We start from the raw sequence: 144,179 nt of genomic DNA on the forward strand, positions 1-144,179 counted from the left end.
GATTTCTGTGAGAACTGACTACAAACAAAAGTGCCTGTATCCTGTTAGTCTTGTGTAGAGGTCTTTTGAAATGCCTCAAAAACATGAAAGAACATGGGATGTTAATAGTTTACAGGCTTACACCAATATAGATGGTAAGTGCAGTCATAGAGCTGAATTTTCCCAGTCTGAAGTGATAATCTGAGTGTTCAAGAGATGTGGACCAATGAAAGTTTGTGTCATCTTTTTGATGGGGTGGAAGTGGGAGGGAACACAGTAAAAGGAAAACCAGCAGCCTGAAAATCTCCTTTGCACTTGGCTCCTGCCCAGTATGTTTTGTTACATGTCTCTGGAGCATTAAGAAGGATAACACCTCAATTGAGATAGTGTGAAGGAGGTGTTAGACTCTGGTTTAATTGAACTGTGTGTGAGGATTCCTGGCTTAACAGGAAAGTTGTTGCACTGTTGTTTTTCCAAGCTGCTTTTTCTTTTTTTTCTGTAAAAAATTACTATGTACCAAGGCTTTGCAGAATAGGGCTTTATCAAAACATCTCTAAGTGGTGTCAGGCTTCACTGGGTTGGGCAAGAGCCTGAGAAGGCAATAGCTCTGCAGAACTGATGTGATATAAGTCATTAAGCAACAAATAAAACATCCTAAAAATTTATTTTCTTTTCCTATCCTTTTCTGATTGGAGGGATGCACCTTAATTTTTTTCAGTGAAACTCTTCAAAGTCTGTTGTGTATGTGAGAGCTCCGCTCCAGAACTAGGAGAAGCTGTTGTAGGTGTCCTGTAGCCAGCCTAGTGAATACCCTGATGGACCCCTGCAGATTCTTGCATAGCAGCTCTATGTCTGTGTACATAGTGACCATCCTTCTTGGTTCAGCTGTCAGATGTTAAGTCAGTCCAAATATTGATGTCTTCTGCATCCAGAAGAATTTTTTATAGAAGAAATGTAAGTTTGATTATTCTCCTGGATCAAAAATGATAGATCTTTGTAGCTAAGCAGAGATGATTACCCATCTAGTTCCTCTTTCTAGTTCATAATATCAAGTATCCAAATGATATTTTGATGTCTGTCTTTCCTTCATGATGTACTGACTAATTCCAGGATCCATCTGTTGTGTAATAAAGCAGAGTCCATCAAAAAGGCAAAAATTAATATCTGGAGTGTCTTTTCCTGCTTTTGTTCTAAACTCTCAAAATGCAGGGGTTATCAGATATGCGGTTCAAGTGGCTTGCCAGGCCCTTCCCAGAGGAACTGCAGAGAGAGGGCAAAAAGTTGCAGCCAAAGTCAGTCTTGAAAAGGTTAGAATTCAATTGCCAGCTCTCACATTTTGATTTCAATCTCAAATGTTTCCTGGTAGGTGCTCTGTATTTCTTAGGTCTTATGTTTGTCTCATCATGAAATTTCTTACCAAAACTTACAGTAAGACTCCTGACACTAACAAGGATGTGTAGAATATAGTGACACAGGCAAACATATCTAAAAAAACCCCAACAAACCAACTCTGTCAAGATAGTTCAACTCACACCAGATTTTAAGGTTCTTTTAAAAGGACAGACTTTGATGGGCTTCAAAACTGCAGGCCTTCAAAACTGCAGCACCACAGTCTTCTCTCTCTTGTTCCAATACATAAATGTAACATTTGCCAAAAAAAAAAAAAAAAAAAAGAAATGTACTGGTGGGACAGTGGCAGTGTCCACCAAGTTTAATGTGTGTTGTGCAGTAAAATGTCCCCTCGTCCCACAGCACAGTGTCTTTCAGGAAATCTGTGAAGTAGCTGACCTAAACTATAGCTGGATTCCAAATCCTCCCTCTTCTGTTTTTGGTTTTTTTGCCTTTTTTTTTTTTTTTTTTAATATTGATACATTAAGAGGAAGAAGGTAGGAACAGCAGAAGTAATCAGGCAACCCTACAAGTCAAGTAGCAAGAAGGAATTTGGAAACTGAGTATTAGGTGATAGTGGAAAAACTAGTTTATCTTTCTTCCAACTAACCCTTGACCATCTTTTTTTCTTCACCTTTCCTACCAGACTGAAGTGAGTGCCCACTCATTTACTCCTCCAAAGCGCACGAATGCTTATTTGAGGTGAATGGAAATTGGGAATGCGAAAACAATAGCATGTCATTTACCATATTCTTGGAACTTTCCATTTCCTGCCTGAAATACAGAGATAAATATGGGTAGATCTTAAAAACTGGCTTAGTTCAAATGTGTGAACAGCTGTGTAACAGTAGGGAGAAGACTGAACTACTGCCTTACCTGTCCTTGTGCACTCTAAGGTAGTCTGTGTTTGCAGGTTTGCTTGTCTTCTAAAATAAGAATTTTTTCCAATTCAGGCAAAATTCCTGTCTTACCTGTCTTTTCAATGAATTATTTTTGTTTTGACCTCTTCTCTAGATGCTGTTATTAGTGTCTGACATGTTCAGCAGCTGCAGTGGAAGCAGAGCAGTGACCTGACTGCTCTCAACAGTTGTTGCTCCAGTCGCATAGGATATCATGACTTCATTTTGTACCTCCTAACAGATTAAAATAAGGAGTTGAATAAAGCAGTTATGTGAAAGTGAAAGCAGTGTATTTGGCACCCTAGACATATATGCAGGTGAGCTGAGCCTGAGCTGACCAGGAGTAAAAATGTTATTTTAGTTACCAGCTATCACAGAAGGGAGACAATAATCTGTGCAATAGCACAGGCTGCTTCAGGTAGTTCAGGTCTGCATTGGAGAACTCCTCACTGCTCTTTGGAAAGAAACAACTGCATGTGGTACAGAATAGAGTAACAAACCTGGAGTAGTTGATTACTGTAAATTTTTATGAGTCCAGGGGATTGGCATCTCTAAGGACATTGTGGTGCTAGGATAATTCAGCCAGTTTGAAACAACCTAACTTGGATACTTCATCAACATGAGTATCCATGTGGGCTAAATCACCCTGCAATTAATGTTACAAGCACACCTAGAGATATTTTGTATTTGCCAAAAAGAAAATAAAACCATTGTGGTTCAAGGTGTGGGATCAGAAATCAAGCCATGTGGCAGGTGTTGTCTGCAGAACTGGACTTGCTTTATAGGTCAACTCTACTAGGACAGGTCTATGTCCTGATTGCTATGGTTCTAGGAAGACAACTGGCTTTTTCAGTTGCACCCACTGATGCTTAAAATTAAAGATTTTGAGGGTATTTTAATAGATGCTGCTAGTTTTGTTATTTTCTTCAGTGCTGCTTGACCTTATTGAAGGACGTAATACAGACTACTTCCTGTGAGGTGGTTAAGGGAAAGTTCAGAATTTCCAAAGAAATTGGTAGTTTAAGAATGTCTTATGTTAAAGGGTCAGACTCTGGTAGCCGTGAGGGATCAAGTGCCTCCTAGTTCCTAGGAAACCACAAGACTTCTCTTTCTCTATGAGTATGGCTACAGTGCATCAACAGCTGGGCTTTGAAGAGTTGTGTTGCTTGTGGTGATGATCTTATCCATATGAGTGGGCAAGGTAGCAATATGGTCTAACCTGCTTCATTCCTGGCAGTCAATCAGTTCATCCCCTTTGTGCCTGGTAGTTCTGTAGTTGTTGTCATATCCTGGGATGTGCATTTGTGGTTCTTACCCATACTTTATCCATACTTTATTGTGTTTGTTTCTTGTAGGAAGACTGCGTTTGGATTGTGAGCCACTTGGACATGGTGATGCAGACGTACCTACAGGGTCAGGCCTGGATGGCTGGGATTTAAGGTAAGCCTTTGCTGAAAAATAGATGCAAATGTGAACCAAGAACTAAAGATTGTTGTTTTTCTTATTTTTCCTTTTTCTTTTCCTGGAGTTGTTTGTATCAAACATTTAAAGAAGAATCTGTGTGTGCCTCCTAGTGTGTATTTAGCTTTAATAAAATGTAGTGATATAATAGTTAAGGTCCCAGAGTAGACTTTAGGACCTTCAGAAAAGCTGATTGGTATTTAAATACCTAGGAGATGCTCGTGCAGCTTTAGGAAGAAATGTTATGCAGTAAGAAAGTGACAATATGAGTTGCTGAAACTTCATCTCAGTATTCATTGAGAGGCAGCAAGCAGCTGAGGTGGACCCCCTGTTCCAACCTTTCTATCATTCATTCTTCCAACTGTTGTATAACAAAATAGCTTCAACCATTCTAGACTATGTACAATTTCTTCAAATGTAACATTTTAATTAGTTACAGATCTGTACTCTTTTTCATGTTGCCCATGATTGATTATATATTTGCAGTTTAGATTTGATTCAGTTTTTCTCAGTTCTTGGATAAGGGAGAGCATTTCCCTGTGTGAAAACAAACCAAGAACAAAAGGTACCTTTTTGTGTGTGTGTTTGTGTAGCAGGTTCTGTCTGTTCCACAAAGGCAGAGCTCCCATAACTTGAGGGATTAATCTTGCTCTTGGAGAATTGTGTAATTTTTGTTACTGGAGAGATGTGATTTCTTGGACATGATCAGGAAGGTCTCACTGGTTCGTATCAGCATGATAGTATATAGGTGATCTATCTTTTAACTTTCCTAAAAGAAAATTGATGTCTAATTCTAATCATACTGCTGAGCAAGAACTGTCATCCTGTTAGTTCTCTTGCTACATGTAGCCTGTGTTTTTTCACAGAGGTATGGTAGATACCTTTTCAGTTCTTGCTACAGAATTATGTGAGAGCTGCATTCCTTGCAACTTGTCACAGGTCCTGAAAGCTGTGATAACATGGTGGAAAGAGTGGAAGTTTGAATAAAAGCTTCTTTTGCTGGTTTTAACACATTAGAAGAAAAGTGGGGGACTGGGACAGTGCTTGCTCTTATATTCACTAGAGAGCTTTGAAAAGTTGCAAGGGCTAGCAGTGGAAAAGCAAAACATAACCTTGATAACTTTGATTATGGCAAAAAGGGAATTGAATCTTGACAATTCAGAATTAAAGCATTTGTATAAAGTCTCCTCCAAAAATGTTAGAGCAAGCACATTCACATCACATTTATTGGCTGCATGGTTTCTATGCAGTGAATAATTTAATGAAGGTGAGCAGAAGAAGCCTGTTCTTGCAATACTAATGCAAGTATGTGAACAGTCATGGGAATTTAATTTTTTAAGGGTAATATGTACTTAACTTCTTTCAACAAAGACTCAAGTAAGTCAAGCCTCCAGAGAATTTCTTGCTGAACTTGTTTCTTTGTATATACCATCATAAAATGGTTGTAACCTTCAGAAGATGATGCTATTAGACCATGTGAATGAATATTCTGGCTGTATTTAAAAAAGAATCAACAACTAAAATGAGGTTTATTTTAGCAGACAGTTTATGCAACTAGAGTTTGTTAACCATACACAATTTAGACACTTAAAGTGACGTAGCTGGATGAGGTGTGATAACTAAGCCACGTGCTCTTTGGATATATAGTCTTCGGATGAACATATTCAAGTTTTTCCACAGCATCTTGCAATACTGTGCAATATTTACTGTATCTGTAACTGGCTTATAATGTATGTTCATTAAGCAATTACATGGACTTCAGATTATCAGACTGTAAAATGATGGAAGAAAATTGGTGATCACTGGAGGTCATGACCCAGCTTTCTATTTCGTTGGTGGAGTTGCATCTGAGTAAGACTGGACAGTTGACTTTGGAGGCTGGAAAATGTGCAGGGTGCAATCAGATGAGTCGCTTATACTCTCTTTTCATGTCATTCCAGTAGACACAGTTTATGACCAGGTATTTTGGTTTTTTAATTTACAGTGTTGGCTTTGCTAGCAGCATATCATTTATCATGTACTACCTGTACTGTGTAACTTCCACAAAGACAGCAAAGGCAAGGCTTCATGTGCAAGTTCATGTGCAATCTTACTGGACACTTAAGCAGCCCTGCTTATATATGAAGAAACATGAAGTGTTCCGTCTAATACCTGGTGTAATTTTAATTGCATAAATAACTCTTGCTGGCTAGTGTAGCTTGCAAAAACAGTGAACTGTTTAATTTATGCCATCTAGGATAGAAATGGAACACTGGGGATGCCCAGTTTTATAAGTCCCCTGTCAGTGCAGTAGTCTCCTTCAGGTTAATGTTCTTGCTAACCCCCCTGGAAACTTCATCCTCTCCCTTCTCAGGCTAAAGGCAAAAGGATTTACTTCCTATTTATTTTTTCAATAAGATTGTTTCCCCCTACTGTGGTTTCAATTCAGCTGGTTTTTTTTTTAATGCTTTGTAAGCTGAATTATTAATGCTTGCACCATTTTAAAAAATAATGCCATGCAGTACTGACAATCTCTTGCTGACCCAGCAGGTGAGGCTTTTTTTTTCTTTTTTTTTTTTCTGTTTTGAGAATAGTTTACTTGAACTTTTGCACTTTACTGATACAGAACAGTAGTACTAGACTTCTTGCAAAAGCCAAGCTTACAGGGAATGTCATCCTGTTGAAAGTGGTTTGCTCTTACACAATATGCTTTTGTTAAAGTGTGTGTGTTTTGTATGGTTCCTGTTGTGCCTGTTATTCTCTGGCAAAGTTACTTGTATTCAGTTTACCTGAGAGGGGAAGTGTTAGTGTTGGAATAGCCTGGTGTTTTGTGCGGAGGGTCCAGGTCTTCTGTTCTGTTTAAAAGTCTATCAGATCTCCACCTTCTACCTTGTTGGTAAGGACTGATCTTATGCTATTTTCTCCATACAATTCCTCTCAGACTTTAGGACTGCATTACTTTAAGGCATCCTCAAAACTTTGATTTTGACCCATGCAGGTCTGATGCTTCTTTCTGTAATAAGGCTTTTGAGGAGCAGCTTGTCCACCTGGGTAATTTCTTCCTAATTTCCATTCAGCGAAAGCTTTCAGTTTTGTTTCTAGGATTTGAATTACTTATGCCTCTTCCCAAAGCTTTTATTGCAGTGCCCTACTGAAAACGTCAGAAATTTTCAACTTTGGGAATATGTTTCCCCCAAAACTGTAGTGACTCAAGAGTGTTGTTGTAAAACCGTGCAAAGCAAGAGAGGGTCAAAAAATCTGAGAAGCAATGATTCAGTTGTAATGCTTTTGCTCATTTCTTTGAATTGTGGATTCTAACCTCATTAGTGGCTTCTACAAATTTGGTGTTCATGACTTGCAACTGATACCTTTTCTAAAAACAGAGGGAGGGAGGAGAGGGAGTACTCTGTTTATTTCAACAACCACAAGCAACACTTCCAAAATACACTTGTGGTTGTATCGCAGAGTTATGAATCTTAGGTTATCTAGTGGTGACTAACATGGTGAGACAGTAGCCTAATATGTCCAGGCTTTATTTAGAAAAGGTAATTCTTGTCGAAGACAACACCAGTGTTTCATTCACTGTTTGCTGAATCCATAAGTACAGGTATCAAGTCTGTTGACAGTTCACAATGCCAAGATACAGCAGCTATCCTTTCAGGGTCTGACTACAAGTTTTAAAGGATTTTGCAGTACAGAAAGAAACAAATTCCTCTCCCCCTCCAGCTTCTCTCCTTCCAAATGCACTTTTTAGGTTGTTCTATGGTTTGATCAAAGTTAACAAAGGGTTGTGATATCTCTGGATCCGGTAGATTTTTCTCTTACCTTGTGGTGATTTTTTTAAACACTATTATCTCATTAGAGAGGTGGTTCACAAATAGACTGTAACAGCTTTCTAAATTCTTCAGCCAAAGCCTGGATTATACCAGTTGTTACATTTAGAGAATCCTATAGGTTAAGAAAAAAATTACTTTTTTTTCCTCACTGCTAGTTAAACCTGTAAAGTCTGCGTGTGCGTCTTCAGTAAGGCAGGAATCTTCTACTGTTCTGCCTATTTAAAAATAAAATGGAAGAGCAAATCCTCTCTGGCAAACTGGGAGTTCCTCAGTTTTTGGGTTATATACAGTTTGCATTGAAGATAAGATGGTTTGGGGGGCATAGGCTTTGACATAGAACATGTGGCTTTATTCCCATGGACAGACAATGCAACTGAAGTGGGGATTACTGAATACTGTGGAGTCCTCCCTGACTTGCCACCTTCTCATTGATTCTGAGTGCAGGGAATTGTTTGCCCCTGTGGCAATAACATCATTTTAATATTTTTCTGGTAGTGAAAGAATGAATGATATCTTCTCCCAGAAAGACAGAAAGTGTTTGTGTTGATTTGGGGTTTTCTTTTGAAGTGTTGTTGGTTTTGGTGTTGGTTTTGGTTTTTTTTTAAGATAAATAAAAGTCTTCTGTGGGTCATTTTAGGCTCTCAGAAACTTGAATGTGCTAAATGAGTATGTTTCCCTAGCTGAGCCAATAGGAATAGCCAGGCACAGGCAACACTTTTATCCCACGAAAGGGAGGAGGGGTGAATGAGCCAGAAGATATAAGCTGAAACAAAGCCATGCTGTCCTTCTGAGTCATTCGCATACACTGGATGGGTAAGGCTTCCTGCTTCCTGGGACACAGAAGTGGGGTCATGATTCTAACAATGGACGTTGGTAAGTCGCCTTTTATTAAATTTGTCTGTGGGTTTTTTCTGGGAAGTCTCTCCTTCCCCTTCCCTCCCTAGCTGAAAAGAAGATATCTGTAAACTGGGAGGCTGAATTGTTAAATAAAAGAATGCTTAATCCAGACTTCGCATGCTGTGTGCACTTCACTGTGTGTTACACTGGTGTTATTTCTTGACTGTTACTCATCGAAGCATATATCCTCTCTTGCAAAGCAAGACCTTGGTATCAAAAGTGTGTCTGTTAATTTGTACTTCTGTCTTCATTGAGACAGAACCTGTGGCTTGAGAAGTACATGATGTCTCACTCTGATAATAGATGTGATAGTGTCTGGAAGATGCATGCTAGATCTTAGGCTTGTTGAAAAGAGTTAGTGGTGAACTAATGTACTGGCTGTGGCTTCCTCTACTCTGTGTTTACAGAAAATTTTTATTGGGGAGGAAGAGGGAAAAACTACTGCATTTCTGTGGTAGGCAGCTCTGCTTTATGTGCTTATAGCCAAGAAAGTGTACGTGAAAAAGCACACACAGAATTTGGGGTTTTTTAAATTAGATACGAAAGTGAAATCTTTAACATAGTTCCCAGTGTGATAGGGAGAGTGAATGTAGAGTGGTTTCTATAAAAGAAACAAGCAATCCCAGTCCTGCTTCTTGAGAGGGGGTGTGTTTCCATGTCATAACTTGCATCCTTCAAATTCCACAGTAATAAAAGACCTTGGATTTTAAATGGTTATGGATAGGACATAAAGCACCAGTGGTTGTGCTCTGGCAGCATGCTCTCGGCTGCTCCTTCCCTTTACCAGCTGCAAGCATGCCTGCTGCATTTTTAAGAGGTCTGTTGAACTTTTGTCAGCAGTTGGTTCAGCTACTTTTTTTTCACCACAGTGCAGAAGCATAATGTGACATGTTCTGCAAGCTCTGTTCAAAGTGATAAACTTAGTTGGGTAGATCTTGCCAGTCTGTTTTATCTACTTGTCACATGCTGGGTTTACTCCATGCTAATGAAAAGCTCACTGTCCCCTGTGTATGTGAATTGATTCAGTTGGGCATATGCTGGGCCCTAAAGGGAAAAACTCTCTGTGCCTTCTTATGGCTCTTTAACTTTACCGAGACTTCCAGAAGGTGACCCAGCTGGCTTCTTCATGCACAATTTAGAGGAGATAGCAAACCACTTCATTTAACCCACCCACACCTAATTAAAGTTGTTTTGTTATTGTCTGTGTAGCCAGTGACTCTTTTTGTGTTCAAGGTATGTTACAAGCTTTGCAAATCACTTAAAACTGAGATGATGAAATTTAACACAAGCTCTAAGAGGAGTAAGATGGTGCATGGCTGACAATTTTCCATTAAGTGAAAGATGATTTTTTTATTAAGTTTTAGTGATTTTTTGGCCCTTCCATTAGAGTAGCTTCTAGAGGAGCCAAATTTCAGGCCCTTAAAGCAGTTTGAATACCAGGAATTGGTGATCCTCTTCTACCCTTGCTTGAATAAGGATTGATGCCTAGATTGTAGATGTCATGCCATGTATTTTAGGAGGATGCCCTGGCACTGTTCAGAATTTACATGCTTGTGGGAGATAGAGACAACAGGTTTTGCCCACAAGACATTTCTTCCCCTTTGAAGTACCAGAGTTCCTGTACCGCCCTGGAGTAATTGAACTCTTTGTTTTGGAGAGACTGGGAGGATGTTAAAAATATATGGTTGAAAAAATACCTTTTATTTGCCTATAATTACATACTTGCATTGTGTGCTGTTTCTTTGCACTGTGAGTTGAACCATAAATATAATTCTGCTCACCTGTGTTTCGTTGGATCCAAGCCTGATTTTTTTTCCCAGAACGATGTCACTGCACTGGTTTCTCCAGAACTACTGTGCTCTTGTAGTCCTAGTGGTAATTTTCAGTTATAACAACTTGTATGGTTAATAAACATATATTTTGGAAGATCTTAATTCTGTAAGAATTCTTAAATTACTGTTCTTAGCTTCTTTGTGGGAAAACTACCTGAAGGGAAACATCGTAATTCAAGAATTTATAACAGGGAATTCTAGTACTTCACAAGTGTATTTAGGTTACAGAAAAAAATATGCGAGCAATGCCTTATGCCTCAATCTGGGACATGGATGGTGCCCCATGAAGTTTATCTGCTTTGTTTCACCCACCTTTTAAAGCTGTCCTTGCTGTTCTTGGAACTGTTTGCTTATTTCAAATTGCATGTTTGCATTACAAGTCAGGGCTGATAACTTCTTTTATATGGGCATAAAATACTTAAGCTAGTTTTTAACAGAATAAAACTTCTCTTCCTTAAGATAATTGTAAGAATAGTTGTGCATTTGTTTTAAATTTGTATTTAATGCATTTAATGCTGCTGCATTTGTCTTAGCACCTTCTAATTTCTGTCAGGAGGAGGACTAAAAATGTTTTGGATGGGGGGAGTAAAAAGGAGGGCTGCAAGACAGAGTTGACAGTATAATTGGATTTGAAGCAGCTACAGGCTGGGACTGTTGCAACAGCTGATTTGATCCTTCTGAGTTTCAAGAGCTATTTATGGTAGATTAGCTGTATCAAAGCTCTACTGTTCCAACCATAAAAGGTTGGTCCTCTGTGAAGTTGCCACACTGCATTTGGCTTAGTCCTCTGAGGTTGGAGAGCCTATAGCTTTTTATGTGGATAAATCCAGTGATGGATGGAAATACTAAAGGCAGATCAAGGAATAACACTGTTGAGGACTTCAGATGGCAGCGAACTCTTAAAAGGAGATTTTCACTAATAAATTTTTTGCTCTGATGTTTGGAATCAGCACTTGGATATAGCTCCTGCATATTTACTGCATTTGGTGAACGCATGCTTTTAGGAAAGCGCTGTTCTAAATTTATCTGACTTATCTGAATCATCTTGACTGCACATGTACTTGCCAGCCATGTATGTTGATATTTGGTAACTTTTGTGAAGTCACTTTTCTGTTTTCTAAGCGGGTGAGTGTTAGGTCCTTTGGAAAGAAATCTTAGCTAAAGTGAGTAACTTCTTTAAAACAAGAATTATTAAATACTTGGCTAAAGAGAGCTTCAGGCGATATCTGTAACTATTTTGAGAAGACTTTGATTCCTTTTGCTACATCCTTCTGTCCTCTGTGTAAAGGCAGACAAGTGGATTTTTTACAGGACTCTGAAGTAAGTAGCACCTTGTCCGGAGAGCTTGCACGCAGTCGCTCGAGTCACTTGTTTGAGAATATTCACAGCATTGTCAGGTTGAAATGCAAGTGGGTTTATTCTAGCCTGTGCATGCCAGTCCTTCAGCCTTCCTTAAGGCATTTTGTGTTTTTATTTTCGAGTTTTGCTTAGACGATGAGTTCATTCTGCTATGAATGGAAAGTCCTGTCACTGGTTGGTTTGTGTGATGTGTCTATTCTTTTTCAGTTTTAATATGTGAACCTTAGCCACAGTACTACAAACAGCTATAAGAGCACTTATATAGCAACAAAAGTTTTCAGTAGTAATTTTCTCTTGTGTTTAAGAAGTTCTATAAACACCTGTGAATACTGTTGGATTGGATAACTCTGTTGTATTTTGAGACTTGGAGTGTTCCGAAGAAACCTTCCTCCAACTTTCCATTCTCTTATTTTTAAACATTATCAGAACACCATAGGTGGAAGTTCCTGGCACTATTTTACCTTCCCCTCCTGCAGCAGTATCCTTGCAGGGAGTTACTTGAGCCAGTTGTTTGAGAATATTCACAGCGTTGTCAGGTTGAAATGCAAGTGGGTTTATTCCAGCCTGTTAAAGGGGGGGAGCATAATGGACAGGGGGATGGGAAGAAAAGTTTTCTTGCTTCGAGGATATCCCAGGTGCTATATTTTAATCTCTAGAAACAAGAACGGTGTCCTTGCCAAAAAAAAAAAAATCTCAATTTCCCTTTCAGGAACTAGCAATTTAAGGCCATCTTCCATTTTCTTTGGATTATAAATCTATATTTCTCCATCAAATGTATCCAGAATTTTTATTCTGAATTCTATAAGCCTTTGTTTTAGCCCGGGAATACCAGAAGACAGAACATATCTGGAGCATTACTGTTTAAAACCAACTGTATCAGTTTAGGGATGGGAATATTTTACTGGAATAACCAATAAAATATATATATTAAATTTTTCTCCCACACACTTTGTTAGATATACATTTAAATACTCACCTTTATCTGTGTATTTTATAGGAGATAGAATCAGTCTACCTGCAGAAGCAGTGAGGATATGGAAGAAACTGCCTGATCAATATACTCCTTCAGACAGCTTCTTAATTTTTGTGTTGGATTAAGAGATGTGTGCTTCAGTTTGATACCTGACTTTAAAATGTTTTTACATCATTTCCAGTAAAATTAGTATTTTTAAGAAGCATCTTTTTTTGTGTGATCTGATTTTGTTTTCCTTTGCTAATTACATTTTAGAAAGCATGTTGCTATGAATTGCTCCACCATTTTAACACGCCTGTTTTGTACCTGTTAACCTGTTAGAAGGTGTCAATGCCTTAAAAGCTTTAAAACCACAGAGCCATCAGATATGTAAGTTAGATACCCCAGAGTGTGCAGAAGACCAGGAATACACTGGTAGAGCTCTTAACTTGGGTTTCAGACTCAAGTGCACTAACAGTATAATGCAGGAAATATTTTGATTTATGAAAAGTAACAATATCTGCTCCTCTTCATGCAGCAAAGGCTTAAATGTAATGGAATAGGTAAATTTTCTTCCCCAGCTCAATTTAAGTGTTAATTCTACCTCATCCTGTACTGTTTTGTCTTGATTGAATTGCTGAATTACATTTTTGGCAAAAATTTCCAGTAGGAAGGGGAATTTCAGATTTTTCTGGGCATTATTCTGCAGGACTTTAGTTTGGTAGTTGACATTTCTTTGCTAAATTCTTTGATAGTTTATATGGGATAAAGGTGGTGGGGATATGCAAGCAGTATTAATCTGTCTTTGAACTATGCCATTTTTATACAGAGAAGAGACATTATAACTGTACACAGAGCTCCCCAAAAACCATCTAGTTGAGGAACAGTAAAATGATAGTGCAGATTTCTTCTTCACAGTGAGTCAAGGTAGACTCAAAGAGGGTAGAGTTGAGCCATTTCCAGACAGGTCAGAGAAGTCTTTTGCCAGTTTTCTGTGTGGAAAGTATATGTGTCTTATACATCCTAACACATTATGAGCTGAGGTTTCTCTTTTGTATAGGTTTATGTTGATGAAGTGGTTTGAAAGCTTTATATAGTCTTACTACGTCTGTTTATGCGAAAGGATATTGAGAGTGTGTAGAATTTGTGGTTTGTGGTTTTGGGGTTTTTTTTAATGCAACATTTTCATTTTACTTGCTTAGAACATGTTCAGAAGATCAGCTCTTGTCTATGAAACCTTTAATATGATGAACAGGGGAGAAATTGCACAAGCTTATTCAGTTTAAATTGTCATTGGTTGAGTTCATGTTTGTTCCCCAGTGTGTTGGCTGTTGTGCATGGCAATTTCACTGCAGTTTTCAGGAGGCAAAAGCTGCGGAACAGTTTGCAGTAACAGGGTGGCTGAGATTATTCCCTTAGCAGAGGCATTGTGATTCACAGTGTGTTTTCTTGCTGGATGCAAAGGCTTCTGTTTCTCCACGGGAAAGCCTCTGTTTGGTATAATGGAGGAGAATAGTGATCTTGCAAAGGAATTAGTGTGCACAATGGTCTCACCTTATTAGTTCCCTGGTTTTGCTGCTTTCCCAATTAGACACTTTAGGGTTAACAGACACATTGGAAGGTTGTGATTTTTAATAAGCAAAACATGTCCTACTTGGAGTCTGCTTTAAGCAGATAAGAATGCATTGGGTAACTGGTGATAAAAATGCTTCTGATGTCACTTATTCACGTGGTGGTGTGTTGAAGGGAGTCTTTCATTAGAGAGGGTACAACAACTATGCACAATAAATCTTTGCTGATTTATTTGGATTCAGTTGATGGAATGGTCTCTCTTTGCTCTAATGATGCCAGTTTTCAGAGTTTAAAAAAAAAAAAAAATCTTTCAAAGACCCAGATTAAAATAGTTTGAATTTCCAGACACATCTCTCTTCAGGTATACAAAAAAGCATCATGAGAAACTCAGACATCAACCATCATGTGTTGTAATAACTAAGGCTAGCTACATTTCTAAAGCAACTTGAGGCTCCATCACACCATTACAGAGGAAGTGTGCAATTTCCCAACACAACTCAGCTGTCTGACACTAAGAGATGCCATGCTGTTACTAGTGGTCTGTTACAAAGGAACTGCATTTAGGTGTTACTGCCAAAGTACTGTAAGAAGTTAATAATACTTCCGTGGAGTTAATGACTGCCAAATGTGCTCCTCGTGGCTTATACCTGTAAGACTCTTGGCAGTCAGCAAAGACCCACAGGATTTCATTCTTGCTTTGTAATATCAGCCTCAGATTTAGACAAAAATACTGTCTATTCCCCAAAATAAAACAAAGGTAGCACTGTCTCCTATTAGCTTGCTGCGGAAGGATGAAGGAGTGTGGATTAATGTTTCAGAACAGTTGCACCAAGTGTTCTAGAGAATATGCAAGTCATATGTGCTTTACATGTGACTTTTTCAATCTTGCCCTTTCTGACAAGAAGCCCAGTTAAGGCTCAGAGACAGCTACAATAACTCTTTAACTCTTAGAAAATAATTGCCCCAACTGTTTATATTAACATGAAAAACGGACAGTATTTCAATGTATTTTCCATTAAGAGCCAACTGGCCCTGAAAGCAAGGTGAGATCCTACTGAAAGCAGCATTTCAGGCAGCTGTTGGCATTCCAGTGGTGACTAGGGTTGGTCAGGCTAACCATGTAGCCACAAGTTAGGTCTGGGAGTTAAGACCTGGGTTCACTTGGCTTCAGTGTCAGTCATTGTAACACCTGCCTGTCTTCAGTTACAATAAAAAAAACTTGCCAGATTTTTTAACACAGGCAACTGGAGCTGAACAACTGACACAGTTGTTGCTCCAGCAGCACTAGATTTCACTTTTTATTCCCTTTCATTGTGAAGACAAGTAGCTGTTTTTTGCAGTGAGTAAAGCTAACCTTGAATTACATATTTCTTATTGTAGTCAAACATCCAGAGCATATAACTCGTTTGAAAAACAGACTTAAGGCTTCAGTGTTGGTAACTCTAAGCAACTTGAAGCTGAGGCAAATAAAGCTTATTGCATGCCTTAAAAACTCTAGAGTTAGTTTTTACTAACCTATTTCAAACAAAAAAACATATGCTAACTCCCTGAGTTGAACTCAGCAAAACCTGTGTGAATTGTACAAGTTGACTTTGAAAACATAGCTCAACCCCTGCCTCTTCATTCTGATCTGATAGTAGGGTGTGGCTTTGCGAGTAAGGAAACTTTGCGTTTAGAGGTTGTGGTTCAGAATAAGAAACTTCATTTTATACCGGTAAGATTAACTCTGGTCTTTAAAGGCTGCATTACAGATGCAATACTAAATTCTAGGGTTGAAGTTTCCCATCTTTGCTACTTCCATTCCTTAAGTTATACTTTATAAAATATGTTTTGATTATAGAGCTCTGCATACTAAAATATTCTCTTTATCAGCACACAGATATGTAAAGGTGTGTTACAAATGTAACTGTGGCAGATGCAGTTTCAATATTGTCAGAGTGCAGTAACAGTTTATATGTGGAATTGTTGGAAATTGTTACTGTAGCTCTGCAAAAAATAAAAGACATTGCACCCTCAGTCAACCAACTGTCCTGAGAATGAACAAAACCATTAGAAGGTTTTTTGTGGTCAGTTTTGCTTATCAGAATCCTCTAGAATTGTGTTTCAAGTGGCTACAGTTGTTTTTGTGCTATAGTGAATTAGAAACATAGTGAATTAGAACACCTCTGGAAGAAATATCTTCTGTTTGCAAAAATTGTATTTGGTGTGTGGACAACTTTGATTTTTTTTTTTCCTTGTTGAAATTTCCAGAAAGGATAAGGGTCTTTTGGCTTATTCAGAGCAAGAAAGACTAACTGAACTAACCACTTATGCTGACAAAGGTAAGGTCATTAATTTTATGAAATGATATGCAAATCTACCCTTGACATCTCCCAAGGATTTCAGAGGAGTATGGATCAGACAGGTAGATATGTATGTGTACATGTGTCTGTAAAGGCCAAATAGACTTACACAAACATATTGCCACTTTCAGCAGCTGTGAGTCATGCAGTGAAGAGCCAGGCAGGCCAACAGTGCTGGTGCCAGGAGGACTGGCATGTAGGAATCTGTGCCAAGTCTTCATCAGGCTCCTGATTGCCATGTGTATTTGAAGAGTGACCTGTCCAGATGGAGATCTTGCAGAGGTGGGAATGGCATGTTTAAGCTGTAGAAAACCTGGCTGGGTTAAGTGCTTTGAAAAAGTAGCAAAGACTTGTTTGTCTTGAAGTACATCAGGACAGATTTGATGATCTCGTGCTCACTTATAGCACAGTATGACAGATAAGAGATAAGTGTTGAGATCAGAGGAACTCTGGTAACTGAAAGAGTTTTAAAGTTAAAAAAGCTCCTGTATATGCAAATGCTTGGCATTTCTCTTCTGACTAGAGGCTGGAAGCCTTTGCTGATCAGTCATTAGGTGAAGTCACAACCCTTTATGTGTAAGAGCTATGTTTAGGTGGGCACAGGAAAAGTTACCCATCCTGGCACTTACTCAGAGTGAGCCATAGAGGCTTAGATTTTCTGGTATTGTGTTCCTGGCTATTTGGACTATGTATGTTTTCAGACTACAAGGATTCGTAAGGGTTAAGTCGAAGGAGAAGACATAATATCGACACACTTCTGTCCAACATTTTATTCTCCGAGCAAGTAATGTGTTACAGACTTATTAACTAGGATTTATAGCAATTACTAATTGCAGAAAAAAAACATGAAATCATTGATAAGACTTTGCGTTCTTCATAGCTGCCCTACTTTAAGCAAGGGAGGTCAAGAGCAGCCTTGCTATTTACTTGCTTGTAGACTGGTGCATAGGGTTGTCTTGGAGTGGGTAAGTTTCAAAATGAGGTCTCCCCATTTCTTTTGGAAATACGTAAGCAATTGGATGCCATTTGGTGAGGCCAGTACCATTCTTTCCTACTATTGTCAGGAATGATGGTTGCTATCCACCTATGTTAGACATTGCAGCACACCTACTGTGTCATGTTCCTGCAAATAATCAAGGCCAGGGCTACCAAGCTTGTTCTTCTGACTGCTTTAGACAGCTAATGATTTGGATTGGCAGGTAGGAATAGTGGAAGTTGCAAGCTTGCTTTAAAATACCAGTTTAGGAATCCTTCCCACTCCCCTCTCCATTCTCAGTTTGCTCCAGAACCACTCTCTCCAGTCGTGTTGGTTGGCTACATGGTCACACAAATCAGAGAACTGCTCTGTAGGAACTTTTTTCCACTTCCTCTCGAGCCCTGAGGGTTTCCCAGACCCGCTGACATGGTTATGCCAGTGTGGGTGCTGATTTAGTGGTGGTGGGAGAGTCAGGTTTTGAAAAGACCTGGGAGTGTGGGAGTGAGAATGAAGGATAGGTGAGTAGGGAACACTGTGTTGGCTCTGGTTAGAGGGCAGGAGAAGAGACAAAAATTGAGAGCCCTGTGAGCTCTATGAGGTACCTCAGTGCTTTGCTTTCACCACATCAGGTGGGATGTCAACATTTAAATGTTTGTGACATGAGGTCTATCATACTGTGTTCATGATAGCCTCAGTTTGCTTGATTTAGAGGCTTAAGCAAACCATGGTAAGGCAGGTAGGACAATGTGTTATGCAACTGTTTTGCTAATATTCTTATGCAAAAGAGAATTACTCTTATTTTAAGACACTACATTGATTTTTGGACCAAGTCTATTGCTGTGTCTTCTAACCCAGGGTTAAAATTTCCCAGTGGTTTACTTTCCTCTGTGTCATGCTTCTGAAAGAATGCCACAGGGACTTAAATCTGAACAGTCTTCTACTTGAAATTAGTTAGAAAACAGTCTTCTACCTTTCATTTGAAATATAAGTAAGTGTTTGTCTTGAATTACAAAAGCTAATAGACTGCCTGTGCTGGGTTGTTTGGACTTGAGTAAAAATAGGTATAAGTAAAACTAGGGCATAATTTTGATGGGCAGCTATGAAAGACTTATGTTTGATATCACAGGAACTTTATGGCTTGACTGAAGGCAGCACAAAAGTAGCACGTTTCTGCTGAAACACTAAATATTTCTGATTTAAACCTAGGGCTATTAATTGAGTAAACTTCTATGAGTGACTTCCAGTGCCTGTGATGATGTGAGACTGAATGCAGACAATGAAATGTCATGACAGCACAACTCCACAGAAGTTAATTGTCAGGAAAAAACTGACTTCACACACATTCTTCTCAGCAAACACTTCAGATAAATCACGAACTATTAGGCTTAGTTGCCTTGGCTTGTTCTTCCTGGTATTGCAAGTAGCCTTCCACAGCAGACCTCTTGTTCTTTATGCAAGACTTTGGAGAGATAGTGAGGAAAGAAGGCAAGAGTTAAGAGAGATCAAGGTTTAGGGACCAGGCTTTGAGACAAAAAGGTAGAGGTATTTTAAAGGGAAGCACTTAAAGAAGAGGAGCTCTCCCATGCTTTTGTTTCTACTGTCTTGATTGGATAAATGAGCTAGTTTAAACAGGATCTTCAGTCACCTCTCTGCTGGGAACAGACAGGGTTGATATGCTGGGATAATAGTCTAAGATTTAATCTGAATATTGCATCATGGGATTACACCCTAGGAGGTGTAAATGTCTAGTTCTCAACATGACTTCACTTACATGACCTGTACCCTTACAATGCCTCATTCAGTACCTTGGGGTATTCTACTCCTTATTTATATTTTTTACTCTGTCTGTGAAACACAACCTACTGCTCAACTTCAGAGTCTAATGAATGCTTTGAGTTGAAATGAGCTTCAGACTGATTAACATTTCTGAATTGCTTCTTTCTTGTGACATGTAACAATTAGTTGAATTAGCATGTAATTTTTTGGTGTCTGTTGCTTCCACAAACACTGATTTTTGTGTTAAACACTTTCACTGTTGGCAGGGGAGCAAAACTTAAGTGTGGCCCTTGCATATTCCTAGACTGGTGGGCTGAAACCTAACCGTGAAAGCCAGTGGAGCTGAGATGTGCCCTTCTGCCTGTAAAGGGATACTCTACTGCAGCTCCTGCTGGGCAGACGTGTGTGAATCTTCCTGATACAGAGGAGTAATTTTGTCAGTTCACTGGGGGTTAAGTGTATTCAGTAGAGTACAGTAAAAGGCAATGCAGTTGGTGGTACTGTTCCCATGGCCATCAAGCTGTACTCCCTGTGGGTGGTCTAGCAAAGCAGACAGGCTCAAAACGTTTGGAAATATTTACATAATTCAGGACCCTGAAGCTGGCCAACATGGCTGTATATCCTACAAGAGTATCAGGTGCCAAAAAAAATTGGGCATTCAGCTTTATCCAGCCTATCATGTTTTTCTTTGTAGCTAAAAGTCCTTCCTTCAACCACCTGCCAAGTGTTGTAGCTGTTTAGCTTTAAGAGTTGACAGCTACCCAAACCTGGTTTTGTTGCAGGCCAGAGATTTAACTTACAAGCCACTAAAAATAAATAAATAAGGAGGGGTGATGGTGGTAGTAGAGTTTTGCAGGGCAGACTTAGTTCAGATTTTTTTCACCTCCTTTTGGAGCACTTAGCAAAGCAGAAATCAAGCTTTTGGCTCGGGGGTTCTTAAAATAAATTATTTTAACCTGTTGTTTTTTAAAATAATCATAATAATTAAAAGAACCATTCAGCCTCTAAAGGAGATCCCGTAATAGTGAAAGGTCCCCCTTCCCCCTCCACTACAAAGAATCTCTCTCAGTTAGGGCAAACAGGCATCTTGTGACTTTTACAATAGATCTTTGTGTTCTGAAGACCTAGCATAAATAATTCCTCCTCAAAGAAGGCTGAGAAAGGAAAAAACAAGGCCAAATAGGCTGGTTTCTCCACAAAAACAAGGCAGAAACAGTGTAATTCCACCACAGTGATGTGTGCTTGCTGTACCCTGACCAGTGAGTGTCCAGGACTGCCTGTAGTGCAAGGCTTTTCCCCAGGTTTTGGTAAGAATTTACAATAGTCTTCCCAAACACCAGTCTCTGGCCAAAGCTGTGACCTGGGAGCTAGAGGAAGCATCAAGTGAAAAATTGCAAGTGATGATGTTGTATAAAGCCATTTTATTTATGGTACTTCAGACTTGATGGACTGGCCAATAGGCCATTGTATCAGTCACAATTTTAGCCTTTCCTTTTTTAAAACAGGATCATGATTACAACCTTCAGGACTTCTGACCTTTCTTCTTCACTGTCTGAGTTGCTGGTCTCTAATTTCTCTTCCCTTTCCCTGCAAGGATTATACCTTTTTTATTACTTAAGTTATTCTTTATTTGCATTTCTCTCCTCCTTTATTCCTGCTGAGTAGTCTACAGGTTCTCTTTGGAGACACCTTTTTAAATATTATGTGTGCCTAGTGGTACTGTTGGTAATTACTTTTCCAAATATCAAGTTTTGCATTGCTTGGTAAATATTTGGAGCAGAAACAAAAACCAGAACCTTGGAATACTCATTTATGACAGATAACTCTTATCTTGTTTGTTCTGAAGCAGTGGTGCTGAGGGGAAAATCACATAATTGCATCAATTATTCTAAGGTAAGGTTTGACAATAACTTCAGAAAGTTCTATTTAAATTCATTTTGTTAGGAAATGACAAAAGTATTTCTGAGCTTTGTTGAGCTGCCTCTCTGCTGACAAAGAAGAAACATAGCTAAGGAATAGATAGGAGAAATGACACATACTATTTGACTTTCTAGTTTTGCTTTCCACTTTGCATGAATATTAGGAGGAAACTTGTGGCATAATACACACCTGTCTTAATACATTTGATGTAGCCTTAAATTTAACATTCCTTACAAACCGTGCTCTAAATATTTGTTGCCCAATTCAAGTTTGTAAGAGCTTTTGATCTACCTGCACTGTGGACTTTACTGAGCTCTCCTTTGAGAACTGGAGATGCTTTATATCTGGAAAAGGTTGGGTCACGTGTCTGTGACATACAGTAATGTCCAAACCAGTGGTCTAAAACTGCAGCATTGTCACAGTTCAGAAAAAAATAAACTGTCGAAGAAATTATACATTTTGGTACCAAAGAACTGTTTATGCCTCTTGGTAGTGGAATAACATGTCACAAACTTTATTTAGGTGTTGCAGTGTGGCAGTTCAGTCTGACTTGTAGCACTTGCTGGAGCAAGCTGACTGTGAGGAATAATTGTCTGTACTCATCTGATAAACTCTCTGTGGTTTGGGCACCTCTTCTCTTGCATAGGAGCAGTCTTTGAAGGGCTGGTTGTCGCGTGCTTGGCTTGTAATTGCAGTGGCATGTAGGAGGAGAGAAACAGGAGGAGACAAGGGAGAAACGAGTTTTGTAGCCTAGAACCAATGAGGCCTGTGAAGAAGCATCACGTCCAGCAGAGGGATTAATAGACATCCTTAGCACTCAGATGTCTGCTGTGTTGGGTAATCCCTATGAAATTACCTAGATGGTTGGATCAACTGCAGACTTGGTTCACTTCCTGACTTGTAATAAATATGCTAAGGAAGAAGCAGAAATAATGGAACCTATTTGGGCACTGACATGCCATTGAGTTTGCATAAATCCCTGGAAGTATAATGCTGGCAAATGAATATTCATAAACCAGGTTATTAAAATTTTTAAGAAACCTTGAGGGGATGATGATGTTAGATTCCAGAGTTAATTATAGAGATGGTAAAATTCTTGGCTAACTAGGCTGAACATACCTCACAATAGTTTTTACACAACAGAACAATCAGAGAGAGCCACAGTGTTGGATATAGGTTCTGAATCTCTTAATATATTCCCTGAAGAGGAAGTATTTACATCCAGCTACTGTGGAAATAAATCACCTTCTAGTAGTTGAGTTGCCAGTCATTTCTTTTGAGCTTGTTTTTGTCACTGAATTGGTTACAGTTTCTGGCTTACTTGTCGTAAAGTGCCCTGCTTGGCTGGGAAGCATATGGTGGCTCTCTCAAAAATTGCCAGTTGTTAAATGCAATCTGTAGTGTTCACTAGACTTGTTACAGGGAATACTAATACTTCTGTAACTTTACTTACTCAAGGTAGCAATCAGTTTTAAGGATTGTTGCTTTGTTTTAACAGTCTCTTTTCCTCTCAAAAGAGTTATGAAAAATGTCTGATTTCAGTTTTGTAGGATAGTGGTATTTTATAATGTTTTCAGAACTGATGAGGGTTTGGAGAGAGCTACTGAGGTCACAGTTCTAATCCCACTTGGAAGAAACAAATTGAAAATTTCTAACTTTTGTTGATGGTCAGCATATTCTTATTTCTGCTATTCCATTTTTTCCACAGTATTGATTAAAACTTGAGAGAAATGCCAAAGCCAACCTGTCATACATGTCCTTGTAGTGGTGCAATGAGCAAAACTACTAAACAGGATTATAGCTACCCTGGATTCAGGGTAGTTAAAGTTCTAAATTATAGGATCTTAGTGAAATTAATGTTTCTGTTCCACCTCTAATAATATTTCCTTTCTTAAATACAAAGAGTTAAAAGGAAGAACACATTGCTGTGTTTCTTGAATCAAAATCTGTACGTCAGGACCCTTTTAATGGCACAATCCATAGGAGGAAGAGGAACAAAATAATATTTGTCTTTTTTTTTAGATGTGATATGAAGTTAAAATCTAAACCAAACTAGTTATTTGTTTTGGTCATGGAACAGGAACAGCTGCTCACTCCCTTTATTATGCCAGATCAAGGAACACAAATACTATAAACATAGATGAAGCAGTTCTTGAATCCCAGCAAAAAGCCTGAAAACAACCGTGAATGCCAAAACATGCTAAATAGGATTCTGAAGGTTTGGGAAGATTTAGAAAATCATTCCAACTTGCCTTGTAATTGAAATCTTTCTTCTTAAGAGGCAACTCTTCAGCAGTCAGGAAATCTAACAGAGATGCTATGTGACCATGAAAATGCAAAGTCTTAAATTTTGAAATATACTTTTTATCAGAAATAATATTTCCAAGAGCTCTCATCAGTTCAGGGAGTGCAACAGGAAATCACTACTGGTCAAGTGAGATGTGCTGCAATTTTGAGAGAAGGAAAATCACTTATTAACCTCAGCTTTCAGCAGCCCTTGTTGTAGGGTGACTAAAGAGGCACTGTCTGCTTTTGGGGATAAAACATAGGCTGCCCCTTTGACAGAGGCCTTCAAAGTCCTCTGAGAGGAAAGCAAATTTATCACTTGCCTAGTCCTGCAGTTTGCATGATTAAGTAAGAATTCCACACCTACTGCTCAGTCTTGAGCCATTTTACTACAAGAGGGACGTGTGCCACAGAAACTCTCCTACTCACCTTCTTCCTGCTTACCATGCTTTAACAGTGTGGCCTCTCTACATAAGATCAGGTAGGAAAAATAAAAATATACATCTGCAAGATATATTTTATGATGGAAAACAAAGTTTAAGACTGTTCTGGATGAGAGGCTTTTGAATGTTACTTGCAGGCAGCCAAAGTTGCACTGGTTGCATTTGTGCAGGAGACAGCAAAGTTACTTGCCACAGAGGAAGAACTGAACAGATGCCAAACCTTATCACAAATATGTCCACTACGAAGAAAAACCTTGTTTGTTGGAAGCCCAGGCTTTTCCTTAGCAAATTGATTTTTTTAGTAGGTATTTCCCTTTCTTTCTCAAATCAACCATCCATCAGATGCAAATGGTTTCTGTCATTGAAGGCAGGTGTCTCTGTGAACACTACGTTCTAGAAAGGTTGGAAGTGAGAGACTGGCTTAGTGGTGATGTTCCACCCAGCACCAGTGCTAGGCATCTGCAATGAAGTGGACATTTTTTTCCTCAGTTCAACAGAACTGAGCCAATGCTCCAGAAGCATAGGGGATACTACAAGCTAAAGATTGTGTAGAATGTGAACTTTAACTTGTGGAACAAAAAGGGTTTTTTTGAGGATGATGAAAGTACCTTTAAATAGGTACCTCTTCTTTCTGTTTCACTTTAATGCCTTTTTGAAGGATCCTATATTTGACCTTGACAATACCAGCGAGGAGGAAGATAGGGGAAAAAATCCTGAATGGAACTTGATGGAGTCTCTTTTTCCAAAAGAAAAAAGGAAAAATTGCTGAAGGTACATCAGCATTTCTACCTGGGAGCATTTCTTGTTATGAGAGAAAGCAGGGTGTAGAAAGAAAATGCAAGTAGATCCTGATCTTTTGCTTGAGGTCAGGTTATTACTTCAAATTCTTGAAGTCTTCTCTTCTCACTTGGTCTCCTCTGCCGCTGATGTTCCTGAGACTCCCAGGAGACATCAGGAATATCAGGAAGATGACTGGCCTCAAGTTTTAGTTCCATTTATTTTTGCCAAAGTTGTCAGTGGCCATGTAAAAATAGTCTCTTCTCCCTGTCTGTGGGAAGAAGGGGGATGTGATCACAAGGAGCTATCTTGCAGGTATTGCAGTGAACAGCCTGTGAGCTGCCTCCTGTTCCTGTGTTTTGGTACATTGATGGTGCCCAGTTTGAAGTTTTATATCGAGTCATTTGTCAGCACTTCAGTGAGCTCCCTGTCCCCCTCCCATTCATAGCCAATGCTGCCTATGCCTTGAATGTGACTGTGCCTTCTTATCAGGAGCCTCTCCTTGCTCTCAAGAGCAGATACGCTGCAGTCCTCAAGATAGCACTGTGATACAGGCAGTAAGTGTCCTAAAGAGTGTAGTTGTGTGAGCTTCAAGCCTTGCGGGATTTCTATGGATCTCTCTTCTTCTCCTCTTTCCTTTAATGATTAATAAGCAATTACAAACGGTTTTATTGTTTGTTTGCTTTTTCAAACAGTAAACTCCACACTTGTTCTTTTTTTTTTTCCGTCCGAGGAGCATATGGCTGTATTGATTGTGCAGAGCTGCCACTCATTTGTTGTTAGTTTGCATGTGGCCACACAACATTTATGAAAAAGCCCTGCCCTGCCCCTGCCTGCTCCCTCATTGTTTCCAAATAAAGGCATGTCTGAAAGGGGAGTTAAGCCTCCAACTGCCAGACCTTAAAGAAAGGAACTTTTACCCATGGATTGAAAAGAGGTGATTTATCTGCAACAAACTGTTCCTTTCCCACCCCCTTCCCTTTCTCAAATTAAGTGAAAAAGTTGCTTTAAAATTTAAATCACGCAAACTGCTTGTTTTACACTCATACTCTCTAGCAGACAGTTTAGGAACCTAAGCATCAGGCCTGGAGTCACCTCAGACTTAATGAAACGTCCAATTGATATATTTCATTTTACCTTTAGAGGAGTTTAAACAGAAAATGCTCATGTTCCTGGAAGATACTTAATAAGTGATCCTTTGCTTGCATATAAACCCTCATCTATGTGATGAGTGGGGAAGGTGAATGGCTACCTTTAATGCAAGGTAGTAGTTTGGGTGACCTTGGTTTTTTATTATTTTTTAAGCCAGAAGTACTCTTTATCATGGTTTAATACAAGTTTGACGTGGCATAATGGTAGTTAGCTGTGTATGATCTAAGGACATTGCTAACATGAGGTTGTTAGGAAGCAGTAATTTATTAGACCAGCTGGTATAGGGGGAAAAAATGAGCCAAGCTTTCAGGCACACCAGCACTTCATCGAGTCTGAAATAGAAGCAGCAGATTTCAAGGTTAAACAGAAGTTATGAAAAACACTCTGTTTAATCAGACATGCATTGAACTGCCAAAAAGGAGCTTGCTGGTATGATATTCCTTCAGTGGAGGGGGGAGTGTGAGAAGATAATTGTTATACTGGAGAAAGAAATAAGGAGTTTAAAACCAGTTAAACAGGGGAAGGCTGTAAAACCAGTACCTGATGAGCTCATGGCTGTTCTCAGTATCTATAGGACAGTTGGGAAATTTTAGTAGTGTGTCTTCTCTTTGGAGGTTTTATTTTTGTAGGATTTTTGAGGATCAAGATTGCCAGATCAGTCATTTATGGACAAATTGTTAGGTTTAACAAAAGGAACTTTATCAGGCAAATCTAGTTTCAGGCATTTTTTGTCAATTGGTTGCCATCCTTAGCCTACACTAACTTTAAGAAGTTACCTAGTACTCAGCTAATATTTCTAAAGGTAATGGCAGAAAGAAAAAAAAAACACAACAAAAAACCCACAAAACCTTTATTGTTTATTTGTTTTTAAAAACACAAAGTATTTACTTCTAAAATATGATCAAATCTATTCTAACAAGAAGCCCTGAATGCTTTTTTTATCTATCTTTTTTCTAATACATTTTTTTATCTATTCTTTTCCTCAAGCAGAAGCCAAATTCAGAGTTGAAATATTTAAAAAAAAGTTTCAAGGCTTTGTAGAATGATAGATGCTTTACTTGTGCTGCTAACAGAGTTGGCAATGTGCTGTTTCTAAGCTTTGAATTAGGTTGTGCTATCAATGTGGATTTGATGACACTCACTGGCAACGTATATTGGACTGTACACTGTGGAGAGCAGAGGAGAACTGTTTGATGCTCTTTAGAAAAAGTTTTTCACTATTTTTCTGTAGTGCTGTATCCTAAATTGATTAATATGATAGTTAAAGCAATGTCAGATTAAACATGTTAAAGTAGAAGTCATTATCTTCTAACTTGCTCATCTGGCTTCTTAGTTATGTTTGATGGGCTGTCTGTACAAATGCCCTCTAAATTAACCCCTTTGTATATTAGCAGTTGCTTTTAAAGTTATGGTATCTGCCTTTATCATGGAAAACTGACTTTCAGTATCAATTATAATGCTCACAACGCTTGATGCTGTTGGAGTGGTGTCAGGAGTCCCGGGAATCAGCCTGTTCGTTTTTCTGAGTCCCACTGCTCTGTGTTAAGAGGGCAGAGTTGTTTACTCAGCTGTGTCCTGTTAGTACCAAGGGGCTGGATAGGTAACTCTTGCATTTAACCTGAGCTGTGGGTAGGTGGAGGAGATCAGAAAAGCTTAATCTAATTCAGATAAATTACTTACCAGGAAGGGGTATAGCTGTGCTAGCATTTGTCTTCCTCTGCCAGAAGTCAGCTTCCTCCAACCTGCTGAACCAATAATTTGAAAAAAGTTATCATGTACTGGGAGGAATTACATAGCAAGTGGGATGGATTGAGAGACTGCAGCATCTTCTATGATCCTTGATGTTGTAGGATATGGCATATCTGTGTCTTGGCTTCCTTCAAAGTAGTTTTATGGAAACTTCCAAAGATTAATGTTAAAATATCCCTTTCATGTGGTACTTGAGTCACATAAGTCTTCAGTCACATGGGTAGTATTGGAGCTAAGGTTTTTGTGTTTTGCTCTCAAATTCTTTGAGAATTTACCTGTAATTAGTTGTGAATGCCCTCCACGATATTTCCCGAAAACCTAAGCCGGACACCAGGTCACCCTAAGACTGGTCTTGATATTGGCTGTATTGAGTATGGCCTCTGTGTAGCAAGCTCATAGGGAAGGTAATATGAGAAGATAAAAGTAATATATTGGTTTAGTATTTGACCAAAAAGTAGAAGCATTAGGCTGACATTTGGTGTGGAACAAGTTACAGAAAAACTTTAATCCAACTGGAGCTTAATGGAGTGAGATGTCTCAGTTCTAACAGATGTGGGCTTTGTATATTGGCTGCCTGTTGTGTAAGTAGCTTTTATTTATGGCAGAGGTAGCCAGCATGTTCTAAAAAGTTGAAATAAGAGTACTTATAGGACTCCAACTGATTCATTTATATTACCAGTGCTTGGAAAGAGAAAGAATTAAATGGCATAACACTTGATGGGATTAAAACTAGGAATGGGAAAAAACTTATTTGTAGCAAATTCAGAAGATGGAAATGGATTAACTACATATTATTCTAACAAAACTGGACCCCAAATCTGTTCTGAGTTCTTCTTTTTCAACCCCTATCTCTTAGTAGGGGTAACTGAAAGGATGCAAAAGGCCTGCTGCATTCTCCAAACTTAAAAACTGATTATTATTGATTTTTCTCACAATATAAGATATTAAAGGGGAAAAAAGAGTATGAACAGAAACACGTAAGCCCTTTACATAAGGAAATAAAATTAAAATGTTATTTTTATTTTTCTGTAGTGAGGGATAGATTTATTACAGTGTTTAACAATGTTTGTTATTGGATCTTCCTGTTAAGATATTTTCCACAAAGTAGTGGCTGTGGAACACCCTTGGTGTTCATCCATTCGAAAAAAAAGCACTACAACTAACAATTTATGACTTACATAGAGAAACAATTGCTTGACTTTTGAAATAAAACAAGACAGTGCTCTACAGTAAATGTAGATTTCTGGAATTCCTGGCGCTGATTCATCTCCATCTACTCCTTTCTCTTCCCTGCCTTTCTTTGTTTGGAAGTAATTTTTCAGGGTTACTTACCAAGCTGCCTGACTTTCACTTTTCCTTGCTTCCCAATTACAAGACAAAACGATAGGATAGGTGAGTTGTGTGTTTATTCTGATATAGAATTTTCTTATAATCAATAGATAAAAAAGCTAAAAAACCCAACCAACCAACCAAACTTTTTTCCTGTGAAATCCAGTTTCTACGCAGGTGTGTTTTACACACCCACAGACCCTTGAAATATTAGAAGCTGGATGCTCTCACACTGTTCTTCATAAAGACTGGCAAGAAATAATGGTAATACTTGGCCACAAAATAAAGAAACTACTTGAGAACTTACATATGCCAAATTGTTTAATAGTTTACTTTCACACATATGCGCACATACCTTTGAGTAAAGAAAGTGAGAATTTGACTGTAAAAATGAAATTATGCTTTCCAAGTGAAATCCTTATATAGTGTCTTCACTAGGAACAAGCCTCCAGTTCAGTGTTCATTAAATAGCATTCTAGTGCTCCAGATCTCCTTGGATAGGATTCCGTTCTTTTACTTCATATTGTGAGCTAATGAAACTCCTGGACTTACTCCAGTCTGTGCTGACTTTACATCTAGACTTTGGGTATAAGCTGCTGATTACTTACTGAAGTTTCAAACTTCCCAGGAAATGAAAACAAAGAGCTCAAGAAAATGTTGCAGCTTTTCACAGTGATCTCATGCATGGCCACATGCTGTCAGGATGTTTAAGTTTCTTGTGCTGAATTTTAATGCAGGCATACTTTCCATGGCAGTTTGAAATACTGCTGTAGTTTGACTTACAACCACTGGCAAACAGTATACTTACAAAATAGTTCAAATGTCTTGAAATGTAGCCTTCACTGAGCTTGGTTTTGGTTTTGTTTGTTTGTTTACTTGACTATTTATGAACTTGATTTTTTAAGTCAAAACAAGCTCTGTGTATGCTGAACTGCAATACAAATTGGTAAATCATGTATTTAGAGAAGCTGCTGGATTACTTAACTCTTCTACTGCTGTATTTTATTCAATTTTTCCATTAGCACTTAAAAATCAGGCCAAATATAGAAAAGCAGTGAGGCAAACACTGCTTGGACTTCATCTTGCTTGGACTTCAACAACTTCGTGTGGAGTTTTGATATAAAACTTTATAGTAAATATGCCAGTAATGCTGATGTGCTGAAATGAAGCTCCCAAATGGCTTGTAGGAAGAAGGACTATTTTCATACCATAAGAATACCTTTCTGTAGACTCTGTGAGCAAAACACTGGTGCTGACAATAAACTAGGATTATGAATTTCTTGTGTATCTGTGCAGCACATGCTCTCTTAAGGTGCTGAAGCTCATGTGCACCTGCCGTGTATTGTTCACTTGCTTGAATCACAAACTGTGGTTCCAGCCTTTCCGGTGCCTGTGAGGATGACGAGGCATTTTAAAAATGAAGCTTCTTAGGGTCCATGTACCCCCAAACTCCCCAAGGCTTGCTATATCTTCTTTCTCCTGAGAACTATGAGATCCTGGGTTTGGAATCAATGCAGTGTGGATGGAAAAGAGAAGTCTTGCTGCAGAACTTATCCCGTTTCCCTCCTGGGTTTTGCAGCCCCTCCTGAGCTCTGTGCTCCCTGTGGCAGCTGAACATGCTGCTGCCTCATCAGAGCTTGCAGAATATCAGCTAAACACCAGGCTGTCTTCACATGTGACAGGGCCCTAAGGACTGAGCATTCTGTAGCATCACCTGGCACAGGGCTGTGTCCAGCTGTGCTCTGTTGGCTAAGAAGCATTGTACTCTGCGTGTCTGTGATTTTGAAGATCATGCATTATTTCTCAGCAGTGGTTTTGCCTTGCTCTTAGACAAATACCTTGCAAGGCAAGGTATTTTCTCCTTGCCTTGCAAGGACCTAGTCCAGCACCTTTTCTGTAACTGGTTGTTGGTGTATTACTGTAATAACAATGACCATGAAGACATCTAGGGAGTCTGTTCTTTCCAACTCTGATTTGTTCAAGCTGCCTGTCTTTTTTCTCTTTTAAGGGATGTCTCTTTCCATTACACATGCTTAGTGCCTCTCTTCAGACAGCACAGCATTCCTTTGATGCTATTCATGGGACAAACAAGTTGACTGATGAAGGGAATTTACCTGCAAGAAAAAATTGTCCAAGACTATCAGCACGCTTTTACACTATGACCTTGTGGTTGTTGGCCTGCTCCATAGTGTGCTGCTGAAGTTAAGCTTTCTGTGCTCCAGTTGGTTCAGCTCTCACAAATACACCTTCTTAGTTTCCCATGAGTGGTTCTCTCCTAGTAAAGGGGAGAGTAAGTATCAAGTCTGCTAGGTTGGACAGACCGTTATCAAAATCTCCTAGAGAAGGAAAACAAAACCCTGCTAAAGAAGGGGGCCAGGTTTGTGGAGGGGATGGAGTGGAGTGGGTAAAGAGAGCCAATGAGGAGACTGGGGCTCTAATGGGAGAATCTGCAGTGGGAGTTGGAGAAGAGCCAGGGGAGGAGTGGAGGTACCTTTGGAAACGCTGAAGAACACAAACACAGTGGAATTACCCATTGGATGGGGTAGAGGAGGAAGATGGAAGTATACAAAAGGCATCAGAACTAAAATCAGAAGAGGGGGATTGGCAAGGATGAGAGCTGGGAGACTAAGAGGAGTAGAGCTGGGAATGGCAGTTCTAGTCTTGGGAAGATGCATGAACTTTGGGACAAGTGCTGCTGAGCTCCTCCCATGTGTCAGTAAAAGCTGCAGTGTGGCTGAGCACTTCTTTCCAGCCATAACATGGGCATCAATATTGCACCAGCCTTGGGGGCTGTTCTCTGTATGTTGATGAGGTGGCTCAGGGAAGCTGGACTGTAACAAATCACTCAGCTCCCCAAGCAACTGCCCTTGTTCTCTCATTTCTAGCCAGTTTGTTCACTACATTTCATTTCAACAAAGTTATGATGTTTTGCTTTTGAGCTTGAGCTGACCATCTGTGGATCAGGGGAAGAACACCTCCCCATTACCTCACTGAGACCCCATCTGTCTTCTCAGTGAATGTGTGCCGGCAGCACGTAACTGGTGATTATGTGGTGGATGTGTTTCCTCTCGTGTGACCTAGGGCTGGGGTGGCAGTTGATTCTTGTAAGGTCACTGGAGGAGGTGGCCTGTGTGGGGGACTGAGTAAGGAAAACATTCTTCAGCCTTGATTTAAAGCAGAGGTTCAATGTGAGCCATGATTCTGTTCTTTCAGCATCACCTTTGATATGCGTAGATTTTGATGAAATTAATTTTCTACCCTGTTCTTGAAGAATTCAGTGAGAACTTTATAGCTCTGCTAGTAACTGTGCTTTGTCCTGAACAATGAAAAAGCCATGCTTCTTTGTGAGGGTGATTTCCCTACCGCTTAGGCATCCTTTTGCATTTAAGATATTCAGAATACAGATTAAAAAAAAATGTTGATTCTCCTTTTTTCCCCCTCCCCCCATCTTTAGCACAGGAGGAGATACTGTTGTATTTCTAAACTGTTCCCAAAATTCCTTCCTGAAAGGGAATCCATCTTAGGATTCTTAATGTCTCTGAGCAAAGATGGAAAATGACAGTGTTAGAATGGAGAAAAGTCAGCTGTAACATTAGCTCCTATTTAAAATTAAAACTGTGAAAGCATAAAAGCATTTGAAAGCATTTGCTATTGTGCAGTTACCCCTACAGTCCTAAATTAACCAGTGGCAAATCAGCAGTCACCTGTGAGGGTGTCACAGTGTTTTTCTATGGATGTGCCTGAGTTTATTGAGATTCTCCTTTTTAGCCAAGAGGAGAAAGTGTTCCCATGGTGCTTTGTCCATGGGTACTCTGGGAGACTTGAAATGAATGGGCGAACCCATTTCCTCTAGCAAGTAGTGCAAGTCCAATAGGTTTTCTCGTGGCCCAGCCTGGATGTCTGTGAAATGTGACTGATTTCCATAGTTCAGGGCTATCTTGGCTTCTTCCTAAAACTCTTAACAGGTCTAATGCACATGCACCAGTCCATCTCATTCCTAGTGTGTTGTTTTGTTTCCTTCAATGTTCATTATTGATGTTCATAAGAGCATACTGTGCTGCTGATCTAAGCAAATTGGACACAAAGTGAGTTAGCTTATGTAGGACTTACCTGTGTGTAATTATGTCTGACTGGCCCTTTTTTGAACGTGTGTGCCCCATTTCTTTGTATTATATTGAGTGAGAATAGACTTTGAGCAGAAAGTCAGCAATTCTGAGCCGAGATCTGTGTTTGCATCTGGGCAAAGCTTCAGCCCAAAATGACAACTGTTAAGCTTACAAACTGCCAGTGTGATTCCCAGCTGCATTTTTTTAACATGAACTATTTTAAGAGTGAATTTGCCATATATTCTACCTCTTTTAATTATAATAGTGTGGACCTCAGGTTCATTGCAGGAACAGGACATAACTGCAGTAGTTTTGTTATTTCAGTAGGGTGATAATCATAGTTTGGTTTTGCTCCCTGAGCTCAAGAGAGTTTTCTACCTGTGAGAATCACGTAGTAAATACATCATTATATCTGGTAGTATTAGGTAGGTATTTAAACCTTACTGGGTGGTGTCGAATGAAGGATGGACATTCACTGTCTGTACTGACCTGAAGGGAGAAGCCACTCTCAGTGGCCCCTTGGAGGGGTCTTGCAGCAGCACTGTGGCAGGTCTTGCCTGCCTGCACTGCTCTCCTCTGACAGCTCTAACCACAGAGCAGTCTCATGGCTTTCCTGGCAGACTCTGTGCTGGGAAAGAGGATAGGGTGGTATCCAAATCTAGCATCTTGAAGTTGCCTTAGGAGAGATGTGAAGCGGAAAATAGACTGAATCACAAGAGATGCAGCAGAAGGAGGAGGTTTTGTTCGTTTTTCTTTTTGCCAGATAGCTATTTCTGGGGAGAGTAAATCATTACTTTTGAAGCCATCTGTCTGAATTGCAGTGAATCTCACCATAACTGATCAAGACTAATAAATAATTAAATAGCAGTGCTCAAATGAGTATCTGTACCTTGCTTTCATCTAGTTCTCTTGGTTCTGGTGTTTGACAAGTACCTGTCTGCTGCCTTGGAGCTGTGAAGGCGGCTGTTTTTATACCCATGCTGCTGCCCTATTTTCAAGCAACTCATGCAGTGAGAAACCTGATTATTTTTTCAGTCTAGTGGCCCTACAGTGTGCTGTGGTGGAAACTGTACCTGAACTCCCTGCAGTTTCGCGCTGTTTGTGGTAAAACTGAAGTGTCTTCCTCAGCTGTGAGTGTTGGCCGAGCGTAACCTCTGGCATAGGAGCGATGAGAGCTGCAGACCAGCTCTGCACTGCCGCGCGTCCCGTGGCTGTGCGAGCGCAGGGATGGCAGAGCCGTGGCCCGGAGGTGAGGAGGGCTGGTAGGCTCCGGCTGCTGCTGCGCTGCCGGCTTGCAAGGTAAACACTGGGTGACCTATAAGCCAGCCAGTCAACTCGCGCGTGGCCTTATTAGGCAAGCTGCAGAGCCCGTGTCTGGGGACAGAACATGCTGGATGGCGGCAGAGAGCGCACAGCCCAGAACGGATCCAACCCAGACCCCGGGAGATACGACCCAGTACTGCAGCGCTGACAGCGAGCTGCTGCTGCCTGAGCCCAGCTGTCAGAGAGACTGAAACTCTGCCTGGCAAATATCAAGAATTGTGCTATTAAGAGGTGGCTTTAAAAAGTAAAATGCTTTTTGTGTAAATGTTAGTAACTTGTAGTTCTCTTCCTGACGTATTTTTCGTGTGCTTGGTTATAACCTTAGGATACCAGTTCACACCGTCAGTCCATATACTGAAACACTTAGTGGTGGCCTTTGTTGGGAAGTGTGTGTTCATTCCTTGTGCTGCCTGCTTTCAGAGGCACACCTGAACTAAGGGGAATTAATTTTTTTTTTCCCACTTCAGGACTTGTTTCTCCTCTCTTCTTATGCAGTTTTATGCCCTTTATTGGAAGACTGATTTTTACTGGCTAAAGCAATGGTCTTGCTCCCAGAAGAAGAGGAATATTGGCACCCACAGCCTGTGTGAAGACTAGCACTAGTCTAGGTTACTTCATACCCACCTCATAAAAATTGACTTTCACATAGAAGAAGCCTTAAAAAACAAAAAAGTATTTCTGTTTTTCCTTTAGTAAGATCTCTGTAGATTTAGACAAGTGCATCACAAGCAGATGCTGTGCAGGCTTTCCTGGGCAACTCTGGGAAGGCTCTTCAGTTCTGACTTGTGATTAATTTTCTATTAGTGACTGGTGCCCCCCTGAGCACTGGGCATGTTTGTGATTTTTGCAGGGGCTTTGGGAGTGAATGAGGGCAATAAAGAGAAAAACGCCATGGCTGCTATGAATTTAAACCTGCTCTCTAGAGAATAGGCTCTAGAACTGCAGCATCACTGTGTTAACCAGGTTTTCTTTCCTCATTAATTTTTGCTTAGCCATGCTGGATGTAAATTAAGGTCTAGTACACGTACCTTTTCATAGTGACACTATTTTCAGTGACAGTACTTGTAGCTGAACTGTCCTACCTTTACCATCAGCTTTTGAATAGAGCATACATTTTTTTCCTTATTTCTCTTACTAAATATTTAATTTTCTGAGAAAGCATTGAAACATGGTATAGAGAGGGTGGGAGCTGGGCTCATAGATTCATTGTCTGCAAGGTTGTTGTCTGCCTGAGGCTTGAAAAGTTATATTTCAAGGTAAGTATGCAGGGATATGATGTGGCCTGTGAAATGTCACATCACAGTGGTAAACAAAATTGATGTTTTCCTTAGATGACTACTATCACAAAGAGCCAAGGAACGTTGTTATAAATTCTTCCTTGGGGTGTGTGTGCCTGTCTCGACTCCCTTTTTGGGCTTTTACATGCATGTGGATATAGCAGCGCAGAGGTGTACAAGAGCAGACAGGAGAAAACTCAGTAGTGTGGCTGGGCTTTTTGTGTCACTTAACTGCGTGGGGCCTCTTGCTGCTCCAGGCAGTGAGACAGCCTTGTGCTGGTTGTAGACACCAGAAGTGTCAGAAGATGGGGAAACCCATCCTGAAGACCCTAGCTGTTTGTTTGCAGGACAGGCGTTTTACAGCCAGTATCCTGACAACAGTTAAGGCCCTTGGTTGTCCCAGCAGCAAAGCTCTTGTTCACTGCAATAGTAAAGAAGAAGCTGCTGCTGGTGGTGTGACTTCAGAGGATGTCCATGGAGCTGTGGCTAACCCTGTGCCTTTACAATCTGAGCTGCAGCTGCTTTACGATGAGCCATGGTGTGAAACACTCTCAAATATTGTTTTGTTAGGTAAAAACTCATATCTCCTCAAAGTCCTTGAGCTGTTTAATCATTCAAATTGTACGTATTGCTGGGAGATAAGTTCCTGCCTTATCCTCATTTCCAACCATTTGCTCAGTCCATGTCTAACCCTGGCCGTGTTCATGCCTGACATCATCTCTTACTGTTTCAGGCCCAGAGACAAATAGGTCTGACTGAATTTGGGTAATGTGCCTCGCTGGCATATCTGATTACCGTGTGTGAAAAGGGTATGTGGCTCTTGAACTTCCTTGAAGGAGCTACTCTAGACTGATCCTACTCCTAAAGTGGAAAACCTTGGACATCTTTTATGCTACAGTCTTGCCATACAGTTTTGCAAACAGTAATACAAGATGTAGGCATGTCAGGGAACGTTAGACTCATGTTCCTTATTCTGAAAATGTGTTGCAAGATTGAAAGGTACCAAAATTTCCTTTTAGGAGCAATCTACTGCTAAAATTAATGACTCAAGTGATATTTCTTCAAATCTGAACAAGTAATCTAGGGATTGGAAGGGGATTTTTTAGTGTGTGTGCCAAAATATCTGTTGTTCTCCCTTTTCCCTCAGCACATGACTAAATAGGCAGTACAAAAAGACCATCCATATTCTTTTAACATGTGTCATCTTGTTCTGAAAAACTCAGTCTCCTTTATAAATCTTACTAATCAGCTTTTTTGATCTCTTTGCATATGACCTGTTTTAAAATACACCGCACAGACAATGCAGCGCTGAAGTTTATCTGAAGACTTGTCCAAAACATACTCACTGACCAGACATAAATCTTCTTGCCAGAATCATTGTTGAAAAGGATTACATTTGCTTTCCACTAGAGTAATGATACCATGTCAGGAAACTATCCTAGTTTTAAAGTTCATATAAATAGCCTTCATTTAAGAAATGAGAAATTATCACTTGCCCACATAAATGAGGTTTGGATGGAGAAGACAAAACCAGAATACATACTGTGTTTGCAAGCTAGGCTGTTTGGATATCACTCGAGATGATAACTTTTTGTTAAGTGATTGCAGTATTGAAGTAATCTTCTGGTAGATTTTTGACCTGTATTTTAGCTTTGGGCTGACTTATTTCTTGAACATCTTGGCAGAAATTCCTGGAGAGTGGGAAAAAGGGGAAATAAGGAAAGGGAGTGCCTTGCCACTTTCCTTCAGAAAGATATGCCTGCATGCCAAAAACTGACAGGGAGTGTGGGGTAGGCGAGCAGCCCGCAGCCTGGGAGGGGAGGTCAGATGGACGGATGGAAAAGAGTGATCTGGTTTAGCCCAATCTTCTGACCTTCATTCCTTCAATCATCTATAGCATCTCAGATCTTGGCAAAGCTATTCCAAGGGTGCTTCTCTTGTCCAGAAGAAGAGCAGTGGAATAAAATTCATGAGCTCCTTTAAGTCTCTACCCATGAAGTGTGGATGAAAATGTGATTTTGTCATCTTGTTTATACAGCTCATCTCAGTTTTCTGTGCTGCTCAGATTCTTGCTTACCTAACTAGCATATTTGCTGAAAGTTTCTTTGCAGTCACTGTGGGTTTTCTTTTCTCTGCATTGTTGATTTCTTTAAAATTTTATTTTTAGGTTTTCTTCAAACAGCTGTCATGGGCTTTTTTGATTTTTGCTTTTATGATAACTGCAAGTCACAACAAAGTATCTACTTCTCCTTATCACAGAGAAACACTTCTAAATATAAATTCGTAAGTGATCAAAATTCAGGAAGGAAAAAGTCTTGATCTTGTTGGGACCTGATTCATGGCTCCTCAGTGCTTTGGGACTGGCAGCCCTGTAAGTTGGGAACCGTTTTGCAAGCCGTTTAAACTCCAGCTTTGATTAGAGCGATTCGTTTTGCCAGACAAAAGGAAGATATTTTCCTTCTCTTCCTGTGGGAAGCTTCAGAACAACGTTTAACTGCCAGCTGGTCTTTCATGAGCAGCCTCAGATTTGAAATGTATACATGCTTAACCTCGAGCTCTTTGCCCAGATGACTGCAAACTTAGCTTCCCGCTGGGCTGCTCCCCCTTTCTGACGGCTGAACTGTTGTTCTCTCTTTGTTTGCTTATGTTGGAGGCTGCTAATGCTCAAGAATTAATGATGGCAGAGGGGGACAAGAACATTACTACCGATTTGTAACACAGCCTTGATAACATAGCTTGGCTGAACACACTTCTAGTTCCTGGAGACTGGATCTTTTTGAAGGACAAACCGCTCTTCCTCCTTTCCTCATCAAGTGTTTGGTGATGAATTTCTTTGTCTCCGAAAAAGGTTTACTCTTAAATCTGCTGTTTCCAAACAATCAACACAATGCTAAATCCAAGATTTCTTTTCTTTATACCATTGCTTGACTCTGCTGACTTACTCTTTTTACACCTTACTGTTTTCTCCACTGCCAAAGCTGTTAAGGGACAGCACAGAGAGTGCTCTTGCAATAGGTGATCCCTTATTGATGGAAAGGAGGGAGGGAAGTGGTCAGTTACCGTGGTTAAATATTCCCAATGATCTGTGAAGTGCAATACACTAAGTATACACTGTGAAGTGTAATACACTAAGGCTCCAGTATCTCACAGCTTTTAGAGTTTTAATATTACAAGCAGTGTTAGCACATACCCCGCATCTTGACTTGACACTGAGCAAACTCTGGGATCACAGATTCTGCACAGTAGCACAGTTTCAATATTAACAGCAGTGATATTAATGTTAATTCATAGATACTGTGCACAGACCAATGGCTGATTCCTTCACCTTCCAACCTAACATGAAGAGATTTTTAAGCCAGACTTTAGACTGTGGGTAGGTATTTTTGTGAAGACCTTGTTACAGATGTTGTTTTTATTGGATATTTTACTTTCCTCTGTAATAATTCTTTGATTCTACACGCTCTGTATTTTTGACTTGTCAGCTGTGTATAGTAGGAAAAGGAGTCCTACTTGCAGCAAAGCCTATCACAAATATTTCTTCCCAGGTAGTAGCCAGAGCTATTGGAGAGACTGGCTTCTTACTGTGTTCTGTGGGTAGAATTTAAACAGCACAAGCAGAAACCTCTTTAAAAATTACACATTCTGAAAGGCACTCCAGAGGTTTTCCATCTTTCTTCAGCTCTGTGTGCTTTACCTTCTGCACCTCATTCACCAGGAGGATGCTGAGGATAAAATGTTGGAGATGATGTATAGCAAAGGAATGTGGGAGCCTGACTCCTCCCTCCACAAATACAAACATATCTGTCTTCTGTTGTATGGGACATTGCCAGACGTGGGAATAACATTTGAGCCAAGCTTACCTGCTTTGTTAGCCAGGAGGGTTGATCCCTTTCCTGGTCATAAGATCTTGTGCCTTTTTCTTTGTTCTGGAACATCCTGAAAAGCATATCCAGCAAAAATAAAAGGGAATATTTGCTACCAGTTTAGTCATCAGACCGGGTCGGTAGAGAAGCAGGACCTAGCAGAAGTCCTGCAGCAGTGGGAACGACAGGTAGGACGACTTGGCAGCCATGACCTATTCCATCAGCTCAGCTGTCAAGTCTGACTTATCCTTCCACCTTGCTTAAGACTGCAGACACAAAATTTATCAAATAAATGTTATTTATCTGCACTTTTTATAAGAGAAACTTCCTTTACTGTGTATCAGATGAGTTACAGGTGCTTAAAAGTGCTCCAGGTAATAATACATCTATTTACAAGACCAAGTAGACAGTCTTCACACAAGCAGGGTTGAGAAAGAAGGGATTTTTCAGCACAGAGCATCTCTTATTGATATACCACAACAGATACTGGTCCTGAATCTCTCCATTAGCTGTTACCAGCAACTTCTTTCTTAGTTCTGCACTGCCTTGGTTTTGTGTTTTAATCACAGTTGCGCTTACACTTAGGTCATAAAGCAGATTTTCAGGTTAATGGCAAATTTGGAACTTATGTCAACAGATTATGTTTTTTGTTACTGTTTTTTTTATATATTAGGCTCTAGTACATGGAGGCCTTCACAGCTAGTCAAGAGAGAACAGCAGTGTCCATTTGTGTTCTATTGGTAGTGCTGTGAAGTGGTTAGAATTAAACATGAGAGGTAGCAAGGTTACAGGCAAAGAAAAAACCGTGGTGTGTGCCACCAAATATTTCTGAACTGAAGATATTACCTGGTGAGTCAGAGGCTTTGAGGTCATGTTCCTTGTGTTGGGTGACTCTCATTCTAGAGAGCTCTTGACTGTTGAAAGATCAGCTAATATAAGGTGCTTCGGTTAGGGTGACTCAAACATTATTCATGTTTAAAAATAAATAAATGAATACAAATAGCAGGGGCATTAGACAAGATGAAGTGCATATTCTTCTATCCATTGTAATAACTTGTTAGCATGAAAAAGAGTGTTTTGATGACCTAAACAGGATAAATACAACTTCATGGCAAGCCAACAACTGTTAATAGGTTTTTGATAGATTATATATTTCACTTGTGGTTAAGCAGTCTCTTTCACAGCATCATTGCTTATATATTTCCTTTACATAGAGGTTCCCAGCATAGATCAGGGTTCTGTTGTACCATATATCATAAAAACAGGTGAGCAAAGTCAAGAACTTCAGTATTTTGTTTCTAGGCTATGTTCTCATGGTCCTGACAACCCCAGTCTTGTGGTGAGTTTTCTCATGGAATTATAGAATTGTTTGGGATGGAAGGGACCTTAAAGATCATCTAGTTCCAACCCCCCTGCCATGAGCTGGGACACCTTCCACTAGACCAGGTTTGTCAAAGCCCCATCAAAACTGGCCTTCAGCACTTCCAAGGATGGGGCATCTACAACTTCTCTGGGCAACCTGTTCCAATGCTTCACCATACTTAAAGAATTCCTTCTTGATATCTAATCTAAACTACAGGTCCTTGTAAAAAGTCCCTTTCCAGCTCTCTTGTAACCTTCTTTAGGTACTGGAAGGTGCTATAAGGTCTCCCTGGAACCTTCTCTTCTTCAGGCTGAACCACACCCACTCTCTTGGCCTGTAATACTAATACTAGTTGAAACCTTTTTGAAGGGGAGAAGTCTGTTGGAGGGAAGCTAATGGGTTTCCCTATTTGTTTGTGTGGGGTTAAGTGCATGGACCTGTTTCAGTCACATATTTAATGCTTCTTTGTGTATGTTAGACCATCAGGTAGTTCAGTGTGGGCGTGAGCCAGGTTTATTGCACCATTTCAAATTATTATTTCCAGACTTTCAAAATTAACTATAAAGGGTTTCAACTCTTCAATCCAAAATCCATCAAATCTGTTTAATAATAGAAAAAAAGTAGCTAGACAGTACTTTTGTGCAATTTTGCACCTTCTGTCTCGAATTAAAATATTTGGAGCTGTGGTGTCTGTTCTTTAATCCCCACCCCCACCAGTAATTTTGCTCATATGTTATCCATAAATCTTGTCTGTTTTAAATGTTCCAACTAATAGTTAGGCAAAACATTTAAGCATAATGATATGATTAACAGAGTCCATTTTTTGGCAGCCTGGATGCTGTTTTTCTTAAGCTAGCACTGCAGTTTATCCTGATTAGAGATATGAAGGAATTATTCTTCTTCTTGGAGGATTTTTTTGGTTTCGTTGTTGTTGGGGTTTTTTTGTTTGCTTGTTTTCATAATACGAGGATTTAAGGGTTCTACATTCATTTTGCAGGAATATAATGTGTGATTTGGCTGGATCTTTGAAGTGGTAATATTATAAATCTCCCAATCACCATTGCCCAATCTGTTTTAGCATTCATGTGCCTAATTTCTGTTTGTAATCTGATTACTGGCTTGAGCTGCTCCGGCTTGCAGCCTATTGCTATGCATTTACTGTACTCCCTGGGACGCAATAGCCTGACAGCTCCAGTCCTCTGCTATGAAAAATCTCTACACGATATTGCTAAGACAGGCCTAGGGCTGTGGCTGGTGGAGAATTAGCTGCTATTGTAGTTTCTCTTTGCTGAATCCTTTGTTTCTGCAACCATGTTCAGAAATCCTTGGATCTCCAGCTATTTGGGAAATGTTAAATACTCTGAGGAGCAAGGTAAGAGTTCCAAGTAGATAGAAGAAAATGCAGTTCATTTGTGTGTGTTTAATCTCTTGTATATATGTGTGCATGTGTAAATATTGTTTGACTGGATCTTCTGCAGCTGCATTAGGTACTTTAGCAATCAGTATGCAGTTAGTCAAATAGGCTATTTCATTATTTCCTAAAGGGCACTTTTGAAAGATCCGATTAGATGGATCTTTTAATTAGCTTAGCATGCCACCGACTTAGGGCCTTTAAATATACTAAGTAACACTGGAAGGTTGCATCTACTTTTTCTTTTTGAATTCAGCATTTGAAATTTCTTATGTGTTAAATTATGGATAGTGGTTTTATCCGGTAGCTTGTACCTAAGAGGGAGGGGAACTAGACTGAACAAATGGTTAAACTTGTGAGCAAGTTTGATTTACACTTCAGTGAATATACTCTTAATTTTAAATGCAAATACTTAAAATTTCTTTAATGTGATTATGAACATGTGTAGAATTCTTCAGCAAAAGAAAGAACAAAATGCTGTTGCAAATATTTTCCTTCTGTGTATCAGGTGCTGTGAGGGTAGGTTTTTATCTTTAAATTAACCATTGAATAAGACTCTACTAAACTGATGTTTCTTTGTTGAGCATATTTATTGTCTTTTGATGCACAGTTGTTTTACTTTTCCTCCTGTGTTTGTATTTAAGACTTCTGTATTGTGGTAAGTTAGTTTTATTGGACTTTAATCCCCCCCACATGGTGTTTAATTTGAACAGGAGGAAATACATAAAATATCAAAACTGTGTAACAGAATATAATTGCCTGCTAGGTTTTTTTGTGTGTAGGGTGTGGGGGAAAATTGGAGCTCATCCCTGTGAAATACAGCAAAGTTTTAAGATGTTTTTGAGGCACCATAAATGTGGTGTGTATGATGTTACTGAATGTGTTTAATGGGTAGCAAGAGCCAAACCGGCTTATGTGCCCCGTCTTAGCAGCCCTTCTCCCTCCCTGCTCCCAGGGAAGCAATGCAGGCTACTTTCTTCCTTTCTCATATTCCCTCCCCCGTTTTGGCTAGGGTAGGCAGAATTTCTCTGTGGTCTGCTTGTGGTTTTCATGGTGGACAGCTGTTTCAGTGCCAAAAATTCTAGGATGGGTTGTATCCTGTAGAACAGCTATAAATTTAAGATATGCCTGGTTCTGATTAGCTAAGCTGATACTGAGCTGGGCTTTGAAAGTTAGTGCATAGTCTTCTCAAAATCATGTAAATCTGGCCTTTTTTAGAGGATGCTTATGGCATGGAGTATTTTTTTTAATGTTGTAGTGTAAAATATAATGATTTATATACCATTCACACTGTTTTTCTTATAATACTCTGTTTTGGTTTAGCAAGATGTTTCTGTGTAATCTGTGTGCTTTATTCTCCATTTAATGGAAAGAGAAGATGAATGTTAACAAAAACAGGAAAAAGTTGCCTATTAAAGTTGAAGAATGCTATTAGCAGAGCTGCTAGAAATCTGCAGTGACTTGTAGCAGATGCCTAAAAAATGCTTTTTTGCACAATTTAAGCTTCTTTATCAAGCTATTGAAATTCTTTGTTACTTTTTTTTACCTTTTTTTAATCTTTATTCCTGTAGAGATGGCAGAAAGAAGCGAAAGAGGATGAAAAGTTTTGAAAGACATAGACAAAATATACGTTCTCTAAATTAAGACCTATATTGTCAGTTATAAGTTGCATTATACCCTTTCTGCAAAAATAAGGGACATTCTACCCTGACTTTAAAACATTCTGCATAAGCAAAAAATTTTTGTTGTCAGTTAGATCTTCTTTGAAATAGTTAAATCTCAAGTGTGAGGCAGAGTTCAAGGGATGTATCTGCTTTTGAATTGTTCTAAAGTCCAGATTGTGTAATATTCAGGTCCGTCTTCGAAAAAAAAAATGATTGCTGTATCAGTGACCAACTGTTTATTAATTTAAGGTCTTGAGGTAGTAGATTTAATACAGATGGGGACAGAAGGCAGTTTTCCATTGGGAGTAAGTTATTAGGAGCTTTATGTACTTTTCAACAGCAGTCACTGACCAGGTGCTCCCCTGCTTCCTGGCCAGCAGTTCTCTAAGGTCTCTTAATAGCATCCTTGTTGTTGGAGGTGGAGATGGTACTTAGAGCACTGGACCCCTTGCCACTGGTTATCATTTAGAGACTCTGGTGATGCACTTGATTGTAGAAATGAAAAAGCTAAATCTGGGAGAGAGTGGGGGGATTGCCCATTGCTTGTTATGGTTCACAAAGGTTTGGGAACCTAGAGGCTTTGTAATACATACTTTTTGAAAACGGGGCTGCATCTGACAGTTTTGCTCTCAGTGTAAACACGTGTTCCTCTGTGAAAGTAAAGCTAAGGCTTTACTTCTAAGGCTTTTCAGAAAAAACATGGGAGCTTCCAAACAGTAGACAGCAATTTGTCTGTCATGGATGGTGTAATACTGTTGCAACAGATCCTCAGCTGGACATCTCTGACTTCTGCAGTGAATATGCAGCTTTTATATCCTAGACTGCAGCCAAAAAGGCTCTTTCTGCTTGCAGCATTTCTCATTTGCAGAGTGCATCATAAACATGTCTACTGTCCATTTTATAAGCTGGGGAACTGAGTCAAGAAGTTAAAATGACCATCCCAGACTGCAGTACTACACCACAGATATTAAGAGTAGAACATGGCAGTTCCATGAAGCGTTGATATTTTTAGGATATCTACTGTCTGTACTCATTTTTAGAAGGCTTGGGTTTATCACCATCTTGGACATGCCAGACTGTGCTGTTTGACTAGAGAAAAGGCCTCTGCACAGTCTTTTACAGTGGAAAGGCTATGTTTGGAGGCTACAACCTAGTTTACCAAAAGTTCCCCATTTATTACAGCATCTTCACAATGTTGTGGTTTTTTTTCTATTTTGCAGATTTTGCCAAGGGAAACTCAGTCAGATTTAAACCTTCACGATTGCTCCTACGGAAGAGAGCGTTAAGGTGAGGTGGAGTTCGTCTTGCCCAGTGAAGATCACTGGTTGCAGTAACTTATAGTCATTGCTTGAATCTGCATTTATTCTTTTGTCAGGAAAAGTGATTGTCGTCCTCTCACAGGACCAAGCTCTGGCACAGAGCAGGTGCTCTGAACAAGTATTGAAAAGACCAAATGTCTCCTAAGTAATGTTAAAATCTATAGCTGGAATTGTGCGGGGAAAAGTCTCGCTCTGCACTGGGCCTCCTGCCACTGCAGTGCACATTTTTCCTTATGTGGCATGGACACAATACAGATCAGTGAACCAGCCTGGAGTACTTACCTGTCTGTAAAAGAAGGTGGCTGAAGTGGATGAATTAATTATACATCCTTGCAGGGAGCTTTGTCAGCAATCTAGGGGAGACAGATGAGACGGGACACTGCAGAGATGAATGGACAGGTGGTGTTGCTGCTTCCTTGCAGGGCTGTGCTGCCTTGTGCCTGCATTCTTAGGATGTGGTTCCATGAGCCTGAATAAGGGGATACAGCTAAGAAAGATGGCAAATCATATTCCCTCTCTCTTCCCATCCTTGCTCCAGCTGTTTCTGGTGTCCACATTTATGCTTACTGGACTCATTCATAATGGCACAGAGAAGAGATCAGGGAGTTGGGAACTGACTCTTGCCCCAGCAACCAGCCTGTTGTTGGCTCAGCTGCACAGGAATCCGCCAGCACACAGGCTCACTTTGCAAACTTCTTTTCAGTCAAGGCACACCACATGGAGCACACCTGATTCCCTGTCATGTTGTTTCTTATGTGCTGTAGAGAGATGGAGAGAACAGGTGTACAAGACACACTGTGTTATGAAAGCAGGTAGGGGAAAGTAGAAATGAATAGCAGAGGAGGATATGACTGTAGAATGGACCATTTACTTAAGAGTCCAGGGAAGAAAATTCTCCTGGAGGTAGGGAAAGAGGAGTGAACACCAAGAACCTAGCTGGCAGGTATGCAAGTGGATTTTGTATTTCAATCATAAAATCTCAGTATATCCTGTAGCTTTAAATGGGATGGCAGGTCAGTGTTACCAAGCGGCATTTGGATCAAACTTCTGGTTGCTTTTGGGCATGTAACTAGGTTAGTGGGGCAGCTATTTAGAAACTGTATGCTGCTGCAGCAGCAGCAGATGAAGTTTGCAGCCTGGAATCCCTGATGTATAGAATACCACCCACACTTACTTTGGAAGTTGGCAGATCAGTATAACTACTGAGACTGTCAAATACTCTACTAATGCTACATTATACATTGTTTTTTAAGAAAAACGATTGAGATTGTGAAATATTGTTGCCTGTGTTTTAACAGGAACCATCTGAATTCCTGAACACTGGAGAGTATAATGAGTTTGTTGGGAACCTGAGGCCAAACCACACACAAATCCTGTGTGAAACAAACTGGTGGGACCTCTTGCTGTTGATTGCATTTCATGAATCATGGTCACAGGCTATGTTTCAGGGAAGGAAAGGATGAGAAGTTCCTCTTTCAGTTCCAGATTTAACAGGGACTTTAAGAAAGAATTCTTGCAAATTTCTAATTTATTTTTTTTTCATTTAGAGAACCTCTTGTATACCTTAATTATTTTAATAATGAATGTGCAGAGCCTAGCTGGTAAGTGTGGAAATTCATGGTACTGAACATATCTGTTCAGAATCTGCACCTAAATTTATAACATGACTAGATGTAGTTGTGATATTTCTAGAAGAGAGTTGTGGATGAGTTTGAAGGTACAATATATCTGGCAATTTAAGTCTGACTATCTGACTCTACTTAAGCAACTGAATTAATGCAACTCCTTCTTCAGCAAAGCAACTAATAAAGCAGGGAGACACATGGATATATCTCTTTGAGAAAAAAGGGAAAAAGGGAAGTCTTGGTGCGGAATTACTTATGAGTTTATTTTTTTAAAAACACTTATGAGTAGTGTCCTGTAATTTTATTTTTTGGGGTTTTTTTTTGTTGTTTTGGTTTTTTTTTTACTATTTGGAATTGCTTTAACATCATTCCAACTCAATTTGGATTCCTAATGAATGTTCTTATTGAATACTGTGACATGTCCTAAATATGCCTACTTTCATTTTTAGAACTAATTTGATATATGAGTCTATAAATACCCAATTGTTTGGCTTGACTCTGTCATCTTCAGAGCAGTGCTCTGTCTCTGAATCCTCTGTGCATGTGAAAGCAATGTTATTATATATTGGATTAAAACATTTTGGTTTTTTCATGTGCAAATACTTAAACCAAGCAATGCCACCTGCAGCTTAGCTAGAGAGAGGAAAAAAAGCCTCTGAAGAGATAAAACTCCTCAATTGTGGATTAAATAGTATATGAAAATTGTTAATCCTTTAAAAAATAAACAAGTAAATAGATGTTGACAGTCTGTCCAGAGGGAAATGGAAAATGAGGGCATAGGGAAAACTATGAAGGGACTTTCACTAAGCAAATAACCTGTGATGCTGTGTAACCCAGTGAGGGTTAAACTTAGGAAGTTTGTAGTTATTTAAAGAATTTTAGTGAAATCTGCCAGTGAGCAAAGGTTGCAAACCACCCTCTGAACAAGGGAGGAGGGAGCTCACATACAGGAAGAACTGGATGACCTTGAGGAGTAATAGAAAAAGGATGTAATGTAATAACACTAAGTGCACAGTTTTGCATTGGGGGCTGATAAATTTTTCTGTCACTTGCAACTGATGAAAGCAAAGCCTTGGCATATTAGTTTCTGACACAGGATTGAGCAGCCAATATAGTGTAGATATAAAAAGGCAAATGTGTTGTAGATCCCAGCATTCAACTAACTAGTCATATAATAATGCTTTCTCTTCTAAAATTCCTATTTTTGTAAGATACTACTAAGACCCAGGTCTGGAATCAAGACTATCCAATTCTGGTCATGATATGCAGAAAAAGATGACTTAAAACTAGAATAAGCGGAGAAAGTTTTTACAGATAATCAATGAAACTGAGAACCTGTTTTGAGGAAGCTAAGTACATATGGGTAACTTCTGTTACGAAAAATAAGGAAGGTAAATAACAACACTGGCATGAGAATGAATGGATAGAAACCCAGTAAAAGACATTTAAACTGAATTTTGATTATCTCTGGCTTCAGAGTCCCTGGAACTCCCTGGAGTGAACCTAACTAGTTTATAGTACTTAAGGATTGTTGAGGAATCCACAAACAATCCAATAATCCTGTTCTTTTTAGAACCAGCAGGCTAGTGCCAGTCTTGGTTCTGTATGACTTTACCCTTGGAAATTCATGTAGGAATGAGACATAGTGGTCAGTGTTAGTGCATAATTCATTTAAACAAGGCTTTTGGTGTATGAGTGAATGCTTTTCTGTACAGAGTCCCATGTTTATGGAAACTTAAGGTGCTGCACTGTCACAAGCATTATGGAAGCAAGTGGAGATGCTGCTAAATAAAGCACAGATATTCAAAAGTCATGAGCTAGGTCCCTCGACCCTTTTGTCTTAAGTAATCAAATTGATTTGACAAAATAAATTTGGGGGTGGTTTATAGCCTTAGGCCAATATTATTTTCATTTTTCAAACTCATGCTCAGCCAAAAGGAGTAGAAACTGCTTTCAAGTGGGAACTGGGAATCTCTCCACCCAGGGTTCTCCAGAAGTTCTGTCTGTAAGAAAATAACATATTGTGAACTAGTAAGAATCATGAGTATTGGCAGTGTGGGGTTAGGCATATACAAACATGCTGTTAACTGTCTGAGTCTCTGCCCAGTGTCAGATGACACATGCACCCATTTTCTTGTGGCTGCATTGTGCTATTATTTTACTGTATTTTGGGTTTTGTTTAGTTCAGTTACAGTGTTTTTCCCCGGTAAGGATACAGTTTTCTCTAATGGACAGCTTATTGCAGCTCTTCATCTTCTATTTGCAATTTTCTGTAGTGACTAACATTGCTTTTCTTGGCAGTACTTGGAATAATTTCTGTAAGTGCAGTTGTTGGACGCAATTTGCAGCAGGTGGCAGGGTGCCTGGATGTGACACAGCCCAGTTTCTTCATTGTCATTTCAAGGGTCTTATTCTCTCCTCGATGTCCTACAAAGGAATATTATTTATAATCGATAAACATGCAAATACTTATAAGAGTTCATGAAAAATGTTACTAGTCATTGTATGTTAAAACTCTATCCAATGGGAAATGTTCTTTTGGAATAATGAGTACAGAATTCTTTTTTTGCTATTTTTTTCTTTTCTAACCAAATAACTTTGGGGGAAAAGTGCCATTTAAAATCTGTCCTAGGAAGGATTTTCTAACAGTAAGACTGCATAGTTTTTCTTATCAGAATGACAGTAAATCATATGGCACATCACTAGCATGGCAAAATGAAGAGCCTAGAATCACTGTGAGGATTTTTATCTGTTACACCTGTCTACCCATTTTTTTAAACGTTTTAAGACCAGTATAAGTTTTCTTATACCCAGTTGAGATAGCTTATAAGTCATAATGCCAGAATACAGCAGTTTGCTCTCTGTTTTTAATAATCAGAGAAAAAAATCTTGCTTACAAGGAGGAACACTTCCTCCCAAAAAATCTCTATAGACAGTTAATATCTACTTTAGACCATTATGACCCCTACATTTTACAGTTAAAATGTGTATATTTAATGGACATATTTAAAGAAATATTTTGTTTCACCGAAGTGAACATTTTTTTTGTTTTGAAAATACATAGTATAAAATTAAATTACCTGACTGATGCTCATATTATTGTATTATAAACCATGTAATATCCAGAGAACAGTGCAGTAACAACAATAGGGCAGTCATGCAGAAGGCTGCTAGGTGGAGTGTACATACAGTACTGCATTTGATGACATATGTTTTAATATTTATGGAGAACCATTTGATACAGATTATTTCAAATGTAATTGCTTAGTATAGCATTTTGAAGGCGGTCTCCAGTCAGTAATTTAATGCAAAAATGTGTCACAGTCAGTTCCAAACAAGTTTCAAATTATGTTAGGTTTGACTTTCTGATTTTCTTTGGGTTATTTCTTAGCTCATTCCTATGGAAAATATTTTCTTGCGTATCTGTGTTAGACTATCTTGCAGTAAATTGATTACATCTTGGCTTTACTTCATTTGTAGCAGAAATATCCACAGTTCTGTAAAACAGATGTTGCTTTCAGTTTTCAGAAGGAGTTCTCATTTGAAGATAAAGAAGAACTTGCAAACAGCACAAAGGATATTGATGCTAATCTCTTAGCAGTACTTCCGAAAGGTAAGTAAAGGAGATGCATTACTAACACAAGTGGTAATTTAACAGCATGTGAAGTTTAGTTTATGCAAGTACAAGGCACAGTTAAAATTACTTAGGCACAAATGTTTTGTAGATGAATTTTCTTTTTCATGTGGAGTATGCATAAGGGGTGAAGCAAGGGATAAACAACAGTGCTCTTTTATAAGGTCTTGCTATATCCCTGCTTCATAAAGTTCAGCTTTGTTTAGCTAGTTTTCAATAGGTTAAGAAGTAGTTGAAATTCAAAACTTCAGAGAGGCTTCTTTGTACAGTTAGATTAATCCTGAAATCAAAATATTAACTTGACTTCTAGTCATAGCTCATTCCGGTCCCCTTGGTTGGTAGAATTACTGTGCTTGCATGACCAACTGACTACACTGAGTTTTTGTCTTACGTGCTAAAGGAGCTGCAGTAAGTGCAGGCTTTGTTTTGGGTTTCTTTGTTCTTAAACTTCTGTCTTAGTCTGAATAACTTCTGAAGAAAACAGCAGTTCCATATTTATCATTTGACACAGTTGAGGTAGAAGCGAGAGTTAATTCTCTTGAATTATTTAGAGAAAATCACAGTATGCTTGAGTTTATATTCTGTAGCAAATGTTTTTGAAAGATTTCTGAATTCTATAAGAAATATTTCACCTTAATTTAAGGACTTTTTAAAACATTTTTATGAGGTGCACTCCAAATGTATTTGTTGGTTTTTATTCTGGGACGATACATGGAACAATACTGCTTTTCCTAATTACTGGTGTTCTAAGGTAAATTTTGTTTAGAAGATCTACACTTACCAGAATTAAGATGCCTCTTGGCAGTCTACCTTGGAGGGTATTCTACCATAGCATCCAGCTCAATAAAAATAAAATAAAGCCTCAAGTTTGGGGCTGTTTCTGAACTGTGGCTGTTCTTCCTCTTGCCCTTAAGTGACCACTGGTGCTTACAAATTGTGTTGGCATGAATTAATCTAGATAAGGAGCTTTTACTGTGAAATTAATTATTTTAAGCTTCTTAATCTTTTCCTGTGTGCTGAATCAGATCTTTGTGCTGCTTTTTTAGGTAGAAGTGTTGTTACTGTTCTAACACTGCCGTGGTGTAGTTTCTGATGGTCACATGGAAAAAACATCCCATGAACAAATGGAAATTGGTACTAACCTATTCAAATTGCAAATTAAAAAGGAGAAACCTGGTCACCTAAGTTTACCAGGGTCAACCAGTATCCTTGGGAGTGAAATGTCTCCTACTGGCTTTCATGTTTTGAAGTAAAATATTTTATTAATCAAAAAAAAAATTACTAGAGTAGAAAAATTCCTACATTTAATCTTTTTTTGGGGGAGGAGGGTTTTGCTTCTTTTTCCTCACCTCATGAAAAGAAGAATAGTGCTGGAACTGCTTTTACAGAAAAATTCTGCAGATGTTGGCCAACTAAGCTGAAATTACTGTCTGTAATCCTAAGTGTGGAAAAAGTGTAAGGCAGCATAGAGTAGTCTCATGCTATTTTTGTCCTATATTGTTTGGGAAGGTGTTGGAGAGATTCTTCATGGGACCAGTGCTCTTTTTAGGACTGCAAAGTGGTAGTAGAATCTCTGGAACTTCAGCTAACATGTAGCCAAGAGGGTGTTGAGCTAATGCTTCTGGGAGTTCTTTGGATGTTCCACATTTCTTGTATGTAGACAACTTATGGTCATGTTTCCTTTTCAGGGGTGGGGGGAAAGGGAAGAAGACTTTTGCTATTATATGAAGCTATGCTTTAGAACTTTACTAAAGTTGTGTAAAAGATCTGTTCTCTGATGATGGTTTTAATGACTGTATAAATTGGTGACTAGGAAAGAAAAATTATTATGATTTGGATGGAATGTTGTTTTAATAACTGTGAGCTTTAGAGGCCTATGTCTGAAGTGATAGAATAATTATGGGTTTTGTTTTGACCTTTTTATGTGTGTATAGCCAACAGATAGAACAGAAAAACTCCAATAGCTAGAGGAGCATACTTAAACAGAAGTAGATTTGGGGAGGTTAGAGCAAAGTATTTATGAAAAATCATTTCCTTTGGTGTGAATCTGAAATGAAGGCTGGTTTCATAGGGATAAGTTCTCTGTTCATTACGGTTCCACTGCTAGCACAGCTTGAGTAGGCAGAGCAACAGTGGAAACTGCCCGTGCATTGAGAGAAAAGTCTGTGAAAACACAATGTAAGGGCTCATCTTTGCTTTGGTGTTGGTTCAGAATGCAAATTTTGCATTGCCCAAGTCCAGTTTCTATCCATGTCCAGAGATGTATGCTTGGAATTTACTGACTTTCAGTGGCTGTCTTGCACTGTCAGCTTGGTCAGTAGCATAGGCATAGACTTCAGTCTGCTTTGCTGCAGATGCTGAACTGAGGCATGGAAGAGGTGTCCCCTGGATTAGCTCAGGATGTCCTGGTAGCACTGTTAAGTAGCTGCATCCTGAGCTACTCTGCATCAAATGTGTACATTAGATTTTTTTCATGGTTTGATCACAATCTGAGCTAACCTGGCTTCAGAAATTAGGTTGGCTAGCTAAAGTTTGCTTTCTGTAAAAATACAGACTAAAGGAGTTGTTTTTGAGAGTGGTCATGTTCATTTCTTTTCTCTGTTCATTGCACATTCTCAGCAGGCACTCATCTGTAGCCTCAGACATTATGTTCATATCTCATTCATTTGCATCTTTGAGTCACGATCAGAATATGTTCATCCTTGCTGATCCAAGACATTTTATCTGTAGTCCTAGTGGATTTTCAGCACATAAGGCTGATATGACATCCAATGTCAGTTGTATCTATGAGGTATGAGCACTGGTATTAAGTACAGCAGACTTCCTGGATGTGTCAGCTGAGCTGAAACCCTGACCTAGCTATGCCTGTATGTTCTTGCAATACAGGGAAGGAAGAGAAGGGAAGGTGCATCTGACCTTTAAAAGGGTGGTGTTTCAATAATGTTTATCTTGTAAGTATCTAGAGCAATGAACTCTGGTAGCAAAGAAGAGGTCATAGATTTACTTCTGCAGTAGAACAATGTCTGCTAGACAGTCCTGACTCATCAGGCGTTTCTGATGGCAATCTCTGGCCAATTTAGCAGGCTGTAGATTTTAGCTAATCTCTGGCCAATTTAGCAGGCTGTAGATTTTAGCTTGCTTTGACTTTTTATCCCTGGGTCAACATGGTTGGAACCCCGGAGGTACATTGCATCAGAATAGGTGCACAGGGCTTTTAGAACTACGTTTGCCAAGGCAGTGATTCCAGGGGATGGATGTATGTGCACGTTTGTGTGTTAGGCACACACACACTCATCCCCATGCACTGCATCCTTTGACAACCTGGATGGTTTCTCTTCCTGGTGGTAAGAAGTCACACCACACTTGTTTACGTAGCACTTACTGCTCCAGTGTGGTTTCCATGTGCACATACATGTCTATATATAGGGATTACTTCATCTGGTTCACTACTCTTTGAACTGTGGCAGCTGTCTAGTAGCACATAACAGCAGCAAAAAGTTCAGGGGAAGTGAAGAAAAGTATGTCCAATTTAAACTACAAGGGAAAGTTAGCAAAGTAGAAGTTAATTATCCATGCAGGAATATCATGACACTGTAATTTTCACTCTAGCAATGAGTCACCGAGATTCTTGGGATTCGCTCAATATAGGGGAGTGGAGGAAAGTAAGAAATAGGGGGGACACTGTTTCTCTTTAAACATAGTCAGTCCCTGACTTTTGTGTAGACAAGGAAAGCAGTAATTCCATACTACCTGATTTTGAAACAGGTTACTATGGCATGTGAGCTTGATCTCGGCTAACCAAAATACAACTTGTCCAGTATATGCTACGTCTTGAAAACTACTAGGATAGAATAGCAGATTCGAGTTCAACTTGGAAGAACCTGGAGGTGATGATCATACCTGCGTGTGTAATGCACTTTTGACAACACAAGCCTAATAAACTAGGAAAACAAGAGGAAAATGCTCATTTCCTGATGAAAGCTATTTCAGAACTCTGAACTTTATTTGACTATTCCTTCTTATTCTAAAGCATTTTAGCAAGTTTCTGAAACCTAGTAGCTTATAAACTACATAATCTTTTGTTGTCTCAGTTTCAGAATTAAGAAAACTGTTTGAACCAAACAACCGAGATTTTTTGGAAATGAAAAGGTAAAAAAGTCTTTGGCCTGTAAAACAAAACACATAACTTGTTTTGTAACCTCCTCTTAGAAACTGTCCCTTCAAATTTTCAAGATGCCTGTTTTCACATTTTTCACATTTTTTTCAGAAAAGAGAGAATAGCTAGACGCTTAGAGGGAATTGAAAATGATACACAACCTATGCTTCTACAAAACTGCCCAGGTTCAGTCACACACCGTTTACTAGAGGAAGATACACCAAGATATATGCGTGCGACTGATCCATACAGTCCCCACTTAGGTAAGCAGCATATTGCAATCAGTCTTGCATTGCTGAATTACTTCATGTTTACTACCCTATCAGTTGTGCAGTCCAGTCCATGGAAGAGTTCTACAGAAGAGCTGTGTCAGGGTGGGGGTTTTTTTAACTTACCTTGTAAGTTGTCTTATTTGAAAAAAGTTGATTATCCTTATTGTTTTAAAACAACAGTGTGCTATGAGAACTATTAATTATTAAAGAGTTACTTCTTAAAGAAGTATTACTAATACACATTTCTTAATCATTTGTATGTGCTTTTGGAGACTAAAGTGCAAAAATATAATGTGTCTGTGCAGTCATTTTGATTTGTAAGAAGAGGGGAAGCTTTTAGTTCACTTGATTTGAGTGATGGGTGGGATACTTGGAGTTTTGGGATGGACTTGCTCATATATGTTGTACTTTTGACAGGAAGATCAAATGAAGAGGAGGAAACTTCAGATTCTTCTGTAGAAAAACAACCCAGATCATCCAGATACCGATCAGAAATCACAGGAGGTAATACAGAACCCTTGTACAGTACAGGAAACATGGATGTCCAGGAACTAGAGTCAAAAGCAGAGAGAATAGCTAGGTACAAGGCAGAGAGGCGACGCCAGCTGGCAGAAAAGTATGGATTATCTCTTGATTCTGATTTGGATTCTGACTACTCATCCAGATATACGCGAGCAAGGAAAGATCCTGACAGTGGGGAAAGAAAGGGAGTGAAAAGTGAAAGGCAAGATGATGAAAACAAGGACTATACCACCCTTTATTTGGCCAGGACTGAGACAAAGGGGTCAAAGAGTGTGATTTCTGATTCCAAAGAGTACTCCAGCCGTGAAGACAAAGACGACCTCTCAAATGAAAAGAGTGCTAGAAAAGCAGATGATGACAGTGCCATTAGACAGGCTTCTGACCCTTCAGCAAACTTGGATAGTTCTGTCTCCCTTTCACTTTCTGGACGAGAATCTTCCTCCTATAACGAAGTGCCAATATCACCAAAGCAAACCCCCAGAGAGTCCCTTTCTTCACCAAAGCGGGCAGCCTCACCCATCCACTTGCAGAATGACCAGCCCTTGCACAGTAACAGCAGACAAAGGTAAGTATTATTTTTATTTTGTTTGTTTTACAGTGAATTCCTTTATCTTAATCACCTTCTGCAGCAAGGTCTACAGTACTCATGAGAATGTATATATTAACCTTGAAGAATGTATTTAGTGGCTTTGGATTGATTGGCTGTATTGACTCACAGTGTGCTTCTGATACAAGGAAGTGGATATATATTTCTCTGATTAGCTATGTCCTTGGTTTCACTTTTCCTTTGTAGAATTTTTGCTAAAATTAGGCCCTCTGGGGGAAGCAGTGGAATAACTGATGTTTAAGATATTTACACAAATTAGAAATTGAAGGAGTTATGTGGTTCTAAATCTGATTTTGGGTTTTTTTTTTAATAACCTATTATAGCAAGCCTTTTAACTTTTTTTCATCTATATCCTGTGATTGTTTGGGTGGGGGCTTCCAAGTAAAGGTAAGATATTTCTCAGTGAAGATTTTAATATCTTCATGATGGGTCCTGCCAAAATAAACAGTTATCAGAGTCAAAAGCTGAACAGTGTCTTAGGTCAGTTGAAATAATAGTTGATTTGTTTTCATGATGTGAAAGTGTGAAAACCTTTTTTGAAATGTGATAGTCATTCTTTCAGATAATGTCAAGCATACATGTGCATGAAGGGACAGAGGGGAAAGTTAAAATTCCATGATGAATTGCTTCCTATTTGACAAATTTACTACAGTAATAGGGTAACCAGATACTTCCAGAAGGAAAAAAATTATTTTTCATTAATTTCACATTATAATTTCACAGTGTATTGCGAAAACGCTGTCAAATTCTTATGGTGACTGAAAACAACGCGTGAATAAGAACTTTTTAAAAGTATGATTTTCTCTATGTGTGATTCTTTAATTTCTAGTTAGGTGGATGGATAGAAAATAAAAACCATAAAAACTTAAGTTAAAATGTTGCAATTAAAAATGATGTAAATTACAATGAGAACTTAATTGTAAACACTCTGTGTCATGCAGTGTTGACTGTTTCTAAGAAACTGAAACAACTGGTATAAACTGAACCATTTATGCTTTCCATAGAGCACAAGGGGACTCAATCCCCAGGTGTGAGAAATCAGGAAAAGAAGGCAAGAGACCAGCATGAATGAATTGATTTTAAAGGGCAGGAAACAAATGCACAGGCAGTTGAAACAGGGACAGATATTATGGGAAGAGTATAGGGACACTGCCCCGTTGGGTAAGGTTGGGCTTAGGAAGGCCAAGGCAAAGCTGAAGCTGAACTTGGCAAGGATGCAAAGAATAAAAAGAAGGACTTCTACAGGTATGTTAGCCAGAAAAGGAAGGTCAAAGAAAGCAAGACTGGCAGACTTATAACAATGGACGAGCAGAAGGCTGAGATACTCAACTATTTTGCCTCAGTCTCCAATGGCAACGTCTCTTCCCACACTGAGCTCAGTGGTGCAGTTGACACTCCCAAAGGATGGGATATCATCCAGAGGGTTATGGACAAGCTCAAGAATTGGGCCCATGGAAACCTCATAAGGGATTCAGTAAAGCCAAGTGCAAGATCTTGCACCTGGGCCAGGCAAGCCCCTGTTCCAAATACAGTCTGTGGAATGAAAGGATTGAGAGCAGCCCTGACATGAAAAGCTTTGCAGAACCGGTGGATGAAAAGCTGGACATGAACTGGCAATGTTCACTTGCAGCCCAGAAAGCCAATCCTGTCCTGGGCTGCAAAAAGGTGTGGCCAGCAGGTCAAGGGAGGTGATTCTGCCCTCCTACTCCACTCTCATGAGATCCCACCTAGAGTACTGCATCCAACTCTGTAGTCCTCAGCACAAGAAAGACATGGACCTGTTGGAGTGAGTCCAGAGGAGGACCACAAAAATCATCAGAGGGATAGAGCACCCCTACTATGAGGAAAGGCTTGAGAGAGTTGGGGTTGTTCAGCCTGGACAAGAGCAAGCTCCTGGGAGACCTTATTGCAGCGTTTCAGTGCTTAACAGGGTCTTATAAGAAAGATGGGAACAGACTTTTTAACAGGGCCTGTTGCAATAGGACAGGGGGGAATGGTTTTAAACTAAGAAAGGGTATACTGAGACTAGATTTAAGAAAGAAATTTTTTACAAGAAGGATGATAAAACACTGACACAGACTGTCCAGAGAGGAGGTAGACACCCTATCCCTGAAAACATTCAAGGTGATGTTTGATGAGACTCTGAGTAATGTGGACTAAATGACCTGTAAAGGTCCTGTCCAACCCAGACTATTCTGTGATTCTGTGAATAAGTAATAACTTAGTACAAATTGCTGACTCCATTATCACTAATTTCAGATTCTTTCTGGGATGAGGCTTTGGTCAGTATTTGCATAAAACAAGTTTCCCATAATTACTGTCATTTTTATCTTTTGAAGGAAATCATCTGCACCCGTCAAGGTATGGTGTAGCGCTTACAGCAGCCAGGAGCTTAAAGCTAGGATTTGGTCCCTTGTTCAGACACACATATAGGCAATAGGTGGTATTTTAAAGGTTGAGTTGCCAAGAGTTTGTTCTTTAATACCCCTGACGTTTCCAGTGCCAGTGTGTACACACTGGTGTGTTATTCAGAGATGTAACAATAACCTCTTGGAAACTCTTGTCCCTGTTTCTGCGTGGTAAAGAAGTCATCATCTGTTTCCATGCAGTCCATTTGAAGTTACTGTACGGTGCTGTTCTATAAGGCTATTTGCACAAGGGCTAACTCCAGTTTTTCAGGAGCCTGCTGTTCTGAAGTCAGTTCCATATTATATAGGTTGCAATTTTTTTTTGTTAAATTTAAATTTCTTGAGTTCAAATTGGAAAACAAATGCAGCTTGCTTTGGAATACATCTGAAGGCTTTGTGCCTTCAGTCCTAAGAAGATTTAATAATTAATCCTGTTACCCATCACTGAGAAGACAACAAAGTGCTGAGAAGGTATCATTTGACATTGCCTGCATTTGGCTGCTGAAATGGCTGATTAAATTCAAAATGTGGCTTGCGTTCCTCTGACTGTACTCTTCAAAGGATGAATGATCAAGAACAAATAATTGCTGCTTGGGCCATGCCCACTATAAAAATGTGCCAAAGTACACATTAAGAGAGGAGAAGGAAGTTCCCTTGCTTCAGAGCAATTACAGGTGCTGGGGCAGCTTCTGTGAAAGAGTTTTATCTTCTATTTGGTCAGTTCCATTAGGGATTCAAAAACATTTGGAAAAACAAAAGATGTTTCAACACTTGGTGTTTGTTCTAAGATTGATTTGGATACAGTGACAACTGTAGGTGAGTTCTCAAATTTAAACTTATTTGCAGCAAATACACTGTTATCTTAAGAACAGTTGTTGATTTGACCTTTTTCAGTTATTTTTCTTTAAAGACCAACTAAAAAAAATTGAAGTAGATTATCTGGAGCTTGATTTGGGATTTTGATCCCAAATGGCTCTACTGCAATGAGAAAAGTTCTTTCAGATGTACCTCCAGGTAATGGAAAGCATCCTGGACTCTTGTCACCCTAGGGGAATGAGTTTGTAAACGTTAATGTGGCAGGACAGCCTGTGCTTGCAAAGTTAAAAGTATTTGATGTGATCTACTATTTCTGAGGAATTTTAGGTGAAGATGGGCATTAGGAAAGGATTTGAGAAACTGTATATAGGAAGTCTGTGAGCACCCTTTCCTGCAGAGCTTTTTGAGGTTTGTAGTGTTCTTGTTTCTTTTTATGCTTTCAGTGCCAGAATGGAAACTGAATAAAGTCAGGATTAAATTAGGGGTCACTTTGTTTCTTAAGCTTTTCCTTTCCCAAGTCACCTAGTGATGCAGAGTGTTTTACTTTACCTGAAGCTTTTGTGAGCAGGATTACAAGAGAAGAGAGGAGTTCCAGACGCTCCCAAGAATTTCTTAGGAAGTATGATGTAGCCATCTGAATTTTTAGCTTCATTGAATTCCTGTTACTACTTTGTTTTGGATGCAGCAGTCTTTACCACTTTAACCACAAATTAAATTAATGGTTTTAACAACTTTTTCAGATGTCTTTGCACAAACTGACCTGCAATGGCAAAGGGCAAAAATAAGGTGTAGTTGCTTTCACTTCTGAAGTTTTGGACAATGTACACTTGGTAAAGTTACCTTTGCAGAATCTTTACCATTTAGAACACTTTCTAGATCTCTGTGGAATTAATATGATAGTTTGTTTCACAGTTTACCACATTTGAATTTGATTAGTGTACATTGCTTTTGTTTTCTTGAGCAGTCCTCTGCAATTGAGTAGCTAGCAATAAAAAGCAGTGGGAGGGAGGATCAGGAGAAATAATGGGAATATGTGTTGAGTTCTCAAAGTTACCTGAAGTTCTATTTTTCTGTAGTAGTGCAGGGAAAGCAAAACCTGAATGGTTTCTTCAGAAAGATTCGGAAGGGGACACACCTTCACTTATCAGCTGGCCCTCCAGGTATCATAAAACATAGCTGTGTGGCTAACAATCGGACTACAAACCTCCCCTTTCTTTCCCTTTACTCTGTATTCATTTAACACTTGCCTTTAATTTTCCTTTAACAGCAGCAAGTTAGAAAGTGTTATTTCTTGTGGATAAAGAGCTGTTGAAACTTTTTTGAAGCATCTGCTTTTATTCTAACTTATGACCAGTTGGTATTTTGATGAAGAAGTACAAATGCCTTGAGCTTCTTCCACAGCTACTATCATTCTGGCTTCCACTAAATTTTATAACTTCTCATTTGGTCCCACTTTGTATTCTACAAACAGCGGATTGGTATAACGTACACCAATCCATCTTAGCATTCCCTACAATTAATTCCTTGAATTCCAAAGGAGATGGTACAAGAGAGGTAAAAAAAACCAAAACAAAACAATAATTGGAAAAGTAAAGCAAGATCTTGATCAAAGCTACAGGCAGCTGCTTTCTTCCGGTTTGGTAACACATACAGTGATCCCACCATGAAAAACATTGTAGGAAGACTCTTTTTCATGTTTCTGATTAAAGTAATTCTCATAACCCAGTACTAATACCAGCATGGATGTTCTGGGGAATGCTTGGTACATGTAGTTAAAAAAATACTTTTTCAGACTTACACTCTTCCTGTGCTTAAGTAACTTTGAGGAGTTTCCCTGATAAGTACATCAATCCTCAGAGGTAAGAAGCACCAAAATATTACGAAGATTAGTGTTTAAGATTGGGTATCCTCAATTATCCTCTTAGATAATTTGCCTCTTTTTTTCCTAACTTTTCTTTTTTCATAATGCAAACTCCAAAAAGTCTGTTGGTAGCAAGCCTGGAATTGCACGTATTTTGAGCTGGATTACTTACTTTCAATTAGGGAGCTAGTATCCCATTTTAGTTGAGTTTCTCTCCTTCCTCAGAATTAAAATAATTTTTTAGACCTGTTTGGGAGGGGAGGAGGTACAGGGCTTTCATTTTTAATACTGTGTGTGCGTTATCTACGAACGCCGCCCTGTAAGCTGTCTGAGCTCTTGGCGAGGCTGTAAAACTGCTGGAGAGCTGCCCTGCAGTGACAGTCACAGAGCAAAGGCTGCCTCTGGCTGCACGTGCTTGCCTTCCCTTGTGCTGTTGCAGTCAGTTTCTAAAGGTGAAATATGACTCTGTTTTGCATGGATATTACACAAGTCCAGAGGTGTTTCTAGAAAACACACTGAAGGTAACTTTGGGAACATACCTGTAAGTTTTTGCATGTTAGAATGTAATGAAACCTTTTAAAATATAAAACCTGTTTTGGTTTCTAAATCCCTTTCTTCCCTGCAAGCTCTCTGAAGAGCAACAGCCATGCCATAGTTTCACTTTGGGCTTTAAGGCTTGCCCTTTCAACATTTTTTCTCGCTTACTGAAATAGGTTACACTACATGTAACATTTTGGGTGTCCTGTATGATACACAAAAGCACAGGTAAACCAGTCTCTGGCAAACCGTCTGAAAGACTGGATGGAGATAAGATATTTTTCATATCTTTTTCCAATACAGCAACATCTTGATATGACATAAGCTTCCCAGTGTTTAGACATCTTCAAAAATCTGACTTCATACATGATTGCCAGCAGAATTTGCAATTTCAGGCTGAACCCAACACTTTGATAATATAAAATGCAGTTTTGATCATCGTGTTTGTTTGAGACTATGGGTATGTGCTATTTGACAGACACAGTTGTGATCTCATGGGAACATGCTGTATGTTTTCAGAGCTTGCACAGTTACCTTCTCAGGAGTCATGCATGTTCAAGAGCCTGTGAATCCCTCAAGTGTTTTTGAGCAATATTACTGCTAAGATTTGTGGGGAGGAAGGGGTTGCATCATAAGATTACTTTCTTTTATGTGTTGATTGTTTTTTATTTTAATACAATGTTGCTGTCTGTACCCTCAGTAGGTGTCTGTGTTCCTTTCCAGATTGGGTATTGCTGTTCACAGCTTTAATCCTTTTTCTTTCTTAAAGAGTAAAAGTTAGAGAGAAATTGGTGAAAGAGGAAAGTGCTCGTGGAAGCCCTGAACTTGTCACAGACACAGTATCTCAGAGAAAATCCCATCCAGTTCCAACCCACTACATGCCTCTTCAGACAGAAACGTCTGCCTTTGATAGGGTCATAAATCAGCCCGTCAGTTCCGTCCGCCAACCAATACATGGCTATATTCAGCCTGCTGGCATTGCTCACACAGCTCAGCTGATGGCAGCAGAAGAACCAGAAAACATCCCTGCTGGCAGCCTCCTCCCACCAGACAGTGTTAGCCTCGTAACAAAATCATCAGGAGCCACTGCATCAGAGGGTGAAAAGAAAGAAGCACCTTGTTATGGAACAAAACCTGATGAAGAAGATTCCTTGGAGGGTGATCAGGCTTCCAAAGGCAGAAGACCAATTTTGCCATCTGAGATTCGCAAGCAAGGGAAGAACCATGAGGGCCTCTTTGGAGGAGGAGAATTAGATACCCCTGTGGGGAGTTCCTCCTTTGCAAGCAAACCGAAAGTTAACTCAGAAGTTCAGAGAGAGTTGGAGTGCAATAAGAGGCAGGCCCCCGAGCAGCAGTTTAAGCCCCCTGAGAACGTAGAAAGGAGTGAAGCTGTTATGTACATACAGAGTGGATCTGTATTGCAGCCTGCCAAGGCAAAGGCTCCTGTTTGGAAAGTGTCAACAACAAAGCACAAGGTCCTGACTCGCTCAATGTCTGACTATACTGTGGCTCCTAAGCTAGAAGCTTTTAAAACTAAGGACAGCATGGAAGCAAATCCACCAAATGGTGAGATTGGCATGGTTGACACGAAAGTCTCTGTTGCCCAGCTCCGTAATGTCTTTCTGGAGAGTGCTAATGCCAACAAGAAAACGGAACTGTAGGTGACATTTCAGTCGTATTTTCGTGTGAAACTTGCACGTCCTTGGCAAAAATTACACACACTCAACAGCAGTTGTGTTCAGCACTTAAAGCACACAGCTTAGCTCTCACCAGTGTGTATTGGAGGCTGAGACGGTTTGAATCCCGCTTTTGTGCTTCTGCTTGCTAGTGCAAGTTGCGATGTGGGGTAGCTGGAATGTGTACGTCTGTGCATGTTACCGGAGGAGCATGCAGAGTGGTCTCCAGTGAATCGTTGAGATGCTTACATCTATGCTTTACTTCTCTCTCCTGTTTTCTTTCCTATGCGCTCTCTGTCGTGCGATCTGAAAGTGAATCTCGGTCTGAGATGTCAACGGCAGGTAGTACTGTGTCTGCCAATGGTGACCGTGGGCCACGAAAGGCGAGGCGCTATTTTACTCCTGGTGAAAATAGAAAGACATCTGAGAGGTTTAAAACTCAACCTATAACATCAGCAGAACGAAAGGAGACAGATAGGTAGGCACGTATGTAGCTCTGTGTAGCATTCTAGTGCAGGTAGATATGAACAAGCTTGTGAAAAGATTTGTTCATTTATTAGCACAAACATTTTGCAAGATTATTGTTTTTCTTTAAAAACAACCCAATATTTGTTATAGCTCCTTATAAAATGAAACCCAAAACACCCCTGACAAAACCAATTTGTTGCAAATTCCTTCCATGTAAAATGGTGAGCAGTGAATCATCATAAAGTACTGTAGCTGTCTGGTTCTGTCTAATAAATACTTTTGGTTTTATATAAAGAGTTTCCATCTATTCTACTTTATCATTTACTCTTTTTGTAAACTACCAAACAAATTATTTTATGTTAAAAGAGCTGGCGGCAAATCTTAGACTTTTATCTTCTGCAAAATGAACTAGAAATCATTTTCCTTCATTGTATTTAGGTTTGCTTGTAGTTGCTTGCCTTTATGCTTCATTAAAGGATGTTCCCAAGTGGACACTGTTGAAACTTTAAAAATAGATAAATTCTGCCATTCTTCAGACTTTTGAGGTCCTGCTACTTCAGACCGAATTTTAATTTCATTTTTGATGTCTTGTTTCAAACTAACTTTTTTCCTGTTTGATAATTTTTCACTAGGTCAATTTTCAGTGCAGAAATACCAAGTGCTGAAGGTAGGTTACTGTACTGTTTTCTAAGGAAGAAATGGGAGCAAATGTATTTTTTGTTTTAACTGAAGAACTGTTTGATAATGCAAACAAAATACACTTGAAAATAACTATCTTTAATGTGTTTGAAGTACCAATTTTCTTTGGACCATGTCTACTACAGACTTGATTTCAAATTCATTTAGGGCCACAAGTCTGTCTATGGATACCAAATTTCATATGGGAGTCAGAGGAGGAATGGCTTGACACTTTTCAACATAGTTTTTTTCCTAATTTAGACAATAAATAACCTAGTTGTTGGGAAAAAAATTTTAATCATCATTCAATTTTAATCAGTGGTCTAGGACTAATAACTGAAAAAAGCCTTTAGTATAAAGAGGAACTGATGTTGCTAATTTGTTTTCTGGCTAAGGAAGTTGCCAAATGCAGGTTAGTAAATTACAGAATTCAGTCTGCCATCTTACTTCTCTTTCCCTCTTGTCACCCTTGGCAAGTCTGGCATAAATTAGGTAGGTAATCTCATGAGTAGCTAAATTTAGATTTAATGCCTTATGCTATTTGAAAGCTGATATTCTCTGCAGCTTTGAGATGCTGGCTCTTGGATCCTGGAGGATGCTGATTTCAACTCCTAAGGATACCAGTTGAGCCTCTTTGAAATGGGGACACGAGGTGGTAATCAGAATAGTCAGTTAGTATAAAATAGATGTTCAATACTGTTCACTGACCCTTAAGACTGTCTTTAAGTATAATTATTTTCTTAGTCCATGTGTTATTATAGACTGATACAATAAGTTTGATTATTCATAGAAGTTTGTTTGGTTAACTTGAAAGGACATGAACTGTCCTGAAGACAAGTCTTTTGCAAATCATTTCAAGAATTTTCCTCTAATGCAGTACATGTAAAAACAGATAAAGTTTACACAACTGAGTTCATGATAAGTCTTTTGTTAAATGTGAGGAACAGCCAGCTTATTTGCTGGTTTGTAATCATTTATTAAAAAAAATGTATTTAATATGAGCTTGATTCACTATGTTCAACATCTTTTTTTTCTTCCTTTGTGTAGATGAAGAAAAATTGGATGACCGAGCCAAACTAAGCGTGGCTGCAAAGAGGCTTCTTTTTAGAGTAAGTATTGCATTTTCTAAATAAAAGACTGAAATAAACATCTCATATACAAGATGCTGAAGGAACCCAAAGTGCATTAAAATGAAGTATAATGCAGTTAACCACACCCAAGCTACATAACTTTTTTTTTTCTTACTTTATTCCCTGCCTACACAGTAGACCTGTTGCTCTAAAGCCTTCTTGTCATTTAGAGAGAGGTGTGTAGTTAGTCTTAATTCCATGATACATACTGTGCAATTGCATCCTGCTTTTGATTCAAAGATGGGCACTTGGGAACTTTACTGCTCTGCATGCAAGAAAACTGAAAAGAAAGTACTGTTTTAGAACTTTTCGTCCATGGCTTAAATGTAACATATGTCCTCTTAGGAAATGGAAAAATCATTTGAAATGAAAAATATTCCTAAACCACCTACAAGAAGTTCAGCGGTAGAGAGAAGACTGCGGCGTTTGCAGGATAGATCTCACACACAACCAATCACCAGTGAGGAGGTGGTCATTGCAGCTACGTAAGTCTTGTGCATGTGTTGGCTTTAACTCTGGCTCCTGCTTTCAAATCTGGGAATAAGTTCCATGTCTGTGGTGCTTATAACTTTGTAGCAAGGAAAACATTTATTGTTAAGGGCCTTGACAACCACAGGGGAAACTATATTGAAATTCCTTTTTAAATGTAGAGGGACTAGTAAAGCATAACTTATATGAACTGTAATTTGGCAGAAAGTTTAGGAACCTGTGGATTAGGTAAACAAGATTAATCATAGCATTGTTTCATAACTCGAAAAAGATACTTTGCACTGAGGGAAATCTGCTCAATTTCTTATGGAATGTATTGGGGAAAACCTTTTACATTCTGAAATCTCAAATGTACTTTTTGGAAATGCATTTCTTCCACTCCCGTCATATATCATGACGTTTTCCTGAATAAGGGAAAATCATTTTTGGGGAAAATTAGACAAAGGTGAATGGATGTTCACCTAATGGTCTGCTAAAAGGTAGCTTACATTATGGGTAATGAATAAGTTCAAGAGACAGCATGTTTGCTCTTCTAGGTTTTTGGTTCTTTCAAAGTATTTGAAACTATTTTAAAAATGTCGCAGCAGATAATTCAGTTAATTAAAAATCACTGCTGTTTGGTTTTTTTCTGTTTTGTTTTGTTTTGGTCTTTTCTGTAGTTAACACTTTATGTATTGCTTTTCTTAATGCTTTTTTCTTCTCTCTCCCTGTGAATTTTCCCTCCTTGGCAATTCTTTAAAGTGAAACTACCCCTGCTTCACGTTCTGTGAATACCCACACAGTAGTGACAAGAGTACCTAGTCCCACTGTAGTTAAGAGCACTGTACAACCTACCAGGTACTGGGGGGGGTAAACATGCATGTTACATGGAGCACAAGATTCTTCAATAGCAGATGCATCTTTAAAGTCTTGAATGCCTTTTCAATGTGTCAAGTCAATACTCATTTCAAGAATATTTAAAACATTGGTCATTTATGTTTGCATGATAAAGCAATGCAGCTTTTTTTTGGTCAAGCATCTGTTTTCAGGACCCTTCTAACCACACTTACCCACTCTAGAAGCATAGTCGTCTTTGTGAAAGAAATTAATTTGCATGTGAGCAAACCCAGCAGAAGTCTCTTTGCTCTTGTAATTTTTTTTATATGGTAATGTCATCCTCAGATGAAAATAGCAAAACTGAGTGCTTGATTTCACAAGGAGTACATGTCCTTTGTCTGTCTCTACATATATATTTTTTTAGCTTGCAAAATTAAAGGAAATATAAGAAATTGCACCACCTATAGGTAAAGTTGCAGAATACTGTTGCCTGTTCTGAATGAGAGAATTTTAGCAGAGACCATGACAGGAAAAAAAAATTAGAGAATACTGCTAATTCCATAAATGTGGCAGAAGATGAACGATAAAATATTTTATTGTAAAGGTGAATAAAATACATTATTGTAGAGACAAATGCAATTACAGCTTTTATGAATGAACTTGTCTGCCTTCAGCATTGGTCAAACAATCTACAAAGTCAAACTATGTTTCAAAACTATTTTTTGTTGTTGAGTTACCCCAGATAACTCGAAACAAAAGACAGTCTGAATTCTGTTCCACTTCAAATTATAAGAGGCATTGCAATTTATGGTAACCTAAAAGCAGCACTAACTTGGAGTTTAAGTCTGTCTTTTAAATGTTTTGATCATATATGGTCCACAAGTTACTTTCAATAAAATTGAACTTTACATAAGTTGCACTGTAGGACCTGTATTTGTCCTACAGCAGGCATCTTAAATGTCTCTCCATAGCTCTGTATTCTGTATAAAGAGATTGTCTGAAAAATCTCTCTTCAGTCTTGAAGTTCCCCTTTTAAAAAAAAATGTTATGTCCTAATCAAATGAATTTGTGAATGAAAATTTAACTTTTTTTTAAATCTCCAGCTGTTGAATTAGAATTCATCATGCCAATGTTGAACCACTGCATACCCACTTAGGCTGCTATATTACATTGGCTATTGTGCTTCACATGCAGTTCTTCTGCTTCTATCAGGTTGAGATTTTAAAACTGCATAGCGGCTTCTTCAAAACTAATTTCTAGTTCTGTTTCTTCAGCTTGCAGGCATCAGCACAACAAAAAATTTTAGCTAAAGAGGAGATAAGAGCAGCCAAAGAGGCAATGGGGCAAGATCAGTCTGATGAACCAGATTCTTCCACCTTAAGTTTGGCAGAAAAGATGGCTTTGTTTAATAAACTGTCTCAACCAGTATCCAGGGCCATCTCCACAAGGAATCGAGGAGATCTGAGGCACAGAAGAATGAATGCTCGTTACCAGACTCAGCCAGTCACTCTTGGAGAAGTTGAGCAGGTAAGTGCCATCTTAGCTCTTTTGCATTTGTTTTTGATTTTGTTTTGGGTTTGTTTGTTGGTTGGTTGTTTTGTTTTGTTTTGTTTTTTGAGAAAACAGCTTCAGTGTAAGATGATGTAACAACTGGCCTTTCCTTTGCTTTGAGCTACACACTGAGGAAAGAGCTTGTCAGGAAGCAGATTCTGACACTGAGGAACAACATCCCCAAAGTGTTTAACTTTGTTGGAGTGGTTTTCTTCTTTTTTAAAGTAATTCAAGTGTATATCATCTTTTTGTTCGGTGCATGCTGTACCTTTCACAGTGTGTGTCTTTTCTGGTAGATATTACTTGTCTTCTAAAGTAAATTCCTGATCAAAGGGGTAAAAACTGTGACACACATCATTGTGTATTTTCAGGGAATTTTGGAGCTTTGTAATGTGCAACTTTCAGGTCCATTCCCGAAAGCATTATATATTTCTGTTATTAGTCAGGACATATTCTGTCATTTTCCTCTGGGACGGGGCACTGATTTTTATCCTAATTTTTTTCTCTAAAAGCTGAATACTTTTGAAATTCAAAAAGTCATGGTCAAAAAGAAATTATTTAATGTGTGCAATGGAATTGGGCTTCCTGTTCTGGAATCTTTCATATAATTGGAACTGCAAAGGAATGCCTTTTTAGTGAAGCCTGAGCATAAGGTGACCCAGCAGTGGTCTTTCAGAGCTGATCACAATAGCAGAAACATCAGTCCCTTAGCATTACAGCTTCAAAAGAAATCACTTTAACAGTGAAGCACAACTCCTATGTCGTATTTCTAGGGATTTGGATCAATCCGAGTTCTCGTTCTATATGCTTCATCCATGATTATATGTTTTCCATATTGTAATAATAGAATAGTGGGAAGGGAGAATTCCTCTAAACTGATTGGTGCAAAGGTGTACAGATACATAATTGTACTTTACACGTATTTTGCTCACACTTAAAGTAGTAATAAGTGGTTTGACAGATTTATTTTAGCAAGATTTCCAGACTATATATAGTCCTTTTTCCATCCACTTTCCATGTGCCAATCACTGTCACAGCCTGGCCTCTTTAATGACTGTGTCACTAACTTGTTTGTGGCCCAGGAAGGTGATCAACAGAAAAGGGCTGAAGCAGATGGGAAAGAAGTGACAGTCACATTACTTTGTTAGACTTTTAAAGAAAAAAACTTGCTCTGCGAGCAAGGAAACTAAGAGGAAGCATGTTTTGTCATCTCTTTCTGAACCTAGCAAAAGAAACCAGAGTTGACTCTGGAACAAGTTCAATGAGAGTGTATTTTCAAAAAGACTTCCTATAGTGAACTGTTCATTTGGAGTGTTGGGATGTTTTGAGATGCAGGTATGGTTTTTCTAGGAAGAAACAAAAGAGAGCTATCAAAATAGGTTACTAGAGGTTACTTTCCCAAAATGCATAATTAAAAATGTAGATATCTTGTAATTAAAGCCAAAGTACTTTTCTGATCTCCTCTAAATTTCTAATTCTGATAGATGCAATGGAAAAAAAATAAACTGGTAACTATTTTCTTAATCTTTCTTTGGACTCTTCGACCTAACGTAGTTTTCTTTGCTCTGCTTTCCAGTTTGCTTAATTAATGATTGTGTTGTCCACGCTTTATGGAATCTGAATGCACATGTTACGTTCTGAGCTGATTTCCTCCTGCTGGTGTGATCTTGTCTATAACTTTTGCATGCTGTTCACTAGCTCTGCAGTTTAAGAAAACAATAAAAAAAATCTCCTGATGTATATGAGGCATGTTTATCACTCTCTTTTGTAGCTTTTGTATACTTTGAAGAAGACAAAGCTAAGCTCTGCATTTCAGAAAAAAAAAAAAATCCATCTTAACTGTATCTAGGAAAACTTTATAAAATTATTGTACTAAAGAGTAGAAAAGATTATTTTTCCACTGTGGAGACTGGCAAAGCAAATTTGGAGGTATTTTTAATACACTTAGGTTCAAATACTTTGCTCATGACAGCCAATATTTATACTTGAAAAAGTCCTACTTGAGGGTGATTTATGTGGCTGAAGCATCAGGAATGTCTGCCCTATGTGGGACAGCACGGAGCAACCTGTCTGTGACGCTGAGCACGCTCTAGAGCTGGAAGCTGCAGAACTGTGTAAGAACAGAGCTGTGCCAAAGCTAATTAGTCCTGCTGAGATGCAGAGTTGATTAGCCTGGGCACATGGCATTTCATCCAGCATCTGGAACCTGAACTAATTTTTCCCCCCAGTCCCGTGCCAGTGTGAGCCTTTCCATGGAGTGCTGACACAACGTCATGTTGCATGCTACACATACACCCCTTATTACTAAAGATGTTGCTGTTCACATGCAGTCATTTTTGACCTGGGGGGAATTATCCATCTGCAGCCAGATTATAGGGGCATTGCTGTTTTCCTTATCTGTTTCTAGTCTATACTGATAGAGCACTATATTTACATGGAATAATACCTCTGAAGAACTGACATGACTAGACTGGTTTTTGGAATTGATAATTTCAAAGATTTTAAGTCCTATTTGTGTTCTTCGGTTGGTTTTTTTTCCTCATAGGTACAAAATGAAAGTGGAAAAATCACTCCCCTGTCAACTGCAGTTGCAACATCAGTTTCAACGATGGCATCTGCCCTTGCTCCGTTGTTTGCTGGAGACCTGCACATGAAGCCAGCTAGTGATGGGAGCGTGAGTGCTGCTGCTAGAGCTGATCTGAGGTTCCACTCTTCAGCAGAAAACTTGGACTCATCAGGAAAACGCACACAGAAATCAGAACAGTGGCAGCCCTCGGTGGAAGCACTAGAAAGCAGAAGAGCATCAAAGAAACATGAAGAAGAGAGGAAGAGGTTTCTAGCACATGAAGCTAATGAAATTACAAAATACAGTTCCTTTGAGGAAGAAACCACACATCCTGTTCCTGAAAAAACAGGGGACCGCCATAAAGAGACAACATACAGCTTCCTGAGGAAGGGCAGCTTGGAACTGTTTAGTTCACAAGGACTTTTTCAGCCTCTTGAACAGAAGGAAATTAATACTGGCATGCAAGGTAAATGGGAAGTCAAAGAAGGCCAGTCCTTTGAAGAAAAGATGGATATTGAAAGTGTTATGAAAAGCAAGACTTGGCAAAGAGGTGCAGTATATACTTGCTGTTGGTGTAGTCTTATTCAGCAAATGGTGTTTCAAGCTTTATCAATGCTGGTTATGTTTTCTTTTTTTAACGCTGCTTAAAAGCAAAGAAATACCTGTGAAGTCTTAAGTTTTACAAATACAGTTTTTTATTTTTTTATTCTTTCACTTCTTCAGTCTTTAAAGATGGCTCAATTTTATTCAGATTTTCTTACTATGAAAGAAGCGGTATTATATGCTGAAGCTAAGATTTATCCTTTCTTTTGCCCTTGCCCCTGCACTCCAAAATGCTGAACAAACTAAACTTACTGCTCTGGATCAAGTACTTGCCCTTAATTTTTGCCTTATTGTGCATATATAGTTATGAATTCACTACATATATGCATACATAGCTAGTAGCAGATAATTTTCAGAGAATTAATTTTGCAAAATTGATATTATTGTCTTTTTAGTGTGGTGACAAATACAAACCAAGAAATTCTCAGAGCAATTGCATTTCTATATGCACAGCATAATTTAAACTTAAAAAGTAAGCTTGCCCATCTTTAAATAAAGAGTTTTGGAAATAATCAGTGGATTTGATCATTGCACAAAGTCTTCTGTTCTGTTGAATTTAGAAGGATGTTGTATTGCATTTGTGGTTTATTATGATGGGTGACAGGACCACAGTACCCTGTAGCACTGAAAGCATTTTTGTCTTCGTCTTGTGAAGTTAATTTATTTTAAATTTAATGATCTTCACACAGGCATGGAGTGGATGGTATAGTTCTGCCTGTATTCCTCAAAAGCAGTATCCATTCTATCCAGTTAGCTTTTGATGACTGCAGGGGAGATGGAGACTGGGATAAAACAGTAGTCATGTATCAGAAGGATGCTGTGCTTATAAAATTTCAAGAAGAAAAATGAAGATTGCTTATATTTCTTTAAGGATAACTGTAATGGTGCATTTATCTTTCATTAAGATGGTTTTTCCTGTGGTTTAATTGCTACTTAAAGAAACAAACCCAAAAAACCCCCAACACCCTCCCAGAAAATAATGCCTCTATTTATTAAATGTCCTCTTAGTAGGCTACTTATTATGCATTAAACTGCTTTACCAATAAGTTAATTTCTTGTTTAAATTTTGTCTGCTTCTTTTCCCTTGCTCTTTGTCCCCTCTCACTTTTATTTCTCCATTTGTTTTCCTGCTGGTCTGATGATGGGAGCAGCAGTTTGTGCCTCATCCATATGAAGTTCAGAACTGTGTGTTGAACATGATATTCTGTGGCTTCATGTGGACATCAGTCAGAAACAGCCAGTCTCTGCAGCAAATAATACTTCACGATTAATCTTTTTAATTTAGCTCAGCCAGAATTTTTTCCCTGTTAATAGAGTATGTGATATGAACGTTTAAAAAAAAACATCTGCTGCTTCGGTGTTAGTAATCTAAAATATCTTTGAGTATAGAACTAAGTCTAATGCAGCACTTCTCTTTTGAATGGGCAGACCATGCTGAGCCTGCTTCTGAACTCACCAGCACATCAGCAATGAGGACGGTTTCACAAACTGCAGCTGCGGCATCCTGTAGACTGCAGGAGCTCTCTGAGCAACTGGAAGGCAAATTTTATAAGAATTCCTGTGAGATGTTTTCCACTGGAGAGAGCAAAGCACAAACAACTGAGGATGTCCTTGATAATTCCGGCAAAACTATGTCAATTAAGGAAAGGTACTTAAATTTCACTTTTTTTTTTAATGATCTCTGTAAATACAGTTATTAGACTGATGATGGTATAAAAAGAAGCTTTAAAACTGTTTCTGAAAAACCTAAGTAGTGATTATTAGGCTTTATTATTACTAACAGCAGAAACATGCAGCTAATCTACCTGACATCCTTATAAAGCAGATGATGGTGAATGAGAATTACCATTTAAGAGAACATAAAAACCTGATTTTGAAAGAGCTACCTGAATAACCAATAACTATTTCAGAAAATTAAAGTTGTAAAAAATACATTTGTACCCATACACTTAATCTACTTCCCCAGGTTCTGCTTTCGGTTACAACACCTATAATGTGATTCTGGTTTTTTAAATAACCATTTCTTTTTGGTCTGTGTGGGTCTCTTAACTAAACTGAGTACAGGGAGTCAGGGACAGACTCTCTGGTATTGCCCCGTCTTCTTCAGAAATACATGGTTGCCATTTTGACTTCCAAGAACTTACTGTAGGGATTTTTAAATTTAGACAGGTTTGTAGGAATATTAGAAATACTTTTTCCAACTCAAGATCATTCTGATCTGAAACAAAATGTTAAGTGTCCTGTGCTTGTGCAGACAGTAGGAGTTCAGGGCTGGACCTTAAATAGCTGCTGTAGTACTTCTAAAAGTTTTTCTGATTTAGTTAAAACTTTGAGAATATAAATTCAATCCCAAATTTGTAGCAGTCTAGTGAGTAAAATTATGACTGCTTCAGGTTGACAGATAGGCCTATTTTTACTTCAGTTTTTCTGCAGTGAAAGCAGAACCAATAAATAAAAATAGCTGCTTGATTAAACGTTCAGTCTGTAAAAGTATTCCCTCATTTGGTGAGGTGGGTATGATATTAGGAACTCAACCATATTTTTAAAATTTTACACGATTCTGAAGTACACTTCTTAAATTCATGTATTTCCAGGAGGTGTGTGAGTCATCCACGTTTAAAAAGCATCCCCACTCCCTGTTTTCCCCCTTACACAAAGGTGGTGCAGGGGCAGCTACAGCAGCTGTGCAGTCTTAGTGCCCTTCTGAAGGATGTGCTTATCTTTTTCAGTTTACTGTTGTTGTTCTGTTTAAAGCAACTTTCACCCCTCTTCCCATACTCCTAATGTAAACATGTCAATTGTCTGGGCAGACAAGGTTCAAGATCCATAACTTCTGGTTTATAGGTTGTAAATGGTTTGCCTCCCCTGATCCTGGTGCGGAAAAAGAGGTTGGAGGGAAGATCCAAGTATTAGTAGCTGCTTTAGTCCTAGCTTTAATACCTCAACTGAGTTGATCTCTTGAGGAATGGAAGTAGAAGGCTGTCAGTCACACTCACAACCAGGAATTGCTTTTGTTAGGGCTACAAGACTGTCTAGTCAGTCCCAGAGCTGACAGAAGAAAATACCTGCTATATTGTCAGGAATTTGTATATTGTGATTCCACAATATCTGTAAATGACTGAGATGGTACCAAAATGTTTTAGACTTCCAAAATACCACAGTAGTCTGCTTCTTGTCCCAGAATTTAAAAACTACAACCAGTCATTTTCTTTTTCTTGGCTGTAGGTGATGCCAAGTATTCATAAACATCAAAGAACATTTTTGCTTAGGATGAACTTTTTTTTTTTTTCCCTTTTTACATTTACTAACTTCATCTTCCCATCCAGTGGATTTTTCTGGCTGTGTCAGACATTCTTTCACCTTTTGGAAGAACAACTTTTCCACACATGTAATGGTATTTGGGCAGGATGCATGAATGCTGGTCTGGATGAAAGTGATTTTCTCAAAGACTTGCTTCGCTGAACTAATATTATCCTTGTGGAGTGAGTGCATGCCTGGCATTTTCAGAATTACACATATTATATGGGAGAATGAAAATCATGATTTTTCAAGGAAGAAAGATACCTCTCTTCTCCTGTCTTTGTGCTTTTATGGAGACCAAAGTTGCTAGAAGACCTGTCCTATCAGCTCCGCTTTAGAAGTCAACTGCATGCCATAATCACCATTTAAAAAAGTTACAGATAACTAATTTCTGGTGGCCCTCTTACCATCATTCACACCTTCTGAGGAGGAATCTTAACTTAATTTTCAACCTTTTTTGATGTATGGATGCCAGAGCAATACTTTCTTATGCAGTTTGGTCCTCGCTATGCTGGATTTATGCACTCTTTTAACAGTCAACTTCCTTTTTGTAGTTATGTATCTCACATTGCCTCCAGGATTTATGATTTATCTGAAAAGTGTTAGTCAAGTACAGCCAACAGAGTACATGTGAAAGACAAGCCTATGTCCAGTTTGCTTTATCTCAAGGGTAACACTAGCAGCTAAGATACTAAAATATTGTCACAGAAGAAAGATGTGTCATTTTGGACATTTTTTGCCAAGACTTTTACCAAGGCCTTTCATGCAACACTCTTTTTTAAGGCAAAACCATTGTTCAAATCTTGTTTCTGTTTCCCTTCAGTATTAATCCAATGTTTTGCCTTCAGCTCTGGAAGCTTTTGCTTTGAAGCCATCCTGGCACCCCTGGGAAGATGATCATTCGATCTTGATGTCACATATTCTATCTCAATAGCAGGTGAAAGAAGGACACAGAGCAAGCTGTCAAAGATGGGCAGACATACAAAAAAGCTTTTTTCTTCAAGAGAAGATTAAAACTTTTTTTTCAGAATGGAAAAGGAACTTTTGGAGGCAAAAGCAGTATAACTGAATAGTTAAAATAACGAATAAATGATTATTCATTATTTATTGAAAGTGGAAAACTAGAGGTATGTAATGAAACTAGTAAGAAGCAGGTCTTAAACAAATCTAAGCATTATACCTAATAACTGCCTTATTTTTGAAGATTTTCCAAAGAATCAACTTCTGTCTACTTTGAGTTAAGCTACTGAGCTGGTGGACTTGCTTGCATGAACCAATTCAGTAGTTCTTGCATCTTTATTTGAACAAAAGGGCACCCTCCACCCAATTGTTGCTGAGTCAGGGCATCTGACTTTACTGCCACTTCCATTGTTCGAAAGAAGTGCATGGCTTTGGTTTTGCACAGCAGTGAAGTTTTCTTTGCCATACAGAGCATACACATTTCTTTAAGTGGTGATTTCATTGCTCAAAACAGACAAATGTGTGTTCTCACTTGTAGGGGTGAGTTGTTTTATTACACAAAGCAGTGAAGAACGGAGGGCTGGTATGAATCCATCCTTATGGCAGAGAAGAAAACAAAGTCTCCAGAGACACAAATATTCTTAGAATTATAGATTTTTCTCTCCCTGATCAACCAGGCTATTTGGGTCAAAGATCAAATACCCTGCAGTAAAGCCAGCTTTAAAAAAAAAAAAAAAAAAAAAGTCTTTTTTTCCCCTGCCTGCTAAAGACATTTTTAAAAACAAACCCATCTTAGGCCAAAGCTGACCAATATACCTTCCAGTTTCAATTATCACAGATCGTATCTAAGCAAAACTGACATGAGAGAACATAGCTACTGAAGATAATTCCTTACATGGTGGCAATTCAGTCCCATCTCGGTCTCCTCCACAGTTTCACACATGCATGGATGCACTCCAGAAGATTAGTTCTGGGCAGTGAATTCTTATATCCATTCTGGAAACAATGGCCATGACCTCAACTCCTTATTGTGAGTCCTTCTCACCCCTACTCATCCCGTGCTGTGAGGTATGAAGCAACCAGGCAATGTGAAGCCTGCCAGCACTGCCTGCCTGGGCAGGAAGAGAGGAAATAACTGCTTTCTTGAATACTAACTTTCTTACTGCCATTGTATGCTGTGGATTACTGTTCTCTGCATTCTTAGTTTTTCTCAAATGACCGCCTTAGGCCCAATTGATCATCCTCGATAGGTCAGTAGCATAGTTGCACCCCCTGGATTTTCACAGGAAGCAGCTGCCTGAAACTTGGTTTCTGGCTAAACATACTCAGTTCTTTCCTCCTCCTCAGAGTTTCAAGACAAGACTTACTGTGAGAGTAACAGTAATCACATCTCTAAAAAAGAATTTCCATATCTTGTGGTCAGAATAGGTTTAACTACTGAACCTGTTCAAATATTAATAGTTTTAAGGGTTTTGTATAATACTTACTGAAATACTTAACGAAATTTTAAAAAGGTATGTAGTAAAACTTAATTCAACTAAAATAAAAATTATTTAGGGGACCAATGCAACTGTTTGCACAAGTGCTGCAGATACATGTTTTTTGGATACTCAGAACGATTTCCAGAATGTAGAAAATTCATACAGATGTTAATTTCTGAGGAAGGTAAGCTAAAGACCATGCCTGAATAGACCTCATATTCCTGACTGTCTTACCCTACCCTACTAATCACCTCAAGGTTTGTATGGACAAATAGGTTCTAATTCTAGCAAAATAAATCTACATGTTGTCCCCACCAGAGCCAGTCAGTGTCTTTTTGAGCTATGTTCAGAATTTTGCTCAAGATTAGGAAACAGCACTTGGAAAATATCCTACTTACTGAGATTAATTGTAATCCACATTATAAATATGAGGTATCCTTTAAATGAGTTGAATCTTGCTAATAGATTTCACAGCTGTAGTGTAGTTAGCATGAAATTATTAGAGCATTGGTGCTGCTGATCTGTGTCACAGCAACGCCTGAACTAAGCAAGGAGGTACTAAGTGATCCAGGGGAGTCTGATAGTAACCTCAGTCCCTGGAGTTGTAGTGAAAGTAGTAACTGTAGAGTTGTCCTTTGATGTGCCTGATGAGACCTAATTGGTGTGTGCCTGCTGAACAGACCTCTTTCTTCTTGCGTTTTGAAGAAAATAATTTTTAAAATTTTTTTTACGAGTACAAAGAAGGCTAAAGGTAGGATACGTATTCGTAACTTTGGTCATCCGCAGGATAAGTATCCATAGCCAAGCTAGTCCATCTCTGTGCCTTATCAACAGAAGGGAGGAGGAAAAAAAGCAGTTACTAATCTAACCTATTTATATGTTTACTTTAGGATGATCTGCGTTGTACCTTGGTCTCCCTTGACTGTATTGGCAATTTTCGCTGATTATACAAATTAACTGGGGTGCCTATGTCAAATCTAGATGTCTGTGTTTTGACAGATGATTCCTGTTCAACATGTACAGTAAAGGCTTTGTGTTCGTTTGTGAGCCTTGTATATTTGTATGAAATGTAAATAACTATAGTTAATGTTAGAAAACCTAATTTCAAATTATCTTGAATGCAGCTTTAGTGCAACAGTAAGGTTATCTTTTGAGGATAATGGGAAGTACAGTGTTTAAAGCTACCTGTTGGCATGGTTTTCCTTCTAGGTTGGCATTGCTGAAGAAGAGTGGTGAAGAAGATTGGAAGAGCAGGCTCAGCAAAAAGCAGGAGTATGCAAAAGTCCCTGTTGCTGATCGTAGTACGCAGATGCAAGAAGTTGAGCAGCTGTTGAAGAAGGTAATTGTCCTTGTTTGGAAAAAACATCTTGCTTGAAATGCTTTTGCTTTTTGAAGATGCATCCAACTAGACAGGCATGCCTAATATTAGCTACTAGCTCCTGTTATTCCTCTTATTGTCGGGCTTATTTAAAAAACAATTCTCCCAACATGAGAGATCATTAAATGAGAATAGCTTCACCGTCTTGGGACATATAATATTGGTTACAATGTCTTCACATCAGGAGATTATGAACTACTAAATGGGTCTGTAAGGCTTCTGGAACATGTATAATGATTTAAGCCCTTTCCCCTTACCCTCCGCCCACATCCGTCCCACGAGGAGGAAATTACCTTAAGACTTAGTTCAGGTGTTTTCTTATGTATGGGTGAGCTTGTAAAAATTTCACATTCCTAAAGCTTTGTCATCTCTATGCAAACACTGGGGTTTTGACCAGTAATTTTGGATCCTAGAACCACTGAGGAAATGCAGGTACCAGAGCATTCATGAGCTATTTGGCTTTCGGTTATCTTGCATGATCTTTTCAGGTTTTGGATAGCCAAAACTGTCAGGACAGGGATTTTCTGTCTTATCAGTGTTAATGAATAGAGAGAGAGATGGATTGAAAGGTGTAGAGAGGAAAGGGAGGTCCACATTGTTAGCACACTCTGGTTGTGCCTATACATGAGTAAGTTATGTTGCCCAGCAGAATTGGATCTGTAAATCAGAATGATTACTGCTGAGGACCTACTATCCATGCCATACTTGTTTCTTTTGGTTAGCCTGAAGCAAAACTTCAGACTAAATTTAGTCTGGTCCTGTGGCCTGACTGCCTTTACCAGCATTAGTGTTACATGGGAATCTGGGAGGGCACTTCGGGGCTTAGTTTCATCCAAAAGTCTGTGCATTCTGCAGTGTGAACCAAAGCACAGAAAGTGAGGATGACTGGGAGATTTGCCTCCAAATGGACTGACTGCTGCCTCAAAATATGGGGCCAATGTGGACTTGTTTCCCTTCTGAGTCTAGTATTTTGAAAATGACAGTGTCAGATAAAATAGGCCGTTTCCAACACCTTTACTATTTGAAGGAGTATTTCCCAGATGACAAGTGAAAATAAAATTCGTGTTACAAATTTTACTAATGGTGACAGTAATCTTTGGATCCAATTATTTGTGAAAGTCCTGCTTCTATTAAATAGTATAGACAAACAGTAACAAAAAGTCTCCTGTTCCATCACTATATTACAAGTAAGGTCACGGTCTGTCATTATTGAAGGTAAATCTGTGCCTGAACATATGACTCATCAATTGTTGCATTAACTGGACAGAAAACAAGAAAGCTGATTTTTGCAGTTTGGTTTATGGGGTTTGATTTGGTTTTGCCCTGCAGACTTGTTCAAAAATCCAGTTGCTAGTTTGAAACATATCTTAAAGTAAAAAAGTTTCAGCAAAGGAAGCAAAATTTTGGTCACATTTTTAACAGGCTAGTCTCCAAAATGACAACTGTTGAAATCAGATAACAAATGTACTCCAGCTAGAGACAATGGGGTTGAGAAAAAGCTTTTAACAGCTGCCAAGTTTTAGTCAGAGACAAATCCTTTGTTCTCTCTTCTCAGTCCTCAGCACCCATATCCTCCCTGCTGTGTTTCCATGTGCAGCAACTTCACTCAGTATAGCGCCAGTTAGGCTTTTAAAGCAAGTAAGCGAGCATGAAGTGCTTGAAGGATACAAGCTTTGAAGTGATACTGCTAGCAGTGGGAGTTTCTGTGACACTGGGTCGCCCACTCTGATAGCTCATATTAGCTCTTGGCTGTTTAGAGCCAAAATCAAAGTATTTGCATGTCTGCCAATGGTTGAAAACTTGGATATGTAAGATACCCAACTCCTTGAGCTGTATTGATATTTGTGATGCTGATTCATTATGTGATATATGAGAAATAATGCAAACCTTTAATAAGTTGACCACACTGTTTACAAGACACCATGTCAACTGCCTTTAAATCTAGAAATACTCGTTTTGATAATTAGTCAATGTGATGGCTGTTATCCTTTGAGAACCGTGAAGCAGTGTGCCACTGAATTCTGTTTGTAGAACTTTGAGACTGTGGTGTACTTGAGAATCTTGGTTCTTTCTCTTGCTGGATTGCAAAAAAAAATGCAGAAATTGTACTAATTACTGCATTTTGAGCTAGTTATACAATTTCCACACACGGCAGCTGTGCATCGACACCAAGGGTGTGTAAACTTCTGTCATGCCCTGGTGGTTCAAAGTAATGCCTGACATTTTTAATTGCAGTATGGCGCTTCTTTTAATGTAGTCAGACACCTTTTTGGGTTTTCTTTTGTGTGTGTCTCTCCCTTAAAAGGTTATCTAACTTGCTCTGGAGATTTGATTACTGAAGTATGGCTGTATAAATTAGAAGTTATTAAAGTACATTTAGATTTCATATAAACAAAAAAAGTGGAAAGATTCATACTCTTTATAAAATAGTTATATTAAATAGTGCTGTTTCATCACTTCTAGTCGAAAGACTTCTGCACAGTTGTCTGCATGGTGAGATATTTCTCCCAATGTGTTATAGTAATTTACACGTAGACTAAACTGTAGAAAAAACCATAAAATTTGTGAAAAAGCTGACAGAGCAACCTCAAATGGGGAAAAAAAGAAGGGACTAAGGAATTAACTAAAGGCAATACAAATGAGGGGGGGAAGTGGAGATTTACTTGGAGGTCCAGCATCTGTTTTGATGATTGCTGCACACAGGAGGAAGGTTTTTTGGAAGCTATGAGCCTTCTTAAGTTATTTATATATATGGTAAAACATACTTGGACAATTCAAAGAATAGCTCTAACATCAGGGGAACAACTGTACACTGATGAATGTCTTAATGGAAAAAAAATCCCTTTTATTTGGGAAAAATATTTTGGATTTAGTATATTTGTGTTCATCAATTTAGGATGGATGGAAGATTTCCAGTTTGTTGGGCTTTTTTCATGAGTAGAAAAATTTACTAACTTTAAGATCTTCCCCTGGTATCAAAATAGCAAGATTTACGGGAATGAAAATTTCTTATTTTATAGTCAGCCATTTTTAAGAGAGTCCCTGATTAATGTGGTTGCCAGATGCATTGCAATTGCATTAAAGTGACTGACATTTGAAACACTTAATTCTTACATCAAGTTTAAATTGCAGCTCAGCACTGATGTTAAAGGCTAGGGCTGAGCAGTCATTTCAAAATTATTCAGAGGTGAAGTGTGTAAAAACCTTAAAGGGGGTGAACCCTTAAAAAGTGACTTTCAGGCAAAATATTAGTCTCTTGCTGTGGTAGTAGTTTTATCCATTTCAAATATGGCATCCACCAAGTGCTTGTATCTCATTCTCATCAAAACTGAAACTAATGATTAGGCTTCATTTTGAGCTACTCTAATGAGCTGTGTTTACCAGTATTCTTTCCCATGTTCCACACTTGCTTTAACCTATAGAAAGGAAGAAGAATTATAGATGATAAAGCCATGTCTAATCAGCTTTGGGTAAGCCCAGCTCTGGGGCAGGGGTTATTTGTAGGCTTTGTTTAGAATGGTGAACTCACCTTCACTGAGTAGTACTGTGGGCTTAGCAATTCCCTCCAGATGGCATTTGGGTCTCCTAGTTTTAGTAAGCATTCTTTCCTTTTATCCAGAAAATAAATGGCTTGTTATTTAGCAGGGTCTGATTAAACTTCCAGCAGAATTATTCGCATTGTTGCTGACATGGTTCATCCATTTAATGATGCATGAAAACAGAGACATATAAAAATTATCAGCATATGAAAAGTGTATCTTCCAGCTGTACTGTTTTGTTCTGTGTTGAGTTGTAGTAACATTGTTACTAACTTGGATAATTCCTGCATGGAATGGTTTTGGTAAGTGTGCTGTTGTATTATGACAACATTTTTTATCTCTGGCTTTCCAATAGGGAAAACATTTCTAGAAGATTAAATATTAAGTAAGAAATTAGGGAAAGAGGAGTTATTTCTTCCCCATCTCCATTTCTGGTAGTTCAGTTCTTTTCTAATTCCTTTGCTTTGCTTCTGTCCTTGTCATAGGAACCTGTATATGCTTCTACTTACTCTCCTGTTATACCCGCTCTTCATAAATTTCATCCTTTTCTACCTATTAATCAGGTGAGCAAAAGTCTGCACAATTTAAATGCTCAACAATTTCAAGTAAGCACATTTTAAGTGTTTTCTTACATAGGAAATTAATAATCCTCTTAACTCATTAACCAGCTTAGTAAATGCAGCTTTAAAGAAACGTAGTGTCATGCCACTATGTTGTGTACTCTTCTTCAATATACATTCTACTGTTTCTCTAATGGTTGCTTTTCTAAAAATTCTTTATCTATGTTAGACAATATTTGAGAAAGTAAAAGAAGGAAACATTATTACATTTGTTATGATACTGAAAACTTGCAAGTTGTTAAAAAGGGTATATAAAAGGAGTAGTATGTAACTGCACAGCATTTATTTTAGAATAAAATGCTGCATACTGTGACTTCCCTGTAAGTAATGTGCATATACAGTGTAAGACATAACATCATATAATTTATTGACTATAAAAAAACAAGCTACTTTTTTTCAGAGGTGACTTTCCTATAGTGTTTTTCCCTAGTCCCTGTGTAAAGGATTTTTGCCTTAGCACATCCTGCTTCTATTCTCTGACTGTCCCATCTTCCTGCTTCTCTCTCTCTCTTCCTTTAAGGTCTGTAGTACTAGTTTGAAAGAATCAAGGTCTCTGATTTCTGATGAACGTCATCCTTGGAGATGGAAGGTGAAATGCTCTATAAACTTCATATTTAATTATTGGAGGGAGGAGTAAGACAGAAAATTACATTTAGGTCGAAGATACATATTCCCAAAGCAACTTGTGGCAGTAGAGTTAACTTTGTATTTGCTTGGGAATAGAGTTCTGCTGCTGTTCCAGTAAACATTAGAGAAGCTTCATGTGAGGTCTTCCTCAAAATCATGTCCATACCTCTGCAATTCCATCATAAACAATTTGAAGAACTTACTTAAGAAGACTTAATAGATAACGAGAAATATAAACTTTCTACGTAACAAATTTGTCTCTGAGCAGAAGTACAATAGTAGATCTTGATCTGAGCAAACAGTACCTGATTCACATGATCAGAGCTAAAAAATGCAAAGGCAAGAGTGGGCAAAGAAACAAGCTGAAGAAAAACTCAAGAAAACAAGGAGAGTTCAGTGGAAGTTCTCAATAGATCTATGCAAATCTAATTCTGCTATATTACACCTCCTTGTCCCTTGTCTCCCAGCTCACATCTGTGGTTGTAGTACTATTAGGAATCCATTGGGTTCTTCATTCCCACACATACACAGTTTGTGTCACATGTGGGGAGCATTCTGACCAGTATGTGTAAAATGGCAGTGAATTCAAGGAGCACATACTCACTGCTGGAATAGAGGATGGTGAGTACGGAAGGGGCTACTGGATATACTATAAACATTTAGATGACTGATATTTACCATTTCCACATTCACTTTCATAGCTGTTTTTGAGTATGATCTTTTACTACAGTTTTTTAAATTAAATATTAAATTTTGAACTAGTAACTGAAATGTGTTAGTATTACCTCTTCTCCATAAGCTCTGGATTTAATATAGCTTATTATTTTTTACTTCAGATCACCTGTTAATTTTGTTGTGACAGAGTTCACCAGCTCTGTGTATCTAGAAGATAAACATATAGTCTAACTTAATGTCCCTCCAGTAATGAGGGGAGGTCCTTCAATGGGCTGTTCATTTCATCTATCTTAAAAGGAAAACAGCCAAAAAGTGTTCATCTTTCCATTGACTGAAAATATGCAGTCTTTATTCCTAACTGTCAGCATACAGAAAACTCCCTGCAATATTAAGTGATTTTTCATATATAATTATTCTTGCTGTGTAAAATGTAACTTTTAACCCCCTCTTCAGTGAAAATATATACTCATCTGATTTAATCTGAAGTAATTTCTTTTTTTAAATCTTGAAAAAATATTTCAGCCTTTTCCTGAAACCCTTCAAAATTGTCAGGATCCTGGGTAGAAGCATGGAGGCTGGAAATGGATGAGCTATTGCAGTACAGATTATCTATTCAAAACAACTGTTCCATGGGACTTTTTCTCTCTCTTTTTCTGTCTTCATAATTTTCTGGGGTTTGCTTGTTTCCCTTTTCAAATAACATTTCTCTTAAAATCCTGATTTACCAGATTTTTCAGATACCCTTTTTTTTACCCATCTATATGATTATCTCTTCTTTATCTTTATCACTTTGTGTATGTTGGTGTCCTCATGAGGGTCTTAGCAGAACTGCCTCTTTTTTTTCCCGTGTTCATGAAAATATTTTAATCAAAGTTGGGATGAATCAGATCACTGCATGGGTACTTTCTGTTTAGAAATAATTTTTCAGTCAGTTGTCTAGTTTGCAGCCTGTAAACTGCTCTGATGTTTTTATATTGCTCAAAAAAACCCCGCCTCAGAATGTCATCTGTGATTAAGTCAAATATATTAAAGAAATCAGAGGTAACTGTGTTAATATATTTAATCACACTTGAGCTCATCAAACTTACCATTTTGATTAAACCTTTTTTCCATAATGCCATATGGAATGGCATTAATTACGTGCCCGTGATTTGATTCTTCATTGATTGTCTTTGCAGCAGTCTTTTAGTGGGTCTCTGGAACAACACACAGCTTGTGTGACCTGTACCTACATGATTTAGTTTTACTTCTTCTAAATATTTTTTCCATCTAAGCTTTTGTCAGTCCTGTATATTTTCCCATTTTCAAAGGCTTTTTTAAAAATTCACTGCTTGTGTTTGTATTCCAATTATTTCACCTAAGACATCAATGAACACATATATGTATTTTACATGATGAATTAGAATATTTCATTGAAAGTAACTACCTTTTTAATGAAAAAAACCCACACATTGAAGCTGTTTCATTCTTAAGATTTTATTTATTATTTTTATTCATTCTTTACATACTAATTCTTGTTTTTACTTTTTTACGTTTGTAAATTTGAGATTCTCCTTTCATGTCTTACCTTTTTTTCACTTGAAAATAAAATTTATACTTAAAAACTTCTTGAGTTTTAACTTTCTTGACATACTTTCTCCCAACTGGAATGTCCTTTGACCTATTCATTCCTTCACAAATGCTGCATGTGGTAATAGTGGAAGCTTTCTAAACTGTTCCCAACTACCAGGTGTATTTTTTCTGAAGTTTCTTTTGACAGTTGCATTGGCTCCTGTTAGCTCTCCAGCTATAGAAAAATAATTTTTTTATTTAATCATGACATATACCTCTGTTTTTCACCAGGATTGTTATGGGAAATTAAATGGGTTGGGGATTGCTTGGTATCTATTCACTTTATAATTTTTTAGTTTGTTTATTTATTTGTAGATTAAGATGGGAGTCTTCATGCATTAGGAAGAGATCTAGTATGGAATTTCTCTGAGTTGTGTAACATACACATACAATCTGAGATTTTATTTTTTAAGAACTCCAAAGATGTTTTACCCAATGGAACAGCTTGAAATCTTCCATTAAAAAAAAAAAAAAGTTTGTTTTTGCTGTCAGACGGCTGCTCTCTTTTGTCCTTTGACACAGCTCCAGAATTACTCACAGTCTTTCTTGCAATTCAAGTGTGTAGTGATTAGTACACACACTTTCGAGGTCTGCTTCTCCAGAATTTTCAGTAGCTCTGCAGACTCCGAGGATTCAGGTATTCACTTAAGACAAAATCCAAAATTAGGCCCCTTGTAAGTTTAAAAAAACCCAAACCAAATAAAAACCAAAACAAAACCAAATCCATATGATTCTACTTCTTTGTCCCTCTCCCTCACTTCCCTTCATATTGTAATGGAAGTCAGCACCCTTACTAAGTTAAAAGTATTAGTTTTGGGTATGAAATTTCCCTCGTGGTTTCATTAGGTATTTATTAATTTCCTGCCCAGGTCTCCTTTAGTATGTTGCTGTGTTTTTTTCTGCCAACTGTTCATCCCAGAGGTGGCTGTACTGACACTAGAATGGGTGTAGACTTGGGGAAATGAAGAGAGATACTTCAGTGTTTTTCTTTATAGCATTCTGAGGCTTTGACAGATGAGGAAATGACACTGAAGAGACTTGCATGTTGTCATTTCTGTTGAACGTTTCTGAGTTCTAGGGAAAAATCACAGTTTTTAATCTTGATTATCATGGCTTGCAGTCATATTATCTGGCTGCCCAGCACTCTTTCCTGATAAATTGTAAGGAAGTTTTACTGCAGGAGGCTGCAGAGATATATGGAACTAGAGGGAAAGAGTGGAGGCTCTCATGGTCCTAGTCCTTGTACAAGCTATTTTCTGGCTTGTCTTCACTCTTCTGGCTGATTGCTACTGATCCTGGTAAATGCTGAAAGCTATGAGATCTCTATTTTAGTGTGTCCTCTGCAGTCACAACAGCTTTTATATAAAGTGACTTATTTATTTAGTCTGTTTGATTTTTATGAAAATATAAAATAAGTGGGTTTATATCTCTTTCTTGTGTCTTGAAAGAAGAAGAATGTTTATGTTCACAAGCTTTTGCATACTTTTGCATTTTCCCTCTGTGGTTCCACGAGTTAGAGGTGTGTTAAAGCTTGAGATTTTAATTTTTTTTTCAATTCTAGCAGCAAGGTTGTGAAGAAAAATGATGAATAACATACAATTTGAAAGTAATTCTAGCATTGATAGTCCCTTGCACTAAAAATACTTTTACATCTGATTTCTATGCAGTATAATCCCTAAAATGTTGCTACTTTTTTAAGATAAGTGCATTAAAGTAATATTTCTTTGGCGTGACATAGCTACAGCAGAGTGTGTAAGTTCAGTTTCTTTCCCATTTAATGTACCATCATCAATCCTTTGAGTTAGGAGGGCACTAAGATAATTCACCTTCTGCTTCTGATCACTTAAGCTGTTGGCTGATAACCTCTAAAGCAAGCAAGGAAAGCTAAGGGTCACCTGAAAAAAAAAAAAAAAAGGGTGGTGGTGATGATCACAGTCATTGGAAAAATATTTCGTAGAGCAAGCTGACATAGGAACTAAAGTGAGCAGCCTCTGGAGAGATAAAGCTGCTAATCCTGCCAGGAGAATTGAGTTACTGTAAGAGACTGATTCAGGAATCACACACTGAAGTTGCACCATTTCCTTGCTGTTCCCTATGCCACCTGCAGATTTGCACACTCAAAAACATCTGCTCAATGTCAGTTTAGTGATCTCACTTGTGTAGCAAGTCATACTTCAAAAGAACGAGGTCTGAAAAATTATATCATTTGCAGAGTGAATGGTTTGTTTTGCTTAGAGGGGGACCATTTACCCTGGCTCGTAGTTCCAGGAAAAGGTCAAAGAGCACAGACCAAAACCTCATAGTCACATTGTGATGGGGCAGCAAGACAGTGAAGCATCTGAGGGTCACTAAGCTGTGTCTGTGACTTCAGTAGCTTGTTCTCCTTCTCCTTCCCTCTGCATCTGGCAGTTGAAATGTTCAGCCAGTCTTTAGCTGTATCCTGGTTATTTATCTTTTTTTTAAACACCTGTTTCTCTCTTTCCCCAAAAAAGCAAAGAATGGCAGATAACCAGGAGAGTCAAATGACCATTGAGGAAAGGAAACACCTGATTACAGCTCGAGAAGAAGCCTGGAAGTCCAAGGGTAAAGGAGCAGCCAATGACTCCACACAGTTCACTGTAGCTGGCCGAATGGTAAAGAAAGGTCAGTGATGAAATGATCCCAGTATAAATAAGACACCTCTTATCTGTCTAGTCAAAATAAAGTCAAGCTAAAGCTATGCAGAAACAGTATCTGTGTTTAGCAAGGGGAGGACTGTTTGTCTTCAGCTGAATATCATGTCATGAGGCTGTTCACTTTAGTTTCTTGTGGCCCTCATATTGATCTATTTTGTTCTGCACTGTTGCACTGCCATCCAGTTATTACGGGCCTCTGACTGGTGGAAGTCTATCACTTGAACAGGGATATATGTTTTGTTTCTCCTTCTAATACAACCCAGAGGGCATAGTTGGATTATTCTTTCTTATTTATCCTTCCTTTGAAAACCCAGCTGCACTGCCTAGAGAATAATTGTGAAATCTAGTTGTTGCTATTGCTGGCACTTCCCCCGCCCTTAGGAACACTGGGAATATTTAGCAAACGAGTGTTATTTTTATGGATAGTGTCTTGTACAACAACTTGAAGTGCTGTGTTTGGCTGAAGAAATCACTGAAAGGATTCTCTGGTTCTGCATACAACCAGGAAGTAGAAATGGCAAGGGAGCAGTGTTGACTTTTTTTTGAATCTGTTGAATTCAGTCACTTTTTCAAGACCTAATCATTCTTCTGAACTGGGCAGGAGTCTCCGAAGGCTGCACATGGTAGAAATGTAGCTGTTCTCACAGTACTCTTGGGAAGATGATAGGTTTGGGAAGAAGGCACTTAAACTGACCTCTTGTGCTTAATGAATACTAGATTTTGTTTTGTTACAAGAGCTTGGTTATTAAACACAACAACAACGAACCTTGAGTTAAATGACAACCATCAAAAAAAACCACCATTGTAGAGCAAAGGCAATATTGCAACAGGAGTAACTGTTTGCAATCCAAGCCACATTCTGTTGGCAGATAAACAAATACACGGTATTAGGAATTACATCTATTAGTAAAATCTTTTAGCTGCTGCTTACATTGTTTTGCTGCTAGAAATGCCAGTGGTCAGTGTGTAAAGAGTAACCTACTTTGGAGCGTCACCAAGAAAAACTGTTCAGTTGTCCACAGACTTGCTTCTTGGGATTTTTTTTTTTTTTTCCCAAATATATTGGTCTTTGGAAAGGAATAGAAGGTGATAGCATTGTTCTTCTTAATGGGAAAAAAATTACCTTGCATGGGTCTCTTTAGGTGCTATGATCATTCTTTTGAGGAAGCAAAGTAACGCAATGACAGCGACATTAAAAAAAGTACCCCAAGTGGGATTTTAGTTACAAGTGTGTTGTTTTTAGAGCCTGAAAGAATAAATTATCATGATGAGTTTTTAATTTAAGAGACTATGAGAAAGAAATGCAAAATTACATATTCATTATATGCATGTGCACAGATGCTGTATTTTAATTGCTTCTTGTGGCTGAAAATTTTTCAGTCCTAATTGGAAGGTCATCCTTTACTAGGCAGTTCTCCATGTGGTGTTGTGGATTAAGTCCTGGTAGAGCTGCTTAAGAGCTGTGTCCTCTCAAGTATGTCTTGATGGAGGCTTTACCCATTGACTTAAAACCTGCTGGAACTTTGAAAATCTTAGGTAGAAGGGAGAAAAATTGCTTGTGGAAAAGCTACCCAGTTATATTCTAAATCTATCTTGGTGTTTGACAAGTAGGACTTGCAGTAAAGATAGTGGAAACATGGTTAGTATATGTTGTCCCAGCACAACATTGGTTTAATCTGATCAAAATAACTAAAGGCTTAAACTTACATGGCTGAGTAATTAGTAAGCTATAGCTAAGTGGAAAACAGATATTAGAGAAAGGTGTAAATGTCTGTTCCCCCATTTTCTGAAAGTCTAGGCAAGAACAGTTAATAGATGCAATTCATTCCTTTGGTATGCTTTTCTACCTAATAAAATCCATGAATCCTGTAGAGTGCCATTTCTATTATAAGAGCGATGTAGATTCACATGAAAAGAACTAAACAAAAATCGTCTTATTTTATCCACTGGGTCCAGGATGAATTGCTTTATGATAATTACTGAAAAGGGTGGAGGAGAGTGCAACAAAAGGAGGGAGTAGTGCTTAATATGATGGGAACTCTGACTTTCATTTCTGCTTCCATTTCCATGTTTTCTTAAAACTGCGTCCTGCCACGAGTATTAATAGGGATGCATTTGAATTTAAAAAAGGTGGTGAGGACACAGTGGAGGTGAAGGTGCCAAAAAAGATCTTGGTAGTTTCCTTGCTAACTGTATCTTTTTGTTCAGAACACTTGTATGTTTTTAAAATGTGGCTTGTGGTAGAGCTGGAATCCAAAATGTAGACCAAGTGAACTGCTACTATCTTGAAAAGGTTAAAATTACTGTATTCAAGAGAAAGCTTGTATTTTGTGTTAGCTTGCTTACAGACACTTGGAATTGAAGCTTTGTTTTTGTGAATGGGGTGGTTTCTGAGGCTGCTGTTGATTAAAGGAGCAGGTAGGGCAGTGCACTCTACCATCTCTAATAGAGTGATTAGGGAGGCTGGGGAAATATTCCAGACTATAGGAAGTGTCCAGGCTCATCTGCTTTCCGTAAATAGCTTCCCCGTCATCACTGCTGGGAACACGGGCTGAAGTCACAACTACATTTCTTATGTTCTCTGTTCCTACACAGGCCTGGCTTCTCCAAGTGCTCTAACATCAGTAGCATCCCCTTACAGTAACCGGCAGAAGTCTACAAAACCCTTGGAAGGTAAGGAATAAAAATGGCTGAGATAAGTCCAGGCTTTTTTACTTTCTGTCAATTAACAGGTTTTACTTTCTGGTTTGCTTAGAAATTGAAGCCAGACCTGATATGCAATTGGAATCAGATATGAAGCTTGACAAGTTGGAGTCGTTCTTGGGAAGGCTGAATAACAAAGGTTGGTAGAGTTACCAAAGGTGGCAGTGTATCCACTCTCTGACTTCAGTAAATGGATTAAAGTACCTCTTAGTTAAAATATCTGGTAACAGAAACTGAATATTTCTTTATTCAGACCACACTTACTGATCACTTGCTTTATTTTTGTGATTCAGTCTTTACTAAATTTTAAGAAGAAAAGCGTTTCTCTATTGTATTACAAATGTACAATAGAGTAAATCACAAATGCCAAAATAACTTTCTTATTTCTCTACACGTGATGTGCACATCCTTCTTGAGAGCAAAATTTCTTAAAGCCACACAGCCAGTCTGAACCATATTGCCATATAGTGAAACAGCTTTACATGTAGTTTAGTGTTATTAAAATCAAATTGTGCTCCAAGCACAATTCATTCACCTTCCTACTTTTTTGAAAACTGACTCTCTATAGCAGTTCTTCAGCTTCCTGGTACAGGTTGTTTGCTATTTATGAAGCTGTCTAGAGTTCTCCAGTGTTTCTATTTCGTATGTCTGTCCTCCATTTGTAAGACAAAAAACCTTTTGTAATTTGTAATGTGTCAGATACCATAAACAAATGTGTTCACATTTCAGCAGAGGAGGCACTAGTGTAGAATAATGACTCTACCATACTCACTAGTCTGAAGTAGTGACTTTTCCACTTGTAGTTCTAGTAGATCTTTTCAAAGGAAGGAATTATATGGTTGGACGCAAGATGGAATATAGAAGAAGTTAAAATGCTTGTATCATCCTACCAAAACAACTCATTTTTTATAGTGCCCAAATTTTTCATTTAGCCATATTTCCCAAGCATTTTTGTATAATGATTATTGCATATGAGTAGCAGTTACACTGTTTTGACATTCTTTACCAACACTTTTCTACCATGAGTTAAAAAAGAAAACAAACACACACACACAAAAAAACAACAAAAACCAAAACACCACTACCCCTCCAAAAAAATCCCCATTCCAACAACTACCAAACAAGGTATGTTTACCTTTCCTAGAGTTGGAAACTCTAGTATGATTATTACTGGGTAAGGTGTTTCTTTCCTGCAGTTGCTGGGATGCAAGAGACGGTGCTGACAGTTACAGGAAGATCCGTGAAAGAGGTGATGAAGCTGGATGATGATGAAACATTTTCCAAATTCTATCGCCATGTGGATTTCCCTTCTTCCTCAGTGCCTTTGGACCTTGATGAGGACTTTGATGCCATCTTTGATCCTTATGCACCAAAGTAAGAACTACTTTTTTCCCCATTGTTTTGAATGCAGACATAGGGCCAGTGCTCAGTGTTCAGCTCTAAGTCATCATGTGGGTAGGTGTCTTAGTACTGGGCATGGCCATTTCTTCTGCATATTTCTGAAAGCACCCTCCCGCCTGAATTGAGGAACTGATCCTAATTTCTTGTCATTAGATGATTCTCCCTAGAAAAATTACCTGATGGTTATAAACACTACTTGTTTTTCAGGTTGATATCTTCTGTAGCAGAGCACAAACGTGCAGTTAGGCCTACACGCAGAGTCCAGTCCTCAAGAAACCCGCTGAAAATGCTGGCAGCAAGACAGGATATTCTTCATGAATACACTGAACAAAGACTGAATGTTGCCTTCATGGAGTCAAAGAGAATGAAAGTAGAAAAAAGTAAGCTAGAAGGGTGATTTGTACAAGACACCATTTTGCTATTTTAATTAAAAGTGAACCAAAATATCCCAACACAAAAGCCAGAAATGAAGGAATGACACTCTCTGAGTGGCAATAAATTGATTGAAGTATAAGGTTGAATGTAGACTGTTTAGGAGGTCTGCAGAGAAGGGTGTGACTTCCTCAGGGAAAGCTACCTACAACCCCCTCCTGTGTGTAGGTTTAATTATTTATTTTTGGCACAGTCACCTTGCGCAGAGAGAGAGAGAGTGCGCCACAGTGCCTGCAGGGTGAGGACAGGAGATCAAGGAAAGCAGATCCAATGTTACGTTATGCTGGGGCAAGAGCTGGCAAGAATAGATGAACTTTTGTTCAGGTATACTGGCCTCAATTTTGGGTCCTAATTTTCTCTCAGAAACTAGAATTAGCCTTCTTGACTCCTAAAGAGTAATTTCCATAGAGGATCAGTGCTTTGTGTTTTAATTGTGACATTGCTTTCTCCTGACAATCAGGCAGACAGCAAAAGACATTATTGTAAAATTTATTCAAAGGTTTGTCAAGCCACTCTTACCATTTGGGGTACAAGTTTTCCTTATTACTTTGAATAAAGATCATCTTTAAACATTGACTGTATTGATGAAAACACTAGTTGTGTGTGTAATACTTTCTTGCCATTTCATGAGAAGCATTTCTCTGCGTTATAAATTAATGAAGTGCTTTGTCTTTGGTTGAGCAACAAGCAGAAGTAGCCAAGAATTTGAGCTTCACGTTTACAGTAAAACATGACTAAGACTTTGAACTGCAAATGGCTCTTGCATCACACTGTCTGAGCCAAATTTTAAGGGAATATCAGTTAATTACCCTTGAATCTCTGCTGTCTTTTATTATTAATGTCTTATAAGGCATTGAAGATCTACACAGTACTTCACAAAACATTGGGTAAGACATGTTTCCTAACAGAGTTGGTGTTTCTGCCAAATAACATAATTCTGATGCCAACAGTTTACTATTGGATGATATCTAGAAACTTAGGTAATCCTAAACCCATAAACCTTTTGAGCTAGTGGTTAATCTGAGTTCAACCTGGTTTTGCTGTTCCTATTGATAAGAAGAAAAGCTGGAAATAATGAGCAGAAATTATTTTCTTAATGCAACACACAATTTTTTTAATATAATTTTGTCCTTTTTGTGTGTGTGTCTTTCCTCCAACTTCATTTTGTGTACAAGTGTCTACAAACTCAAATTTCTCAGAAGTAGCACTTGCTGGCCTGGCAAGCAAAGAGAACTTCAGCAACATTAGCCTGCGGAGTGTTAATCTAACAGAGCAAAACTCTAACAACAGTGCTGTGCCATACAAGAAGCTAATGCTCCTGCAAATTAAAGGTATGCTGGAACTGCTTTTACTTTCCGTAAATAATAGACTGAATGTAACATGTGGGAGTTGCTACCACAGTTGGATGCTTAGCTTGCTCTAGATCTTCAGCTCAAGATTTCTGTCCAAAACTTAAAAGAATAAGTGACAACTGCGTGACTAAAGTTAAACCTTACAAATAAGTTTGCATTGTGCCACTGGTGTGTGTCTTCCAGGGAGAAAACACAGTATTTCAGAAATTCTAGCCATCTCCTATGGAAATTTTTTAACTGCCCCATTCTTCCAGTGCTCAGTATAACTCGGAAGTGACATGACAGTGTTCTTGCTCCACTTCCCCTCACACTGCGTAGTAATGTATCTGATTCTGCAGAAATAATAGCTACTATTTTGGCAAAGTAAAATTCCTAACACCTTTTACTGCCTACGGACACTCTGTCATAGCTTCACTTAAGCAAATGTAAAGGGTTCTGGAACTTTGCTGCTGTCTGCCATTTACTTAATTCATTTCTTTCCAGAAGGACACAGAGTTGTTAAATAAAGAACAGGAAATAATAGAAATATTAGTTGATAGGAGACAAGTTATTTTGTTTTCTATGACTAAACTCTTTTTTCACAGTAGTAGTCTTTTAATTCTTCTTTAACAGTCTGTTTCCATATATTTTGCTAAATGTGCTGGGGTTGTTTGTATTTCATTGAAAACAAATTAGATCTTGGCACTTGATAGTAGTAGTTGAAGGAATAAAATTCACTTTATTTTCTCTTTAGGAAGAAGACATGTTCAAACAAGACTAGTTGAACCTAGAGCCTCATCACTGAACAGCGGAGACTGTTTCCTGTTGTTAACTCCACATTTATGTTTCTTATGGGTAGGAGAGTTTGCAAATGTCATAGAAAAAGCAAAGGTCAGTACTATTTGGGGTTTTTATTATTTATTTCTAGAACTGTTGCAGTATATGTCTCTTTGATGAAATTGATCCTTGGTGGCAGTTCTCTCAAAAAGTGGCATGTAACTGATAGTCCATGACAGGTAGATATGCAAGATTCCTGAAAATATGTTTTAGCCCATGGACTGAATGAAAGCTGATGTAGGAGCATGTAGGTTGTGAAGCTGCAAGAGAAAAGAGGATATCCTCAGGATACAGATTTGGACTCAAACAAAAATAGTCTGAATTGCAGGATGTCCTTTTTATTCCCATGTTCATTAAGATCAGGTCTTGTTTTAAGGTAAATGGAAGAATGAATGCATTTCTGTAACTTTTTTTCCAGTGTCTGTTTATTTAGTGCAACAAATGATAACCATTTCTTCTGTTATTCGCTCTATTATATCCCATTTGTACTGCACGAGAATTCCAAAGACTTAAGCAATCCTCTTCAGATAACTGTTAATCTCTTAGGCTTCAGAACTTGCAACTTTAATTCAGACAAAGAGGGAACTTGGCTGTAGAGCTTCTTATATACAAACTATAGAAGAAGGAATAAATACCCATACCCATGCAGCCAAAGACTTCTGGAAACTCCTTGGTGGACAGACAAATTACCAGTGTAAGCATTCTTATAGTTACAATATCTGATGTTCTATCACACTAAAATAGTCGAGTCAGTTCTGTTTAGTAAAAGATGTTAATTCTTTTATTATTTTGACAATCTTTTTCTTAAGCTGCTGGAAGTCCTGAAGAAGATGAAATGTATGAAGCTGCAATAATAGAAACAAATTGCATTTACCGCCTTGTAGAAGATAAGCTCATTCCTGAGGATGACTACTGGGGAAAGGTGCCAAAATGCACCCTGCTACAACCAAAAGAGGTATTGTGCCACTTACTGCTCCTGTGGTAAGTGCAGGAACATGTAACTGATAATGACTTTCAGTAACTGCAAATGCTCATGGAGAGGATCACTGAAAATTGGGTCCTCCATACTTCTGAAAGACTTCTGAACACTTTGCTGTCTAGAGTGTGCTACAGGTTTCAAGAAATTTGATCATGTTGTCTTTAAAGTGAAATACCGTTTTAGGAGGTGTAAACATTTTTGTCAACAGTGGCTCACTCCAGAATCATGAAGTGCAAACCAGGTAGCACTTCAGAAAAACAAAACAAAATAAAACCCTGTTTTTATTTCTATCCTTAGCAGACTTTTCCCTTTCAAACAACCATTTCACCCATCTAAGTCAGAATCAGAGCAGATTTCTGAACTAAAGACACAATGCATTTTCTTGGAAGTATTGAGTCACTGCCTGTTTGCTGAGCCAGTTACCCATGTTGTGCTCTGTCAGCCTTCCCTGGCTGCAGGACAAGGTATACGTCAAAATGTCAGGGAAAGCTGCTGTAACTGGACAGCAATCAGTCATGCAATGGAATCAGGTTTTTAGCAATAAGAGCGCTCTAATCTGCTAGTGACTTAGCTGCCACCTAAAGATACACCTCACAGCATTCCCCATACTTGCTTCCAATCATCCTCAGCAATTAGACATCACACTACAGACCACTGCCCTGTCCATACTTGCATTGCAGTGCTACTTGTTAGTGTCCTGCAGAAACTCACATATTTGGAGGAGTTTCTGTTCAGCACAAGGAAACTGGAGGATCAGGGTATCACCTAACCTAATAGTAGGTTGTTGGTGTTTTATATTTGGTTTGCTTTTAGGTGCTGGTGTTTGATTTTGGCAGTGAAGTATATGTATGGCATGGAAAGGAAGTTACTTTAGCACAGAGAAAAGTGGCATTCCAGCTGGCAAAACACTTGTGGAACGGTACCTTTGACTACTCCAATTGTGACATAAATCCTCTGGATCCAGGAGAATGCAATCCCCTTATACCCAGGTATTGTAACTTAAATTTATTCTCATTGCAGATACCTAGTTTTCTTGTCCTTTTTTCAGAGTGTTTAATTTGATTCTATGTCTTTTGTTCCCTTGTACAGAAAGGGACAAGGACGCCCAGACTGGGCTGTGTTTGGCAGACTCACAGAACATAACGAGACCATACTGTTCAAAGAAAAATTTCTTGACTGGACAGAACTGAAGAAACTCAATGAGAAGAATTCTAATGAATCCCTTCACCAGAAGGTGCATATAATAAACATGCTAGGTATTTCAAACTAGGTGACTTAGCTGGGATAGAAGCCAGGGAAGCTTGTTCTCAAGGAATCCAGAGCACATTTATTATATTGTGAGCTTTGACCTAGGGGTCAGAGCATCACCTCCTACAGTGAACCCCTAGAGTTGCTTTATATAATTATTATTATTTATATAGTATTATATATATATATATATATAATTAATTAATTAATTCTATATGAGCCAGGCAGCTCAATGAATGCTGCCAAGGTGGCTTTGACAAGGCATCAAAAGATGACAAGATACTAAAGTACTGACATATTCAGAAGTCAAACTGTTTGACTGGAACGGTGGGGTAAGAAGAAAAAAAGCTATATTCAAAGAAATCTCTCCTCTGTGTTTTTTGACAGGAAGAAACCAGATCTGACTCTAAACCATATGATGTCATGCTAATGGTAGCTGTGCCTCAAACAACTGTAGGCACTGTCTTGGATGGAATGAATATTGGCCGGGGCTATGGACTTGTAGAAGGAGAAGATGGGAGGCAGTTTGAAATTATCACTGCATCTGTGGATGTCTGGCACATTCTGGAATTCGACTATAGTAGACTACCTAAGCAAAGCATAGGGCAATTCCATGAGGGAGACACATATGTGGTGAAGTGGAAGTACATGGTGAGCACTACAGGTTAGTGAACAATTGCATTTCATCCTGCTGAAACATGGAGAAGTGCAACTAAAACTGCTGCTCCTAGTGGTGAAATCCAGACCTAGACTTCTTTGGATAAGAGGCTGTTTTAAACGTTGGGGCTCATAATTTAGCCTTCCTAGGCCATAAGAAGTAGAGCTTCTTATTTTATTTTGTTTAAAAGAAAGCAATAGAAAAACAAGTAGTTATTTTTCATACATCAAATGTAATGCTGTCCATCTCTGCTTTTGCCCAACATTGGTGGTGTACACATTCACAGGACAGCTCGTTAAGCCAGAATTGTGTCCACAGCTTAACACCAAAATAACAAGGCAGCTGGACTAATGACAGTGGTCTGAATGTCTTGCAAGAGACGTAGGCTTAGTAACAAGGAACGCCTTTGCTGGATAATTGAGATAGGTAACAATGACAGGAAAAGCCCTTGCCAACCCATTGCCCTTGCTGTCCCTCTTGCTGTTGCTGGAAACGTGGGTTTCAGGCTCAGCAGTGTTCTGACAAAGAGCCTGAGTGCAGCAGGTAAAGGCTGAGAATCAGTCAGCTCAGGAAGCCCATTGGAACTCGCCCTTCTGGCACTAAACTAAGAATAGGTGGCTTTTGTGGTAAATTAAATAGAAATAGTCTAAAAATGATTGTTGGAAATAGAAGTATATTAAAATCAATTGAAAGCAGTGTAACAGTTATACAGCCTCAGGCTTTTAGCCAAAAACCGTAGGTAGGTCTTAGTCAGGATCGTTGAGTTCAGATACTGGCAAATCCAAGAAAAACATGAAAGCTTGTAAGTCTTGGGAGAAGTTCACTAATACTGAACTGTAAACAGACTTCTAATCCAAATGGATGAAAACATATTCCATCACTCCAAAACAGAATAAATTTTTATGTAGGAGGCAGTACTTTTATGAGCTGAATGTACAGATAGGAGTGAAAACCATAAATTTTAGAAGTGAGTAGTGGTTTGAATATTCTCAACTTGAAAAAACCAGGATGCTTTCTCCTAAGTGTTTCAGTTGGATGCTGCTCAGCACTGCTGGAATCAAGGCAGAAGTTTTAATATTTTTTTTAAGAATCTGTTTTAAAACTCTTAGCTTTTCTTAAAGCTTTGGTTTAGTTATATCTGTGTATTCCCTATTCACTGGAAAGAGTGAAATATTCCATAATTGGTTGTATTGTTGAACTTCATTTGCTGTAAACATTATTTGCTTATCATGATAACTAAATACCGATCCTTTAAAAAAAAAAAAGTTGCTGTTTCCCTGCTGCCAAGGAACAGTGTGTAATGTGGAAAATGAGCCATAATGCACTTTTCTGGTAACATAACTGGACATACCATTTCACATGCAAATTGGCTCAAGTGCTGTCAGTTATTTTTCTCCAGACAGTACCAATCTTTCTACATCTCTTTCTCCTGCCAACAGAGGCTTCTCTGCCTGGGGGGGCTCACATCCACCTGAGGAGACAATGCCAACTCTGCATGGGGACACGCTGGCTTGGAGGCTTAATGTTCCTTTAGCTGGACATTTTATCTTCCCTGTTCTGGATGGGATAGTGCTGAGCTGGCAGATGAGATTAAACCATGTGCTGTTTAAACCTATAGCCAGCGTACTTTCTTCAGCATGTGCTTTCTGTTTCACAGTTGGAAGCAGACAAAAAGGAGAGCAACAAGTAAGGGCTGTTGGAAAAGAGAAATGTGTATATTTCTTTTGGCAAGGAAGGCACTCCACAGTGAGTGAAAAAGGAACATCGGCACTGATGACGGTGGAACTCGATGAAGAGAGAGGAGCACAGGTGAGCTTCCTAGGTGACAGACCTGGTAAGATTTGCCTTCCCAGGTAGCCACTAATGGTAAATGGGAATTGTCTTTTTTGGCGTCCTCCCTTTCTGTAAAGGTGTTCTTGCCATTACAAATAGTCAGACCTCAGAACTACTTTTGGCGTTACTCCAACTGCCAGAGACATGTAAGCTCCTTTATGGATTGTCATTCCCAAATCTCACTTCTAAAGATTATACTTCTGAGAAAGGCTGAAGGAGGTCTTCTCTCCTTTCAGGAATATGTGAAGCACATATTCATGCCTTCAATTCAAGTACATGTTCAGATAACAGAACTGTCTTCCTGGTGCTGAGGAGAAGCACTTTCAGCCGGCCAAGACAAAAAAATAAATTTGAAATTTTTAATTTGTTTACTCTGTAATTAGACATAAATGGCCTTGTTTTTCCTAGATTCTAACAAATGCAGATGCAGCTAGTTTGAAGCCAAGAGGACAAGCTAGCTTTCTTTGTCTTTAGGCAGACTTGGGCTTTGCTGTGGCTTCACCATTACCAGCATCCGAGGTGGAAGGTTTAGAGTTAGTTCCTATACCTTGATCATGCTGTAATTACTTTTTTTAACAGCAGTGTAGACACGACCAGCAAGACAGGAGTTCACAGAATAGAAGTGTAAATGCCCTTGTTCAAGAGCGAGTCTCTGCAACAAAGCTGATTGAGCAATTTGCCATGTCAGTTTCATACTCAAAATACAACATTTAGTGAGCAGATAACATGCACGTTGTCACAGGAACCAGTTTTACAGCAAATTTTGAACCCATTTCAGTTCCTCAGTTACCTCTATAATGGTTTCAAAGAACATCAGTGAAGGTGGACCAGTTCTGTAAAGAGTTCAAATAATGGTTGGAGTTTAAACCAATCTAAATCAAAGTTTATTTGGTATTCCTTATCCTCTGAAACTCTTGATTGTTGGATTCTAGCTAGAAGTTTCTTTTAATATACAGGTCACATATGAAACCCATTGCATGCTGTTATATGGTAATTTAAACAATAGTCAGCAGTTTTAAAGCAAAAGGAAAGCCATCTTCATGGATGGCCATAACTATATAATTTTTAATAATCCACAGAGTCTACTTTTTCTGAGTCTGTGTACTTGCTTCATTTTTCTAATGAAAAGTGGTGCTTTCAATTTCCAGGTGCAAGTGCTTCAAGGGAAAGAACCCCCATGCTTCCTGCAGTGCTTCCAAGGAGGGATGATTGTGCATGCTGGAAGAAGGGAAGAGGAAGAAGAAAATGCACAAAGTAAATTATTGTTAGTTAAGAGCTTCTGCCCCAAAATCCTTTTTTAGATATTGTGGAGGGCTTTGAATTCAGTCTCAACTACCGTACCCTGTAGAAAGAGGAAATTAATGCCATGAAACTCTTAAGACAGCTTTGCAATGCTTTTCAAGGTAGTCTGTTTCTTCTTTGAGCATAGAAAGATTGTATTGGTGCACATGTAAATTGTTCTAATTGGTTTCTAATTAAGCTAAGTACCTGTTTGCTTTAAAATGTATTCTTTTTTGCATAGTCTGGGAAAAAAAAAAAAAAAGGTGGTTTTATGAGCAGTTCTTCTGCTCCAAGGAGAGTTCTAAGCTTTTGTTACCCAATCACTCCTTTTTGTAACATATTCCTTGAATGCTATAGTTGAGGTAGGAGAATTTCAATGCAAGTGTAGCTTGGACATGTTCCAGTTTGCACCTGGATGTGACCTCCTGTGCCTAAGGTGCAGAGGGGAAGAGAAGCTGATAGGAATACTGTATTTGTCTTCCTTTTCCCCCCTTATGAAACAGCAGAACTTGACTGTATTGCTCTGTTAAGCTCTTCAGCTCTCATTACTTGTACTCTTGTAGCAAGGTTTCAGCAGGCATCTTTTCTGTACTGGAGTTTCTCAAGTAGTGTTAGCCAAACCTGGTGCTTAGCTAGTTTGTTCTGTGACCATGTAGGTAATGCAACAGGTGAAATTCATCTAGTGTGAGAACAGCTGTTCCAGAGGAGAGGGTTTGAATTTTCAATGCCATGTGACTGTGTAATACTGCTGCACTGTTCCTGTCTGCTCCAGGTGACTGGAGGCTATATTGCGTGCGAGGAGAAGTTCCCAATGAAGGAAACTTACTTGAAGTAGCATGTCACTGCAGCAGCCTGCGCTCCCGGACATCCATGATTGTCCTCAATATAAATAAAGCTCTTATCTACCTGTGGCATGGCTGCAAAGCTCAATCTCACACCAAGGATGTAGGAAGAACAGCAGCCAATAAAATAAAAGAACAGTGAGTGTCTGACCTATATTTTGGAGATGGTTATATAGGCTATCAATTTACTTAAAATAGTCTGACTCAAAGAAAATTTGCAATAAATAAATCTGTCTTCTGAGTACAAATGCAACATGTGCATGCTTGGTGATGAGGACAAGCTGGTTTGGTAGAGGGGAGAAAATACATGTTCTGTAATCACTTTCACTGAAGGTCGAATGCTTTTATTAATAGACTCATAGAATGGTTTGAATTGGAAGGGACCTTCAGGATCATTTAGTTCCAACCCCCTTGCCAGGAGAGACACCTTCCATTAGACCAGGTTGCTCAAAGCGCCTTGAACACTTTCAGGAATGGGGCATCCACATTCTTCCTACTGTACTAATTACAGTTGCAAAAAAACCCAGACACTTTCTATTTGGAGGGCTCAATATCTGAATACCAAATTAAATTACAGTTGATAAGAGGATTAGAATCTAGTCTTGTGAATAAGGATGAGGAAATTATTTTGGGAAAGCATGCAAGGAGGACATCAGCAGTTACAAAAGCAGGCAGTGAAAATCCCTACTTGAGAGCTCACGTGAGCATCTCCTCCACTCTGGGAATGGGATCAGAAATGGTATGAGAATGGTTGTTGAAACTCTCTATCTTGTTTTTTGATAATTTTTCAAAGCGCTTGTGTTGACATGAGGGTACTTTTGGGTTCTAATAATGCAAATGGCCAACAGGTTTGTGTTAGCTGTGTTTGGAGCAGGAACACTGGGTTCACTCTCTCTCTCTTTGTGTTTTGTAGATGCCCACTGGAGGCAGGGCTGCACAGCAGCAGCAAGGTGACAATTCATGAATGTGATGAAGGGTCAGAGCCCTTGGGATTCTGGGACGCGTTAGGAAGGAGAGATCGAAAGGCCTATGATTGCATGTTGCAAGGTAGATCTGCCTTCCTGGATTTGGCACTCACATTTTACTTTACTGGTCTATGGTATTGTAAGATTTAATGTAAAGTTTTTGAAGAACTTCTTGATAGTTGAGATGATCCCTTCAGAGAGATGCTTCCAAAAATTTACTGAGTTAAGTCATACTTTTCTAGAATGAAAGTGCTGGAAAACCAAGTGTTTCATTTTGTTCTCCCCGCTTCTGCTGCCATCTGTATTCAGGCAGCTCAGAGCAAGAGTTAACACCGTTACCAGTACATTTTACTTCTCTTCTGAAGGGATTTAGGAGGCACTTCTGCACACATTCCCATCCAGTCTTTGCTTTGAAACTGCCAACAAAGGTAGCAGGGGAATTGATTTACCAAGTGGAAAATTTGTCAGCTAACTCTGAGATGAGCTTGCTTCAATTAAGCTGCAAAACAGCCAGTTATGAAATGGCTGATAGTAACTAGCCAGGATCAGATTCAAACTGATGGCAGCCAGCCATTTAGCTCAACTTCTTCACAGCTGTTGCTAGTCCGCCAAGACATCTGGTTGTCTTTCCTGATTTTTCAAAAACCAGAGAATTTACAATCACTTTAAAAGTGACTGTAGATTATGTTTTTATTTTTCACAATAATCTCTGACATTTTCTGTTGCAAATCTTCTTAAATTTTGTTCTTTAAAGATCCTGGAAAGTTTAATTTCACCCCCCGACTGTTCAGCCTCAGTAGTTCATCAGGAGAATTCTCAGCCACTGAGTATGTTTACCCTTCAAGAGACCCTGCTGTCATCAATTCCATGCCATTCTTGCAAGAGGATCTTTACACTGCCCCACAACCAGGTATATGCTTTAAAATACTTAAGTAACAGGAAAACAGATAACTGTATCCTGCAGCAGACAGTGTTTCAGTAGCTGTAAGCACTTTTAACTTGATTTATTGCAGGAAAATGTGTGCACGATGCTTATACAGCATTAAGAAATAACTAATTTTTCCCTTACAAAGATGCTGAGAACTAATCGAATATATATGTATCCTAAAAGCTTGCTATAGAAATACATTGTTTATGTCAGATAATCAGAGTCCATCTGTGGTTTAGCTGGATGATTAACAAAAGGGATTGGTAAGCTGTGAAAGGACCCTGTTGTCGTGCTGAAAAGCATGTGAGACTTGGGGTTCTTTAGGGCATTATAAGAACTAATAAGTGGCTGATGATGGGTTTGTTATTTTCTGACTTCTTAGCACTATTCCTTGTTGACAATCACCATGAAGTGTACCTGTGGCAAGGCTGGTGGCCTGTGGAAAACAAAATCACTGGATCAGCTCGAATCAGGTGGGCTACAGACAGGAAATGCGCCATGGAGACAGTGCTCCAGTACTGCAAAGGTAACAGATTGCCGTGCTGGCTGCTTTGAGAGTGTGATACCTTTCCATGCCTTGCTGTCTTGAGCTGAAAGGTGCTCCCCCTATTTTATCAATAAACATCAGCTTATTTGAAGATACATTCTCCACTCTTTCTTAGCAAAGAATTTGCCTAGTAATAGCATTGTTCCCAAATTGCCAAGATACTTTGCTGACTTAATTCTCAGAGGAAAGGTTTTATTTTTTTTCTGTGCCCCTAGTGGAGGAGAACAGCTCAGACATCAGATCTCTAAAAGTGAATACTGAGAACACAGCCTCGTAAACCTGAATGCTTTCTGTATAGCTCCTCTTAAATTTCATAAGCTTCTGTGTATCAAAAAGACTGAATGAAGATACTGTTGGCTGATGTAACTGGGTGTTGATTTGGTGGGGGAGGTGGAAAGACTTTGACAATCAAGAGCAAGTCTCACATGGAAACTGGTGGCTATTGGAAATTCTGGAGGACAGAGCCTCAGCTCTGTCCTCCTTTCTGCAAGATAGTTGTTGCCACTCAGTGTGCAGTGATTCAAGCTGCATTTGATGATCATGTAAGAGTACAACGCCTAGAGATTATTTTCTGCACTAGTAGAGGTTCTTTGAGACACCATAATGCTGCCTTCTCACTTCATCTACTATTATGTGAGGCTGAGAACAGGCCTTGCATCTTCTGACAGGATGAATAAAGAAAGGTGCGAAGTTACCTTGCAGGAGAGAGGGCATAAATAAATAACAGCCGTGTTCTGTTAATTCAGAGCAGTTTCCCACTGTGAACAAGTCGCTGGGGCTTAATTGGTGCAAACTGTGTCCTCTTGCAAAGAAATCCTGATTGCTTATAGACCTTGAGACCTCATGATGCCACTGATTTCTTCTGTAGCAAATAAACTTCATAAGTTGTGACACAGTGGATGGTAATGCATTGTCTCCCATGGACATTTGTATATTTGAAGAGGGAAAGTGATATCCTGGTTGGATTCCATCCTTATGCCAATAAGTCAGTCTTTGCTTTGCAATGTTTAGGTCAAATAGGAGTAACAACAACTGTTGTGTTTCAGTTGTCTTGTGTCACTGAGTGGAGTTGGTAACACCTGGCAGGAGACAGCTGAAAACCAGTACTGCAGACACTGAAATGTGACCTTTACTGGACTGCATTGTGGCTCAATGTGGTTCATCAGGTGTCTCTGGCACTGCCCTGCAAAACAGCAGCATTTGTTTAGGAATGGGGGGCTAAAGACAGGGCAGTTATTGGAAGACTCTTTGGCTTTGACTGCAGAATTCCTAAAGAAGAGGCCAGTTACTTGTTCACCACCACCCCCAGTTTTCGCAAGTCAAAGATTCATTTCTTTGAAGCCATGTCATACAGTGTGCTTCACAGCAGCAGTGAAGGTCAGCACAGAGGAACAGAGTCCCATGCAATTAAGTGCCCAGAGCTGCTCAGCAGGCTAGGGAGAGATGAAGGTAAGATCCCAGTCTCATGCACTCCCTGATGCAGTGCTATAATCTTCTGGTAATGAAAGTCATGTTTTCTGGTCCCAGCCAGAGGTTGAATCAGATGGACATGCTGAGGTTTGGATACTTTTCCAGATTTCTTGAACTTTGAGTTTGATGATGGGAAAAGGGATTAATGCCTTCTGCACTAGATTGAATTTGCTGCATTTGAGTTTTATTCACAGTGGGAAGTTCTCCAGTGATTCCTCAGGGGTCTGAAGTTTAACTCGTGTATCATAGGACAAGTTATTTTGCTGGGTGCTCACTTTGCAGCACTTGTGGTTTTTAATTTCTTTGCCATGGGTATTTCTTAAGAGTTTCAGGCTGTGTGGTAGGATAGATACAGAACAAGTTTGTTACTGTTAAAAGACCAATTCTGCTCATACTATTTCTATGCTAAAGATGATGCACACTTCTGTAGCAGTTTTTTTCCATTCAAACTACGCTGTTCTGGTGGTCTGTTCCTTTCATGATCTGGAATTTTGTCAAGCATTTCAAAATTTCACTGCATCAACCTGTCAGGGCTGTCTAGCTCTTATGTGGTCTTACTTATCAAGGTGTAGAAATTTAATTTCAGGAGTTATTAAGGCTGCTGTAATTATTTTGACTACCAGAATGTAGTTGAGTGATCAGAAGCATTAAAATGCTTTTCTCTTATTTTTCCTCTCCATTTCTTTCCTCATCTGTGTCTCCCTTTTCCTGCCCCTCCCCTTTTTCTTTTCCTGGCTTGCAGTGTTTGACTACATGATGGCATGAAAGAGACTGATTAGCAGCTCTGGATATCCCTTGAATATGTGTAGCAGTTTCCCTTGTGCATAAATCTCCTTTAACTTGTCAAATTATCTTGAAAATTTTTCTGTAGTTTTATTTGCTAAATCAGCAGTCTGGAGAGTCAAGCTCCAGATTGCTTGAGAGGGAAGAATCTGGTTTGCCCTTCAGTGATTCTTACTGAGGAGATCAGCTTGTGCTGAGGACAGAATTCATGGAATTAAAATGTTTCTCCACTTATATATAAATTCATCTTACCTATACTGGAACATTGCAAACACCACTCTCTTTTTATTCTTGGCTGAATTACTGAGAGCAGCACAACTAGAACAGATTCGCATGTTGTTTAAATGCACAGATTTTTAAGTATTTTTTTAATAGTTCATGGTAGAATGAACAAATAAACCACAGTGAAAATGTGTGAAAGAGAAGGCTTAAAATCAAGTACTCAAATGATAAATCTGCTGTCTAAATTCTAATTCACATTCTAATACATTTGTTAGACTGCTCCACGGAGCTTTTACCTCTAATATGCAGTTTCATATGAACATATTCTCTCAACATCTGAGGTAAGGCCAAACCTGTAGCATTCAGATTTTACAAACCTAAAGGAACTCCCACACCCAGCCAGACCCTCTGTTTGCATTCAGCAAAGGTGTTGCATGAGTTCCCTGGGGTGCTCCTTAGCAATGGGGAGAGGCTGTGTTCTTTTAGACCCTCCTGCCCGACAGCCCACAGGCATCAAGTGCAGGTAGGGACTACAGTAAAAACCAGGGCCTTCTGCAATGGAGGAAGTCTTAGGGCATTAAAGATGCTCTGAGACTGAATGTAGGGAATAACAGAATTTTTTAATAAGCAGTTCTTACAGAAGCTACAGCTCTCGGAAGCGAGGTCATGTCATGTTACTCTGTTACTTTCACCTGTGAGCTTTGCACCATCTTCAGCTTTTCCATTGCCCATCTGGAAAAAAGATTTGTTTAGACTCAGTTGTTTGAATCCGAGTAAGATGAAGGTACAATATATTTTTTGAATTATAGTTTCTCGCAGTCCCTGACTGCCTGTCTACCTCTTTTCAATAATACTTGGAGTTTATCAGGGCTTTTGAATCCCTGGAGAATGAAATCATTCCCTTTGTTCACTAGGACGTGGCATAATGACTTTAACCACTTAATCAGATACATCACTGTTGGGCAGGGTTATGTCCATGTCCTGCTACTGTGTGCACAAATACGTGTTTTAAAGAAGCAGGACTGTCTTGGAAAATCATCAGTAAATACTATCCAGCTATTGCAATACCTCTGTTAACTTTCAGATCCAATTCCTTTGAATTCATAATAACAAAATTATTGTGTTACACTTCAGTATCCCAAGAACAGTTTAAACATTCTCACTTGAGCCTCCAAGCTTAAGCTTTGTCGGCTGCTGGCAGGACACTTCTGCTGAGCATGCCAGAAGGTTTCATTTACCTGAATTTGCCTGATTTCAGACCATTACACTCTGCTTACTCTATTCAGACTGTGTTTTTGTAAGACAAGAAAGGCACTGGATTAGGAGTAGCTTTTGGAGATTTTCAGCATATATGTTTTGATCTTTGTGGTCAGATACAGTAAAATGCTGTATACTGTATGCTGTTTTCAGAATACTGAAAACATGTTAGAAGGTCCCATGCTAATTTTCAAGAAAAAAAAAACCTGTTGAAATTTATTCTTACTGCCTTAAATTATTTCAGCTTTTCAGGAAAGAATTAAACATTCTAAGGAGGTAGCTTTGGATAGTGGGTTGCGTTGCAAAATATGGTACCATTTGTAATTTCTCATTTATCTTTTTTTTTCTTTTTTTTGGATTTTGACTGTTTTTAGGAAAAAATGTAAAGAAGCCCCCAAAATCCTATCTAATTCATGCTGGCCTAGAGCCTCTGACATTCACTAATATGTTCCCAAGTTGGGAACACAGGGAAGACATCGCGGAGATCACAGAAATGGTAAATCTTTTCATTACACTGGCTGTTTCCTATTGCTAGTAACTGTCTTGTGTTGTCAGTGACATTTGTTTGTGCTGTTTATGACAGCTTGTTTGTGTTGTCAAGCCCCAAGATCCAGAGAATGAACTTAGAAAGCACAGTTCAGGAGTCTGCGCAGGAAGAAAACCAACAACATAGCTAAAGTCTGACTGGGAGCATGAATATCAGAGGCATTCCTTGTTGCTTTTTCATGTAACTTCTCATATTCTTTTTTTGTTAAAAACAGGAAGAAAGTGTTACCTGAATCATCTCTTAGAAAGAGATGTGCTAGAGTTTAGCAGAACAGCTGTTTCAGTCATGCAACAACGTGCAGTTCTGGTCTGTCCACCAGATTTAAAGTGCAGGGGAGCAAAACACCCTGCAAAGGAGCAGCTGGCCCCAAAGGCTCCAATACTGACTTCCTCACCTGGGATGTAGAGTCACAACCAAATTACATGTGGCTGCTTTAAAAGCTTCCAGTCAAGAGGCATCTCAAGGCAAATGACATTTTCTGTTTTGTAAGTCTTCTGCAGCCATCTTTAGTGCAAAACACTGGCTTCATGACTAAACGCAGATTTCAGCCTCAAACTGAGTACAAGACGTCCTTCTGCTAAGTGCAGATTTGTTTTTAGCTGTGAAATTGTTGTAGGGCAGAGATTTTGGCCTCTGTGCACACCTGGATGTACAGCTCTGTGCTCCATGGCCCAGGCAGAGCAGGTTATCCCATGCTATCTGCAGAATTCCATGAGCAGGGTTGGTGGTTTCAGCATTGTGATCCTGTTCTCGGTTTTCCTTTTCTCTTCCAGGATGCCGACGTTTCTAATCAGATAATACTTGTAGAGGATGTGCTGGCCAAGCTGTGTAAAACTGTGTATCCATTAGCAGATCTTTTAGCTAGGCCTCTGCCTGAGGGAGTTGATCCACTGAAGCTTGAAATTTATCTTTCAGATGAGGACTTTGAGGTAAGAAGAGAATAGGTGCATTGTTACTCTCTGCATCTGTGTCTAACCATGCAGTAAAACCATTTGCCGGTTATGCTACTTAAAAGTGTTTTTGCTAATGGCATATCCTCTTGTTTTAAATGCAGGTTGCATTAGAGATGACAAGAGAGGAGTACAATGCACTGCCATCTTGGAAGCAGGTTAACCTGAAGAAGGCAAAAGGACTTTTCTAAGCTGTGTTTATGGGAGTGAGCACTAAAGGGATGTCCGTTCTCACTTTCTATGTCCTTTAGAAGAATTGTTACCCTATATTTACAGAACAAATAGAAATAATCTGAAGTTATTAGTGACTACCTATCTGGAGGTGTGTAATATTATAAAAGGCCAAGAGAACTCTTTGAAAATGGTATTCAATTTTGACTTTTAAAGGCAACATGTTTAAGCTCGGCTCTCCTATGCACTTAAACAGTAGTTTCTTGAACTACTGCTGCAGGTGTCCTTTGGCTATATACAATACTTGCCATTTTTGTTTTTAAAGAAGTTCTCTTTGTAAAGTGTTATTTTGTTAGTTTGTGGATTACAAAGAATTTATATTTATATAAACACATAGAACAAGTATGTATTTAACAATGCAATATATATTCACTTTCGAGACTTTCATGTCAAAACTACAGAAAAGTAGCTGGATGGCAGTTGCTTGTACTGAATTAGCTATACCACCAATATGTATCTCCTACGCATTCTGAAAAGTTTCTCTTTGCAATAGTTTAAGAATTGTTCTCAGTGCTGCTTCAGGTGCTAAACCGAACAAAGCATTTGTATTTATAGCATGGATTTCTTGAGAAACTATGCGAATCAACCTTTATACTTTATAATCCAAAAATGTATAGTGCCTTGTTTTTTGTGTACAGTTTATATACAAAAAAAAAAAGATTGGTCTGCATTTTGAAGATGGCTTAGAACAGTCTCCCATGTTACTTTTATAATAGTAGAAATAAAAACATCTCAGTTTCTAATACTTGTTGTAAACATTAAACATGTCTTTTGTGATATAAGAACTGAAAGTAAAAGCTTCTGAATAAACTCCTAGCGATGCTCTGACTTGTCATTATCTTGTATTGTTATCTGTGCTAAATCATTGGAACCTTCCATAACATGGAATTTTCTCAAAATATTTTAACTTTAGATGTTTGCAGGTATTGTACAGTTATAATTTGAGAAGCAGATAATGTAGAAAATAATCAAGGTATGAGATAAAATTAGGTTGGGCAACACTTTAATGCTGAATGTTGGAACAGTCACACAACTCCTGTATCTTTTGGGTTTCCCTGTTTTATATATGAAACCAAAATTGTTATGCTGGTTTTCAGACTTTGAAAAAATCTTTTCAACCTTTGTGCAATTGGGAGTAAAACTTGAGCTGAAAATGAGCATTGTGTCTATTCTTTCAATAAGCACTAAAGTCAAAATCATTTTAATTCAGCTAATTACGACATTGAATAGAATCATCAGGTAAATATTTGCTATTGTTTGGAATGGTTTTTTAGGCATTTGAAATTTCTATAACAAGTTGTGTGGTTCCCTGTTACGACCCGCCCCAGAAAAAGGGAGGGGGGTAACCTAGGTTTTTATCAGTAATTCCCTTGGGGTGGATTAGAGTGAAATGACACTGAATAATTGGTGTCTGAAAACATATACTGGCAAGGTTTATTTTAACAATTCTGTATCAACAGCTATGCTAGCATTTTGGGTGTTGTCATATAACAATGTGACATAGAGATAACCTTTGGGGGGGGAGAAAATGCATAGGGGAGAGAAAAACAGAAAAGGAGTAAGGAAAAAGAAAGGATGAGAGTGAGAAAGAAACGTATATAGTCACCACCCACTGGATCCAGCGATGCAGCTTGGCAATCTTGAGAGCGGGGGTCTCGATGTGCAGGTGGTGGGGGAGAAGGGAAAACCCAAAATCCCAAAGTCACTAGTCAGTTCATATACCCTCAGCATGCTTTTACACCTTCCCTGAGGCGGGGAGTTGTTTTCTTCTTGCCTTTTCAGGGCTTCACACCTGCAGCACTGAAGGGAAGGAGGGCCCGATGGCTTATCAGAGGTATCAACAGTCCAAAGCCTGGAGCTCGGCCTCTTGCCTTTTCAGGGCTTCACACCTTCAGCACTGGAGGAAGGGAGGGACTCGATTGCTCATCAGAGGTATAATGCAAGTCAAAAGCCTGCAGAAGTCTCCTAGAATGCATAAATCATTAACCATTTCAGTCTCTGACATTCCCCTCTGGTAGATTAGCGGGTTTCACATTTTCATTCCTGCCAGCATAAGTTTCCTTCTGCCCCACAGCTGTTCAGAGCTGCTCCTGGCCTGCAGAGGTGCTGTTGCTGCTCTTATTCTCCTAGGCCCAAGGAATTGAAGTAAGACCTTTGAATGTGTGAGGTCCGGATTTCCTCAAGATCTGCAGGAAGTATTGATCCACAGTTAATCTTGCTTTGACAGATGGGTTAATAAGTTGTAAGCAAGCCTTATAAGGAAATTAATTAAAAACTTCAAAAATACACAAGTACAATTCACCTGACCTGAGATATTACAGGTGAATTTTCAGCACTGGAGTATTTCCTTTCATGTACGTGGTTTCTGTCAAGAACTGAAATGAAATAACCCAAGGAAATCACAGCAACAGTATTCAGAGCCAGGATGCTTCTTACACAGCCTCCAGCAAAAACCTGTTTAGATGCCAGTTCCTCAGAGGTCCTCATCTGCCTTCTGCATGGGATACACCATTAGTTTGAAAATGCAGGTCTTTATAGTGACAAGTTTATTTTTCAAGCACTGAGAGGTTTCCAAAGTCACTGCTGTATTTGTCTAAGTATTTTTGCACCTGTATATTTTCCTCTTTCACCTTCTCTGGTGATAAAATCAAGCAGGAATTAGGTTTTGATTATTCATGTTCAGTCTGTTCCACGGGGGTAGCAGGTTTCTCTGTTTTGATTTTTCTACTCAACAGACAACAGCTGATTTGCATAGCATGATTGACCTTGTTTTTCCCTCTGGCAGGGTAGTATCATTTGCTTTTGTGTTTTGAAAACACCAGCAGTCCTTCAAGTGCTGCTGAAGGGCAACATTACCCACCTTTAAAGCCTTTAGAATCTCAGCTAAAAGGCAGGATGAGCCAGCATGGGACCCACAGGCAGTGAAACAATTCACTGTTGTCAGTTCCAAATTTTACACAATTTGGTATCTAATGTCCCAGTTCCAGGAACCACTACACAAAACCCAACTTTCTACTCAGGTGCTTTGCTCATAACTTTGCCCAGGGAAGCTTCAAGGTTTTGCAGAAAATATTTTATTATCCATAATATACTTGTTACTTATCAAAATGCTTTTCTGAAATGTGAAGCTGGCAACAGAAAGCAAGTCAGTGTAAGGACTCAGACAGAACTAATTTTCTCCTACATTTCCACTCCACTATGGGGATGCCATTTATGGTTGGAAATTAGAATCACAGAATATGCCGAGTTAGAAGGACCCACAAGGATCATGGAGTCCAACTCCTGGCCCTGCACAGGACTATCCCCAAGTGTGCCTGAGAGCATTGTCCAAATGCTTCTTGAACTCTGTCAGGCTTGGTGCTGTGACCACTTCCCTGGGGAGCCTGTTCCAGTGCCCAGCCACCCTCTGGGTGAAGAATCTTTTTCTGATATCCAACCTAAACCTCCCCTGGCACAGCTTCAGGCCATTCCCTTGGGTTCTGTTACTGTTCACCACAGGAAAGGCCATTAAAATCTTCTTGAACTGTGTTTACACCCCTGCATGGGAAATGGAGCTGAAACAGATCTTGTCTGGGTAGGGAGAGTGGGTTAGTTTGTTTGCTTGCATGGGTTACCTGGTGTTATCTCCTTGTTTCAAATAGACCCCTAAGAACACTATGTCTAGGGTGAACTTGAAGGCAAAGTTTCTGATGTAGGGAGTCTGTGCATGAAAAAGGCAGTTCTATGGACCCCACAGCTTCCAGGCCTTGAGCTATGATTTTTATCTCCTATAGTTTTGAACTGCCCCATCTTTACCCTTAAAAATGCAGTTGTTTGATTGCACAATCATTCCAGCACAAATAAGGATTTTTTAGCAGTGAAATGGGCTGGAAACATGGATACATCCGTATGCCCCAAAACAGCAGTTAAAACATTATGTCTGAAAAATCTGCTGCCTGTATGCTTCAGCCAGAAGAGGAGGGAAACTGGAAGGTGGGTAAAAGGAAAAAAAACCTAATCTTTAATTGGTTGGGAGAGCTTGTTTCTGTCTATCACCATCCCACCTGTCTCCCAAACAGGTACTTGGCTGAGGAGGAGTTGTGGACCCACATGCACAACTGGTAAAAGCTGATTCTGAGCTTCTCTGAAAGCCTGTGGTGATTTCATGGATAGGGCAGTGGCAGGTTGGTGCAGTGAGTCCAAGTGTTTCATGGCCCACTGGCATAGAGCATTAACCCTGCTTGACTGCAGTGGCAGCAAGAACAATTTGACCAGTCTCTGCTACTAACTCCCAGTCTTTGTTTCCATTTTGAATTGAGTAGTAGATGAGGAGAAATAGCTCAAGTACTGATATACTCCAAAGTGCCTGCTTTCCACTGAGGCTCCAGTTGACCTGATGCACTCTCCCAGTATGATGCTGGCAGCCAACAGCTGATGCTGCAGGGAATTCCCTTTTGGGAATTCAGCCAGGCTGTACTGGCTCTGGGGACACATGGTCCCCTTTGCTTCTCACAGGGAGAATCTTGGGGTTAATCATAAAAGCATGACATGCTGCCACTGAAAGAACACTTCCAACCTTCCTCCTGAGATTGGATTTGTGAATTGATCTCCAATGGTGATGAAGGAGTTTTGGGTGCAGTGCTTGAAAGGCCAGGTTTGTTCTCCCTCCTCTGCTCTCATATGCGCTGTAGGATTAATGCTGATTCTGTGTTGTTGTCATGCAATTTGATCATAGAGTAAGAGGAGCACCTGGAAGAACAGCTAATTGTGACTAACTCACAGCTAATGGTAATACCTGCTGCTATTCAGGTGAGAGAGTAGCTAAAACAGCCCAAAGAACAGCCTAAAGAGTCAGTGCAGTTTCCTCACTCACGCTGGCTCTGTGGGTAAGTTTTGTTGAAACCTGTGACTGTCACAGTGTTAGCCTTCCTCTGTCTAAACAACTATCCTGGTCCTATAATAATAATACAAAAAAAAAAAAGCCATCTAAAATAATGACATTTTTCCCTTCATGTTAAGCCTTAGCATGTGTGCTGTACTGGTGTATTTGTAAAATACTGTAAAATACTGTAAAATACTTGCAGTATTTTTCTGGGCTCTGACTTCTGAATTTGAAGGTGAACAAGTGCAAAACCTCTCTACAGACAGAGACATGACCAATCCCAGAACGAAAAGGATGAAGCAGCAGCTCTTCCTGCCAGCAGGCAGGAGGGCAATCCCAAGGACCATGCTGGTCAACTGCAGCCCTACCTGTGAGAGAATGGGCTGCTCACAAACATGGTACCTGTCCGAAGGGTGATAACTTCTCCTCTTCAAAAACAGTGTCTCTGTTTAACAAAGACGCTGGCTGCAAAGCAGTCACTTGCTCTGTGACTCACAGGTGGTCTTAAACTCTCCGTTTGGCAGACCCAAGATCTGGTCTGTATCAAGAATATTTCATGTGGGATTTTCCGGTTTGTGACACTCAGCGGTAGATGTGGGGAATACACAGCCATATGGGAGCATTTCACCAGCCATGCAGCTGGCAGCCCTCTCTCATGGGGAGAACAGGCCTCTTCCATGTTTCTCTGTGCTCTGAGGTTACCAAGAGCAGCCTGGGCTGGGAGCCAGTCATGTGGAAACTATTCTAAAAACTGGAGAGCCACTGAAGGAGCAACCCCAACCAGCCTGTAACACTGCATACTCTGGAGATGAAGCTAAGTAAATCATCATCTGTGATTGTGCTTCTCCTGAAGTGTAGCATATTTCAGAGGAATGGTGAAAAAGAGGGAGTGCCATATGCTGTACGCACCATCATCTTTCCTGAAGCTGGGCTACTTTGCCTTTGAATGCTCCCTACCCTTTATTCTTTAGGGAATTGGTGCAATGTGCCCAGGAGCCAAGGCAGCAGGCCATGAGATCTGCAGCAGGGACTGCACCTTCACATTTTCATGTCAAATCTTGTGCTCTCCACAAGGATGTACAACCCAAGGGGCAAAGATGGGCCTATTCTATTTCTACAGGTATAGTTACAAGGGCAGCCCCATGACAAGGTCCACATACAGTCTTGATCCACTGACAGTTGTGCTCTTGGCAATAGAGTGCCACTTTTATAAAGCTTTGTAAATCACTCCTGCTCAGTGTAGCCCCTTGAACTAGCACAGAATATATTCTCACAGCAAGACCAGACTCTGGGCAAATTTCTTACATTCTGTTGCTAAAGGATATATTTATGTAAAAGAAACAGCTTCATTTTCTGCTCTCTCATTGCAGTAAGGAACTGAAGTATGTGAAGAAAGCTTTCCTTTATCTATTCAGTTGTGGAGATTCATGGTAAAAGGTACTGATGGTGAACCTGGGTTCCCTGGCTCTGCTACACCTGTCTGCACGCACAAAGTCCAGGCCCTGTGCTGGCAAAGCCTTGCAGTCGTGTGTTTCTACATGTTTGTCTCTACCAATCCAATGAAGCTGAAAGGGGCCTTGAGGGACTGCTAAAAATGTTACCTAAACCACCCCAAACTTCTGCTGACTCCTCTGAAGGGACCTACCCATAGAATTACTCACCAAGTTACTGAACCAGAGGAAAATCCTAGCTCACATGCACTGCTGAAAGAGCAAGGGGAGGCAGGAGAAAACAACCTGTAGTGTCACCATTTGCTATTCTACTAGCTGATACCTGTTCAGCTTCAATTTTACACTCCCCTATTGCCCTCTGTGTGTTCCAGGCTGTGCTAACCCCTACATTCATTTTTCAGTGGCAATTGCTGAGCCACTTGTGCTTGGTAACAGAACACTGACATTTAATTCCTTTAATTAAGAAATGTGCTGTATAAACTGGTAACTGTTTGCATGTGTGGCTTTTAATTTTCTTTATGCAGCCAGTAAACATATCATAGCCTCAATATGATCGCTACTCTTGGTCATGGTGACTGGCTGCAAAGAAAGGCACCTGCTTCCTAGGTCCCAAAATTGGATGCTGTATATAATAATGTTGTTGAAGTGGTAACACTTTATTATTAGTGCCTCTGTTAGTTCACTCGATACTTTATAAAGTGCTCATGACTTATAGACAGAAAAGTAATTGATTTGGCTTGGTTTATCTACAGAGGTCCAGGCAATATTTTATCATTTCACTTCTAAAGTTGGTTTTGAACTTTGGTCATTTATGTAAGTAGTTTCCGAGTAAAATCTCTGCTGGTTCTAATGCGCTTTTTTCCCCCAACTCTGACTGCTACCCTCATTTCACTGAAGTCTTACAACTTAAATACGTGTGTGTTTTTTTTAACAATTCTAACTTTTGTATTTGAGGAATATGATTGATGGTGCCTTGCTGCACAGTTGTAGAGGGTGTATTCCCTTACACACCACACTCCCCACCCCACCCCAGTTCTTTCCAAGTGGTTTGTTAGTGACCTGGGAAATATGATTTTCTATTTCAAAAAAGATTTTCAGAATTTGGCTGCAAACCAGAAGCAGAACCGTGCTGCACCATATCACACCACACCAGTGGAACAAATACTAAGAAAGGCTGAACATTTCACAAAAGGAAAACTACCAGAAACAGTCTGAGGTTTTAACTTTCTCCAGAAGCCTCTGGCTTACTTAGTATCAAAATTCCCAGCAAAACAGACTTAATTTTTGCAATGCTTTTTGTTTTAGATAGAGTTATGCATTCTGCCAACACATGACTGCTGGATGAGCAGCCTTGCAACACAGACTGCACTAACAGATGCAGCACTGAGGGCTGGAAGTAATATGAAGCATAGAAGGACTGACCAAAATTACAGAGAGCATCAACATGAATGAATTTTGAGAGCCCTGCATCTGAGCAACAGATGGACAAGTTGGAGCCCCTCAGGAATGACCTGTGAAAACAAGATCCTCTGGAATCACTACTGGTCTTGGTACCAGTTTGGACAGACACCACAGTAGCAGATCCACAGCTTGCACTTAAAATACATGTAGAGACTCCATAAGGTGAGGTTTATGAGAAGCCCATATTTATTGGACAAATAAGATACCACCTGCCCCAACACACCTCACTTGTTGATGTTCATACACCATAAAACCAAGTGTTAGAAGAGTATGTGTTTTTGTATTTTGAGGATCTTACCACATTTGCCTCATTTCTGATGAACCAGAACAGGAAGCGATCTGTGAGAGCCTAGTAGCCATATATTTGCTTAGAGGTTTTAGTTTTATCTCTAGAATGAGATGGTCCTTATCAGACACAACTGAGTGTGGAAGTGGAGCTTCTGGAAGCACACGCATGTGCAGTCTCCTCACTCTGTCACCTGAGGGATCTAACCCTAACCCTATACCAAACCTTCCCTATTTTAGCCAAACTCATCGAGTTAGAAAACCCCTAAAGCAGCGTTTTCCAAAGAAGGGGGCTGAGCCGCGCATGGGAAGGCAGAGCGAGCCCAGGAAAGGCTGGCTGAGGATGTGTGCTAATAAGAAAACGGTCCTGGGTAGATGGGGTGGTGATTGAGCCTTCTTGAGAAGGAAGAGACGAGGAAAAACCACTGGAAAAACGCCGGCACAGAGGGATTAAATGGGGAAAAGTCACAGCTACAGGAGAACGCACCCGCGGGCCGGGGGGGCGGGGAGCGCGGCTGCCCAGCCGGACCCTCGCAGCGCCTCCAAGTCCTCATGTCTGCTGCCCGGCGCCTCAGGCCAGGCTGCCTATGCCCGCCGGCCAGGGGAGCCTCCGGGTCCTCTCGGCAGCTCCTCAGCCCCACCTCGGCGCCCGCTCCGTGCATCCTTCCCTCCCGCGGCCGCACTGTGGGGACGGGCCATGGCGCCCCTCGGCCGGCAGGGGCCGCCGCGCCGCCGCCCGCGGAGCGCGGCCTGAGGCGGGGCCGGGCAGGCCTCGCTCCGCCTGCCCAGGGAAAGGGGGCTCTGTCAGCCCCACGGGCTCAGATCGGTTTGTTGTGCATCTCCTCACAAGGCTGTGAGAGAGCGCCCGGAAGGTGTTACCGGTGCTGCCGGCTGCCACTGCCTTTCAAAAGGATACTCTCCCATCCCAGCTCATGGCTGCGGGCACTGGGCTCCGTGCCTGGCTCACCCCAGTCCGGGGGGGGGGTTGCAGAGGAGTCCCACAGCCCAGCACTGGCCGCCGTGTGCCCTTGGCGCTCCACCATGAAGGGCCATTACCTCGCTGTACAAGCCCCCTCACCCTTTGGCGAGGCTGCCTTTAGCAGCCTCATTTCCCCCCCTGACATCCCACCGGGGTTTCAGGCCTGTCCTGACCCCTCTCCCTGTACAGGGCAGGCAGCGGTGATCCCAGCCTGGGAACAGGAGCTGTGGTTGGAATGAACCACAATCCTCCACCCAGAAGCACATGGAAAAAGAAAAACTACTTTGGCCATGAGAGCTGAAGTGGTCCCTTGGGGACCATGGCCCAGGGCACAGAGGAGAGGGAGAGGACTGACTCCCTGCTGATGCTGGCACTTCAGCAGGGGCAGTTTTGAGGCTGAACATTTTCACTGACAGCTGAGTATCTGGTAGCCTGTCTAAGCAAGCCTGAGTGCTGAGGTCCTGTTTCACGTGGCAGCTCTGGGAATGACTTCCTGGCAGACACAGGGGTTTTTCACATTCCCTACTCCGGAATAAGTGTGGGGCCACCTTTTCCCTCTCCCTTAGGACCCAGTAGTTTGGGCCAGCCTGGCTGCAGTTGTGCACGGAGCACATGTCAAATGCCAAGTGCCAGGGAATTTGTGATGGCTGCGTGTCAGTTGGGATGGGTAAGGTAGATCTACACCGCCCTCCTCCAGCCCCATCAGCACACACACATCTACTGGCTCTTTCTTCCCTACTCCACCAAAGTAATTGGCACATTGACTAGAGAAGTGGCTCGCAGCTGGCACAAATCAGCCGCGGCTCGCTGGCGCCAGCCGCTTCACTTTGAATTCGCTCGCTTGCTGTTGCCTCTTCCTTCCCCCCTTTCTTCCCAGAGCCACACAAAGAGCTGGCAGGGCCACTCGCCAACTCGGCGGGCACTGCTCACCTTGCCAAGCAGGGCCCTCTTCGTGCCCCCTCCCTGCCGCCCCCCCAGCTGCTTCACCCCCACTACCATTGTGTTCACTTGCCTTTGAAATTGGCAGGAGACATCAGCCGTGCTCAGATGATGAAAAGAGAGGAGAAGCACCTGCTCCTGTTTGGAGCTTGGGTTTAAAGAAGTGCTTGGTCTGAATACATACACCCTTATTTGTGTGCTCGGGGGCAGAAGAGCTGGAGAGGGACTTTATTCTGCTGCTGAAATATTCAGCCAGGTCACAGTGTGGCAGTTTGCAGAGAAACCACCTCTTCCACCCCTCAACCCTCCTCCATAACTAATTTTTTAAATCACTTTATGTCCTGAATACTGAAGTGTTTTTTATCTTGCAACAGGAACACTGTTTGGACGGGCTGAATGGACTAACCAACAGCAGTCTTCTTGCCCCTTTACACAGTGACTGTGTGTTGTCACCTTCATACATCATGTCTCTTGAAAGCATTTTGGTACCACACAATTTCAACTTGTAAGACACATTTGAATGCCCAGGAGGAGACAGTCTCTAACATCAAGTGAGAAGTGAAGGACATTTTTCCAGGGCATGGGAACTAACAGAGTGAGGGTGATGGAGTGATGGAGTATTGTGGGCAGTTTGCTCACTTCCAAAGCATAGGTTCAAATGGATGACCAAAACCAGCTTGGATTTTCTTCTCTCACTTGCTATGACTTTTTCATGGGGTTTATTACTTTATTTGTAGAAAGGGGAGGGAGGTGGGTCTAGCACATTTTCCCTGAAGCAAAGTACTGGTTATGAGCCCTGTACACCCCAAACCAGGCAGCAGCCCAAGGCTGCCCATGCACAGAGAGATGGTAACAACATGAGGTGCAGCCTGGTGTCCCACAGACATAGCAGTGGGTCTGACAGCACTACTGATGTGTTCACCTGGCAGTTCATTCAGCCACTGCACCTGAGCTAATAAGCTCTGGATTTGTTAGCTTGGGCACAGCATTGCACTGACATCAGGGTACCTGCACTGGTTCCCAGCCCACCAGCTGGGATGCCTCTGGGCTGTTTTCCCTGATTCTGGTACTGGGTAAGCACAGGCAATTTTCTCTTTCTCACTTTCTGTAGCACTTACTAAAACTGAAGCCTTCATAGATCCTCAGCCTTTGCTCCTGCCTTCATCTCAAGAGGAGATGGCCAGAAATGGACAAAATAAGGGAAGGCATGGGAGCAGCTATAAATGGCTTTGTCACTGTGACCACTGCAGTGCCTTGCCTGCCCACTCTTCCTTTTATCCATATTCAGCCATCAGACTGCAGAGCATCTTGTACCTGAATCTACTTCGTGACTCCACGCAGGGTCTAAGGTGAGGTTTGGGGAAACAATCACCACCACTCAGATCTATAGTCAGCAGAGCTCTACTTGTTTCAGCTGCTGGATTCCATGATGAAAGTCACCTCATTCAAAAGGAGACAGGCACATCATCAAGTGGATTGTATCCAAAAGGTTTTTCCCTCACCCCACTGACTGTAAAGTAGCCCAGGGTGTATGGCTGCACTATCCACTGAGGAGAGAGGAATCTCAATATTGGAATCTAGAAGAATTTAAGTTTTCTCTGTAACCCAGGGCTCTGCACAGCATGTCTGCCCTGAACCCTTGCCATTGCATTGGGACTCCTCAGATTCCTGCCTAGAGCTGTGCAGGAGATTAGGGTCCTCCTCCCCTCCCTGAGGCCCCAAGGCACAGGGGTCTCTGCACAAGACACACCACACCTGTCTGCGATTAGGCTGGCAGAGGCAGCACGAGCTTGTATTTGCCCTATAACACTGTAATTGGAACTATGGAGAGACTTGGGGTTGATGTCTGGCCTGAGGGGCTACAGAGTCCTTACCTTCCAGATCATCTCCCTGATCATCTGATGTCAGTCTGCAGGGGCAGGGGGAGAGCAGAGGGGGAAGTTGGGCAAATGACTACTGTGTCATCTACCAGGTACTTCAGTGCTGGGTATTGAGGTTCTGGAGGTCACATAACATCGGCCACTCCCTGGAGCTGGCCCTGCTTGCCCGGGTATCAGGCAGCTGGGTACCTTGAATGCTGCACGGGTTGAGTCTGACTTAGTAAAAACGGTTTGCAGAATTGTGTGCAGTCTAGTGAAACCTAAGCCATTTCCTGTTAAAGAGCCTTTTTCCAAAAAGCTGGATCAGTGAAGTTAGGAACACTCACATCAGCAGACATGATGCCTCAGTCATCGAGCAGGAAAAAGCCCTGAGGAATTGAAAAGTGCGATGATGAAAGGCCACGAACAGCTGCTGAAAGTGTTCATGAACCACGAGTAACTTAACGTAAAGAACTGAAACAGAAATAAAGCCTGGTTTGATTAAATGGTTGGATTCAGGAAAGCAAGTCACATCCTGGAAAGCAGCTTATGGAGGTGTGTGATGATTCAGGCTATTTCTGAAGAGGGAAAATATGCAACACCTTGCTGCCTGAAGCACAGGCCACCCCACTCCCAAGTAAGGCCACAGACTTCCACTGACCCTTGTCATCACTGCTTTAGTCCCTGTGCTCTCAGGGAGTAATAATATTCCTCCTATTCTCTGCCTCCAAAACTAAAATACACACGCACACACATGCACACACACATGTAACAATTCCCACATTGCTAAAATTCATTCACCTACCCAAAAGCAATTTCAAAGGTGAAATTCAAAGGTGATGAACCTTTCCACTCTAGATCAGATCATGCCCAGAGCTCCATTCTTAAGGGTAGCACAGTGGCCAGAATCCCTGATGGAAATTGTAAGCATTTGGCATCTGAAAGAACACATCCATTTTTGCGTCTAACCTCAAATAACTGCTTGGACATAATACCTGATTATCTCCCCTGAGAACCCAAGGGAACTTTGCAAGTCACTTTAGGAGATGGTCCTGTGACAATGTGGGTCAGCTGAGGACTGCTACTGATCTTGCCCATATAATCAGGTAGGCTGGAAAAACAAAAGCCACTTGCTAACTCACAGTTTGTCACTACTACTTGTGAGAGGTGGAATCCTGTGGCTTGAGTGATTTCTTTGCAAAATGGTGGGCAGAAAGCCTGGCTACACATCCTGGTTCATATCTGCTTTCTCTGTAATTTGGCCCAAGCAGTCAAAAGCAAATGAGGGAGGATGTAGCAATAATATGGGGGAAGCTGAGAGGTTGAAAATATGAGCAGGAAACAACAAAATTAGACTGTGCTTGGGAAAACCAAAGTTAATACATTTGGGGGAAATAGTCTGAGAAACTACTGGTTAATAGGACAGAGAAACCTGGAAAGCAGGCACATCAGTTAGCAGCCACTGCTGCATAGTGGGCCAGGACAAGCCCATGTGATTTGGGGCTGTCCACTGAGGTACCACATCTCAGAGTGGGGTGTGCTGGGGCTGCAGCAGGGCTTTTGCAGTCATTCCTGTGCACCTCAGGCCAGGGGTGATGCAGACAGGCTGGAGGCTTTCAGAGAGCACCACCACAGATGAGTGGTGGGAGGGAACAGCTGGATGAGGAAAGCCTGAAAGAATTCAGCATAAACAACTTTTCCAAATGATGACTAAAAGAGGAGGATATGATAACCCTCTGTAAGTATTCGAAGGCTATAAACACCAAGGGTGGCTCATGTGGGATAAGAGTAGATGTAACAGGATAAATGCATGGGCAGTAAAAATATGTTTTATGCGAGGACACAGGTACAAAGTAACAGAAGGTGGTAGAGTTTCCCAAACTAGGGGTGGAAGTCCAATTGTTAAAACTGCTCCAGGTAGGAGAAAAAACAAGGCTATGTGCTATTGGAGCAGTCCAGCAAAGGAGAAGTAGATAAGGTAGGTCCTTTACCTTCAGGCATCTGTGATGCTTGCTGTTCCACGGAAAAGAAAAACTTATACTCATCACCTTGCTTAAAATCCCCACCAGAATCAACCTGAGAACAAAATTAGGCAACAAGACTCTTTCCACAGCGGTGAAGAATGTTGCTTATCATAGCCTGGAACTTTCCCTGCTTGTGCAATGAAGGAGGTGCAACATTTTGCTCTATGTAGGTTTTGTTGAGGATGGTCCAGAGGACATAAAAACAGATAGTTGGCTGCAGCCAGCTATCACCTGTGTCACTGGTAGCATGCCGGCAGTGGTGAGTTGACTTCATCTCACACTGCCTTCTTCCTGGAAGTTAACTTCAAACTGAGTCCGGGTGATAAGTGACAAAATGTTCCTCCTATCCCATGGCAGTTGATTGCCCTCTGGGAAATTAGGTGAATAGGCTTTGCACGTTTCCAAAACAAATGTCCATACTGTTGTCAGTGGCATAAAAATTGAGTTTGCAGTCTTGTTTCTGCAGAGAGAAAGGTCTGGTTGGACCCCTTCCCATCCTTGGAGGGAAAGAGATCCTTATAATGAGGCTTTTCCCAGTATAGCCAGGCCATTTTATAGAAGCAGGAGATACAGATACCACTCTATTAACAGGTGCAATCTACGTGGCTCTCAGCACACCTTGGACTCTGCTGTCAGATTTAAGATGTTTCAGCACTGCAGGCCCCTCTGGACAGCACAGTGAACAGAAAGAGTAAAAATAAAAAGAAAAAAAAACATTTCAGGGAAAACTTATTAATCTTAGAAACAGTGAGGGGACTTATGAGAGGAACACAAGGGAGCATCCCTTCACCTCCCATTTCAATTGATACAGAATGTGAAGTCACATATCCTGCCTTTCAACACCTGTCTTGGATGTCCTAGGTTACCCTTTGGGTATCATGTGTGGTCCTGTGGCCACAAAGACAACTCAGGTGCTCAGTTTCACATGCCCTGAGCTGTACTGCAACGCATCTGTCTAACAGATATTGTACAAACTTCCACTGTATTTATTTACTTTCCAAATAAAGCCAATGGCCAGACACTCTGTGATTTGCATTAAGCAAGTACTTTTGTTAGGAAAAGACATTTTGAGACAGTTAAACAAATCTAGAAATAAATTTTCCATACAACATATTGTTGTCATGGGAGCATTTGTTGACCAGGTATCCAGTGGCCAAGCTGTAATTAATTCCTGGGATTGCAGCAACAATCAAACCAGGGAAGGGGCGCTCCTGTTCCACCGCTAATTTCTCTTCACAGTAAAAGTAAGGCACAGTTTTTTACCTCATGTTTATTCTGACCCTTTGCAGGCTCAGGTTTGTACAGGCATTTTAAAGGAAAAAATCAGGTCTTGGATGCAATCCTATCACCTGCCAATTGCTCTCATCACTTCAGTCAGTGTAAAGCTAGGCAGAAAAGGGCTTTTTTTTTCCCACTCTATCTCTCTCTTCCTCTCTCACTCCCCTAAATCTGTGTAATCTAAAGGGGCCGAGGTATTCAGTACTCTGTACTGTGTCTCATTAAAATGTCAGACTCAGCACTGCACACCCAGGATGCTCATTCCTATTGACATCAATGGACAATGAAGTCAGTGGGAGCTGGGAAGTAGAAAAAGCCCCCAAACTTCTTTATGATGAGACTAGTGATCAGAGTAGCTTTAAATTCTGTTAAATTCCTCTCATGTCATTAAGCAGAGTTGTCAGGCTGTCCGGTCCAACACAAGCACGCAAACATTTCAACAAGTTTTCCCTTCTTGTGGGACTTGGGAAAGAAACGTGTGTCTGACACTCACCCGTGCTCTGCTGACAGGCTGTGCCAAGGCTTTCATGTCACCGGAGATCGGCAGAGCATGAGGAAAACGGATTTTGCTGCTGTGTTTCCAGGTTTTATAATGCATCACACAAACCATTTAATAAACACACAGTAAAGTGGAAAATAAATCATTCTAAGAGAAGCCCAAAATGATCTGAAAGCCAAGCACAAAGCTGTCACTCAGCTTCTATGGGACAAAACCCTTCTTTCTCTTGTTTTCAGATTGCAGACTTGAGTTAGCAACTACTGCAAACTCAGTTGTTCTTCACATACTTGCTTCCAAACCCTAATATATTTTTTAATGGGAAAAACAAGACTGCTCACAGAAAAATGTGCAACTTGAAATAAAGCTTTGATCAGAGCTAAAATTACAGCTTGGAAAACTACTATTATTGTCTGTCACCGTCCTCACATTTAAAAGGATCCTTGTACTTTCGCATTTGGCAAATACATGCCTTGCCCATGGATGAGACTTTTATATCCCCAAATATGTCCAATAATGTTTCTAGTTTAATTCTGGAAATTATTTTAATGAGGACTGTCTCTCCTCTAATAAACGGATGTAATGGAAGCTCATTAAATATAATCTAAAGGTTTCTCATGTCATAAATCATCATAATATTTTATCACATATGAAAGAGCTGTTCAGCATTTTTAAGTATCCCATACATGAACTACTTTTCAAGGATACCACCGAGGAATTGTTTTTACACTGTGTTTTCTCCAAAGAAAATCAAAGTGTTAAAGTTTGTGCTTCAGTTCTCATTTCTGCTGCACCACATATTTGTTAGGGAAGTCAAGGGGACCTGGTGGCGACAGGGTTCACATGGGCAGCAGTGCTGCTGCGCCGCAGACACGGGCACCAACTCTTTGAAGAATTCTAAAGGAAGTGCTAAAAGGAGGCAGTGTGGCATGAGGCATTTAATTAGCATGTTAAATACTCACATATATTTCTAAAAACAGTGCCAGCTGAGCAGGAAAGCAGCATAACACACAGTTTGAAGGAAACAATCATATTTGCAAACTTTTTTTTCTTCATATGTTGATTGTTGCCTTTTGAATAATAAAGAGAAATCTGGTTTTTTTTGGAAGCAGAACATACATTGAAGTCTTATTAAATCAGCTGGCTGAACTGCAACTGCTGAAGGCAATGGCGAGAACTCACTTCTTTTGAAAAACATCTTCTTGTTCTGGGCATGGTTTGGGCTACATGAGTTTATTACAGATGCTGAACTCTGCCCTGGAGGGTAGGGGCACACTTCAGCATACATCATTGCAGATTTCTGGGACACTGAAAGGCTGCCAGAACAAGTTATCTTGCTTCACCTGGAACCAAGTGAAAAGGAGATTTCTCTCTTTGATTCCTCGGTGTCTCAGCCAGATGAACTTGGAAACTCAACCTGCCAAATTCACACGATTTGAGAAGGTTCAGATTAAACCTATGGGACCAGACTGTGCTTTCCAGAGCCTTCTCCTGGCATTCTTCCTCTAGCAATCCCTTCCAGTTCCATCGGCTCGAGGACCAGACACAAAAAAATTTAAGGAAAATGCCTCAGTTCCAGCCCTTTAGCTGCCACCTGGTGTGAAGCTGGCCAAGCACATACACACGCATTTCTTCCATTTGGGCCATGCTCACTTGAGGACCAAGTGGCAGTGTCCTGCACGGGCAGTGTCCTGCACAGGCAGTATCCTGCAGAGGCAGCAGGAGGCAAGCAGGTATCTCACCTGACACTGGCTGTAAACAGGCATGGTCCCACTGCAGCCTCTGCTCCCCTGCAAACATTTGTACCTGGGACGTAAAGGGCTCACACTTTAAAAAAAAACAAGAAAGCCAACCAAAAAAAAGCCAAAAAAGCCATCACTCCATCAAGTCTGGTTTTAGAGACACTAGGAGTTGTTTTAAATGTATGGGCTAGCACTGACATCCAAACCACAGGTGTAGGAATTTTAAAGAGCTCCTCCCCCAGCCCTGCTCTAGTCAGAGCATCACTGCTCAGGGGAGCAGGAGGCCAGCCTCGTTGGTAGGTGTTCTGGAGGCCCATGGGGAGGGAATTAGTGCTTCTTGGGGCATTATGTTCTGCTGTGCTCCCTTTCCCAGCGTTATGGAGGAGCAGCCAAAAGCAAAGCTGCTGCCAGCGGAGAATAGAGGCCTGTAGTGACTGAGCAAGGGGCAACAGTTTTAAACAGAGACAGACTGGACATAAGGGTGAAACTTTTGATGATGAGGGTGATGAGACACTGGAACAGGCTGCCTAGAGAAGTTATAGATGTGCCATCCCTGGAGGTCAGGTTCGTGAGGCTTTGAGCAACATGATCTAGTGAAAGATGTCCTTGCCCATGGCAGGAGAGTGGGACTAGTTGATCTTCAAAGGTCCTTTCAACCCAAACCATGCTGTGATTCAAAGAGACACCTGCAGCTGAGTGCCAGTGAGGGGGGAGCTGAGAATGCTGGGCACATTGCAGGATTGGGCCAGGCATATAGACAAGACTGGGCAAGGCAATCTTGACCAGACATGTTTTGGTTTCTTGAGGACTGGTCATTTGGAATGAATGCACTCTAAAAACATATTAGATGTCAAGGTCCTGGCTGCTGGAAGCTGATGAAATGAGAAGGCACCTGGGGAAATCTGGGAACAGCAAGTAAACAGGAGATTGGAGACAAAACTGAAATTTTTAAATCCTTTTCTTTTCTAGAGTTTCACAGTCTACTAGGTTTGGCCTAAGCTGACATGAAAGATCTGGTGTGTTTCCTGTTACACATGAAAAATGGCATACACACCAGTAACATCAATGTTATTATAATTTTTTTAAAATTGGACTTCGCACATAATTTTTACTAAAAATACATATTTTGCAATTTATAGTTCATCTTAGCCTGGCTTTCCTCCTTGAGCATGACCAGAGTTTTGGGAAGAGTGATGAGATGTTGTGCCTCCCGGGCAATGCCCATTGCTGCCCAGAGCTAAGTCAGTAGTGCCAATGTGCCACCTGCATCTTTAATAATGTCAAAGAACTTCAAAACACTGACATCTGTTCATGAAGTTTGAAGTTTAAGTGATTTCTCAGATATGCAAGTCAACACTCTCTACCTGGAACCTTGCTTGGAAAATGTTTGACATTTCTATAGCAGGCATTTGCTCACTTAGGAAAAAAATATCCAGAGAAAATAAGGGCTGGCTTTGCTGCTCAGCCAATTCTTATGCACACCACAAGTGAGCTCCCCTATCCTCTCTTTTCTCTACATTGTCATATTTCTACAAGAGAGAAATGCACCACGGCCATCAATCTGGTTGTGGACTTTTCCCTCCTGCAGGAACTCTGCTTCACTGTTCATACATTGACATATTCTGTTTTATTTTTGCTTGACAACTCACTATCAGACCAGTTTGGTTTTTTTCTTTGTTTAACTAAGGATACTTCTAATTGCTCAATAATGTAACAAATCTTGTAATGGGATTTGAATTTTTGCTCAAATACCAAAATCCCTGGCAGAAGTTCAGTATTTCTTACAATTTAAGCAGGCCTTTTTACAGTATTTTAAAGTGTCTCATCTTTTTTTAATAGCTTTGCGTACACACTGTGGGGATTTGGCCATATAATCACATGACGACTTGGATGAAATCCAGCCCAGATCAGCTGCTCTTACAGGAACAAATCAAACAGGGTTGGGTTTTTTTTCCCTTTACTCAAAACAAGAAAGAGGGCTGGAGCTGTGTCAGCTGCCAGTGAGTTGGAGGTTAACCCCAGCACGCTGAATCTGTGGCTGGGTTCATCTTTCACCACGAAGTTCATCTTTCACCACAAGCAAGAAGGGCATGTGTGTTTCAGTCATGCACACTCATACATACATGGAGAGAGCATGATGGCCGTGCACGGCTGCATAACAAAATAAACACAAACCTGCCCCATACACCAAAACAGTGTGGTTTGGTGCCAAGGTGGTTATGAAACCAGACCGGAGTAAGTGCCCTGCTCACTCAGCAACTCCAGATGTATTCAGCAACCTGTCAAATCAGGCCCTCTTGTTTAACTAAATCACAGCAGCAGCAGCACTGGCAACCCCAGTTCAGTTCTGGGGGGAGCTCCTGTCCCTGCTCTCCCCAGCATGGCTTTCCCAGCTTCAGTCCCCGTACATCAGCACTGGGGAGCAGAGCCCGATGACACAGCATGGTCCAAACACATATTTCTTCCTTATAAAACCACGGAACAAGACATTTGGCTTCTGTTACCAGAGTCCTAGGGCATAATTAATCCACCCTATCTTGCATTTTTAATTACATCTGCACTCATGGATCCAAGTCTTCCACAACCCCAATAATTTTAAGATGTAGGGAAAATATTACAGCCATTTTCACAGAGAGAGAGACTGCAGCATAGAGCCTCTGAGTAAGTAGGGCAAACTTCAGAGAAAATCTTGAGCATGACTGAGAACAGAACCCAGATGTACCCAGGCTCATGCTTCATTTTAATACAGCACTAGAATCCCTCTCACTCATGATGCCAGTATAATGGTATTTCCTCTCCTGGAATGGTGTGTTCAGCTTTGGCCAGCACCTCTCTCTCTGCGAAGTCAGATGGAGAGAGGGAGAAAAAGGACAGAGAAGCACAACCAAGACAAGTTCCATTGTGCAGAGGACCTCCATACAAGGCAAAGAAGAGACCCAGGAGCCTGCAGAGGAACGTGAGGTGCTCTGTGCCTGGCAGAGCAGCAGGCACACCAGCAAGCTGGCAGCACAGGGCTGGGCTTCACCCAACTGCAGGGTATGAGGGCTTGGCAACAGGGAGTATGGGCTCAGCCTGGGACTGCTTCTAATTTCTCTTTGTTCTGCAACAAACCATTTAACGCTTTAAGGCTTGTCTACCAGGTAAGGGGGCACTTTGGCAGGGTGTTTTAAAGTGCAAGTTTAACATGTGCCAACTATCTTGAGCTAACTCCTCATGTCAGTCCAAGTGCAAGACAGATCACTGCGCTTGTGAGTGACTGCTCCCAAATGTGCTTTTAGATCTCTCCCAAAACAGGAAGTTTGTGCACAGTGCCATGGGTATATAGAATCATGGAGTGGTTTGGGTTGGAAGGGATCTTAGAGATCATGTAGCTCCAACCCCCTGCCACTGGCAGAGGTGCCACTCACTATTATCTGGTTGCTCAGGGCCCCATCCAACATAACTTGAAACACTTTCAGGGATGGGGCATCCGCAACCTCTCTGAGTAACCTGTTCCAGTGCTTCCTCAACCTCCCAGTAAAGAATTTCTTCCTAACATCTAGTCTAAACCTGCCCTCTTTCACTTTAAAACCATTGCCCCTTGTCCTGGTGCTAACTGCCCATATAAAAAGTCCTTCTCTCTCCTTTTCATAAGCCCTCTTTAGGTACTGGCAGTTGATATAAGGTCTCCCCAAAGCCTTCCCTTCTTCAGTCTGAACAGGCCCAACTTTCTCAACCTGTCTTCATAGGAGAGGTGTTCCAGCCCTCTGATCATCTTCATGGCCCTCCTCTGGACCCGCTTAAATAGTCCATGTCTTTCTTTTGCTGGGGACCCCAGACCTGGTTGCAGTAATCCAGGTACTCTAGTACCTTCAAGTACACAAGGGCAGAGCAGAGGGGGAGAATCACTTCCCTTGACCTGTTGGCCATGCTTCTTTTGATGAAACCCAGGTTTGGCTTTCTGGGCTCATGTCCAGCTTTTCATTCATATGTGTCATGATGAATATGCTGTGAAGTTCCACCTTAATACTGTATAAAATGGTCCTGGCAGATGTAAGCCCTTAGGCAAGAAGAGCAAAGCTCAGCTTCATCACACCTGAAGACCCTCACATGCAGCATGGTGGTAGAAATGCAAAGTATTCTTTTTTCAAGCCTTTATACAGGCATGATCTGTGTCAAGTACCCTGGACCTTAACTATGCAATGGTAAAATGACATTTACTCATAGAAACAATTAGAAAACTTCAAAGACTTGAAAAATAGATAAAAAATAGACCCATTAAGTGTGTTAGGGAAACACCACCCAGGAAGATTTGAATTAAATTAACAGAGCTTTTGAACCTGTATAAATACATCATGGAACTTTTTCAGTTCATGCTTGCAACTTACAGAAAAGGGCATCTTGTTTAGCAAAAATCTTGGTTTTTAGAAAGCCACTTGGCTCAATATTAGAGTTGGGAAGATGCATGGTTTTACTGAGGACATTATTTTTTATTCCAGGCCTGTCTAAGAATCACCAAAAGCAAGTACACTGTGCACTGTGCTGTAAGGTATCTGAGCAAGGCTCACATCCCAGGCTTGGAGGGTGACTGCCTCCACAGTGCAGGGGAGGACCTGCAGGGCCCCTTGCCCAAACTGGCTGCAGGGCTGTATCCTCTAGCCAGCAGTGAGCCTGTGGAGGAGCAGGCAGCATACACTCCATGCCACAAGTGATTCATGAACAGTGTGTGTGACACCCTGCTCTTCTACCTGCCTGCCTTGCAAAGTGACCGCTGCCTTCACCTACACATGAAGAATTAAATGAAGAAGCCACGCCTGACATCCCAGTGGAGGCCATGGCATGCTCTGTGCAGAGCTGTCAGACAGACCATGGTATGATGGTGACGTTGTAAAAAGCCAGCTTTCATCTAGCAGGCACAGAAACAGGCACTGCTGAAGATGTGCTGTGGCCATCAATAAGGTGAAGCTACCCAGGATCATACCCAGCATCCTGAGGTGGCTGCAGACACAGATGCCAAACCAGATGCTGTCACACCATCAGCATTTCTGATCACTCAGGCATGCCTGGCAGTCCTACCACGCTGTCACTGTCGAGCTCTTGGGCCATGGCAGGCAAAACTTAAGAAATAAGTGTCTTTTCAGGGCATTCCTCATTCCTCCCAAATACAGACCATGAAATGTAATCCATCAGTTCCCATGTAATTTTTCTAAGCAGGTCTTCATTGCACCTGTGCTACTCCATTAGGATCAAATGAACGTGACAATGGGGACAGTTGCTAGACAATGGACGGGATAAGTGCCTTAGGCATAAGGCCATCAGAAAGAGATGGTTCAGCCCTCCAGCAGCAGGGCAGTTCAGGGTTGTCAGCACCTGACTCTACATTTGGAGGTGGGGAAGAGCCCAGAGATGCATCAGAGCCTCTCCTCCACCACATCCAGATTCTTCATTGCCTCAGGAGGCCCAGGTGACCTTACCTGACACCAGAGCCCTTTGACTTATGCCTTTCTCTCCAAGAAGTCTTGTTTTCTGCCTGGGCATGCACAGTGGTCTTAGCAATTTTTTCTCCTTAAAGCCAGAGGCCATCTGTGAGAAAGCATCTCTTCCCACATGTGCAGGTTTTGTACTCACTTTGAAACCTGAGATATACTTAGGGTTCTGTTCCACTGCTTTGTGCACATGTTAATGTGAATGTGGGATTTCCATGCAACTTGAGATGGAGATTTTCTTTGGTAACCACATCCATGATCTGCCTTAACCCTATAGCTTAGGGATCTCTTGGCAGCCTCTATCACCCATTTTTAGATTGCATAGCTCTCTCCTCACCCATTTACACTATTGTCCTTGTGACAAGACTCCTATAAACATTTGTCAATTGTCTATAAAATCTCTTCTGTCATGATGTCTAGGAAAAGCTTTCTGAAAACCAGTGTTTGTTGTTTACGATGCTAGTTTTGTATCCCTGTTCCCTCAGACCTGGGCCTGCCTGCATTGTAAACTGCCTGGGCAAGACAAACACTTGTCCTTTCTTTGGCACAAGGAGGTGATGGTCTAGAATGAATGATGCTCTGTGAGACAATAATAAAAGTGATAAACAAATAATCAGACTAATGCTGGGGAAAGTGCTTACTAGAACACTGGTAGAAAAGGTCAAGCAACTCCTCTAAAAGGCAAGTTATTCCAAATACCATCTTCCTTCACCCAAATCAAGGCACCAGAACTTGCACTGTTTTGACTGACCATGTTTTCTCTCATCAGAACCTCCTTCCCCTCTACCTCTTCAACTCTTGATTCCCTTCAACTCAGAGCCCACAAAAATAAATCAATTAGAAATAAAATTTAATTTACAACATCAAAACCAGTCACATTTAGAAACAGTCCAGTTCCCTGATGCTCAAAAGCACATCACATTATAATTTATCAACCATCACATTTTTAACTACATCAGACATTTGTCATAAAATCACCATTAAATTGGTATCTAATGGTTTCTAATAAATGTCAAAATGAACTTGCAGATGCCTATTTGAAATATATTAGGAGCCATTAAACAGCAATTAATAGGAAGTTTCACAAATAATATTTTATATTAGATACCTTGTAGAGCCACGCAAGGAAGGGACAGTGACATTTTGAGTAGCTCCTGGAAATGCTCCCTTGTGCCACATATTTCTGCAGTTACAGACTTCATACCTCCCTGGAGAGCAACCCCATGCTTCCTGGACATCTAGAGCCCTCCCTGCAGGCTGAGGCCCTGGGCGGTCACAATGTGGACGCTGTAAGTCACAGCTTTAAGGCACAGTGTGGATGATATGTGAGGAAATGGCATTATTCCCACTCTCCCTCGTCCCCTTCTGCTCCAGAGGCAGAAAGGTGTCCCAGTCCCTTTCCAAGTGTTGCCCTCCAGGGTTCTGTGAGGTGCTGTGGTGGGTAGGGACATGGGGCAGGAGGGGAGAGGTGTCAGTGTGGGGAGAGATAAACAGGCAGTGTCATTTGCTGGAGTTTGGAGGGGATGGGTAGGGGAAGATCTCCAAGTGGGGCGGCAGAAGATTTTGGGGAGGATGAATGGAGAAGGGGATATGAACAACCATTCTCCCTCTGGAAATGTACGGTGAGTGAGAAAGAGTGTTACAAAATTGGGTAGAGGGACAGCCCGAGGCCATTTAGTGTGCACAGTTTACTACTGACTTCAAGGAAAGAGCTCACACCACTGGCACTCCCCACCCTACCATCTTTTTCTCTAGTCCACACGTTAACAAAACTCACCCTGTGTGGCTGGTGCAGTCCTGGGCTTTCTCAGAAGGGCACTCAAAGTCTCCTTTGCCTTCTGGCTCACAGCTCCAGAACAGAAGAAGCATGGACACATGAGGAAAAACATGGGCCATCAGTGCCTCTTAGAGCACAGCTGCTTCTGGAGCTGTGGTTTAAAAGGTGCATATTAAGTACACGTGCACATGTAAATACAATTTATATAAAATATACAGGTTGTTAAAGTTATGCCTGGGTATGAGGCCCTTAGTTTCTCTTGCAGCACGAAGATTACTTTCATTTCTATAGAATCATAGAATCATTTAGAATCATAGAATCATAGATCTCTAAGATCACTGAGTCCAACTGTTAATCCAGCACTGCTAAGTTCACCACTAAGTGGACTGCTAAGTCTCTATACCTTGAAAATGACCAACAGATATGCAATGTCTAAAATTAACAAGAATTTCATAGTATTCACATTCCTATATCAGTTTAGAAATTGTTTAAAAAAATGAACTTAATCCCATTCCAATGTCAGGTTCTCTTTAAAGGAGCAGCTTACTTTCTCCTTCCTCTTTTTTTACTTTTTTTCTTTTTTTTTTCATATTACCCCTCACAAACAAGAGAAAGGGAAGGATGGGACTAGATGTGAGCATTAATCCTGCTGGGGCTCAGGCCAGTACAGTGAGAATTAGGTAAGCGAGAGGCTGCAGAGCCCAGTGGGGACAGCACATTGGGGCAGGGTCAGGAGCACAAGCAACAAACCAGTGCCTTACACAAGGAGGTATCAGGGGCCAATAACAGATCCATTGTGTCAGCACACAAATATGTTGTTATGCTCCACCTTCTGCCCTGTTTGTTTCTTACAGTACTATGGCTACTTTCCTCTCCCATTTACGTAGCTGAAAATTGGTCCTGACACTGAAAACCAAGAAGAGACTCCCATTCCCTCCACCCTTCCCATCACTCACGCTGTAAAGGACCTGTTTATAAAACTGTGGAAGAGGGCGTGTATTTGCATATTAAATGAGATCAAGAAAATATGTAACATATGTTGCAAACAGAACTAATGTCTAAACACATACATAAACCTGGGCTAACAGGTCCTGCCAAAATATTTTAACCATCTGTTTTTACTTAGCTGTTTTTGAACAAATTATATTTATTATGTTAATTTATTTTACTGTCAACAACACCAAATGACAGAGTTGCCTCTGAACAGCATCATTATATATCACATTCTGGCATAATACCAGCAGGGTTTTTTAACACAACAGGAATAAATGCATATTAAAATGTCAATTTGTTTAAAATCTAGTTCAGGATGGTAAATACATCTCACAAATTCATCATGTTCCAACAGAAACTGTTTGCATGCAGACTATTTAAAGATAAGGTGCTTCGGCAGGACCTGGAAAAAGAGGCAGCACAGGGGTCCTGTCTGAAGTCCCAGGTCCAGCTTTCAGGTTGATTCCAAGAGGAGGGGAAGGGAGGAGCAAGGTGAGGGCTAATTCATATTTTTAGAAGTTGTGATTAAACTTCCCCACAAGTCTATCTCGCAGCATCCAGGGGATCTCCCTTAGATGAAGAAAAACTGAAACTCAGATCAACAACAAAGCAATATTGATCCTCATCCCAGGTCCATGTCCTATTCCCCAGAATACACTGCTCATGCCTGGGCAGGAGACTGTCCCCTGGCTCTTCACTGGGCTGTTGCAAGGCAGGAACTCCCAGTGCCACAGGCAACTGCTGCTGCAAGCTCATATCCAGCACGAGTTCAGTGACAGATGCTCTGAAGGCCCCAGCATCTTCTCAAAAATCCCCCAGCAGTTAAGTTACGTGATATTTTATGGATCAGCTCCTCTCTCTTCTTTAAATAATTTTCTTCTTTTTGTCCAAAAGCAAATCCTTATTTCAGCAGGATTTTTTTGCTGACTCCCCTTCTCTGGAAGGGGCAGAGGAGTCCATTGCCCTTCTGGCTGCCTCCCTTTACCATCTATGAGTTCAAAATCATTCCTCTCCTAAATTCCAAAGTCAGTACCTGTTCTCCTAAATCAGTTTGCTCCCCAAGACCTTTTCCCATGTTGACAGTTGCTTACATCTTCCTGATGAAAACAACCTTTTCTCCAAATGACTGATGTTGAATCCCATATTCTTCTCCCATGCAGGCAGTGTGATCTCTCCTCTGGCAACCTTTCCCTTCCAGCATAATTCATGGGATGGTGTAGGCTGCTTTGGTTGCCTCATTCCTCTCTCAGAACCATGCTTGCTGGTCTGACCTTCCCTCACACAGTGAGAGAATCCTGCTTCTCCCAGCTCTGGGCTGTGCACGCTTTTACACCACTCAGCAGGCAGGCCAGGGAAGTGGCCAGAAAACCCCAACCTATCCTAATTCATCCTTCGCAGCCATGGGAAAATAGCCTATGGCCCCATACAGCTGGAAGCAAAGATTTTTATGTGCTCCAGAAGACAACTAGAAAAATTGGAGAACTGGAGAGTCTTCTGGGTTTTAAGCCAAAAACCATAAAGAAAATGGTTCATAAAGACTCATTTTCCTTCTTTCTCTCTTCTGACCACATTTGACACATTGGATCATAGAATTGTTAAGGCTGGAAAAGACCTTTAAGATCACCAAGTCCAACCATCAACCTGGTGCCACCAATCATGTTCAATATTGAACCATGTCCTGAAGTGCCATATCCACACATTTTTTGAACATTGTCATGGATGATGACTCCACCACTTTCCTGGGCAGTCTGTTCCAATGCATTACAATACTTCCTGTGGAAAAAAAAAATCCTAATATGTAATCTAAACCTCCCCTGGGACAACTTGAGGCCATTTCTTCTCATCCTGTCACTTGTTACCTAGGAGAAGAGACTGACCCCACCTCACTACGACCCCACCCTGCACCATCCTCACCTCCATCTGGTGCAGACCTTTGGGGCTGCCGTGATGATGGCAAGTAGTATAAATGCAGCAACTGGGACAATGTGGGACAGGCTATGGAATTTTCCCTGCTGTTTTTATGTGGATCTCAGAGAGGAGAAAAGAGAGCAAAATGAACCAGAAGCCTTCAGAAATACTGAAGAACCAGAATAGAGCAAGATTCAAGTGGAACAAGTGGAAAAGTCCAAAATGAGATCATGAGCACAAATAATGCTCTCTGACCATCCTGAACCATCCTGCTTGCAACAGTTTGCTCCAGGAGCTGAAGGAACTTGTGACATGTAAGCCAGGGACAATGTGATATATTCAGGATATGGTGCAACATAAAATACAATCAGACCATGGTCCTGCAAAGATCCATGTATATGCAAAACTATGCACATGAACAGTTCTGCTGAGACCTGAGGAATTACTCTGGCGCAGATGGTTGAACACATGCACAAAACCTTGCAAAGCCAGAGCCTGGGAGAGGTATGGTCAAGAAGGAACTTTTCTGCCCTGAGAAGTCCTAATGCAGCATAACATTGCCTATGAGGTTGAATTAGCTGAGAAGCAACCAGTAAGGAAATATGATATTGCTTTCTGTGGCTTAAGGAGCAGACATCTTGGGATAAGATTTTGCTTAAGACAAGGAACAGGCTCCTTTTGCTTAACCTCAGCCTTTTGAGAAGTATAGCAAAGAAATACTGTGCACATAAATGTTTTGATGTCTTGCTAACAAATATTATAAGCCATGTCACCTTTGTTTAAATGCCCTTCCCTGTCATGACAAGGGCTGTTCATGCAGGATGGTAAAGGAATCCTTGTTTATAGTGTCCACAATAACACTAGATTTTGTCAAGTGCAGCAACATGTGAGAGGCAATGCCACGAGTGCAAAGCTTGGAAGAATTCCCCCTCCCCTCTCTAAATTCTGCTTTTATGAGGAGAAAGGTTACGTGGTATATATTTCAGGAGTTGAAGTCCTGAGAAAATAAACCTCAGTCCAAGTACTCGTCCAGCATACAACAGATATTCCATAAAATGTATGGGCTGATTTCATGCATATAGCTGCTCGTTTTACAAGGGGATGATTAAGATGGTCATGGTTATGTTGGCTTTTAGTCCACAAATGCCTCAGCTGTTCTGGATTCATTTAAAATCATAATGTACCTCTGTGTGTAAAAAGCAAGCAGCCAGCACTCCTCTGCTCTCACCATCCTGCAAATCCAGTCCTTTGCCTGTGACAGTGTTTCCAACATGGTTCATTAGTCACTATTGACTTACATGGTCCATCTCTTTCTTCTCACAGTTTACCATCTCCCTCTGCTCTGGCACCAAAGAGACCCATGGAGTGGAAGAGCTGCCTGGAAGAGATGAATTTTTATTGCACTTTGCTGGCTTCCACCCCCCTTCCTGCTGCTTTTCTTGCTCTGTGATATCTCCCAACTGGCATTTCACAGCCTGCCTCCTGAGGGATGTCAGCCCACCCTGTCCTGGCCTTCTAGCCAGAGCATACTGCACTGCTCTGCTGGCACTTTCAGAGGAGTAGTTTATTAAGAAGAAGTGCTACCAATGGGAATGCAGTTCAAAAGGGCTTTTCCCCTTCCAAGACTGAAAAGTCGGCATTTACACCTGAACCCAAAAGAGAAACGGGTCTGGCACTGTTGGGAGAACCAACTTTTCACCCCTGCAAATGGACAAGGCTTTTGTGGGATGGTCTGGGTGGTGCAGCGTTATCCCCTCCCCAGGAGTCACACAGAGAGTGATTAAACTGGCGGGTTGTGACTCACAGAACATAACCACCTTTTTCCACTTTAATCTGTTTTGGTCATCTCAGGCTTTTCAAGCACATTCTATTTGATACTTCCTGCTTCAGAGGTTTTTCTTGCTGCAGCTGCCTAGCATCCCTTCCCCTCACCCTCCTCCACATCTTGTCCTGCATTTGGTTTATCTCTTCACTTTAAAAAGAAAAGGCATTTATTGCTTCATTTACATTAAGTGATTATCATGTAACAGAAATAAACTTCTTGTTCCTATATAATCATATATCACTCTGCAGAAGGCAGCCTTCAAATAGCAGAGGTATAAGTCTGCAATGTTTTCATCTGAAGCAATCTTTGTTTCTTAAAAAAACCCAAAAAACAAACCCTAAAACCCCTAAGTCAGTATCTTCCCGCAACTGCAGCTGATTTCCTGTGTAAACTTAAACCATGTGATATTCCATAAAAGCTTCCAGCTCTAAATTACAGGAAATGAAAACCATCATGGAAAAGGAAAGCTTTGGACTAAATTCCCAGATCAGATATCGTTGCAACTCTATTTCAGTCTGATTACAATTTGGATGCTTTCTAACATACCTGTTAGTCATTAAAGGAGCTGATAACAGCTGTTGAGCACCATGTCACCCAGGGCCTCTCTGCAGAACAGAGACGTCTTCCACGCCCAGGGCACTGCCCCAGAGGTGCCACAGATGAAATCATGAGTTGAGGTTGATCAAGGGAAGCATTTTCACATAGCCATTGTGAACTGAACTTTCAACTGTACCATATCGTGTGTGCTGCACACAGTAACAATTTGCAGTTCGCTGGCCACACACCCACGCCTGCACATGTACGTGCTGATTCGCCATCAAGGGCTTGGTGCTGCAGTTCTTTATTGCTCAGTAACATTTTCTGCAATAAGAAGGAAAGAGTTGTGCAAGGGAATATGAGCTGATGCTGGTACAAAGTATATACATGACATAAGAAAAGAGAGGAACTGATGTCATCTCATCCCACCTGAATTTGGAATATATGCGTGGTCCTTTGGGAGTGATGCTGTCTGCTGCTTCTTAGAGCCTGAGTGCTGCTCTAATTCCATGGAAAGCTGAGATTTACACCATGTCATCATGCTACTGTGATAGGTACCATGCAGTGTGAATGTGCAGGAGATCTCCGTGTTTTCCCCACAGGTCTGTTGACAGAAAGCACCCACAGCCCCTCATAGCTGAGACAAGCACACCACATAGTTAACAGCCTGCTACCTTCAGGTGGACTCTCTGTAGCTCTCATTTGCTGACAAGTGGCCAAACTGAGATTTATGGGTACTTGTCCCAGTGTTCTCATCTCACAAATGACTGAAGTAAGGGGAATTCCATTCCTTCAACCAGCACATTCTCTTCATTTTTGCAGTGTCTGTGTTCTTCAAGGCACTAAATCAGCCTGGCATTGCTAAGAAATAGGGACTTCGATTAAATAAATTAATTGCAATGTACTGTACAATCTCTTAATTGATATGATAGGGGATTTTTTAGTTTGTTCAGCCAAGATCGTAATTTTCCTTTTCAACTGATGCAGTGAATACTTATCAGACTGAAAGGAAGTTGAGGTAAAATACTAATTTTAAGGACAGTTCTTGGATACACTCTCACTTATTTCTGATTTCAAATGTCACAGGAGCAAAACATCACTTTTACTGTGGAAGGGACTCTTACTGGGTGCCAGACCAGTGCCTGTACCCCAGCGACCATTTCAGATGTTTTAACTTTTGCTGTCACTTCCTCACACAGAGTGGCAGTCCCTAGCGCCTCTGGGTGTTAAGTTCTAGTTGTCCTGTTCCTGGTATTATGAAAGCATTTTTATAAGCAAGAGTATCTCAGCAACCATCAATATTTAGGCCTGCATTGATTTCTGTCGTTACCAGAATGAGGCAGATGCTCCAGCAGGGCAGAGGGTCACATATCCAGTGCCAAAGGCACCAAGACAATTTGCACAAATTGAGGACTTCAGCCAACACTTTTTATAAGTTGTTCTTGCTGAATGTCCCAAACGAGAGGCTTCAGTGCCAGCAAAATCATTAAAGTGAACAGCTTTGCCTTGTTCCCTACCCAGCAGACATTTCTGTTAGGGTAGGTCATTAGTTATTCCTGAGGTTGTTAGGTTATCGCATTGAATCTTAATCCACCTAATTCATCCCAGTGCACTCCTATTTGTTTCTAGTGCTCGCCTTTTAAAATACCATTAAATCATGTCACAGGCCGCCTCTGCACCTGCCAAGAAAGCTGCATGTGTTCTCTGATTTTCTTTGCCAGGTGAACTCTATTTAGTATATTCCTGGAGAAGACAGCTCATTGCAAATCCTCTTTCTCCTTCTCCTATTTCTCCTTCCCAAGCACACTTGCTCACACACTCTGGGGATTTTAACTTTTACATACCTAGCTCAGCTGGGCTCAAGTCAATCAGTGCTGTCCTGAGCAGATGCTGGTGGGTTTCCATTGCCTCGAGCTGGCCTGGGTGTCCCACTTTCTCTTGCTAAGTTATTAGGGCAAAGAAAGAAGGAACTGTTTGCCTTTGTAATGCAAAAATAAGGGAATCCCAGCAAAATCTGCCCTTCTTGTGCATAAAACCCTTGGTTAAAAATTCTTAGCAGGATACTAAGATCAGTGAACAGCTTTAAACTGAACACATAAATTAATAAAGAAATGACATTCTCAGTCCTATATAACTTGTAGTGAATTAGACTAGGGCTTTTACAGAATAAAGGAACCTAAAAAACCCCCTAATCTCACTTCGATGGAAAAAGGTCTCTGATCACTCCACCTGCCACTTCTCTCTGTGCCAAGAAAAACTCAAGTATACACCAAAAATGCTGAAGGAGAGTTGAGTGTTGCATTAAATTTATGTACCACTAGAGACTAGGGTTGAATGTGCTGACTGAACTTATTCTAATAACTTAGATGGGAAAAATCCATACTGCAAATCACCTTACTTAGTTTGGTTTAACAAGAACTATTTACCCAAGAAAGAAAAAACCATGAGTGCTGATTGCTTTATCTCTCACCCAAGAAATACACATGGCCAGCTCCTGATAATGTTTTCTAGCTGAAAAATACCACAGAAGCAGAAGGGGAGTAAGTTGTTAGACCGGGCTAAGGATTTGCCACAGAAAACAAGAGTGTTTGTTCATGTGACAAATGTTTACCATTGGTACAAGATTTGAAGGCATACAGGGAACCTGGACATCCTGGGGTTGTGCTAATGTTGTCTTAGTCATTGTGGTGAACCTTACGGAGTGTGTTGAACCTTGTGCTTTTGAGTCCACATCACTGGGCCAGACCTCCATGCTTTTGGGCCATACTGTATGTCCTAGTTTCAGCCAGGACCCTAATGTTGTTCAATACCACCTCACATCATTGCCAGGGGCAGGTGAAAGGGATTCTCTCTGGCTTCTAAGAAGAAGGGCACGGCTTCGATCATAAAAATGTGTGGCATTGTCCAGCATTGTTCAAGTCCCCAGTGAGCATTTTTGCATGTGAAATCACCCTCTCTTTTGTAGATTTTTATTATTTCTACTGTTGCTGTTACGTTTTTTTTCTTATATCATTGCTGTTTCCAGCTACTTCTCAAACCATGATCTCTGCCTTTTGTGCCTCCCATTGGAGGGGGGAGGAGAGTGCTTCTCAGTCTTTTTAGTGGGAGAACTAAATTGGGGAATACCATTCCTAAACCATGACACTGTGCCTATTATCTTATGGCAAATTCTTGTTTGCATTTTTCACCTCATGTACACACTTATGTGAAACTTGGTTTGTGGAAGTGGGCAAGGGGCACAGTTGGGAGGTGGATGAAGTACCCAAAGACGGGGGTTGATGGGTTGCTCCAGTCACATTAATTGCCAATGACTAGGGTAAAAGTCAGCTCCACCCTAAATTACATTAGCTGAAGACAGCAGAGCAGACCCTGATCTCACAGGGCCAGATCTTGTCCCTACACTTTGTCCAGTGAGACCCACACGTGTGGGTCTGCTCTGACCTGTGAGGTGGAAAATGAGGAGTTAGGGAACACCCTTGGCAGGACTTGGGAAATGTGGGGAAGAGAGAGAGTGAAGGGACTAAAGCTACAGCAGGTGCTCAGTACTAAAGATGGGCAAAGCTGCTTTAATTAAAAATTCAGAACTTCTAAACCTTGCTGGGAAGCCAGAGTGTCTATGAGCAGCCTTTGCTGCAGCTGTAGTCTGTAGCAGCTTGTTCAGCGTATGTGCCCATGCAGGGGTCTCTGCTGAAATTACCAGGGAGGTTTCCAATTAGCACCAATTCAGGCAAGTTACTGGGGGGTTTTCATGCTGCAGACACACCTCCCCTGGGATGCAGCATGAGACCACCCGCTCACATTGCATAAACCACAAAAAAACATTAAACTTATAGGAACCGTTCTTAGTCACTACCAACCCATACTAGATTTGAACCATCCACTGAAAGGTGAAAGGTTAATGTGAGCTAATTTTTTAAATCATTGCTGTAACATTAGGAAGAAGCTCTGGTAACCTTTGGGGGCTGCTGACTTACTGCCTGGTGTTCATTTGGCTGATCCTACAGGCTACAATCATGATAGGATAGTGTCTCAAGAGAGCAAATAAAATTCAAGAGGTACATTTTTCTTCTCAGTGCTTGCCTGCCATAACACTGAACCCTTCATTAAAAATGTGATAAGCCATGCAATATATTTTCCTGTATATTATAGCCTTTAATCTTTAATGTTAATGACAGGAATTTTACCATTAGCAGGACTGTATTTTGCTCCTCACTTTAGACATTCTTTTGTAACCATGAATTCTTGCCCTCTTTCAGACAGATGGTAACTATTTCAGCTTGAATTCCTTTTTATAGTAACTTAAAGGGAATTTGAAAAAACAAACTAAGCTATAATATAACTA

General features: G+C 40.2%; 1 protein-coding gene across 9 annotated transcripts; it reads left to right on the forward strand.

The window, feature by feature from the left end:
• The first annotated feature begins 8,352 nt into the window (after positions 1–8,352).
• On the forward strand, positions 8,353–111,114 carry SVIL (supervillin). 9 transcript variants are annotated; one of them, XM_027648371.1, is made up of 41 exons: positions 8,353–8,416; positions 45,133–45,199; positions 50,378–50,469; positions 54,582–54,639; positions 54,758–54,909; positions 55,336–56,005; positions 60,348–60,431; positions 62,439–63,326; positions 63,659–63,823; positions 64,446–64,480; positions 65,539–65,600; positions 65,967–66,106; positions 66,852–66,947; positions 68,201–68,453; positions 69,962–69,985; positions 71,023–71,593; positions 73,075–73,294; positions 78,597–78,726; positions 82,790–82,867; positions 83,445–83,513; positions 88,330–88,480; positions 91,108–91,185; positions 91,268–91,354; positions 92,412–92,589; positions 92,824–92,996; positions 94,224–94,379; positions 95,134–95,270; positions 95,763–95,910; positions 96,026–96,171; positions 97,009–97,184; positions 97,285–97,429; positions 97,831–98,107; positions 99,759–99,910; positions 101,083–101,188; positions 101,988–102,195; positions 102,971–103,104; positions 103,777–103,932; positions 104,333–104,476; positions 108,604–108,725; positions 109,550–109,705; positions 109,831–111,114. In XM_027648371.1, the coding sequence occupies exons 1-41, from the start codon at positions 8,353–8,355 to the stop codon at positions 109,915–109,917; spliced, it is 7,035 nt and encodes a 2,344-aa protein (XP_027504172.1). In that variant the 3' UTR covers positions 109,918–111,114. The 9 variants fall into 9 exon arrangements, with proteins under 9 accessions (XP_027504172.1, XP_027504175.1, XP_027504173.1 ...); XM_027648374.1 differs by lacking the exon at positions 8,353–8,416 and adding an exon at positions 11,001–11,592; XM_027648372.1 differs by lacking the exon at positions 8,353–8,416 and adding an exon at positions 42,092–42,209 and having other exon boundaries at positions 71,023–71,509.
• The last annotated feature ends 33,065 nt before the right edge of the window (positions 111,115–144,179 follow it).

This window comes from Corapipo altera, unplaced genomic scaffold (genome assembly GCF_003945725.1).
Source record: "Corapipo altera isolate COAL_440 unplaced genomic scaffold, ASM394572v1 47, whole genome shotgun sequence".
In the NCBI taxonomy this organism is placed as follows: Eukaryota; Metazoa; Chordata; class Aves; order Passeriformes; family Pipridae; genus Corapipo; species Corapipo altera.

Excerpts from the sequence above, each read along its gene's own strand:
- SVIL (XM_027648371.1), top strand. The coding sequence starts at position 8,353 with ATGGGTAAGGCTTCCTGCTTCCTGGGACACAGAAGTGGGGTCATGATT. Across the intron at positions 83,514-88,329 it reads GTCATCCTTGGAGATGGAAG|CAAAGAATGGCAGATAACCA; the intron begins GTGAAATGCTCT and ends TCCCCAAAAAAG. Across the intron at positions 97,185-97,284 it reads TGCAATCCCCTTATACCCAG|AAAGGGACAAGGACGCCCAG; the intron begins GTATTGTAACTT and ends TCCCTTGTACAG.